This window comes from Aphis gossypii, chromosome X (genome assembly GCF_020184175.1).
Source record: "Aphis gossypii isolate Hap1 chromosome X, ASM2018417v2, whole genome shotgun sequence".
Taxonomy (NCBI): Eukaryota; Metazoa; Arthropoda; class Insecta; order Hemiptera; family Aphididae; genus Aphis; species Aphis gossypii.
Window position 1 is genome coordinate 59,675,833 of NC_065533.1, and position 122,244 is coordinate 59,798,076.

At 25.7% G+C, this 122,244-nt stretch overlaps 10 protein-coding genes across 18 annotated transcripts; 5 read left to right on the forward strand and 5 right to left on the reverse strand.

Annotated features, from left to right (window-relative positions):
* Positions 1-8,231: 8,231 nt before the first annotated feature.
* Positions 8,232-10,821, reverse strand: LOC114123661 (inhibitor of growth protein 5-like). Its single transcript, XM_050208078.1, has 5 exons — positions 10,608-10,821; positions 10,317-10,552; positions 10,146-10,254; positions 9,944-10,077; positions 8,232-8,756 (listed from the first exon to the last, which is right to left on the reverse strand). Exons 1-5 carry the CDS (start codon positions 10,642-10,644, stop codon positions 8,634-8,636), a joined length of 639 nt encoding a protein of 212 aa, XP_050064035.1. The 5' UTR covers positions 10,645-10,821; the 3' UTR covers positions 8,232-8,633.
* A 3,636-nt stretch (positions 10,822-14,457) lies between these two features.
* Positions 14,458-18,545, reverse strand: LOC114120195 (inhibitor of growth protein 4-like). Of its 2 annotated transcripts, XR_007606385.1 has the most exons (6): positions 18,455-18,545; positions 18,164-18,399; positions 17,994-18,102; positions 17,793-17,926; positions 17,029-17,086; positions 14,869-14,959 (listed from the first exon to the last, which is right to left on the reverse strand). XR_007606385.1 is itself a non-coding variant. In XM_027982028.2 (5 exons), exons 1-5 carry the CDS (start codon positions 18,489-18,491, stop codon positions 14,837-14,839), a joined length of 639 nt encoding a protein of 212 aa, XP_027837829.2. In that variant the 5' UTR covers positions 18,492-18,545; the 3' UTR covers positions 14,458-14,836. The 2 variants fall into 2 exon arrangements, 1 of the variants encoding a protein (XP_027837829.2); XM_027982028.2 differs by lacking the exon at positions 17,029-17,086 and having other exon boundaries at positions 14,458-14,959.
* A 1,084-nt stretch (positions 18,546-19,629) lies between these two features.
* LOC114122531 (battenin) lies at positions 19,630-72,762 on the forward strand. 6 transcript variants are annotated; one of them, XM_050208077.1, is made up of 9 exons: positions 19,630-19,641; positions 65,365-65,592; positions 66,441-66,574; positions 66,887-67,045; positions 69,039-69,185; positions 69,548-69,731; positions 69,810-69,959; positions 70,954-71,094; positions 72,244-72,762. In XM_050208077.1, exons 2-9 carry the CDS (start codon positions 65,446-65,448, stop codon positions 72,364-72,366), a joined length of 1,185 nt encoding a protein of 394 aa, XP_050064034.1. In that variant the 5' UTR covers positions 19,630-19,641; positions 65,365-65,445; the 3' UTR covers positions 72,367-72,762. The 6 variants fall into 6 exon arrangements, with proteins under 6 accessions (XP_050064034.1, XP_050064031.1, XP_050064033.1 ...); XM_050208074.1 differs by lacking the exon at positions 19,630-19,641 and adding an exon at positions 51,815-52,036; XM_050208076.1 differs by lacking the exon at positions 19,630-19,641 and adding an exon at positions 61,425-61,766.
* On the forward strand, positions 20,995-22,756 carry LOC114120194 (uncharacterized). Its single transcript, XM_027982027.2, has 2 exons — positions 20,995-21,367; positions 21,805-22,756. The coding sequence occupies exons 1-2, from the start codon at positions 21,134-21,136 to the stop codon at positions 22,513-22,515; spliced, it is 945 nt and encodes a 314-aa protein (XP_027837828.2). The 5' UTR covers positions 20,995-21,133; the 3' UTR covers positions 22,516-22,756.
* On the forward strand, positions 33,723-50,360 carry LOC114122510 (WD repeat-containing protein 20). The gene is made up of 6 exons (XM_050208071.1): positions 33,723-34,058; positions 45,760-46,088; positions 46,379-46,561; positions 47,338-47,735; positions 48,160-48,679; positions 48,757-50,360. Exons 1-6 carry the CDS (start codon positions 34,031-34,033, stop codon positions 48,844-48,846), a joined length of 1,548 nt encoding a protein of 515 aa, XP_050064028.1. The 5' UTR covers positions 33,723-34,030; the 3' UTR covers positions 48,847-50,360.
* Positions 39,801-45,141, reverse strand: LOC114122502 (general transcription factor IIF subunit 1). Its single transcript, XM_027985184.2, has 12 exons — positions 44,655-45,141; positions 44,340-44,570; positions 44,200-44,273; positions 42,411-42,545; positions 42,205-42,324; positions 41,979-42,149; positions 41,781-41,908; positions 41,605-41,709; positions 41,224-41,350; positions 40,905-41,158; positions 40,664-40,802; positions 39,801-40,588 (listed from the first exon to the last, which is right to left on the reverse strand). The coding sequence occupies exons 2-12, from the start codon at positions 44,352-44,354 to the stop codon at positions 40,330-40,332; spliced, it is 1,527 nt and encodes a 508-aa protein (XP_027840985.2). The 5' UTR covers positions 44,355-44,570; positions 44,655-45,141; the 3' UTR covers positions 39,801-40,329.
* LOC114122491 (Bardet-Biedl syndrome 1 protein) lies at positions 72,259-93,446 on the reverse strand. Its single transcript, XM_050208070.1, has 13 exons — positions 93,250-93,446; positions 92,999-93,149; positions 92,829-92,928; positions 79,479-79,756; positions 79,249-79,386; positions 77,783-78,001; positions 77,069-77,321; positions 76,089-76,244; positions 75,897-76,012; positions 74,693-74,824; positions 72,760-72,907; positions 72,503-72,554; positions 72,259-72,403 (listed from the first exon to the last, which is right to left on the reverse strand). Coding segments are annotated over exons 1-13 (1,746 nt in total). The 5' UTR covers positions 93,252-93,446; the 3' UTR covers positions 72,259-72,402.
* A 1,670-nt stretch (positions 93,447-95,116) lies between these two features.
* On the forward strand, positions 95,117-98,133 carry LOC114128105 (uncharacterized). 3 transcript variants are annotated; one of them, XM_050206753.1, is made up of 4 exons: positions 95,117-95,340; positions 96,027-96,467; positions 97,459-97,609; positions 97,722-98,133. In XM_050206753.1, the coding sequence occupies exons 2-4, from the start codon at positions 96,076-96,078 to the stop codon at positions 97,962-97,964; spliced, it is 786 nt and encodes a 261-aa protein (XP_050062710.1). In that variant the 5' UTR covers positions 95,117-95,340; positions 96,027-96,075; the 3' UTR covers positions 97,965-98,133. The 3 variants fall into 3 exon arrangements, with proteins under 3 accessions (XP_050062710.1, XP_050062709.1, XP_050062711.1); XM_050206752.1 differs by having other exon boundaries at positions 96,054-96,467; XM_050206754.1 differs by having other exon boundaries at positions 96,058-96,467.
* Positions 97,765-107,885, reverse strand: LOC114128106 (uncharacterized). Its single transcript, XM_050206751.1, is given in 21 exon segments — positions 97,765-97,860; positions 99,469-99,584; positions 99,674-99,795; positions 99,883-99,968; positions 100,044-100,172; positions 100,340-100,465; positions 100,529-100,748; positions 100,848-100,974; positions 101,033-101,240; positions 101,310-101,416; positions 101,419-101,577; positions 101,675-101,953; positions 102,046-102,150; positions 102,241-102,357; positions 102,430-102,464; positions 102,528-102,958; positions 103,021-103,238; positions 103,411-103,692; positions 103,791-104,188; positions 105,544-105,686; positions 107,706-107,885. Coding segments are annotated over 18 exon segments (3,207 nt in total). The 5' UTR covers positions 104,143-104,188; positions 105,544-105,686; positions 107,706-107,885; the 3' UTR covers positions 97,765-97,860; positions 99,469-99,480.
* A 2,380-nt stretch (positions 107,886-110,265) lies between these two features.
* Positions 110,266-120,505, forward strand: LOC114128107 (uncharacterized). The gene is made up of 18 exons (XM_027992536.2): positions 110,266-110,416; positions 110,514-110,713; positions 110,924-111,027; positions 111,707-111,793; positions 111,861-111,947; positions 112,733-112,855; positions 112,934-113,129; positions 114,124-114,266; positions 114,377-114,486; positions 114,979-115,076; positions 115,482-115,559; positions 117,145-117,224; positions 117,322-117,432; positions 117,497-117,664; positions 117,738-117,800; positions 118,178-118,324; positions 118,425-118,661; positions 119,604-120,505. The coding sequence occupies exons 3-18, from the start codon at positions 110,941-110,943 to the stop codon at positions 119,625-119,627; spliced, it is 1,839 nt and encodes a 612-aa protein (XP_027848337.2). The 5' UTR covers positions 110,266-110,416; positions 110,514-110,713; positions 110,924-110,940; the 3' UTR covers positions 119,628-120,505.
* Positions 120,506-122,244: the final 1,739 nt, after the last annotated feature.

The following is a 122,244-nucleotide window of genomic DNA, read 5'->3' on the forward strand; positions in this document are numbered from 1 at the left end:
GACTGAGCTAAAAACATTTAATCGATATTTATAAAAAAAAAAAATACTAAACAAAAACAAATAATTCAAATGCCTTTAAATAGCATTGAAATAAGTGAAATATTTTGAAAATTAAATCATTTGAGAAAATTCCAATTTAAATAACTGGTGAAATTTTCAAGTATCTACGACTTACACTTTTTGAATAATACCTAACAAATACTTAAAATCGTTATCGTTACGCAATTCGTAAAAATTTAAAATTCAATCGTTCATAACATTTTTCCTATAACTATAGTATTCTCTATACCTATTTGAAGGAAAACTTATAGAAAACCAAGTGTTGAATTTTTTAACCTTAGATATAAATACAAACAATTTTATGAATTTTCAACTACAAAATTACTTGTAAATTTTCGCGATTTTGACATATTTCATAAAAATTTGATCTTTAAACGCTTATAAAAAGAAATTGTGACTAACGATTTTCGATTTTTTCTAACAACAATAATAAGTAATAACGACTTATGAGAAATTTGGTATTTAAGTTTTAAAAGTCAAAATATTTTGACTAATAATTTTAAAATTTAGCCGTTTATAGATAACGCTATTATAAACATTTGGTGAAGATTTCAAGTATTTACAGTGATTGGTTTTTGAGTTACAACCATATAAAAAATCGATTTTTTTGAAAATTGTTGAAAAATGTTTACTTTTGACCTCTATAATGCAACAAGGATATTAAATTTTCCATCGGAAACCATATAAAAAATAATGAATTATTTTATTTGTTGTTATGTAAAATATGTATCTATAGATGTCTATTTTTGCAGCGAGTAACTTGATAACCATGCTTTTTTAACAAAAATGTTACTCAAAGCCGATACACTTACGATCTCTTTACATACCTACGCACACTGAAGCTGAACTAAAAGTATAACAGTAAAGGGCTAAGTAGGTACTGTACTTACAATAAAGAACAGTAAAAATAAGCAAAATCAATTGCACAAGTGGATTTCAGTTTTGATACGTAAGCATATAGTAAAGCTATGATAATGTAATACTGCAGTAGTATAATAGTACCTTTAATATTGTTTTAAAAATCTGATTAATTTTCATGTTGAAATGAAAAAAGACATTTTGCTTCAATAAAGCGATTGTGTCAATAATCAGTGTTTCTAATAAGTGAATTCTACTTTTTTTTTAAAAAAATTAAAATTAAATATTTATGTAATTATTATCACACCAAAAACACTTCGTTATAACTCCGTATAAAAAAAAAGCTAAGTTAAAAAAAAAATGTAGTAATGATTAAATCTTTAAAAGACGTGATATAAATGATATAATATGGAAATTAAGTAAAATACCATTTAATAATATTACAAATACCTATGGGCTATGATGACAATTAATAAGATCAATTGTAAATTGTAATGTTAAATACTTAGTCAACATATTATGTCTAACTATTTGGTAGGACGTAGAAGTATACTTAAATAAATACAATTAAGTAACCATTACAGTATTTACAGTAATTAATAATGTATCAACAATATGTTGACTAAGTATTTAACATTACAATTTATCTTATTAGTCGTCAATCGTCATAGGTATTTGTAATATTATAAAATGGCATTTTACATAATTTCTATGTTATATCACGTCTTTTAAAGATTTAATTATTACGAATTTTTTTTTTTACATTGAGTTATAAGTCTAGGGCTAGGGACTTCTAGGAGTTTGCATGTTTTTCAATAATCATTCAAAACATAGCTGTGTAATATAGAAATTTGTTTCATGGTAATACGAGTTCATATTGAAAATTTATAGTTGCATATTTGACCATTTTTTAATTATAAGTGCATATTTGAGCATTTTTAATATGAAAATGGTAGTTTTATAATTAAATAAATATTTTATACAAACAATATTAAATATATTATAATAATTATTAAATAATATAAAAATATATTCAATTTAAAAATTTTTTTTAAAAAGTATTTTTTTTTATTTTAGACTAGAATTTGGGTGTTAGAAGAATATCAATTATTTATTATGACAAGTTTTTTTACTCTAAATTAAAATTTTATTAATTATGTCTACATATTAAAATAAAAAGGTTTTTATTAAATATTGTTATTTATTTTTTTTAGTGCATATTTTAATAGCATATTTGGTAATTTTCAAAGGCATAAATGCATACATATTTTAAGGTTTTTTAGGGAGTGAAGTCCCTAGCCCTTATAACGAAGTGTTTTTGGTGTGATATCAACTATTTTTAATGTTGATGTGTTAATTATCTGGTAACCTATAATAATAATAATAATAATATTAATAATAATCTTTAATAACCGCTGGCCTCCTGACTAATTTTATGTTTTCCATAATTATACCTAATGTAATATAGAAGGAAATAATAACAAAAGTATAAACACGTCGCGAATAATCGAGTGCAAGTCACGAAATGGTTTTTGCAATTGTCAGTAGTCACCATAGAGTAATAATATCGTCCATGCGTCGTACTACGGTACATCGTCGCTGCCGCCGCCGCGATGAGAGTAGTGGGAATGGATAAGCGGCGGGTCGAGGGATATTTACGTATTTTCGTTCCCCGACCCACCGCTTATCCTTCCTCACTGTTCCGTACGCAAAATCGGTCTTAAAAGTACTTGGACATTTTTGCTTATAACTTACAAACTATCTAACCAATCTGCTAGCGAATTCCTCTGTTCCCACCTGCACAATATTTCTGATCGATTGATACCTCATACTACTTTATATGTTCAGCCGTTTGCCCTGTAGAGCTTGGCAAAGAATTGACATAAATTAGGACGATTTTTCAACGTTAAAACTCGGTGTCCTGTTATTATACGTTAGTGGCTACTCCGCTATTTTTTTTTTTTACTTAGCTTCGCGCCACTACCGTCGTGCTGGATGACTACTCCGCTTTTTTTTTTTTTTACTTGGCTTCGCGCCACTACCGTCGCGCTGGTTTGTAATGCCCACCTATTATATTGCTGCTTTCATTATTCAGATGTTTGTATTATGTTAAAATTTATATTGGTAACAAGTAAGTTGAGTTATTGTCATCTATCATACTCAAGTGGTGTTCGTTCTAAATTGTTAAATATAATTCTAGTAGAAGAACTGGTCATATCATTTACTTTAGTAGTATAAATATGAAAAAAATTAATCATGTGCAATATAAAATTAATATAATTCAAACTTTGTAATTAGGTACTAAGAATAATTTAAAATATTGGATTTTGAATATTAAAACTCTTACTAACATCACCATTCATCATTGTTAAATGAGATTTGTATGCTATTGATCTCATTTAGGTAATAATTCTCTAGATGTTTCTATATTCGCTTCAACATGAATACTTCTCATTATTAACCATTTGCACGAACTTTCGCGGTTTTCTCTTCAGTAAAGTTTAATATTGTTCAATTTTATAATGAAGATTAAAACGAAATAGACAAATTAAAAATAACCTATGCATACGGGACACGTATATTAAAATACGACGTGTAAACAGAAAATATCATTATGTAATATTTTCAAAATCCAAGTGAAATGAAAATAATTTTGCTTCTGCATAACTCGCGTCAGCCTCTCAGTCTATATAAGTTATGATAAACTTAGAGATATATTTCTATCGACATTCGACGTACCGTCAGTAATCGGTATCGAAAATTATTCAAATTTCGCAGTTCGCAACCACTTCGCGTTCCGACCAAAATGGATAAAATAATCAAATGCGGATAACTATAAACTTTTCACAAAGCGGACACGGATATTTAGTAGTACGGAACTTGTTCCGTAATCTGTACAGTGTACACAGACATAACGAACTATAGACCTTATACTATAATAATAAGTACTATATAGCATTGATTATATATTTATATAATATAATATAATATATTTTATTATTATATAATCAATGGTATAACTGTTAAGATCTATGCCCTACGGACGAAACAAATAATACGCGTATAATTTTTATTAATAGAAATACCTTGTAATAACCCGTGGTACCTTATCGGTAGAGAGCCTATATATTATTATAATATAGACTCTCTACTTATCGGTAAAATGTGTATTTTCTAGAATAGGTACGTGGATATTAGCCGACAATAGTTTCCGACGGTAATTACCTATCAACAGTGATCGGAATCGGTATAATTATTATAGTGTAACGTTTTATGTATGTAAGTGTACGTAGTCTAGATAGTTCTAATACTCGTGAAGCGTATAAATTATACTTAAAGGTGAATTTATTTTATACTATTTTAAATTTATTAAATTTTAATCAAAATGTTCGGTAAAAGAGTTGAATTTTTTAAATATTTTGAACATTTTTACACCGATATATCAGTTAAAATACCTACTATGGGCAAAGTTGAACAATAATTCAAGGCATAGGTAATTCATGTTAAGACTAACGGGCTAGTAAAATATCAAAATGTTAATATTTTTCAACTTATAGGTAAGTTGTAAATTATGAATTTAATTAATTATAAACAATATACGTTGAGGAATAAAAAACAAGCCAAGAATAATGTCTTGGAAAAGTTTGATGTCCTCTCCTTAATTGAAAATCATTAATTAATCTGTCAAACAAAAAAATTAAGGAATGATAGTTTTGATAGATAAATATGTACAAAGGTAATATTTATTATTATTTAATATCTCAAAGGTATCTAACACTTATAGATACATTTATAAATAATAATTAAGTATTCTTAACAAATTAGAAATTATTATGTTTAAGATCTTCATTTTTCTTGTAAATTAATTTTTTTATAATTAACTAATTCATAAAATAAATAGAGTTTAAGCAATTGCTTTTAAAAATGTTGGTATGTCTGTAGTATTAGTATTATAATTTAAACATAATTGTTTTAATTTATTTTTAACGTCTTCATTAATTTTTCTTTTTTTTTGTACTGTACCTACCTAATGACTTCTTCAGCATAAATCTGAGACGGATTTGCACTTGACTGAGCAGCTTTAACTTTAATTTTAGTCATAACTTTAGCCACTTCTATATGTGTTGGTTCAGATATATGGTCATGAGGTGTTGTAACCAAAGGTTCAGTTTTTAAAATTGAAGTTCTCAAAATAGCTGGACAATATTAAGTGAATTTTTTTTTGTACATCTCCATGACTCCATTATAATATTGTTTAGCAGCATATTTTAAAGTATACATGTAACCTTTGTAACAAATCTTGTCTGCGCCTTTATTCAATTTGATTATTTCCATATTTTAAAATATATTATATTAGTACTTAAGAACTTAAAGAAACTTTAATTTTGCTTTGCTCAAGATTCAAGAACACCCTGCAGTAAAGTCACAGACCACAGTCAGCACAATAATTAATTTCAACTATCTTGACAAATTATCTTGTCAGACTATGTTTGTTTTCTCATTTTATTTTTAATACATGGCTTGCAATTTTTAAAATATTTTCTTCTGTTTAAGTGTTTAGGTACTAGGATAAGTTCTTTAAAATATTGTTTATCTGACAATCTGACTGGTGCTTATTTGCAATTTGTAAAAAAAATTGTATAATTAAATTTCTAAACTCGTTGAAAGTTATATCATAACATTTAAAATGTTTTTTGTATAAGTAATACATGTTCCAAATTGTCAAGTAAATGGAATAGAACTTTTTTATACTATTTTAATGTTATTCAAGGACTTGAATAATAGTTTACCATTTGGTCAGCACGATCAATTTTACACATGTATTCATTATATTTTGATATTTCAATAGGCTTTAGTTTTTATTGACCAAATCTATTTTTTGATACCACCATGAATAGTTGATAATTTGTTGAAGTACTTAAAACATCCCTTTTGTCTTTCCGTTTTGATGCATACACTGATTGTTTTTGTTTCAAAACATTTCCCCTTTTAATTATTTTTTATTAATCTTCTGTTATTCATGAGAATTCCAGTAGTATGGGTTTGTCTTTCAAGTAATTTTTCTGAAGATTAAAACAATTATAATAGTTGTCCATAAACAAATAATGGCCCCTATCTAAATAAGAATCCATAAGTTTTAAAACTAAACTGTATATTTTAAAAGTTTGATCAACAGTTCTTGCATTCGGATTTATTTTCCCTTTGTAGATTTCTATGTTCAAAACATATTCATTGGGTATGCGTAATTCATAAAACTTTATTCCATATCTGGCTTTTTTATTTTTTGTATAGGTATTGCTTAAAACAAAATCTTCCTCGATGTAAGAGTACAGACTCATCTAAAGAAAGTGTTCGTTTGACAAATTAGTATTTTTAAAATGTTTAATAAGTATATCAAACAATGGGCTTAATTTTTTCATTGGTCCATCTAATATGTTGTCTTCATTAATAAACTACACTCAAACAGTTTGGCAGTTGTTTGAATCTCCTTCCAGACATGACATGCTTTGCAATAGGGTAGAAATACAAAGATTTATTTGAAAAAAAATTTCAAAATGAGGGAAACTTTACAGTTCTTATTAAAAGACAAAAGCCAAAAAATTGTTTCATTTCCTCAATGTTTGTATTATTGAAATCAGATTTACAAGCATTTTTAGAATAAGGTTGATTTTTATTTCTCCTATTTTTACCATAACTTTTTGTTGACTAAGAGTCTAGTCACTAGACTGTACTAGAAAATGATATCAAATGTTTCTTTGCTCCAAAGTGATTCAAAAATGTCAATAGGATTATTACGAGCTGTTTCTTGTATATTAATTTAATTCCTCAGCAATCAGTATCAAACTAAAAATCAGGTATATTTTCTAAAATATTACATTACTAGTCTGTTTCAGATATATCGTCAATGCTATAATCACTGGAAGTTAACGTAATTGAATTATCGTTGTCTAATAATTGATTATTAGGTGGGTAAAAGTTTGGGTCATCATCTGAATCGTCAAAATATAAAAATCTGAATTGTAGTTATTTTCATTTACTTTATGTAGATGTTGTACTGATTGTTCTTCTTCTGAGTCCTTCTCAGAATAATATAAATATGTAATTTAATTTGAATAACAAAACGAGAAAAATAACAAGACCATATTGTCACAAACAATGTTTACTGACATATTCTTGTAATATGTGTTGATATTTTATAGTGTATATATGTATATTATAATATTGGTAACATGTATATTATTTTTAACGATGCGATGCCACGGGTGTGGTTTAAATAAAATAATTATCAATATAAAATATGTGGTCATATCTAATATCTATGTATAATATCATAATTATAGAAAAAAAATATTATATATGCCTTATTTTGTCAGCGATGGGTGTCCCTTTATGCTGAATGGGGAAAGTACAACTTGCTTTTTCATATGGTACCATTAAAAAAACTACTGCTATAGCGGTAGTGTCACTTTTTAGTTGGTTTTTACAGTACTAGTTTTTTAGCAGTATTATTTAAAAGTGTCCCCTAGTAGTGCCAAACAAAAATACTGCTATAGTAGTACTTTTTCATGACTGTCTGTTAATGTGTTAACCAGTTTTCAAAAAATTGATTTCTTTCTTTGAAATAATTAAAAACAAAAACTGTTATAACTTGAATTTTTCACTAATTGTTTATAATATTGTCAATTTTTATAAATAGTATCTTTAAAAATATTATGACCTTTTGATTTTTTTTTTTTTTAAGTATTTAAAAGTGGGTAAAAATGCTTAAAAAATAACATGAATAGTAAATGGTTCATTTTCCTATTAAAATATATTTAAAATAAATATAATATAATTTTCTAAGCTTTTAAAGTTAAAATTTTAACAAAATATCAAATTATTTTGTGATTAAAAATTAATAAAAAAAATTTTCTATTTATTTCTAAGATTAAAAAATTTAATTTAAGGTTCTTTACATTTTTTTCAACCAATATTATATAAAAAAAACTTGAACATCGGAGTAAGATGCATTTAATTTTTTCTTTCTAATCATTATCAATAAGTTAAATATTTTTTTTTTGTATAATAATATTTTGGTACCTATTTTTTTTTTATTTTTCTATTTCAGATAATAGTATCAAAGTTTATTTCTAATTTTATAATATTCCAATCAAATATTAAATATATTCTGGGTATATTTTTTTATTGTAATATTCAAAATCTTTAAAAGTACAATCAAACTATACTAAATCTCTAATTATAACTAACATTTTAATATAAAATTGTATAAATAAGTAATATAATAATAATTAATTATAACATAATTATAATATTTGTAATATTAAGAATGGAAAAATGTGTAATATAGTTTAAATATATAGTATAAATTTCTACAAATATGAATAACAATAGTGACATACTAACTGTAAGGTGAGAAACTTCTCTTAACTCCCATACATACATTTTTTCTACATAAGAACACCATTATTATAATGATTAATTTTATTAATTTTTAATATGAATTGTATATTAAATTTTGAATTAACAATAAAGATATAAGCTGAGAGTGCAGATACAGTAGAATGTTTAAGTTTAATCTAAATCTCTATTTTCCTAATGATAATAACTATCAAATTTAAATATTTACGATTAATCACTATTACTATTACTATTACTTTATAATGTGCTAACCTCTAAACGAAAAAATATAAGTATATGAATATTATAAAGAAAACTTATTTCTTTTTAGAGATATCTATTTTTTTTTCTCCTGTCTTCTTGCAGTTTGGACAGAACCATTTTCCAGCGGGTTTGATAGTCAAATTGACACATTCAAAGTGGAACCATTCAATAGAACACTAAAATAACAAAACCAGACAATTAAAAAAATTATGCCATACAAATAACGATATATTTTTAGTAAAAATATAAAAAATAAAAACTTATAATTATTAAAATATTGAACAATATGTTTTTATAAATAAAAGTAAAAAGGTGGGAAAGTTTATTTTTAATTATTATTAATATTCTTTTAAAAGAACTAAATTTACGACAAATAATATTTGCTATTAAAACAATAATTTGTTTTTAATAATATACTGTTTAAATAGGTTTAGATTAGTTTTTCATGTTTTTAAAACAACTATATCTAATAATACAGGTTACCTTCAAAGTTTCTAATACTACATGTTAATACAATAATTGTTGATAATAATAACATACAGAAAGTGCATTGTGCATTTTTTATTAAATTATAATTAAAATTAAAATGGAAGTGCTAAAAATGTCACTGTACAACTATCTGTTTTCACTTTTTTAATTTAAGCTTAAAACAAATATTTTAACAAATTAATTATACCCATCATTTCAGTTTAAATGAAACAAGGTTTGAAAAAAATGAAATTTTCATTGCTTATCTAAAACTAAAATTTAAAAAACAGAAAACTATAAAAATACACTTGGTTAGTTTTTGTATGAGAACAACACATTGTGTATGAATTATAATATTATAAATATGTAATTATATATATATATATATTTAACTACATTTCTTTATTGTCATCTAGAGTCCTTCAAAATAATGTTTTCTAATAATAACACAATAGTAAAGATTGTTATACATTATTTAATGAATTTTATCCTAATTTAAATTTTAAATTTATAATAATAATTATTTAATTATATTTTTTAGACATTTTAGTCCCAGTTTAAGGAATGATGTATTAAATTTACAAACCTAAACCATAAAAAGTTATGATTTTTAAAATTTTAGTAAAAGTTCTTTTAGTTTTTAAATGTTCATAAATTTTATAAGTTAGATAAATATTTAGTCTAGAATACATTAAAAAATAAATAAAATGTACAGATGAATTTTTAATATTTTTTATTTAAATTTGAGATCAAGTTGTGGAGGATCTTGTATTAATGATATTTTATTATCATTTGTAGCAGAAAAAATTAATATATTTTATACTAATGAAATCTATAGTAGGTGTAGGAAATGTGCACTAATAGTTGTCGATTAAATAAAAATTGCAATGCTTACATCTGGGTTATCGCAGCATATCATATTTCCATAGGAAACTTGGTAACACAAACAATACTTTGGTTCATTAGGATCAACAGGCATATCGAATACTTTGACTGGAAGTCCTTTGTCCTTAGTTTTTTGAAGTTTTTCTAAAAAAAAAGACACACAAAGAAATGACTCAACACTTTGGTTATATTAAATATTGCCAAACACTTACTTTTTTGTGAACCTTCTCCCATATTAATTGTGCTGCCGATGGCTTTATCTTCATACTTGGCGTCAAGCTGGGCTAAATTTGCATCTAGTTTCTTTATTTGTTCATCCACCTAAAAGGTACAATTTAGTAAAACAGTTCTTGGGTTACATGAAAAACTCGAAATCAACATACTAATGCATATGTTTGTATAGCCAATTGAACTTTGTCATCGCTATATTCTCTAGCTTTGTTGAATTGACGTTGTATGCGGTTCATTTTTTTTTTTTTTTTATCTGTCAAGTGTGCGTTCGACTTCAAATAATCGTCGGTCTCTTTGTCAATGCCGCTAATCAATTTTTTAGTTTTCATATCGAGCTCTCCTAATAGAGTGAGATTTTTCTGTACCTCGACGGGAAGATTCTTCAAACCTAAAATGTAATTTTTATTTATTTCGTTCAAATGTAAAACCAAAATATCGCTTACTGTTTATTAACTCATCCATATCTGCTGCTGATGCCATTTTTGTTATTTAATAATTTCTCGTAACTTTTAGTGCAAAATCGAAGACACTAGTAATAAAATTAAAATGACGCGTAATGTTTTTTGTTTGTGATATTAGCTTATTAATGAATTGGTATGATACGTAAACATCAGCTGTCGACGACACGAATTATTAACAAAATCGATAAACAGTTCAGTTACCGAATGATACGAATTTGTATATTTTTGACTTAGAGACTAGAAAGTTGGTAACACTATATTGTGACGAGTCAGAAATTTTCTAATGAATTCGTATGAAAATTGTTTTTTAAATCTTTAATTACCTACTCTATTCCTCAGTCGAGATTAAGTTCAATTTTTCATAGAGCACAATTTTTAGATGGATAATTACCACACGTGTATTAAACGTCTAGATAGCCAATTTTAACATTGCATACACAGACATATATACATACATACATACATACATATACATATATATACATATAATATGTCTGTGATTGCATCACGTCCGCCCCTTTTTTTACGAAGCTGGCAATGTTTACATTATACACCTTATCACAGAAAATATATACTACTACGTACTCTGATATCCGATGTAAAGCATATTATATTAATACGTGTAGGTATTGCGACGTAGACTTTGACCTTCAGATATTCCGGTGGTAATAGTTAATAATGATTAAAATACGAGTCGGGAACCGAAGTAGGGTTTAAAAGTGAAAGGTAAGACTCATTGATCGTAGTTTTGGAATTGCTCGACGGCCACCGCGCTGAATATTTGGCGGCGTCGCATAAGTTTTTCTCGGGAACGCCAAGCTCAACGGGGCCTATATTTACGCGCGCGGGCGAATCTTTTCGTCCGAACGACCCGCAAAATCGCGCACCGTCCGCATCAGTTTTATAACACGTAATCTACGCTCGATTTGCGTAGACCGCGATAACGCGATGACGAGCGTTAGACTGATTAGTAGGGCATGTCGACAGCACGGCTGGCAGACAGTGTCTATAAAGAGGAGCCCTAGATAGGACTCTCGCAGACGTGATTTACCAGAGCGTCCGTGCCAGTCTTTTTCAGAAATCAGTATTTGGCGACTTGGCCTATTTTTTTCAATTTAAAGCGCTAAAATATTTTGTCAGTTTTTTTATTCACCTTATCTCACATCAACGTCAGTCAATGGTTGCTCACGCGTGGGTGGCTACAATATCATAATTCATAAAAACCACAAACATTTGTCTTTCAGTATTCACTCTTTGCTACTTTTCTTACAACTCTGATTACTCATCTCTAGTACTGAAAAAAAATACATTTTATATAACACTTTATAGCATTAAAAAAAAAAAAAAAAATACAAATAATTTTTAACTGAGTCGATGTCTTCTTTTAAAACACATTGCATTAAATTTAACAATTACTTATAGAAAATTTACATTATCGTTGGAAAAATGTTTACAGAATTGTACCTACCGTTGAAATAGGATTTATCAGATTTATGATACAAAACATCACTTACACGAAAATTAAATTTTATACTTACTTGTAATTTATAAAATAAATGTATACGTTTGAAAATAGAAATTATAGGTACCTACCTATCTACATTTTTATGATTTTCTAGTGATGCAATAATATAACTTGCACTAACACATTTCAAATTACGAACGTTACCAATTAGATCGTCAAATATAAGCTAACAAGAAGGGATTCTCTGTTCTCTGTACCAATATCTATCTGGCTATAGTGGAAAAAACAATTTTTTTATTTCGTCTTAAATGAAGAATTTATATTTTATTTAAATAAATAATGGTTGCATTTTTGTCATACCTATAGTTTTTGAGTAAGACTGTCGAGTGATCCAACCTTCTCAAATTTCTTTATTAGGTTCACAGTATTTTAGTGAAAACGATATTGAATTAAATATTTAAAAATACGTGTCCTTGTTTGTAATGCTATTTGAAAAATCCGCATACGGATACCCCGTCTTGCTCATTATCATAGAGCAATAATGTAAGGTTCGTGTTGTTCTTACGTGATGAGCGTTTTTACCGTTTTCGGTACCTGCTGAAAAATACCCTATAATTATATTATTTGATCTTATTAACTGTTTTGTAACTTTTTTTAGAAAATTTGACTGAAGCCCGTTTAATAGCAATTAATGTGTATACCTACATTTAATGATGTCATAACCGCATAACAGTGGCGTAGGCAGGAATTACCCGAGGGGGGGGGGGGGGGTTAATGACCTTTTTTTGCTCACCTTTAAAATATATTTCCAGGAGCGGTAAAATGTACTGAGTTGTACGCTAATTGAATAATACATTTTATTCATAAGTATAACAGTTAACAAAACTATAAATTTATATATATTACCTATAGTAACAATTTTTTTTAAGGCCAAGAGGGGGGGTTGAACACCTTAACCCCCTGGCTACGCCACTGCCGCATAACGTGTTTTCTCTGTCTTACGACCGTAAAACATAGCAAATTTGCATAGACACATGTGTAATCAATTGTATTCTGTCGGCTTTAATATTAGTCAATTTATCTTTTAAATAATTTATTAAAGGTAACAATATTTTCTAGAAAAAATGTCTTATCTTGATATTTCAAATTTTAAGTGATATCGAACATTTTAAAATTTAATATTTTACATAACTATAACTCACTTATAAATTAAGTTCATTAAAATATGCATTTTAATATATTGAACTAAATAATTATAATTAAAGAAAAATAATATATTAAAATAATTGTAATTAATAACAACATAATATTTTAATGAGTATTAATTATAATTATTTTTAATTCTAAAATTTAAAATAATGTGCAGTATTTATCAATTATTATTATACAAATCTATTATACATAATATTTTAATAATTGCGAAGAAAATGTGCAAATAATTTAATAGTTTATAATAATAATAAATGTTAATAAAAACAATAAAATTAATAACAGGCTTCAGTTGTAATAGGTTATGAGACTTAAAGGAAGGGATGAAATTTCCATTTCTCCATCCTTAAAACACTTCAATTTGTTATAGCTGTAGTTTTTATATGGCAACTGAAGATAATTTTCCAGTTTCATTTTTTTTCTTTGGTTCTTCATATTATTCATTATTTATTATTTATTTACATATTGTTCATTGTTGTTTAAATCAATATATTTTACTTAAGAGACTATTGTATTATTTATATTTATTTTTAAAACCTTCTCTTATGATCCATCAGCAAATATTACAATTCTTTGTCATCTTCAAGTGTAAAGTTTGTCAAAATTTCTAAAAAATAGTTATCTATTTTATGTCATTCTGCATAATAAACATATTGTACAATTTTTTAAATATGGGACAAGTTTTATAATTAAGTGCTTATTGAACATTATTCTCAAATAAAAAGCTTGGCAAACACTTAAACTAGGTATTATAAGTGCTAGATATATAGTTTTTATAGCACCTATGTCTTCTAATGAAAAAATGTAAAAATTATTGATTAAGTTGTAGTAGAAAATTGATTTCTTTCTTTGATATAATCAAAAACAAATGATTGTTATTTATATTTTTTTTTGTATTATAATATTTTGGTATTTTTTTTGTTTCAGGTAATAGTATTTAAGTATATTTATGATTATATAATATTCCAATCAAATATTAGGTAGTCATTATCCGTTTATTGTTTATTTTATTGATATACTCAAAATCTTTAAAAGTATACTAAACTAATCTCTAGTTATAATTATTAATCAACAATAAACTAACATTAAAAAAAAAAACTACAAAAAAGTATAATATATAATTTTAATATTAAGAATGGAAAAATGTGTTATTTAGCTTATTGTAAATATATAATATGCATTTCTACAATTAATGAATAATAATTGTGATATACTATCTAACTATAAGGTGAGAAACTTCTCTTTACTCCCATACATACATTTTTTCTACATAAGAACACCAATATTATAATGATTAATTTTATTAATTTTTAATATGAATTATATATTAAATTTTAAATTAACAATAAAGAAATAAACTGAGAGTGCAGATACAGTAGAATGTTTAAGTTTAATCTAAATCTCTATTTTCCTAATGATAATAACTGTCAAATTTAAATATTTACGATTAATCGCTATTACTATTACTATTACTTTATAATGAACTAACCTCTAAACGAACAAATATATGTATATGAATATTATTAAAAAGACAAACTTATTTCTTTTTAAAAATAGCTAATTTTTTTTTGTCCGTCTTCTTGCAGTTTGGACAGAACCATTTTTTTTTAGGCTTGGTGGTTAAATTGACACATTCGAAGTGGAACCATTCAATAGAACACTAAAATAACAAAACCAGACAATTAAAAAAAATATAATATACAAATAAAAATTTATTAATTATAAAAATAGAATTATTAAAATATTAAACAATATGTTTTTATAAATAAAAAAGTTAAAAGGTGAGGATATTTATTTTTAGTTATCATGATTTTTTTTTAACAAGTTTTTAATTATTATTATTATTATTTTAAATTAATTAAATTATGATGAATAATATTTGCTGTTAAAACAATAATTTGGTTTTAATAATATACTGTTTAAATAGGTATAGTCTAGTTCAGTGGTTTCCAACCCATGGGCTGCGACCCACTTGTGGGCCCGAGCAGCTTGGTACTGAGCCATGAACCATATAATACTATATAACATAATATATTATATTTTATACATAGGCTTATACATACATACCCGTGATTTTTTATAAGCTATAGCGCACTATGCCTTATTTTACAGAAATTACCAAATTCCTTCAGTTTTAGCTAATTTTTTAAAAACAAATTTAAAAAAAATTGAATAATTTACCATGTTCACTCTGTAGTTGAAAGTCTGTATACACTATATGGTATGGTGTATAGACATATTATTTTGACTAGTATTATAAAATATGACAAAATATTATCAACATTTTCCCAGGTTTCAGAAGAAGATTTAATAACTGAACTGCAACTTTAAAAAAATTATCTAAATGCTTTGCAGCTAAATGGTGCTACTAGTGAATCTTTTTATGAATGGATTAATTGGTTGAAAACAACTGAAAATTCTACAGTACATACTTGTGTTTTTAAACTTTAAAAATGTTTGCAATCATATCTGTAACTAGCTGTACACATGAACATGTTTTTTCAAAATTAGCTGTAAGTAAAAATCAAATTACACAGTAGAATGAGTCAAGAATGTTTGGAGTCATTATTACTGCTTTTTACAGAATAAAAAATGGTAACAAAGGTATATTTAAATGCAGTAATATATTAATTCAATAGTATGGGTAACAGACAAATGTCTCTCTGAGTACAGAAAATATTTTTATGATTTATACTATTTCTACATCCATAATATTCATAATTAGGGCTTGGGACTTCTAAGAGTTTGCATGTTTTTTAATAATCATTAAAATCATAGCTAAGTAGTATAGAAATTTGTTTCATAAAAATACAAGTTTATATTGAAAATTTATAGTTGTATATTTAGCATGTTTAACAATTATTATTTATTTATATGAAGGACTAAGGAGTAAGTTTTTTATTTTTTTCTTAGACCGGTTATAAATATTTTAAAATTCATGTTTTTTTTTGTCGATCTCTAAAAATTATAATTGTATTATTACTTATCGGTACACCATACACGTGATTCCTGATAATGATATCAAAATAACATAACATTTTATAGACTACCTAAGGAATATTCAAATTTCAAATAGGTTTGTTATATTTATAAAATGGTTGGATAAATGGCCGATGATAAATATGGGCACTACCTGCTTTTAGAGTCTGTGCAATGTGCATACCTATGATTTTATATAATATATAAAAATATCTTTATTAAATATATTATATATTATATATATATATTTTATATTTTATTTTTTTATTTTATATATTTTTATTTATATATTATATTATATAATATTATATTTATTTTTTATATTTTATTCATTTATTTTTTATATAATATATTATATGCAATATGCATATGAATATAGGTGTACTATTCACCTATATGGGGCTCAAAGGTTTTTTTTTTAGAAGATTTGTGGTCTGCACAAAGTTGGAAACCGCTGATCTAGTTATAGATTCTATTAAAATAAGTATGACTAATAATACAGGTTACCTTCAAAGTTCTAATACTACATGTAAATACAATTGTTAATAATAATAACATGCTGAAGTACATAGTGTATTTCATATTACAGTATTGTTCAAATTGAAATGAAGATGAAAAAAAAAGAATTATGTGGAAAAAAATGACTAAATGCTAAAAAATTCAGTTAGTTATTTTTTACCAAAATTGAGTTAAATTTTTTTAATTTAAGCTTAAAACAAAATATTTTAAAATATTAATTAAACACATCACCTCGATTTAAATGATATCAGGTTTGAAAAAAATGGAATTTTTCATAGCTTATCTAAATCTAAAATTTAAAAAATAGAAAACTATAAAAATATAATTGGTTAGTTTTTGCATGACGACAACGCATTATATATTAAAAATGAATCTTAACAGAGATGGTCAATCAGCATAAATCCTTTACTATCTTGATACAACTATTATTAATATTTAATTATTAGAATAATATATTATTATACTTTATTTCATTATTGTTATTTATAATAATGTTTTTAAATAAAAACAGAATAATTAACATTGTGATAGGTTATTTAGATAAGTAATTTTGTCCAAATTTGCTCTTTAAATGTATGATCATATAGTAATATATTAGCATATTTATTAGACTTTTTAGTTCCAGTATGAGTTATGATATATTAAATTTACAAACTGAAACCATATAAATTTAAGATTTTATAAACTTTTCAGTAAACAATTCTTATAGTTTGTAAATGTTATGAACTTGACAAATTAGGTAAATATTTAAGCTTTGGATGCATTAAAAATAAATGATAAATAAATATATACATAATACATTTAAATAAAATGTATAAAATAATTTTTATTATTTTATATAGATTTGACTTCAAATTGTGGGGATCTTGTATTAATGCTATTGTGTTATTATTTGTAGGAAAATAAAATTAATAATTTTTATATTTTTGAAATCTATAGAAGGTGTAGGAAATGCCATAAACAGTTGGCGATTAAATAAAAATTACAATGCTTACTTCTGGGTTATCACAGCATATCATATCTCCATAGGAAACTTGCTGACACAAACAATACTTCGGTTCATTTGGATCAACAGGCATGTCGAATATTTTGACCGAATGTCCATTTTTCTTAGTCCTTCGAAGTTTTTCTAAAAGAAATACACACGTAGAAATGGGTTAACATTATTATTTTACCATTTAATGCAGATCACATACTATTTTGTGAACCACCCTGCATATGTTTTGTGGCGTCGATCGCTGTATCGTCAAATGTATCACTGGACCGCGCTAAATACGCATCTAGTTTTTTTATTTGTTCATCCACCTGAAAGGTACAATGGAGTAAACGATTTTTGGATTACATGTAAAACTCGAAATCGACATACCAATGCATACGTTTGTATAGCCAATTGAACTTTGTCGTCGCCGTATGCTTTGGCCTTGTCAAATTGACCTTGTATGCGGTTCATTTTTTTTTTATTTTTATCTGTCAAGTATGCTTTTGACTTAAAATATTTGTCGGTCTGTTTGCCAATATCGCTGATCACTTGTTGAGCTCTCAAATCGATTTCTCGCATCAAAGTGAGATTTTGCTGTAATTCGACAGGTAGGTTTTCCAATCCTAAAATGTATTTTTTTATTATATAGTTGAAATGTGAAACAGAAAGATCGCTTACTATTCATTAAATCGCCCATGTCAGACGCTGATGCCATTGTTGTTATTTTAATATTTCCCGAAACTTCTAGTGGAATGTCGAAGACGCTTGAAAAAATAAACAAAGATATGAAATGTTTTTTTTTTTTTTGTTATCAGCTTATTGATTTAGTATGACACATAAACATCTGTTTCTGATATGAATTACCAACATAATCGATAAACTAAATAATGATACAAATTTGTATATTCTAGTCTTTTAGATTTTTTACTGAAAGTTTATTAGAAAGTTTCTAATAGATTCTTATAAAAAATATTGTTAAAATTTTAACTAATTCACTATTACATTATTCCTCAGTTCCATTATTAGGTTCATGGTATTTTAGTGAAAAAGTTAATGAATTCAAGATTTTAAAATACGTGTCCACTTCAGTTTGGATCGTGTTGTCTACAAGTAGATTAAACAATAGAAGAATTTATAATTCAGTTGAATATATTAGTAGCCGCTTGTTGTTTCAAGGATTCGAAACTGAAGAATAAATTGCTAATCAGAAGTGATTTGAAAATTGATGAATTGGAAGAGATATGCAATAGGACTAAAACAAAAGTTAAATCAGAACAGCACCTCAAGAGGTTAACATTTTGTTAAATACAGGCAATAATTACAATAAGAATACATTTAATAAAAAAGTAAATAGTGAGATTAAGATACACGTTAATGATAGTAAAAAAATTGAAAATATGTGGGATAAATAGAAAATAAATTATATTGCTAGTAGTTATGTTTATGAGTGTAAAAAATGTAAAAAGGAGAATAGACTAATAGAATGCATAGAATTGGGTAAAATGTTAAACATATGTAAAAAAATAACCGTATCATATAGGGGTTCCAAAGTACAATCTGTATGAGTGTAGGTGTGTGTGGGTTCAACCAAAAGCGGATTTTGGTACCAGGGTCCTATTCGGCAATGACTAATGCCGCCGCGCCGTAACCTTCTGGCTGGATGCACACCGCGAACGATGGTTATAAAAATCGCGAAAAAATACATAATATGATAATATATAATACATGATTGCTCTGTATGTCACGAAATGCTACATAAACATATTAAAATAAACAATAATATTTTATAAAATGTCTGCAGTGGTAATCATGGTAGACTATAATCTACCGTGGTGTTAAATATAGTATGGCCACTTATTATCAACGTTTTTATTATAACTATCTTAGTTCATGGCAAGGTGGATTTATCTACCTTGGTTCATGGTTTTTACTTATCGCCTGACGACACTATTACATCACAATTATATTTTTAGAACATCACAATTATTTGGCCAATTGTTTTCATATTTATGTTTATTTATGAAAATAAAAGCTCAATGTAAATTAAATGATTATAAATTATAATTGACTAATGAGACAATGTGATGTCATTGATGTCATTGAATTTAATAGTCATCAATAATTATGAATATAAAATAACGTCAACATTAAAACATTAAATATCTTCTAAATTGTCATAATTCGTAAGATAATGGATGCATAGAAAATAAAAAATAACATAATTTTATCCATCAAGATAAGTTGAGATATGATTATCGCTTATCTATGAAAATATCATGTATATATGGTTATTAGGAGTTAACCGATTTCAGAAGTTAATTAATCATAAATTGAAATAATATTTAATAAATAAAATACTTTTAACCACAATAGGATACTTATTGCTGCTGTAAAACCAGGCGAACTGTCAAATCAATTTCCTCTGAGATATCCTTAAAAGTTGCTTAAGTTCGTTTTACTTATTATAACATGATGATAATTGCTATTGTTATTTACATAACAAAAAATATTATACACAACATATTATACCTAGTATTTGATGAATGTCATTTGAAGTATGACAAACGTAAGACATGAAAAAAGTATAATTAAAAAATTAAGGTCAAGTTAAGATATGTTCATAAACTAATACCTAATAGTAAAAAAGCGATATTTAAACAGACAAAAAAAAAAAAATTGAGGTTTTTGTTAATTAATCTAAAAAGGATAAATTATTATTATAGCTAAGCTTATTTCTATATATTATAATCTACTTATTATATTCATTGTTTATTATCATATAAATTATTAGGTATTAGTTATAAGTTATCTTATATTAGTAGGCAGTGGTGTATTTACGGGAGGTCCAGGGGTACTACTTCCTCTCAGAAGAAAAAACCGATAGATATTCTTGCAGTATATAAGTATAGAACTTGGTATTCTGTGTATTCTGACGACGGTTTTCAAGTTACAGCTAAATATAACGTATTAATATTTAATTAAGGCAATAAGTATATAGTAAAGTTATCAATGTTATCATAGTTTATATAAATTATTTAATTATGTATAAACTGTGGACCCCACCCCCCAAAAAAATTTTTTTTTTTTGAAAATACGCTACTGTTAGTAGGTAAAATACTAATTAATATAGTGTAAATACATAGGTATATATAGGCAGCTGGTTTAAGAATTTATAACTTTTTTGTTTTAATGTCAACAACGACATAATTTTCTTGGACTATAGCAACAAAATACATTTATTTAACAAAATAAAATTTTAAAAATTAATTTTAAATTGACTATTAAAAATTTAATTTATCAAACACTTATATTTTATCGAATTCAAACTGTTTAAGACGCATAGTTAAATATTAAATAATGGCACATAACTGCAAACAGATAGCTAAATCTGAAGGGTGTTGTCGGCGAGATAAACAAATGATGAGATGTGCGACGACTGCTCTAAAACAGATGAAGGATATGTTTGAAACAGCTTGGTGTCCGATCAAAGAAAACCCGGATAAACAATTGAAAAAATACAATGGCTGTGTAATAGATCCCGTATGTAACATCAAGGAATGTCCATTCCGTGGATGTGGGGTGGCGCCTAACGTAAGTATAATTGAGTTATAATAATGAAAATGGCTATACATTTGTAAAAATATTATTATAACTTTTTAATAAGTTTCTATGAGTTTCTTCTTTAACACGTTATTTATGTCATTTGTTATTTTGTAATTATCAAATTTTCTTATTGTTTTAAATTGTATATAGATTATAAATTTTCTTTGAATAAATAAAAAAATATATATATATATATACATATATATATTTAATATAATTATATTAAATATTAGGCATGCATAGGGTTAAAAAAATTAAATCTTAAAACAATTTTAGGAAAAAAATATGTTTGTTACACAATTTAGATATTTGCTTTTCCTATCTAGCCAACAACTTTTAAATAAAGGGATAAATAGTTAATATATATAATTTAAATTAGCTTGACTGGTTGAATAATATTTGATCTGTATGTGATCGTTGCGCAGGTTTTGCAGAACTATTGCGCCAAAAGCATCGAGAAGACCTTCGGTGGGCAGTCAGATCGTGACGCCATGCGACTGATGCCAGGCGAAGTAGGGCTGCGTGGTGATCGCGCTACGTTCTCTTTAGTTCGTGACGACCGCTTGATGAACGATAAAAGCAGTACCGGTGGTGGTGAGGTGTACTACAACATACGTCCGAACGTGAATCAGTCGATGGAGGAAGACGACGTAATCTACGTCGACAACAATGACATGCAGCAAGATCAAGATCAGGAACAGGATCAGGATCGGAATCAAGATAATGATCTAGAACAGGATGATAATGAAAATGATGAGCAGGGCGATGAATTAGAAGATCAACCACTGTCAAATGAACGCAAGCATGTGATGGAAGTACTACCGAAATCTGTGAAACCAAAACTAGGACCAGTCACCGGACTGCCCGTGAGCGACGATGAACACGTGTTCGTTCTGTGGCTGGGAAAGCGACCGGGTGAACCTGATGAGAAAGCCCGGCTTCAGATCGAAGTGCGCGTGCCAAAATGGGTACCGGAACCGGAAGAGGGGACATCTGAGACGATGCTCACTGAAGAATTACCGGAAGTGACAACGAAACCGACAAAGCAGAAGAATCGTGGAAGCTCCAAGAAGTCCGGCAGATCTAAGAAGTCCGGCAACTCCAAGAAGTCCGGAAAATCTAAGAAGTCCAACTAGAAATGAAACTTATGGAAATTAAGAATATTGTAATCACACGCATATATTATACTTGGTGTCCCCATTACCCATAAATCTCTGTGTAAGCTCTTTAAAACGCAAATTTTACATAATTATTTTTAATTGTGGACTTGAAACAAAGATCACTTCAAAATTTCAAACTTTAATCTATTATAGTATACGTTAATTCTTTGTCAGTTGGGCTATATGTATATTTTGAAATATATATACTTTCTATTTATTTTATCTATTGTAATTCTTAGTGTCAATAAATCATTATTATTATTATTTATTAAAAAGTATGAAAGCTGTTTAAAACAATTTTACAACTTGCTGTATTTTTGAAAATATAAATTACTTTTATTTGTACGAAATTCAACAGATTTATAAATTGTCTTAATCTCCACATAACAAATAAAAACTATACAAAATTTTAGAATTTTTAATAACTAACTATTTTTTTTTTTTTTTAGAAAAATATATTTTTGGACCGCGGTAAAAGAGGAGGCATATAATTGCTTTGTATTGTTGATACATTATTAATTACTGTAAATACTGTAGTGGTTACTTAATTGTATTTATTTAAGTATACTTCTACGTCCTGCCAAATAGTTAAACAATTAATGTTGACTAAGTATTTAACATTACAATTGATCTTATTTGTCATCATAGGTATTTGTAATATTATAAAATGGCATTTTACTTAATTTTCATATTATATCACGTCTTTAAAGATTTAATCATTACTAAATTTTTTTTTTTTAACTTAGCTTTTTTTTACACTGAGTTATAACGAAGTGTTTTTGGTGCGATATCAACTATTTTTAAAGTTGATGTGTTAATTATCTGGTATTCTATAATAATAATAATAATAATAATCTTTAATAACTACTGGCCTCCTGACTAATTTTTTTTTCCATAATTATAATGTAGACATAATTTCCATTTTGAGGCCATTGTTCAATATACTTGTTGACATAATATCGTTGTATATAATCCATTTCTTATTGTGTTTAATAATTAATGTATAATGGGCTTGAGACATAGATGGACCATGATGGCAAATCACAAAATTTAGAGTACCTATATGATTGGCCATCGAATAATAGTAAAATAATATAATATAATATAATAATTGCAACTAATAGGCACGAAATGGTTTGTTTTTGCAATTGCCAGTTGTCACCATAGGGCTTAACCGGTGTTCCGACAAAATGTTATAATCAGTGAAAAAAATGTTATTTAGTAGGTACTTTTATGTTCATTCTCTTAATATTTTGACTTTTAAAACAAAACCCAATGATATAAGTAATACGTTTTACTAACATATTTGCAAACTGTTTTATGCTATACATTTATTGTTTAATATATTAAACAATTAAAAGATTAATATAATTACTGTTTTATTTTACGGCTGTGTTCCGCGAAAACCTCATAAAATGTTAAATGTTCCGTCATTCGAAAAAGGTTAAGAACCACTGCCATAGGGCATAGGGCGATTGAGAGTAATATAATGTCGTCCTTACGTCGTCGTAGTACATCGTCGCTGGGGCGATTGTAAACTCCACCGATTTACAGGTAGTCGATTTTAGGGTTGGATTTATAGCATGTAAATTCCACCGATACATTTTTTTTACCTGAAAAAAAAATGTTAACTTCACCGATACGTATTTTTGATCTGAAAACACGTAAACTCCACCGATGGTAAAATCCACATTTTATATTTTTCTATTTTTTATTATTTCTATTTGATTATATATGATTTTTTTTAACATTATTATTAATTATTATTAATAATTATATATTTTTCTATTTTCTATTATTTCTATTTGATTATTACGTATATGATTTTTTTTAACATTATTATTAATAATTATATATATATCATTTTTCTATTATTTCTATTATTTCTATTTGATTTTTATATGATTTTTTTTTTAATTATTGTTAATTATTTTTTTAAATTATTGTTAATTATTATTAATAATTATATATTTTTCTATTTTTTTTATTATTTCTATTTAATTATTATACCGGTGGAGTTTACATAAAAAAAGGTCTAAAAAGGTCGCAATCGGTGGAATTTACATGCGCCCCGTCGCTGCCGGCCCCGTCGCTGCCGGCACCGCCGCCGCGATGAGAATAGTGGGAATGGATAAGCGGCGGGTCGAGGGATATTTACGTAGGTATTTTCGTTCCCCGACCCACCGCTTATCCATCCTCACTGTTCCGTACGCAAAATCGGTCTTAAAAGTACTTGGACATTTTTGCTTATAACTTACAAACTATCTAACCAATCTGCTAGCGAATTCCTCTGTTCCCACCTGCACAATATTTCTGATCGATTGATACCTCATACTACTTTATATCTTCAGCCGTTTGCCCTGTAGAGCTTGACAAAGAATTGACATAAATCAGGACGATTTTTCAACGTTAAAACTCGGTGTCCTTTTGTTAGTAGCTACTCCGCTATTTTTTTTTTTACTTAGCTTCGCGCCACTACCGGCGAGCTGGATATCATAATTTATATTTTACAGATAGGTACCTTCTTGTTGTGTACATACTAAACTCATTAATAAATCATTAACTACGAAATTTTGTTTATTAAACTTGAATTGTGAATGTTATCCATCAAAGTAATAAGAATTATTATCGAATATGGAGCAGTGCTTATAAGTAGCAGTGTATTTAACTCGTAGACATAAACATTATATTTTATATTTAACTATAATAGGTACAATATATTATATCAATGTTAGGACGACATTATAATATTATGATGAACTGATAACTGACAATGATAATTACAGATAAATACTGACAATAAAAATAAACTATATTGTCAATTATGTTTTAAGATTCTCGAGACGGTACTCGGTCGTCTACCATAATTTTCAAAACGTTATCTCATCGTCATACTCCAGTCAAAAATCAAAATCAAGAACTGTCTAAGTGAACAGTGAACACTGAACACTATTTGTATAGTCGTCACCGGCGACTAGGATAATGTTTATAATGTCGACTGACGACTAGCCGTCAACCGTACCGATTAATATAATTTGAGTATATTATTATAATTATTATTTATTAGGCTGAGGCTATACACGACGCATTCCACGGCGTTTTCCGTCAAACTGAAAATACGTTGGTTTATATCGGAGTAACTATATTTACGACGGACGTAGTACGCCGCGTTTTTATTACTTCGGCGTTCGCCCACTAAAACGCAAGCCGACCGGCGTTTTCCGCCGCGGATTAAAATGTGCAGTCCCTGATTTAGGGGGGTACCTGGGTGACTAGTCACCCGGCCCCAATTTGGAGCGGCCCTCAAATGTTTTGCTAGTTTATATTTTTTTTATTGTAGAATCATAAAATTTAAAAAAAAGAATAGTAAAAATTGTCATAATATTATCTATGATATTGACTTCGTACATTATTAACGCTATTAATTATATAAGATAATTAATAACTTTATATGAGGCCTCTTTTTATTTAAATCCCCGGTTCCAAAATTTTTAAATCAGGCTCTGAAAACGTGTATAGCTACTCCGGTATAAACCAACGCATTTTCAATTTGACGGAAAACGCCGTGAATAGGCCTCGGCCTTAGCGATTTGGATATTTTGTAAATTGTAATATTATTCCACGGGTTATGAAATATTTCAAAAGGCTTTTTCATTAAAATCTACCGTCGTTTGACCGACTACCGCTACCGTCTATGGCTAAAAGAAGACACTCGTGTTTATGAATTCCTGGTACTTCACACTTCACACACACTTTAACAACCGCGACTTCGCACAAAATATGACTGTATACCGCCGCCGTCTATGGTTAAAAGAACACGCTCGTGTTTATGAATTCCTGGTATTCACACACATTTTTTTGTTCAACAATAGCGTCTCCGCCAAATCATTCCACCCTCGAAAATGAAACGACCACAGAGTTATAATAATATATTTATATAATATTAATATAATTATATAATTTAATAAATATAATTTCTTCTTAGGTACTTAGCCAATAGCTCCTATGACGAACCTATTACCATCTGTTGTTATAATTAATATTTAGGATATCAGATCACGTAGCATATTAAGTATATTACTGACGATGGATTTCATAAAATAGGAACCAAAAATGAAATTTTGTCATCACTATACTATTGTGTCCCAAGAAACAGGGTACACTTAATCACTCATTACCCTTTTAATATTTTTCAATTAGATTACATACATACATACATTACATACATACTTACACAAGAAAAATACGTACAATTAAAAATAAAATAAATGTTCAAATGATTAAATGTCAATTCGATACAAACGATTACCTATACATAACGGAGGGACGTTCGAACAATTCATTGAACAGTAAATAATGTAAGTAATTTCTGTAAATTAAATTGTAAATAAAAATGTATAGTATTGTTGAATAAAATAAAATAGAAATTTAGAACTATGTTTTCTAAAAATACATGTTTAAAATATGTTATTATAGGTACATAATGTGTAGCAATAATTAAATAATAATTCATAAATAGTAAATAATTTATTACTTTAATAATAATAATTATGATTACCTACATTACGGTATTAAGAAAAAAAATCAAATTTAATAAGATTTGTTTTAAATTATATTTTTAGCTCTAATTTAGCCAATTTTGAGTTTACAATACAAATTGATATATCAAAATTAATTTTAAAAAATAGAACAATCCAAAAATGATATTTAAAATAGGGGTTGCCATTAAAAAAAAATAAAGTTTTGTTGCGCGTGAGTAAAATACGTAAGTTAAAAAATTTTTAAATCATAGAAATATATGATCTATAAGTCTAATTTAATGTCCCGCAAACAGAATTGAAAAATATTAAAAGGGTAATGAGTGATAAAGTGTACTCTGTTTCTTGGGACCACGGTATACCAGAAACCAAATATTTCAGTGCAAGGAACAATGACCTTCAGAAGCCCAGGGATAAATACGCTTGATTATGCACCCACAACAATGAAAACAACTCTTTAGAATTATAAAAGTATATAATAACATAAGCTTAAACATTTTTATTAAAGTAATTAAGTATGGTAATGATTAAAACATTAAAAATATATTATTTTTTATTTAAATACATATCTACAAATAAAATTAAGTATTTTTATATAAAAGTTTTTTTTCTAGCTTTTTAACGGGTCCATCGCCCGTTAGTTCAAACAAAAAAAAAAATGAAAATATTCTTGTAGGTACTATAAAAAGACAAAAGTATAAATTATCATTCGATGTAATTTTAAGCCAGGTTAGATAAGGCACGGGAGACGTGGCTCTCGCTAGCCTCCTTAATCCGGGCTTGGCTAGCAATAATGTACCAAATATCGATAGATACACCAGATATTCACTTTGCCATTGGAAACCACCCCCAAAGTTTGAAATTGAAGCATTATTTCAACAAGTTATGCTGTACACAGACACAAAAATAATAATAAAAACATATCATTATAAAATCAATACATTCCTTCATCACTTAAATCTAAAGTATTATATTTTAATTATTATTTATGTGTATTCAATTATATTTGTTCAATATTTTTTTATTATTATTTATTTATATTTAATATTAGATAAGTTATTTAACACGCTACGATTTTACCCAAATGAGGTTTAAATGAATTAATATTTTATTTTTTTATTTTAGCATTTTAAAAATACCCATAGGCTATAATATTATTATATAGGTATTTATTTTTATACGAGTATTTAATATCATTATATTTTATTAATATTTAAGTGTAGGTATTCATTATATTTGTACAATAAGCTTAATATGTTCATACATTTCATTCTTTTCCACTTGTCTATCCCGGTTACTTACTATAACCTCTAATACTAGTAACACTTAGTATAGTTATGATTATCCAAATACAATCTCAATATTGATTAAAATAATATAATTCTTTGGAAATAAACAAAAACTGGATAATATTGAAGATATGAAAAAAAACTGTATTGTATAGTGGTCGGAGCAACAATTGTATAGACATTTTTATTTTTTAACATTAATATGGAGTAAGTATATAAATACTCAATAAATTTATCCCTTGATGGACTTTGCCAACGAGTAAGATATAAGAATATGCAAGGAAGACGAATCAAGGATAAACACTGTACAAAACGTCATTACGTCAAATGTGTTTTAACTTAAAAACCATAAATATCAGTTTTAACTTTTAAATCAATTATAAAATTATAAAATTATCAAAATAAAATATCAAACATATAAATAAAAATAATAATAAATCACAAATACGTAAAATAAATAAGGTGTGTTAAAAAAAAAGGATATTATAATGGCATTATTTACATACGAATTTCGATGAAAATAAAGTACTTATGAAATATATCCATACAGCTTCCGATTCGTAAATCTATAAATTCATACATAAAAAATTGTACCTACACTAAATTTATAAAAATTCATATAGCATTTTTAAATAGTTTGCACATGGCTCAAATTAAATTGAATTAAGTGAACACATGCGATTGTTGTATATATGAATCGTTTACGAAGTTATAGAAGTTGATAATCGAAAATTTATAAATTTAACTAGTAAACTTTAAAACTAAAATTGACAAATGTCAAATATAATAATTTAATTTAATTAAAAAAAAAAAAATTTATATTATTTTTTGTATTTAAAATAGTAGGTGATTCTGAATTCACATAAAAAGCGATTGTGCTCTTTCTAATTTCTCAAATTATAATGACAATTGTCTTGAACTTTTATCTGCATCGTATTTGCCTATCTCCATAAATATAATAAATACCAACTATTTGATATATGTTTTGGGCCAACTACAACTTAGCTATTATTTCTTACTTCTTGTATTATTACTAATATATTATTAATAATATATTATTTTGTTAAGAAACCAGTAATAAAAATTATAATATTAGATTATTTTTATTTTATACCTATTGAGTATTTGTGTATAAAATTGTTTAAAATAATTTAAATTAAAACCATTAAATCAGAAAAAAATCAATGGATTGTTTTTAAAGTAAGTGATAAAAGCTTAGTTAATTCAACAGTAAATGTAATTAAATCGGCAACTATAAGTTAGGTACTTAGGTATTAAGTTAATTCAAAATTAAGCTAATTAGTTAAATATAGTTTATACATATTTTTGTTGAAAATACTAGGTATATCACGTTCATATTTACGAATAATATAATAATTAGGGCTGTGCATTTTAGATTCTAAGCGGAGACGCGGGGAGTGATGAATGTATTGATTTTTTCAACGATGTGTGTTTTTTTTTTGTGTCTGTGTACAGCATAACTAGTCGAAATAATGCTTCAATTTCAAACTTTGGGGGTGGTTTCCAATGGCATAGTGAATATCCTTGGTGCATTATAGAGGTCAAAAGTAAACATTTTCCAACAGTTTTCAAAAAAATCGGGAAAAACAAAAATAAAGTGACGGAAAAACGGGAATTTTTACGCAAAATCAGTTTTCAACCAAATTGATTTTTTTATATGGTTATAAGTCAAAAACTAATCATTGTAAATACTTAAAATTTTCATCACATGTTTATGTTACTGTTACAGATACATGGCTAAATTTTCAAAATATTTTGACTTTTTTTGAGTTATTTATTTACCACAGAAATTTTCGATTTTTATGAGAATTTTTTTAAAAATTGATAAAAAAATTTCGGATAACCAAAAAACTTGAAAATTTAATATAAGATTCCGTATGAGCTGTTAGCTTTGTTTAGTTGTAGCTAAATAAAATTAAAAATCGTTAGTCACAATTTTTTTTTTTAAAGCGCTTATAGGTAGTTCAAATCTTTACGAATCTGTCGAAAGCGCGAAAATTTGCAAGTAATTTTGAATTTGACAAGTTATAAATTTTTTTGTGTTAATAACTAAGGATTAAAAATACAACACTAAGTTTTTCATAAGTTTTTCTACAAGTATCTATAGAGGAAACTTGAAGTATCATTATAGGAAAAATTTTAAGTTCGTTTGAATTTTAAATTTTTACGAAATATCGTAATGATAACGATTTATCCTCAAACAATTTTAAGTGTTTGTTATTATTTAAAAAATATAAGTCGTAGATACTTGAATTTATTTATTTATTTATTTCTAAATACCAGTTATTTAGATTGGCATTTTCTTTACATGATTTAATTTTCAAATTATTTTGACTTTTTTTGAGCTATTTATAAACAACTGAAATTAGTGAAAGTGTCGATAAAATATTTTTGGCCTAATAAAAATCCTTGAAAATTTAATACAAAGTTTCTCATAAGTTACTCTTATAGCGATTTAAAAATTATAAAAATACATAGGCACAATTTTTTTTATTAGCATTTGAAGTTCAAATATTGACGAAAATTCGTCAAACACGGAAAAAATAATATAGTTAATTTAACTGTAATTACAGTATCATTATATAATTATAAATTATAATTAAATATTGAACAGCTAAAAATTTAGTTAAAATTATTAAACTCAATTAGTTAATTATTTTGTAGTTATTTTAACTATACAATTGAATACTATAATTTAACTAATATGTTTAATTGATTTTACTAAACTATTTAGTAATACTGTATAGTAAATTTAACTTAAATTATAATTCATTTTACTATAAATTTCTGGTCATTTTTATGATTAAATAAAGCCGTAATAACTATATTATATAATAGTTTCAATTGAAATATTTAACTATTGTTTTATAGTTAGATTGATTGTGCACCCAGGGGAGTGGGTTAGGGTTCAAACTCTTTCCTTCCAATTGTTTTTTATAATGCAAAAAAAGTCAAATTTTAGTAAAATAATTTACAATTTTCAATTCTCTTGAGTGATTTTTTCCAAATTTGTTAAATAATCAAGAAATACATTTTCGAAAAACATCGATGGAATACTGAATGTATGTGGATGTTCTTTATCCACTACAGAATTTCTAAAATCCTCCTTACAAAACACTATATTAATATACCAATAAAACATGCAATATGCTGTACACGGTATGAACAAAACTTATTTTTTCATTATCAAAACTACCTATGTCATACATTGTAATTATAGTATGACAATTATTGTTTGTTATGGTTGTATACATTTTATGTTATAAGTAAAAGAATAAACACTGTTTTGAAATATTAAATAAAATATTTTATTTTTACATTATGAAATATAACAATATTAAATATAATAACAATATTAAAACAAATAATAACATCTATTAAAATTTAATAAAAGTGATGGTAAAAATAAAAATTATAATAAATATTAAAAGCTTTTTACTGCGCGAATATCAATACATTAAAAAATAATTAAAATTATACTTGATTATAAAATTATAATAAAGTTGACACAGCATTTAATATAATAGATGATAGTATAAATATTAAAATTATTATATAAATGTCCTATTCTTATTGAATGAATTCCAATAAATTAAAAACAAATTAAAATTATACTTGATTTTCAAATTATAATAATGTGAACACAGTATTTAATAAAATAGATAGTATAAATATAAATATATTAAAAACAAATTAAAATTAATACTTAATTTTCAAATTATAAAAAAGTTAACACAATATTTAAAAAAATTAAATGCATTAATAGCATTAATACTTAAAAAAATATTAAAATAGCCTTTTCTTCTGAAAAAATAAATCTGATAAATCTGATAAAATTCTACCTAAAAAAAAATAATAATAGATAAGTTCATAAGTTAAAGAATTCCATCGTAAATTTAATAAGCAATTGAAATAAATCATGAATATTTGCAAATTATTTTGTAGCTATAATTCATAAAATTTTTTGCATAAATAGCTAAGAGTTGAAAATTTAATACAAGATTTTTCATAAGTTTAGCTTACAATAATTATAAAAAAACTTAAATTTTGGTGTATTCAGGCCATTAAAACATAAACTACTTTTTTCACCAACCACTGGAATTTATATCCTAGGCTGACAAATCATCTTCCTTCAGAATCGTTTTTCGTATACAATGATAACTATCATTGAATTCAAATTTAACACTCCTATAATATTATATAATAATGATCCACACGGCACCTAATGTACAGCAGAGTGGTACCCACTTACCTGCTTTTTTTGTGATTGTGAAACGTAGCTTTGTATGTACATAATTTGAATTATGTAACAACGATTTGTGAAACTTTTATTTTGTACATTTTTGACGTTATTAATTGTTTTGGTCTTTTTTTTTGCATTTATAGGTCATATTTCCTCTTTTTTAGTTTATTTTCCTGTATTTTTAATTAAATGTTAACAACTAACGTATTTGAAAACTTTTTTTTGTTTCACACAATTTTAAAAATGTTTGTGAAATTCAAATTCAATCAACATTTTATTTATTATTTTTTTTTATCGAATAAACACATTTTTATGCGTGTAAAATGTAATGTCCTAATGTATAATACTCTATAGTATCAATTAAATAAATATAAAAATTATTTCTAGTCCATTTTATACTATAATTTTGGCATTTTAAGTGCATATTTTTTTTTTTTACATTTTTTTTACATTTTTAATGCATATTTTAAAGTTTTTTAGTGCATTAAATTCACAGTCCTAGTCATAATATTATATTTCGCCGCATCGGGCGCACTGCATTGCGGCATAACAGCACAGTCAGAATAGAAATCGCACACTCGCCGCATTCTCATAGGACACGGTGTAATGCGTACGAACTACGAACACTACGAACGATCGTAACACGAACAATATAATATTTTGAATACCTAATACTTAATAGATCCCAACAAACAATCTCAGTAGGTATATCAATCATTTATTTGTTATTTTTTATTTTTAAGAACACGGATAACGCTAAATATTTTGAAAATCAATTATAGAAAGGTGTAATAAATTTTCCGATGCCAATAAATGAAAAAAAAAACAATAAAATAATTTTGAATGGTTTCCATCGTCGATAGAAAACAATAGTAACACGGGCTATATCCCGCCATGTTTCTAAGTACTTATTTAAACAACGAAATTCTCACTAAATCGATACCCGTTATCGTGTTACATAAATCTTAAATAAACATTAACAATTAATTTTTTTCCATTAAGCTCATATCTATAAGCTAGCTATATGATAAAATATGTTTTTACGTATACCGAAACATAATAATATGATATGAACAGTACTCATAAATCACTTACGCAGAATAGTTCATACTACTAAACAATATTATAGGCGCATGACTGTAAATTATAAACGCGGTTTCTGATTGTTTGATTTAGTTTATATTAAAATATGTTAAGGAGAAAATAATATATTATAATATTATGTGACGTGGATGACGTGTTGGTTGTTGATATAATAACATGAATTTTAAGTTTTTTACGATAAATATTTAAAAACGATATTATTTGTGCAGTTTGTGTTTGGTTTGTACTTTAATAATAATTAAAACGTATTTGGGATTTTTTTTTTTTAATACTTACCTATCCACGTATTATACGAGATGATGATCAATTTCCGTAATCCCACAGGTAATAAACTAATAACTATTCCTACTTAATTAATAATTAATAATTTATCAATTATCATTTAGACACATTAATATGATTATCGTAACATTTGTAACTGTACCTACTACAAACATCTACCTATACCAATCACCAGTCGAGTGTGTGATCTAAATTTAAAGATACCAGGGTTTTTTAAATAAACCTTATTAACACAATACCTAATATTAAATTATTAATTTATTTTAAATTTTTAAAAAGGCCGATGTACTCAATCGACAAAATAGGTACGTAGGTGTAAATTATTAAAATAAAATAATAAATACATGTTTAGTACTGTTTAATACGTACCTATATTTAAGTAGGTACCTACTACAATACTATATGACAGTCATATTTCGATATTGATATACAGTAAGATCTCATTAATTTGGACTAATTGGGGCTCTAGGTTGTCTGGATTAAACAAAATAACCAAAAATCGTAAATTATAAATTTAAAAAAAATTTATTATACACATTTTGATCTAATTCGTATATTTAAGTATTTAAAAATATTAAACCTACAAAATGGTACATAATTGTATTATAATAATTTAATATACATACGTATAGTATTAAGACACAATATCTAGCATCTTTCTAACATAAACTAGCGTAATTTATGTATTATGATCACTGAACAGTTGTATAAATCAAGCGAAGTCCGAACTAATGAGGTCCGGATTAATGAGGTTTTACTGTGTATGTATAATCTGTATGTAAATACGCATACATAATATTATGCATATTTTATTGTTTATGAAGATGACCTTTGGTGTTTTGTTTAAAGGTCATTAATAATTAATACTATTATATTTATATAATGAATGTATATTTCAAATTATTACTTTTTTATGATTAGAACGAATAAACAATTTAAAACATAGTAAAATATTGTAATCATTTACACACAACAAATAAATCGTATTATGAAATGATTTTTGAAAAAAATGAATACCTAATATAATTTAGTAATATTGATAAGGAAAATAAGATTTAAATTATTGACGAACACCATAATAAGTCGTAAAATATTATACATAATACCTACATTAATACATATTAATATATTATAGCCTTTAGATAATAGGTAATAGGTATACATACATAATATTAGTCGTAATATTATTTTTAGTATTAATGCCTATAAATATAACCATTTACTATTATTTTAAGCATAATATCGTGTATACTATAACTATTTATAACTCTCATTTGCTCTGAGAATAATCTATATATATATATGTATAAAAAAAAAAACAAAAAACTGTGGAAGTCACTTTAACTACTATTTAATTATTATAGATAGGTACCACGTCGTTGGACAGGTGAATAAATTGTAATACCTATCGTCAATATTGTCGTGTTGAATTTGAATTCAATAATAAACCGTTGTATACTTGTATACACTATACGAAATACAATTTAGATCGGAAGTAATTTATGTATCCATCTAAACAGTTAATTTTTCTATAAGTATATTATACAGTATATTAAATGAAATTTTTCCAAAAATATCGCATATCATAACGTAGGTCACAGATATTTAATAATACCGATACCTACTAAAAATAGGGTTGCGTGCATTTGTACAACAATAATTAATATACGTACCTATATACGTATTAGCGCTGACAAAAGCCTTGTTCGTACTGCATTAATTAAGAAAATAGACCAAAGAGGGATGAGACCCCATAAACAGTAGAAAGATAGCATAGCTAGAGACAAAAAGGAAGTGGACAATGGGATAACGATGGAAATAGTAAAAAAATGAAAGATATGGAAAGGATTGGTGGAAGCGTGCAAAAGGCTTTTAAGGCCAAGCACTAAATAAAAAATTATTATCTTGTTATAGAAAACATCATTTTCTAGACTCGTTATAAGATATTAACACGAACAAATTCAATTATTTTGTACGTACTTGGCATTTTATGATTATTTAGGTGTTTTTTCAGTATTTTCCTTTTTATTAGGTATAGGTACTTTTTTCGATACTTTCGGTAATTTCTGTCTTAAATATTTTTAACGCGTTTGATGAATATTTAATTATTTATTTAATCTAAAAAATTGTTGTAAACTTATTAAAATAATAAAAAATAAAAAATGCCATTATGTGTATACAAAATAATCCTTTGTAGGTATATATATATATATTATATATAAATAAAAATAAAATATATAAAAGAATAAGCTTTTTTTATGTTTCAATTTTATGACAATACTATTCAACTTTTTTCGCAGAATTATTCCAAATATCCTCCTGAGTGTCACCACGTAGTCAGATTTTTCATTTTTTTGTCTGATGGTAGAGAGAGGGGAGATTGTATTTAAAGGTTACGGGTTTTAGCGTGTCATTTAGTGTCATTTAAATAATTTGACGATTTTTTTCACAAGTTTGTACCAAATGAGCCGACGGACGACGAGTGATCTTTTATTTTAGGCAAGGCCAGAATTTAACTTATTGTGGTGTATAAATTATATACATAATATTATATATTATATAGTATATACATATAATATCATATATCTTAAATTATATATTATAAATTTATGATTACGTACAAGTATGTTCATAAATTTGAAAAATTAAGTTATAAATGATATTATATTAAAATATAAGTATGATGTGCCAGCAATGCTGCTTCAATTTCATCAAAAGCTCCTCTGTAAAATAAAATGATTGTCACCATTCTAAAAAAAGGAACTTCTCACCTAATAATTCATAACATTTAAAACACTAGTGTTTCTCAACCGGTGGTTTATATAAGTAGGTAATTTAGATATTTAAATGTAAGTACACAATTAATTTTAAAAAAAAATCTTATTGAAAAACTACAATAAACTACAAAATAAAACGTCAACAAGTATGAAAAATATATTTTACTAAAAAACAGAATCAATATTAGTTAAAAAATTATTTATCCAGTCATATCAATTATTTAAATATTTTAAGTACCTATTATGTATTTTAAGCATTTTTATTATACGTACTATTATTTTAAATTTTTTTAAATTTTTTTTTAATAAAACTAGATACTTCGAACTTTTTCTTGTCCTTCTTGAGATTCCACATAACGAGAGTCTATACTGTATCTATACGACGTATAAGACGTATAATGTTATTATAACAAAAAAAAAAACTTTAGATGGTTGAAATATTTTTTTTTCATCCATATTAGGTACTTAGATTTACATTATACATTTTAACTTTTAACTTTTTAAGTGCATAATAAAATAGGGTCACCAATTTACAACCCTGTAACCTCAAAATAAAGTCTCTAAGATAGTAAGATTGAACAAGTGTTAACAAAAAAAAAAAATAGTTATATATTAGACTAGGTACTGAACAATAATTATACAAAATATTTTTTCGTATAGTAATATAAAATAATAATATGTAGTTACTATTAAGTTAGGTATAATAATGAATACCGACGTACCATAAACAGGTTAATACCTGTATAAATATAGGCATAAATTAATATTATTATAATTTTAAGCATAACATCGACAATGTACCGTCTTCACAAACTCTTATCGATTCATACGTACCTACTGTTAATACGTATGTGAATATTTCGTATAAAACTATCAGATTAATTGAAAATTAAATACAAAAAAGTCATTTATAAGTAAAAAAGACAAAAAAAAAATACATCCATCATTTTAGATATTAAATTAAACTATGAAACAAATTTTTAAATAAAAATTATTTTTCTATTATTATTATTTAAAAAAAGGTTTTTGCTGCCTTCAAATCTGAACTCTAGTCATTACTATGAATCAGATAATCGATCTTTTAATAAAATACTTAAAAAACTAAAACATATAAGTATAAAATATGCATAATTATATGTGTATATTATGATAAAATTTAAAAATTTAATTACCTATGTATTAATTATATGAACCTATAGATTTCTGAATAGTTTAGGTATACACTAGAAAAATGCAAAATGTGGAAATAGTACTATAAATAATTAAAAAAATTAAATGTTATTAATTTATTGATAATAGAATACTGTCAGTAATTAATAGGTAAATTTAAAGTTAAATTATAGTACTTCTGATGAATAATCTATCAATAAAATAAATTATGTTTATATTAATGTATTCACATAAAAATGTATTAGGCACTTACCTGTGTATGTGATTATATTTTTGTTTAAAATAAGTTTTTTTCAATATTATATTATGTATGTATACAAATAGGGAAAAGTAACAATAGGTACCTACTTATTAAATATTATGGTAAATTTTCTGACCTATATTTACATTTGAATCTAAGCCATAGTTAATACTAGAGTATAACACTATAACCCAAACACATAGCTATTTCCATTTTAAAAATGTACAGAATAGTAAATTTGATTTTGGTAATTTCAAATACCTACTTTTTCAATTTTTATTTTTTAAGATGAAGCCATAGTTGCCATACCCACATGTGTTCCGTCTTACATAAGTATGTGACGTAGCAAGCAGATTATGTTTAACTCCGTTAGTTAAAAATTATGAATCGACCTATTATAGTAGGTATTATGTGTCTTGATAGTAAGAGCGGTATAAGAATAATATCTCCGTTTGTATGTTGGTTTTTATGATTACCTACTCAGTTTTCAAGTAAGTTATCGTTATGTGTATATTATACAGCGTAAGGCTTATAAAAATGATCATAACTCTTTTAAAAACTAACATCTAAAATTATTAACACAGATAATGTTCTTACCATCAAATTTCATAATAGGTCGAATCACTCCAATTTTTAAATTAATGCAGCTAAAAGTGTTCTGCTGAGCATAAATTTGCTATGTTATGCACTTGTATAATGGAGACAAGACATGCGGGTGTTGTGTCCACTTATCTTAAATTTCAATACTTAATATAATATGCTGTACCTATGCATAACATTGAAAATGCAAACAACGTAAAAATTCCATATGAATGTATAAATAATATTTTTACCTTTAAGTCTGATAGTAGGTTAATTCATATTATTATTTAAGTTTTTATAGAGTCACATAATTGAAACTATCGAACACAAATTTGGTTAGTCGTACTTTTGTTAAGACACACAGTCTGAGTCACACCCACACGTGAGTGGTGTCTTAATAAGTTCTCTAAATAATGCTTTATAAAAATTTAATAATAAAAAAAAACAATTGAATATATTACACTCAAATATTACAACATCTAAATCCAAAAATTGAATTCTCATTTTTCATTCTTCGTAGAGTCCTATAGGTATATTTATTTCTTTAGGTTAATTGATAATCTCAAAAAATTTTGATAGACAATAGCATAGTCACAAAGAACATTATGTTAGTGAAATATTGGAAAGATTGATAACAATACAATTATTGAATAAGTTGCATTAGGATGTTTATTGTTTGGTGATAGCAAATGAGAATACCAAACTATAGCTACTGCCTGATTATTAGCGCTAGTATTAACATATGTGAACAAGAGTGAACAGTTGTTACATACATCTTCTGTAGCGATTAGGTGTATTTTGTAAAGAAATTAATTAAAAATGAAAAATACAAACAATAAAACTTCAAAAGATAGTTCATTTTATATGTAATTTAATAAAATATTCAATTATTTTAATTATTAATCTTTTAAAAATTAGTTTAACAATGATTTATTCTTACTTATTAGGAAATTTAACGACAATTTAACTAATAAATAACAGATGATATTTTAATAAACATAAGAAGAAACAAAATTGATTTGAAAATAAAAATTTATTTAGAATTTGCACTTTAATAAAATGTAAAAAAAAAAAAATACATTAAAAATATTAATCAATATTTTCCATCTTTATTATAAAATGTTATAATTACGCAAAAAGACATTACCATTCATATTATTGTTTTTTCTTGGCTTTTCAAGTAGATAACAAAGTTTCTATTTCACAGTTCAAGTTTAGTCATTGATTTAACAAAAATATGAAAACTGTTACAGAAGTCAATGTAATTACTTATTGAGTAAAAAGTTATTTGAGTTGTTTTTTAAGCAATTTAAAATCATCATAAAAAATTAATAATAAAAAAAATATTTAACTATGAATCACAATTTAAGATAGTATAAACAACCATTAACCTTTACACAGGTAATCAGGTAGTCAAATTAAATCACCAAAACAGATAGTTGGTTGACTATAGCTGCTTGTAACATGGTGCGAGTGCATAAATTAAGCAATTTAAGTACAAAAAAAAAATTTGTATAATTCAACATAATTTTGGTAAGGATATTCAATGCTTTAATGACAAGTACATTTTGTTCTTTATCATTTTTTTTTCAGGATTGATTCTTTTTAATAATAATGCTATAATCCTAACTAATTGTTCAGAGCTTAAATTAGAACGATTCTTAAACTTAGTTACAAGTTGAGTAGTAGTTATTGGTTTTCGCGATAAATATCGACGAACAGCCTCCTCAGTTATGCCATGAGTATCAGACATAGTAACTGGTGAAAAGTCAACTTTAGCTTTCTTCTGAGAAGGTTCCATGCTAAAATAAAGATTTAAGTTTAATTTAAGTTTTAATCAACAATAATAGTTATGCCATATAAAAGGTTAATATTACCTTTGATTAGATGAATCGCCTGACAAACTAATTAGATCACCAACATTGCTCTTCAAGCCATCTAAATTAAATGGTCTTTTTCTGCTTATTGGCTCGCTGTCTATATCTGAACTATCTACAGAACTATCACTATCTGAATCTTAAAAAAAAAAAAACAACATATATGACAATAAGTAATTTGCCTTTTTGTATAGTTAACAAATTAGACTTGAGAAAATGTTTTATTTTAAAATTTATTTACCAGAATCTTTTTTTGATTTTTTGTCAGTGTTTTTCTTTTTTTTCTTATTTGGTGAAGATTGCTTAGGTTTGTTTTCTTCTTTTTTGGTTTTATCTTCTTCTTCTACATCAGTATTATTTTGCTCATCTTTATTTTCTTCTTTCTTTTCTGCGTCTTCGTCTTCATCTTCATCTGATGTCAACAGACTTTTTAATGCCTTTTCTTCTGACACTCCTTGCATTTCTTTAGTAACTTTAGCTTCATCATCTGATACACTGTAGAAAAAATTATAAATATTTAGTTTATGGTTTACAATGTAAGAATACTGCAAAATAATTACTCGTCTGAAGAATCTGATATATAATCCAGCTCCCTGCCCTCTTCATCGCCATCATCACTTTCTTCAGTTGCTGATTCATCGGATCCTTTTGACTTCTTTTTTGGTTTAGCCTTGACCTTGCTTTTTTCTATAAAAAATAATAATTTGATGATCATATTTAGATAGTAAAAAAAGTAACTATTGTTATTTTACAAAAATGTATCAAAATAAATTGCTATTAATTGTAAAATGAAAATGTAAAGATAACATTTGTTCAATTTTTATGATTTCTAAAACATTGTAACATTTTACAAAGTAAAACTTTTTCATATTAAAAAAAATTAATTACACAAATTAAACATGGATAAACTATACATTTTTACTGAATTAACACTGCCTTACGTTTTTGTTTCTTTTTCTTTTCAATTTTTTCCTCGTCTTGTTCTTCTTCTTCAGACTCATCTTCTTCACTTTCCTCCCATTCTTCCATTTCTGATATTTTGAGTTCTAAAATACAATTGACCAAAATATATGAACAATAGCAATGAATATATCAAAATAGTAGCTTAGTTTCAAACCTTTGCTTTTACGACTTTTTGCTGTTTTTTTCCCTTTAGTTTTGTCATCTTCGTCAATTTCTTCTTCTTCTTCATTTTTAAGTCTCTTTTGTACCATGAGAGTAAAATGATTTAAAACTTTATTGCGCCTATACATTATTTTTATTTATATAATTATAATATGTACTTTAATTAATTCAAAAGTTTTTAATTCAATACCTCCCAAACTCTTCTTCTGCTTCTTCAGAAGTTAATGTTTTATAACGTTGTACTGGTTGAAAGTTATACCACTCTTCTAGTTTGTGTGCAATGATTATACCATCTTCTCCATGAGTAAATAAGTAATATGAAGAATTGTCAGTAATTCCTCCTTCGCGAACACCCCTAAATCTACGATAACCAATTATGTATTATAATATTAATAATAATAAAAAAACACACATACTTTTTCCCCCCGACTTTCAATGTCCAAGGACTAGATTCTGATACTTTTTTGTTACCTCCATATCTTCTTTTCCTTGCTTCTTGTCTAGCTTCACGACCAAATTCACTTCCAGCCCCAAATCTAATATAAATTAAACATAAACATTTTTAACTTCAATAATAATTTTTTAATAATTGATATGTATAAAAAAAAACCCTTTTAGGTACTTAGGCATATCTTCTTCTGGAATTTTTCCATCTACTTTATTTGTGTCTCTCTCCATTTTGGCATGAGACCACTTGTCAAATTCAATGTTTAAGTTACTATTGAATTTCATCATTTGATATTTTACATCAGAGCTCCTATAAATTAATATAAATACAAATTGTTATATGATATTCATAAGTATTTGATATTATTAATTTTTTTTTTTATGATAATAATTATCTGTTATTCATATTAACTACATAATTGCTCATATCAGACAAAGATAATTGGATTTTACACATTTTATTTAATACTTATGTACAAAATTTGTATACAGCAGTTCTAATTTAATGTTTAATTTAGAGTAAATTGACCGGTTATCAAACTGAGAGATAAGAACATTAACTGCACTCTTTATTGGATTTTCACAATACTATATTAATTTTTAAATATTAAATCAATTCTCTTAATATTTAAGTTAACAAGACAACATTTTAATTACTTAATTACTGAACATACATTTTGGTATGTTATGTACTAATAAGATAAAGAGGGTATGTATGACATGATAAGTTATGATATGTAATATGAACAAGATAAAAATTGTAAAATGTTACATTCTATAAAAACTAACAAGAAACTTTTTTTATATAAATTGAAATTTATCTTATAACTAAGTTATAATCAAGTAATATAAAATCCTTAATACAAATACTGTTTAATTTCATAACAACACTAATAGTTTTATTTAAAAATTTATTGAACTTAAGATGCATTGTTGTTTGTTAGTAATCCCAGTATAAGGACTTTATTATTGATTTTATACATAACTTCTAGAGTATAATTATTGCCAAATTCGTTGGGAATAAAGAAAAAATGCTATTATAGGTATATAGATAAATAAAAAATCAGTTATGTTCTTCTTTTTTTTAAGTGTCAAATATACAGTCATTAAAATACAGTAGCCTTCTAAAATATGATTTAAAATGATGAACAGTAACTTATTATTGGAACATTAGGATTGCTATTTAACTACCAATGAATTGTATTGATTTTTAACAAGTAAATAGAAATACCTATGTATTGGTTTATTTAATTTTATAAAAAGCATTAAAATTATTTATTAAAAAGTTTCAAATTAAAATATTTTTATTTTTATTGTTGTGACAGTGTTAAATGGTTTCTTTACTTATTTTAATTTTTTTTTATTATACTTATGATTATCCTTGTGTTTATTGATATATTTACAATTTACTGTTCATTACTAAGGCTATGTTTTTATACAAGTACTTATATAAAATACAATAAAATAATTTTTATATACTATCTAGGTGATTTATGTTTAGAAAAGATATATTCGTCATCCATTATTTAATAATTAATAATCAATGAGTATAAAATATAGGTAGAGTAAAATTTTGAAAGACAGGCACTGAGTAGTTATTAATTATTTTGAGCCTAAGGACCACTAATTGAAATAAATGGACTTGACAATAATTGTTAATCAATACATTTTTAACGTTTTTGCAATACATTGATAACAAATAAATCTTATCTAATATATACATTATATTTAATAAGTCTTAACATCTACATAAATTAGAAGTTACATGATGTTTTTGGGATTGTTGAAATGATTTCTTTAAATAGGATGGTCATACATATTGAAACAATAATTTTTTAAGACAAAATTGAGCAAGTAGGTTAAAGAACACTAACAAATAATAAGCACTGTTACATACACAAAATAAATAATTGTACCTGTATACATACTCAATAAATAAACATATATAGCTATATATTACTCACCTGGGTACTCTTAATGAGAATTCTTTAGTATTAATCATGGGTGACACGTAAGGAATACTGCTTCCGCCAACTTTCTATAATTTGTCAAGAATGTTAATTTACAACGAAAAAGTCGAATAATTATTAACTACGGAACTTACTTGTGAAAAACTCATTGTTTGGCAGTTGGATATAAAAAATTAATTATTTGATTCGTACGTCGAGTTTGTATGAAATTCAGAGTCACAAGCGTAGAGTTGTATCAGACGAGTATACAACACTCAGCTTTGAGTTCAGACTGAATACACGCTAAAAATGTTATCTGTGAGCTTGCGATAAATCTCATATCTTTGGGTAACGTGATACTGGCTGCAACAGTGGTACCAATATCGCTGTCGCCGCCAAATAAATAACGATTAATCCACGACTTTAATTGTACGCGAAGTAATTGACATAGAAAATACTAAAAAGATTACGTTTACGGATTCTGCCTTCTGAGCATGGTTTTTTTGAGTTGTCTCTAGCCATTGTACTACTCAGTATTCAAACGTATCGTCATCTTCTGTATCCGTTTGATTATATACTTCCAAGTCCAATTGTCCAAGAGATACATAATATGAAAAAATATAATAATACACCATGCACGACGTTCTGTCATCCTGTGCTGGTGAGGAGGCTATTCTTGTGTTCTCAGATCGTAATTATTTAACCATGGATTGTCGAGTTATTATTATGTGCCCTGCGATAGTGTTGATAGTATCAAAATATCAAATAATCCATCATGATCTTACATTTAAACGGACATGTTCACGGTCCATGAATAACACGATATAATTTTCGTGGACGATCCGTCTCTACACTCTCCAGTCTCCATCTTGGGTCCGTGTTCTATTCATAATTGTACGATTGCACGCTAATCGACACCGTCATTAATTCATGATCCACGAAAAATATTTTTTTTTTTTTATTTTCCATCATTTGACCGAATGACGGTCGGAACAGCCGCGCGATCGGTGCAGCTCCTATCATCTTATCTATAATTCTGATGTCGAGGAGCTGCAGCTGATAACGCGACCCGACGACGTCGTCCCCGCCGCGGCCGACGATGAGTTTTTCATCCGTAAGTAACAATATATATAGGTATATATACCATGATAAAAACATTACTTTATCATGGTGATGATGATTTCGGAAATATTTCGTGTATCTTTTATCATCAATCACATTGCTCGTAATATTTTCACCGGTGATGAATGACAATAACAATAACATTACGATTATTGTTCGTCGGTCGTCGTCAATCGCAGTGATAGAACGCGGACGGTATCGTCGCGAAAGTCGCCCGGTGTCCGAGACGATGTTGTGCTCTGTCCGACGGTCGTAGTTGACGGTCTGCCCGGGTCGACGTGACTGAGACGAGAGACGACGCGCGACAGTTGTACGACAAAAATATTGGTGCCATCCGTCGTCCGCGATCGAAAGATCTCCCGGCCGCGATGTGCCGAGCGTTTTCGTCGTCGACGTTCGCGTCTTGTCGCGCCCGGTCGTGATCGACACCGTCGTATTCTGTGTGTTCCGCAGCTGACCGGCCGAGATGTGACAGACGCCTGACCGGTATGAACGCGGCGGCCGACGGTTACGGTTCGTCGTGCATCATGTCCATGAGCTTGGACGGCTGTGGCAAGGAGCAGCTCAAGACGCAGTTCGTCACCAGGGAGGGCGTTTACAAGCTGCTCACGTTGGCCACGTACTCCCGGCCGAACCGCATCGGTTACAACGTGCAGACCAACACGTCCGTGCGCGTGTCGTTTGTCGGCTACTCGTCGTCGGATACCAACGGCAACAACGACCGCATGTGCTTCAACATCGGACGGGAGCTGTACGTTTTCTACTACAAAGGAACGAAAAAGGTGAGCAGCAATTGTGCATATGTCCGTCTCATGCTTACCGGTGATAAGGAGGCTGGTCCACCTTAACTATGACTTCAATTTTGTTTTTACATTACTCATTTGCTTGTATAATTTAGTTCATTATGGTTGGAAAAAGCTCAACATTTAGATACTTACTTCTTAATTTCAACTCAGATTTAAGTCTGCTTAAACAATCATATAGGTACAACTTTACGAGTGTAGGCACACCACAATGTAATTCTAATAAAATAATATAATTAAAAAATGTAATATAATTTGTATTATTACAGGGAGCAGATTTAACTAAACCCATAGATAAAAAATTATATAAAGGAATAAGTCCTACATGTCATGACTTTAATTCAACTGCAATAACTGAAGACTCACTACCATTAATCGTTGGATTTTCAACAGGATTGTTACAGCTAATTGATCCTGTTAGAAAAGATGTTAGCGTATTATTTAATGAAGAGGTAAGCAATAAGTTACTTTAATAATTAATTTAAATATTTTATTTTAACATATTTTAATTACTGGTAATTATATGATGTGTAGAGTTTAAATTGGATATTTTGTATATTACTAGAATAAAATATGTTTAGTATGTCATCAGGTAGGTAATACACTTACTTATACCAGGTTGTAAGTAAAATTGATTAATTTGATGGTTCAATAAAATTTAATAGACTAATCATAGGCTATTAAATCACATTTAAGGGATAATTAGCTCACTATTGATATGAAATGTTTAGTAATTGTTCATGAAATTCTGCAATAAAATTTTAAGCTGAATTTCCTATGTTCCATATGTATTATGTTTTGTACTACCTATTTGTTGAGAGGATAAAATAATTTGATCCCTTGAATATTTCATTAATAGGTCATTATACATTTATACCCATGTGTGTACTGTATTCTTATGCATAATATAATAAATTTTAGAATTATAAGAATCCATTTTACTCGATTATTATAATATTAATATATATGTGAATTTACCTTTGTTCAGATTTAAAGATTTTTATTTATTAAGGTACCTTGAATGGTTTTATTTTTATTTTTTTTATATTTAAATCTTGAGATTTTTTTGGTAATATTTTTATCTTTAAATTTTTTAAAATATTATACAAATAATTTACTATAATATTAAAAATAATAGTGAAATAGATTCTTCTAAATATTAATTTGTTTATACTTATCATATGTTTATAAGATTTAATAATTTCTATTTTATTATTTTTTCTTCTAGAAAATCATTGATAAAACGAAAGTCACGTGTGTTAAATGGGTACCAAATTCAAAACATTTATTCCTTGCATCACATGCTAGTGGTCAGTTATACTTGTATAATGAAACATTTACTTGTGGTACAACAACACCAAGTTACCAACAAGTGAAATCTGGTGAAGGTTATACAGTACATACATGTAAAACAAAAAGTACTCGAAATCCAATGTATCGATGGTTAATTGGCGGCGACTACAACAGCATCAACGAGTTTGCATTTTCTCCGTGTAGTCTTTACTTGGCAGTTGTTTCCCAGGATGGATTTCTCAGAGTATTCCATTATGATAAAATGGAATTGATTGGGATGGCTAGAAGCTATTTTGGTGGATTTCTTTGTGTTTGTTGGTCACCTGATAGTCGGTAAGTAAAATTTACACATTATAAATTGATAAATTAAAATTTTAATAGCTCTATAAACTAAATAAAAAAGTGTTGCATATAACAATTTTAAATTAATTTTAACAAGGGTTACTGGATAAATTAAACGGAATTTATTTTATTTAACTAATTAATACATTTTATTATCAGTTCTTTAAAATTACCAAACAAAATTGAACCTGTAAGATCCAGGTCAAATGACAAATAATTTATAGAGCTGGTAACAATATTGGGCGTTCAAACAACACCCAGTTTTATTTACAGATAAGTTGCTACTGAATGTTTATGCAACCCACTTAAAAAATCTTAAAAATTTAATTTGAAATTATTATACTACGTAACCTACCAAGAATAGAACAATTACAATTGTTTTGTCTGTGTAATAATATTGAACAAATATTTTCAGATATATAGTGGTTGGAGGAGAAGATGATTTGGTTACAGTCTATAGTATTTCTGAGAATAGAGTCATAGCCCGTGGTCAAGGACACCATAGCTGGGTTAGTGTGGTGGCATTTGATCCGTATACAAGTACACCACCATCTATGGAACCATGTTTACCTGGATACTATAGACTAGGTTCAGTAGGGCATGACACTCAAATGTGTTTATGGGATATAACTGACGACATATTACATCATGTTACATTAGTGTCACCACTTCCTGTGACATCTAAACAAAACGGTGTTGTAAATAATGTGAAACATAATGCTAATGCTAATAATGTGCAAAAACAAACTCAAGACCCTATGCGATTAATTGGTACTACTGCTTGTCCACGTTTTGATCAGTGTCCGCGACTTGAACCATTAATATGTAAGAAAATTGCTCATGATCGATTGACAGCTTTAATTTTTCGCGAAGATTGCTTTGTAGCTGCTTGTCAAAATGGATATGTATACACTTGGGCTCGTCCTGGAACAATTGTAAGTGTTGAATGAGTTCAAATTGTTTAAGTTTTAAAATAAATATTTCAATATTTTTATAACATTTTTTTTTCCAGACAAGTCTCAATGCACATTTGGTCTCAGATCCAAACTCTATTATGTCATCATTAGATCTACCTTCTTTGAATCCTACATCTGCAGTGTAACGAATAATGTATTGCAAGTAATACAATACTCGTTTTTTGAAATGATGATAATTTTATATTCTATGTTAATTAACCATAAAAAGTGAAAAATTGACAAGCAAAAGGTGATAATTTAAAAAAAAAATAACAATTATAGTTCAAATGAATAACTAATTATTATCGTATTTTAGAATAGTAATTACATTTTAAAATAACAAATTGAATTAAAACAAAAACAAATAGGCTGTGATCCATTTATTAATATTGTCAGCTAATCTAATAAAAAAATCTTATTATATCTTAAATGGAAATTGTAAAATACAAAGAAATATTTTATAAAGACCGTAGGTATATTTTATTTTGTATGTTTTTCTTTGATCAGATCTGTTTAATACTTATAATCAAGACTATTGTTGTCTTGTGTTCAGATATATTGTGTTCAGTCTTATTTTCTCCCTTCAAATGATTTTTGTGTAATATTTTGCATTGATAAAATAAACATTATAATTATTTTGCTAACTTGCGCACTTAATGAGTTGTTAAATGGTGATAAGTAAAAAAACAATAATAGCTTAACTTGCAAACAAACTTAACACCATTTTACATATTTTTACTATTTACAAACACAATTACATTAAATAAGTAAAATACAAATAGAACAGAAATGGATATAATTTCATTTAATTAAAATAAATTTATCATTACCATTGTACATAAATATTACTTGTACTAGATAATTTAGACTGATCCCAAATAAAACATGCTAAAATGTATATATATAATATAGTATCTTTATTAGTTTTATAGTATAAGATCATTTTGATTGACTGGTAGGTTTATTATACGTAAATGTATCTGTACAAAATATTTTATAAAACAAGTTTTCATTTTGTAATAGTTAATTATACCATTTTTAAATTCAATTTGAACTTATTTTCATACCATCTTATCGACTGAGTTATATTTATTTTTTTTTCATATTATATTTCTTTACTGTTACTTTTAATAAGACATCAATGTTTGTATTGTAAGAACAGAGATAAATTAAAATACAATTGTAACAAAATAATGGTAAATATGTAAAAACGGCGGGTTAGACAACTTAAATCTTGTAATCTCTAAAACTACTATTTATTACTGGGTTTTTATGTTAGAAATTGTTTAAATTATATTTTATCTCTTACCGTACTTAGACAGAAAATGTTGTCACATTCCACAATCTGTTAAATTTTTAAAAAATAATTTCTATGTGTGCTTAGCTAGTCAAAATTCCACTACAAACGGTTGTACCTTCTCTTTTTTTTTTTTTGTTGATTTACTATTGCAAGGGTAATTTTTGTCTTGATTGAATATATTAATTGATTAGTATTATCTTATAATTTTTTTTTGTTTTTTTTTTTTTTAACATAATATACTAATCATTTTTGTATACTTTTAATTTAATTTTAGTTCAATCATTATTTTAAAATTATGTAATTGTTCTTATTTGTTGGATAATTTTATGGCCAATATATATTTTATATTATATTATTAAATTATTCACTCATTACGTTCAGTAGAAAAAAAATATTTAGTTGTTACATAAATATTATAAGTAACTGTTATGTGTACGAGAAACATTTTTCTAACTACCTACTTTGTTTTAGTGATTTTAAATCAAAATTCTTTACATTTTTCATAACAAAATGTAGAACCTATTAAGTAATATCTTGTTGCTAATAGAATTATATTATATTTGTTTATTATTAAACATAAATATAATGTAATCAAACCATATTAATACATTTATATTTAATTATTTTTAATTTCAATTAAAATACATTTTTTTTTATGTATAATTTAAATATATACTTGTATATAAAATAAGACTTTTAATTTTTAAACGGATTATTTGAAAGCAATTGGAATATTATCAATATATCATTTATTATTCTTTTGAAATATAATATTACGATGTAGATGATAATATGTTATTTTATTATGTATTATGGTTTAAAGTTATTATGTGTCTTTTTGTATTATTAAAAATATTTAAAATGAAAATTATACGATACAGAAGTGTTTTGTTTATTATTTTTTTATTATTTAATATTTAAGTATAATATGATATATTATATACGTCAAATATATACTTACTTATATGTAACTTGGTTACATTTTTTAGTGATTTGAAATTTGACTACATTACCTCAAATCAATATTATTATTTTTTTATAATTTCTTATATCTATAAGGACTGCATAAAAAAATCTGAAGTGGTTTTAAAAAATATATAAATTGTTTGGTTTTTGTACTTTGAAGAATTCAAAGAAAATTACAAATTAAAAACTGAATTCTGTTTGTCAGTCAAGATTTGCAAAAACAAAAATGAAAAAGTACAATCTGAACATTTATTTTTTGTTTCGACGGTAGACAACCTTTAACGTTGTATTCAGTTAAACAAACAAAAAACGGATACTATTAAAGTTCTATAGTATGTACATAATATTATTTGTATTATAATCACAGTACAAATTATACGGCCAATGGGTTTAAATAATATTGCATAATTTTTGTCTAAAAGTTTGGTATAATTTCTAATGTTTAGTGCCGGAATAATAAAAACATTTACTTATTATAGTTTGATGTATTTAATTATTATTATTATTATTTTTTTTTATCAAATAGAGCTAATAGTAATAAAATACAATAACTATACTGTAATTTTCTATGAAATGATTGTAGTTCTGAATACACGTTTGAACAGTTCCAGGACAAGTTCAACAATCGAATTTTCAATAGTATCTGTTTTTGAATAATAAATGATTATTATTTTTTGAATTTTGCAAACAGCACATCATGGTCTTTGAAACTGTTTTCAAGTAGCTTTAATTGCCGCTCGGTACGTGGTACTAATGTCTTTGGGATAGATCGACTTTCGGCCGTTTCGCGTTGTTGTGTTTTTGTTTTTGTTTTTTCTTATCAAATTCTCTTATCAATAGAGTCTCGTCATCAGACGAAAGCATGAGACAACGATAGTGGTTCGCGTTGTACAGACCGATCAAATTATCAAAATCGTCATTTGCGTTTACGCTGTCGAATTGTAGATTTTCATTTACTTATTTGGAAGAATGTTTATTGTTTGACAGTGTCAACAAATCAACGTCAAATACTTAAACACTGCTGGATTATACGATCTGTCATAAATATGGTACTCCTCGAAAAGACCAAAGTAAGTGTTTGTCAATATTTTTATTTACTGCTTCGATAGAGCGTGCTTAAAGGTGTACTTACTGCTAAACACAGCGAATTTCCGACGATCCAGCGAACATACTACCAAAAATTGTAAAATCATTTCCCTATCACTAAGCTACCTACACCCTTTGGTGTGTAAATAGTCTACCGTATGCTAGAATTGAGAATATTTGTTACTGATTTTGTTACTTACCTGAAATGCCATCCACTTAGTGTCATTGTTTTCATAAATTATTAATGAGATTATTCATATTAGCATTTTATTATAATCGGACATGTAATGTCAGCTTGACATTGATGTTATTCCTATATTTCATTCACTCGTTACAGTAAAATTATTCTTTTATTTTTTATTTTGTAGTTTAATAGTTTTACTTAAACTGTTTAAATTGAGTTAGTATGATTTGTTACAAAGTTTGCCAAGAATGTGTTAATCTAGTGCCTTAAGTAGGTTTTGTTTTAAAGTGGTTTTCTTGTGAAATGGTTGTAGGTAACCAATTTAAGTTAATAATACAATAATATTATACATTAGATTCTTTAATATTTTAGCTATAGAAAGCATTCTACTTAAGCTACCTATTCAATTAACACTTTGAATACTTATGAATATTTGTTATTTACAAAGATGGTCTTACTATAATTGTATGGTCATTTTAATAGATACCTACAACAAATGTTATGCTGAAAATTTTCCTAAGTACCTACAATTATTTTATTTTATTTATTAATATTTTACGGTAGGTACACTGAAGAATGTATTTAATATTTATCTAAAACCTTTTATTCATTTTTTAATAGTTTTTTATGTTTTACCTACCCAATAGTGAGTCTTTTAATTGACTAAAAGTCAAACAGAATAATAAAGTATATTTGAATTAATTTATCAAAAACTGTTTTTACTGTTTATGTTTTGGTATATTATTATTTTTTTATTTGATAACTTATTCAATTTACACTTGCATGATATAATTTTCTAAGGCTAATTATATTTTTATAACTCGTGGAAGTGTTTAATACACTAACAGATAGGGTTGCCAACCAGCCAGTATTTTTTTTTTTGATAGACTTAAAAATTCAATTCATGATATGAACCTTTAACTACTCTATAAGAAGCCGTCATTACCATCAGACAGTGGCGTAGCCAAGGGGGGGGGGCTAAAGGGGCTATAGCCTCCCCAATTGGCTGTATTTATTATAATGTTTTGAAGTATTTAAATTTAAATATGGAAATTGTATTAAAAATTGTACTAATATATTTCTTGTTATTAGTTGTTTACTTGTATAATAGAATATTTAAGTTAAAAAAGAATTATTACAAGTGTTTATTATTTTTTGTTTTTGATTTTTAATAACTCAAGTTAAAAGTGGTTAGCCCTCCCCATAAAAAAATCCTGGCTACGCCTCTGCCATCAGATCAATGTTTCAATGAGAGGGCGTTATAACTTTTAAATATATTTTATAATATTTGTGAAATTGGTTATCTGACAGTAAATTGTATTATCTATATAAATAGATAGTTGTGTACATTGATTGTCAACTATGACATTATTGTACCATATATCATGAATAGATAGACGTTAGTTTTATGTTTGTTTTATAGTTATATTTTCTATTTTAGAATTACCTGTACCTATGTATGTATTTCTAATGTAAATCAAGTAATAAAAATATACCCATGGTAAATGATAACCTTTTTTTTTGGTTCTGTTGAGTGTTTGGATGAATTGACCCAAATTATAATCCGTTTGGGCAAAGGTTTATTAATTAAAATTTAAAATTACTGTTTGGGCAAGGGTTTTTCAACTAAAACTACTGTTTGCGTGAATAATTAATTAATTGTATACAATTTTAATACATTTTAAAATTATCTATTGAGGTGATATTTTAAACATAAGCATTTTATGTATTGTAATTGGTCAATATTCTCCTCTTATATATTTATTTCATGTTTCTTGTACAAACTCTTTTTTTTCTGTGGTTTCTTTTCATCGAATTGATTTTAACTGTATTTTCAGTTAGGATTTCTAATAGTACTGTGATGACTTGATGAACATGAAAGTGTGTTATATAAAACTATTCAAGTGAGAATGGAATGACTCAGGTTAATTGTGGTTCTTGGACGGTCACAAATAAGGGGGGAACTTTGAGTTTTTGTCTGTGTATGTTTTCAAGACATCATCAACAAAATTAACATGCACATTTTCGGCTGGTATACTTGATAAAAATTCAGTAAACACATCTCCTACTTTAGCTAAATTTTGACCTAAATTTAAAGTACATGTACAAAAACTGACAGTTAGGAAGTATTTGAGCCGTAGCTAAATGTGTAGCTTTTTCAAAATCAGAATAAAAAAAAGTGTACTTGAAGAGTTTTGCTAATTAAGTTAATTAAGTTTTGCTTAATAATTAGTTCATTATATATATGTTTGATTACTTTACATCTTTTTCCTTTTCTGGTTTTTAAAATATGTTTAATATTTAAATCCATGTTATTGAATAATATCAATTTATTGATTATTAATTTTAAAATTTTTATTTTTAGTTCTTAACAACACTTTTTAATAACATATTATATACCACATGAAAGTAAATTACACAAGACTCAACACACTACACTGTACACTGCAGTGTTATTACTTATTATTTAGGTGTACAATTTGTAAATTGTAATCTTGATTAATAATGATTAGCATCAATATCATCTGTATCTAGGTTTTTACCTCAAGCTTTTTAATAATTGTACTCGCCCAAACGACCATTGACCTTTGAGGGGTTTGACCAGTGTCTTTTAAATGAAAAGTTGGCAACCCTACTTACAGATAGAGAAATATTAAGAAGATATATAAAAGCATTTATAATAATAATTAAGATATTATAGAACAGGAATTAAGATTATTGAATTATAAAAATATATTATATCTAAAACAACTATGCTAAAAAAAATCATAAAATTAATTAAAATTGTTAAACATTTCAAGAATATATTATGTAACAACTTATGACTAAAAATAAATAAAAAATTTTTAATTATGAAAGAAGTTTAGAATAATTATGTTTTATTCATAGGTACCTACATTTTGTATAATTAAATTAAAATTAAAAAAAAATTTTTTATTTTGGTAGTGAAATATGATACTAATAAGTTTAATTATTAGTTGGTATCATTAATGTAATTTATTGTTTGTTTAACAGTTTTTAGAGGAGCTAAACATTTTGTTTAATACGTCTCAGTCATCTGGATCAGTAAGAATAACAATGAAATTATGTAAGCTACTCAATATTTAATAATACAGTGAAATCTCTTTTTATAGAAAATCAATATGTAATTTAAAACTGTAATAGTGTATGAGTGGTGTACTCTACAGAACAATGATTTTAAACTGGTTGTTACAACAGGTATTTTTATAATAATCAAAAATAATAAAAATATAGTATAACAAATTTTTAAAAAAATATATAAATAAATTAACTTAAACGTCTGGGTAATGAAGTACAATTTTACTTAGTTAATTTTGTATAAATAATTAAATAATGACCCCCCCCTCCCACACACACACCCCGCATAAAAATAAGCGAAGAGAAGATTGTAAAATTATTCATAGCTAAGACATGTGCCATGAAAAGTGCAGTATGCTGTATTTAAGAAAAGTTGAAACTCAGTGTTATTAAGTATAATATGTATAAGTTTTGTATTGTCTGATTTTCAGTTTAAAAATGTTTGACGGAGAGAAGGTGTCTATAAATTGAGATTTCACTGTGTTTAGATTTATGTTCATTTAAAAATTTGACATGTTTGCATATCTAGTATTATTGAATAAAGGACCAAAGGATCAAAAACTTAAAATTGAAGTTCCTAAGGAAAAAGTTTGTTTGATCAGGGCTACATTCAAAAACAAAAAATTAAGTACTAGAGTAAGTGTTGAATTTGTTGTAAAACTAGACATTAGTTATTAAATAAAACTGTAATACCATTTTTGTGTATAGATAACTGCCGATGAAGTGAGTTCATTTCAAGAAGAGTATTGTACATTGTTGAAAAATTCGTTAAGTAGTTTGAAAAAGACTAAAAAATTAAAGAAAAAAGTCATGTCTTAAAGTGTACATTGTTTGTAATATTTCAACTATTTTTTCAAACATAATGTATTTATGACCTGTACACAGTTAATGTTTTTTTTATTAAAATAAGATTTTACAATATAGTTTTTTTTATTTTAATCAAAAATTTACATATTTAAGTACCTATGTAATAATAATAATTTTCAAAATTTTATAAGAAAAAAATATGCCTAAATATTTAATCAGCAAGTACAATCTTATAAGTTATAATATTAATCATAAATAATGCAGCAAAATAAACAATATATATTTTATATTAAAGATTGAAGTTAGCAGATAAAACTAATAGTTCGACAAATAAAACAAATTAGTGATGTGATATTAAGTTTACCATGACTAAACATTTTATTCAATTGAAAATATTATAGACAATAAATATGTTTAAATATTGGTATTTAATTGTTTAGTAAAAATAATTGTCAGCTGTTTTTTAATGGAACATACTACCTTAATTGTATTAATTATATATTAACTCAAAATGTTACAAGTAGAGGTTAACTTGGAATTTATTGTTATTGCCTAAAAATATTTTTTCAAAAATTAAAATAAGTAAAAAAATTTGGAATTACAATATTTTAGTACTTATACCCTAATCTTTGTAATTACATTTTTTTTAAAAATGTTTTGTTTTTAATTTAATGAAATATATGTATTTTTATATGTTAGATAATTTCAGTACATATTTTTTTTTTAAATAATATTAATTTTTTTATTTGATAATTTATTTTTGAATTATAAAATATTAATGTTAATTTTAAATTAAAATTAATTATTAAAAAGAAATATAAAAGTATAAAACAGAAAAAAGTTTTCCAACAACTTGGTTTATTGTAATTTATAATGATATCCTAATATACTTGTTCAAAATGAGATCAGTACCAGGTGACTAAGTTTTGTACATGAACTGCATAATACATGGTGGACTACTGGACTTAATGATAGTTGACTCGGTGATGATTACAAATAAGTGTTGTCTAGCTCCCTACCTGATGAAGAAAACTGGACATATCTCGAAAAGTGTATAATTAGCATCAAAAGTTACCTCACAATAAGTTAATAGTGTATCATTGATACATACACTGAACAATATATATCTTTGATGAAATTATAAAAATACAAATAGTTTGGCACTCCCTGTTACCCAAGACCATTTCTTCAATACTTGGGGTCCATATCCAAATGAATCCATTTGAGATTCATAATCAATATCCATTCATGATATCCTTTGAGAAAATGTATATTTAAATCTTTCATGAGTCGTGACTTGGGTTGTAAACTAATCAATTTCTAATAGGTACCTAATTGAAGTTTGGTTTATTTGACAAATAATACACAGCATTTAAATAAAGTATGTTTTTTTACTTTCATACACATCAGTTAAGAGTCAGTTAAGAGTATACTATAATATTATTTTCTTAAATTTAAAACCACTTTGAACTTTTTGAAAAGCCAACAATATTTCGATTCTTTAACTTGTCCATCTATTGAAGAAAATGTTTTTCAATTTATAAATAAAGATGAATTATCAATATATGAGGATCTAATTAATTATAACTAATAATTTAATAATTTAATAAATGTTATTTATGTTTATTATTTCTTTTTCAATAAAAAATATTTTTTATTTTATGCCTGGAATTATAAAATAGTATAATATAAAGCATTATTCTTTTTTTCATAATTATTAATTGTAATATCATTTAATTTTAAAGTAATAATTTTTTTTTCTAATTAAAAATGAAACTATTTTATTGTAATGTTTTAAAGGCAGTTGAGTTTTTTTACAATTTATTGATGTCTAAAAACGAGTTTCATATACTTAAATATTTAATCAAAACAAAATTCCCAGAAATAATTAGAACTATGTATGTATATTGTGTATATATTACCTAAATAATATAATATTTAAAAATAAATCTTTTATGTTACATTTTTAGATTTTAATACTAAAAATTGCAGCCAATTCTATTAAATAAAAATTCAAATAATTCCACAAATTTTAAAATTATATGATGTTTCCGAATAGTTTGGACGACTAATATTTAGAAAAAAAACTTAGTGCAATTTATAAGATATTTTTAATATTAAATCAAAGGCGCTATGTTTTATTATACTTTACTGTAATATTGGTAGATATCAGAATTTATTTTTTTGTACAATCCAAATTATTTGAATATTTTTAATAGGTAGTTTTAACACTTTATAGTCCACCTATCGGTAATATTAACCGATAAACGTTGCAAAAATTACCTCTGGAACCATATTAAATTTTTCCGAAGAAATTGTTTTTTATTTATTAGATATGTTTTGGCCGTTTTGGCATAAATATGAAATTAGCTAGGCAAAATGATGAAATAAACCACAAATATACACTATAAGTATTTTTTTTTTTTAAGAAAACCTTACCTACCTATCTATTTATTATTAAAATTAAATTATTAAGAGGATGTCAGCGCACTATTTGTTTTCTCTCTCTGGCCCACGCGTAACATAGACAAAACGCATTTACGTAGAATCATTTTTTCTATGATTTTAAGTAATCTTAGAATAAAAACACCTATTACAAAAAAAGATAGAGAATAATATTTTTGAGGGAATGACATATCGATTTGTTAAAATATGGTCTTAAAACAAATTTAAACATCGTTTAAATTTATAATATTATTTTGTTTATTTTGAAAGTCAAACAACAATAAAATATAAAATAGGTATGTCATTCCTTCAAAAATATTATAATCTATCTTTTTTGTAATGGGTAATTTTACTCTAAGATTACTAAAAAATATAGAAAAAAATGATTCTGCGTAAATGCGTTTTGTCTATGTTGCGCATGGGCTAGAGAGAGAAAACAAATAGTGCGCTGACATCCTCTTAAGTTACATCTCAGTAAGTTATTCTAATGAAAATTGACGTATTTAATTATTAGTCTTGTGTTCCTAATTCGGCTCTATCCAAATGCATTGTCACACTATAGTTGACTTTTTATACAGTATAGGTACTCTCGGTAACTTGAAGTTCACGAGGGGAAAAAAATTGACTTGCTAAAAATTTCGAGTTATCAAAAAATGTATTATTTTTAAAAAAAGTTTAAATTATATTAATGGTTTACATTAAAGAAATAATAAAATATACATGCCTACATATTGTTTTTAAATAATTGGTCCAAAGGTTATTGTTTATTTTTATTTAAAACATTGTTCCCTAATTTCTATTCTATATTTTCTAAATAATCGAGTGGTTTAAATAAAGCTCCCATACTTTCATTGGTTTCAATATATTTACGTAATTTTTCTAATTTTTAGCAAATGTCGCTATTTTACTTGTGATGGTACAAGGTTCTATTTGCGGGTAGTCGACTTCTATTTTATTATTGTCCAATATATTGGAGACGATATCGCTTTATACGTATATAGTACTACATGTATTTAGTTCTAAATTTGGATAAAAAAATTCGAAATATCGTAATCTTGTTTAATTAATTTTCGAGTTAACAAGATTATTTTAACATTAGGTGTTATTGTTATTTGAAGGGGAATTTTATTTATTCGAGATATTGAGCATTTCGAATTATCAAGGTTCGAGTTATCGAGAGTGGACTGTATTTTATTTTAACCTACCTACTACAATATGTACACCGTAAGTATTATATAATATAGGTAACTATAGGCATCATTATCATAAATATTTATACTCGTTTGTTTTATCGAGAATTATTTATAGTGAATACAATCGATAGTAAACGTGTCAAACAACCTAAATTAGATTGTATTGGACGTCTATCGGTTACAGCGCACATTTTAAGGTCGATGTTTTTCAAACTATTGTATAAACCTACCTACGCATAATAATATTTAACAATATGCTAATATTATTAAGTAGACATTCAAAGAAAATATTATATAGATATGATTTGGATCCTCGACAGCTAGTTATAAAATATTTATATTTTAATTTGTTTCTGTAGGTACAAATAATCGTTTAATGTCTAAACTGGTATTTATAAACAAGTATTGGATGGTTTTTTGTATATCTACCTATATAGGTAATATTTTAACTTGGTACCGTGTGTGGTATGTTTGTTAATTTTTATAGTTTGTTTTTTTTTTTTTATCACCTATTATCTTCATGAATAGATACATACAAAACGCTTTGGTGGTTTATTTTGGAGTTTGAGTTTATTGTAAAGTATGACTTAAATTTATAGAGTAACAGTTTAGAGTGTCTAGATAGCCCGACAAGTTTAGATTAAGCCAATTAAGGGGGGAGGGGCGGTCCCGGGACCCATCTCTATCAACGAAATATTTTTCGAAAACTTATTACGTTAAAAAAATACAATTGTTTCATTAGTAGGTAAATTATAAAATAAAAATATTTTTTAACTATTAGTTTATAATAAATATTAAATTAACTGGTACCTACTCTGATGTTTGATAATACTTTGATAAAGTTTATAAACTAAAACTAGAGTTCTGAATTTGCTGTGAATTCAAGTGAAGTAGATTATTTGATGATAGTACTCGTACCTATTGTATATTATAATCTATTAAAATAGTTTTACAAAAAAACATTGCGATATGTATTTTCAAATATTTTAATAAAATATAGATTGTATTTTCCTTGCCAGTAGTCAATTGTTGGGCCAGAAGAGCATTTCCTTATTAGTTGACCCGAATAAAAAATAAATACAAATGCAATTATATCAGTGAAATTATAAGTTAAAAATTAAAACAATATTTTGCAATTTTAATGAAACTACAACAATTTCCAAAAGAGAAAGCAAGAAAAAATACAAGTTATCGATCTTTAAAAACCATTACAGCATGGTCTTATTTATTTATTTACATTACATACCTATAGGACGTAGGTACCTACAATATTTATAACATTATATAATTCTGATTTATTAGTGTTGTAATTTTTTTTTGTATGGTAGGTATACAAAATTACATAATAATAATGTTATAATAAATAATCGTAAAAACTAAAAATGCAATTTTTTTTGAATTTTGAATTGAAAGTTGAAAGAACTCCACAAAGTATACTTATTGCCTAGATCTCAAATAATCAAATCTAGTTTGATCACACAGGAATAATTTCTTTAAAAATTATAATTTACAAAATTTACAATGTAATAATTTTATCCACAGTTATAGTTTGTTAATTTTTTAGAACTATAAAAACGGAATGAATCCTAACTAAATTAATTTAAATTTTATAGTGGGTCATACGAACTTTTTATGGTGATTCCTGAGCCTACTTCTGGCGCCACTATTTTATTACTATACATTTGTCGGAATGTACAGAGCGCTATGCAATTGGCCGTTGTACATATTTTTATGAAAGATTTCTGGTCCGTTTGTTATTTTATAGATTTTCATACATATTTTGTAAGATCAACATTATGAAAGTACAAAAATTAAATTTGTTTAACGCAGATATTTGTTCTAGAAATACGATAGATAATACAAGTACACATACGCAGAACCGTTTATTAAGTATTTTTTCCTCTACACTTGTCGGCTATCGCCAGCTGCGATTGCAGATTGGCCTAACTGTATATAAATAATGAATGAATAATGATGGGCACAAAGGTAACTATATAAAATTGAGATACATATAAGTTATATATCTCTATACAAGTATCTACATATGTCTACTCAAAAAAGTATTAATTTTTGTATAAGATTTAAGTAAATATTAACAGTTAGATAATGTTGGCAATAATATAGTAATAATATTCGTAGAAACTTAATCTGAACTACAATACAAGTATTTTAAACAGTAGTTGTAAATAATAATAAGCGTGTAAATGCTGCAGATAAATAGATAGATTATAATTCTAGTAAAAATAAAAAATTAATATTAAATTATTATGTAAGTATCTAATGTAAAATAGATGTTGATGCTTGTGAATTCAATTTTATTATTAAAATGAAATATTTACTAGTGTTATCAAATATTTTAGGAGTATAAATATATTAGGTAACCTATGTTTTTGTGCAAATTTCTATTCTTCCATCTATCTTTTAAGTAGTATTTAGTTTTTTTTTTAGTTTTTAAAAAAAAAATGTGTAATAACTTCCCCCGAAAATATATAGGTATCATTATTTAAAAACTAAAAGTGACGAGAACATGAATTTTTATTACTTTAATAAATGATTATTAATCTTCAATTCCACATAAATATAGATAGTATAATAGAAACCTACTAAGATATTAATTTTTTGTATAGACACTTGAAATTTAAATATTAGCTAATATGTTTATAGAATATGTAAGTAGGTACTTCAACCTTTATACACTTAAACTGGTAATATTTGAATTTATTTCGTACCTATTTATTTGTATAGGATGATAGACACCCCCTAAAGTACTCTTATTTAAAATAATGTTATTAATGTTTACATTTTATATTAAGTATTAATTACCTAATCTTTAAACTTTAAATATTTCTTTATATAAAATCATAAAATAAATTATTATTACAATTTTTTTTAAGTTTAATATTATAGTTATAATATAACTCTAAATGAAACTCTAAATCTAATGTCATGGTATTATTATTTTAACGGGTGTGTAGTTAGGCTTAGGATTTCTAATATTTAATGCTTAATATAAGAATTTACATCACTATGTTATAATTATTTAAAAAGTACATAAGTACATTAGTAACGACTTAATTATTAGTAAAAATTTTATGTTTTTAAATTTAAATAGGTTCTTCGCGTTTCCTTTAAAAGTAAAGTATGTACGGACTATTTTTGACACTATTAAATCGTTTTTAAATTCCTAAATAATGTTTTGACTGTTGACTGTTGAGTATGATACAAATTCATTAATGTTAGAAAAAAATGATTTATGACTCTACTCTTTTATATAATAAGATAATAGTTATAAAAACTATTTTTATTTCATTAAGTAGGTATTAAAATTTAAAAATACTTAAAATCAAAATATTTATTAAATTAATAATTTTGATGAGTAATGCCTATTAATAGTTTAATATAATTGCTGGATCTAAATTAATTTTGTAATACGATTATAGACTATATTTTTTATATCATTGGTTAATTTTCATTATGATGACTCTATTTTCGTTTAATTTGTATAATCAATAAGTATAACTATTAAATATTTAAAAATGAATAATCATCTGAAGGACTAATTATTATTGGAAAATTATAATTTATTAAGCTACCTACCTATTATCGTACATTTTAAGCTCACTAATATCACCATAAATCAATTATATTTGAACACTGTTATAAATAGTCTGTTTATTATGACTAATATGCATAAAACGCAGATGTATTAGTGCATTTATACGTAGATATTAAAAGTTCATTTAGTTAAAATTAGTAACTCGACCTATATGAAGTGATAAATATTTTTCATCTCGTATTTTTTTTTCAATTGTATCAAATGATCTACACAATAATTATTTAGATTTATATTATATTTAATTATAATTATCGTTACAGTAAAATTTAATATGTATATTATATTATACACTACTGAGTCATTCAGATAAAATATTATATTATAAGTATAATAATATGTATGTCTATTAATTTAAAGACTATTACATCGTTTATTGAATGTATAATATTATTAATACATGAACATTTCACGATGTGATGTAAACGTATTGTAACCATCTATTAGGCGTGTAGTTCTTAAATTCTAGTTTATACGAATTATCTCAGTTTTTATAAAATTATCGTTATTTTGATCCACATCACGCGACGTTTCAATTCAAATATTTACTTAATTTTTTATTGGTACCTATCTATACTTACTGCACTGAATACCACTCTTATTATCAACGTAAGTAAAAGTACTGCTTTATTAATTTATTGTTATTTACCAACTATAATCTACTTGTAAAAACGTTGAATGATTTTCGAATAAAATGCGTGTACGTTTGATTTATAGTTATCTATAAATTATAGTAAAATTCAGCAGTAGCTATGATTTTTCTTTCAGATCTCATACCACATCGGTAAGTGTTGGTAGGCACCTACGTATTGATCGTTTGTTATCGATTATAAACGCAGAAATTATATTATTTAAACATGTTTAATATTTAATCGATAATTATAAGAACTATAAATAAACTTTAAAATGCAATAAAAATGTGATTTTTTCAACGAAATACAGTTCAAAACCTCGTCGTAAAATTGATCAAGGAGATACGTATATAATAACGTGTTTCACAGGTACGAATGTACGATTTATTTTTATTTAAGAAGAATAAATAACTAATAAAATGTAATCTTTTAAAATATTATGAGTGTCTATTGCTCGTCTAACACTTCAACCACATTGATAAAATATAAACCTAGCTATCATATTATGTTATTGTTTGCAAAAGTTTCAGTAAGTTGTAAAGATACTTAGAGAACAATTTTGCACGAGTGTCTCAATTTTCAATGTTGATCGTTTTCATATTTTAAATATTTGTGATTAAAATTACATTAGATTTTAATCTTCTTCGTAGTTTTAAATGCACGCGTTTTAGAATCTGAGTTGTCACAAACATAAAGTATTTCATACCAGTCGTTTTTTAGAGAGTTGAGAGAAATAGCAGATATAGAATTTACTGAATATTTATTTCGTATAAAATTTATTTATATTTATCTACGCAATAAGTTGAAGATTATGGTTGGATATTAATAATTATAATGACTATTAATAATAATTTTAATTTCTAAATAATATAGACAAACTATTGAGTTTAAATTGTTCGTTTTAGCATTACATGTTAATTGTATTTAGCTGTGGTACACCTACCTATGATGTTTATATTGATTTATGTTATTCTAAAATTTATATTTCATAGATGCCTACTTATAATCTCTAGACTTTGATAATTAATTAGGTAAATTGCAATTTAAGTGGTTATAATTTTGAACATACTTTACGTATACCTATTATGTATTCTGGACATTTAAATTTAGTTTGATGCTTTTCATTTGGCTGGTTTGCCTTGTCCTTGTTCCATATAATATACCAAACCTCGTCCATGACCATCTTCATTTGAAATCTTTCGTAGTTTCGTACGACGTTTACATATCATAATAATATTTATTTTACGAACGTACTGTGACATAGTGTTGTATAAGCGTAGTAACAATAACTATACACGTTCGGTAATTGAACATTGGTTAATATATTCGTTAATATCAGTTTCAGACAAATGCGAATTGACTTCCAGGTCGACCAATAAATTCATTTCGTATTCGTCAAAATACGTATATAAAATACAGGATGGCAGATGTCGAGGTGAAGTCAAGTATTTTGACTTTGGTGTCATTCTGGATCTTGGGTCTATGCAATAACTTTGGATACGTTGTGATGTTGAGTAGCGCTCATGACATTTTAAAATCCAATTCCGCCACGTCGGGAAACAACGAAGTAAGTATAAAGTATTATGTAAAATATTATAAATAATCAGCTTTTTTTGTTCTGAGAAATGAATGTAAATTAATGTTAAATTAAATTGTTCTAGTGTTTTTAACCTAATATGATTATAGTCATTAAATTATTATTAACTTGCTTCTTGATCACAAAACTAGAGATTAAAAACGGGGAAACTTTGAATTTGAGATAGATTTCTATTGATGTTTTAAGTAGGTGTTTATTATCAAAACAAATTAAATAGTCGAAAAATATACATTTAAAGCTTATAAATGTAATAGATTGGTAGCGTATAATTACTATAAAATAAAATTAATAACCATAATACTCTAAACAAAAGTTTAGTACGGACTCAATATCCATATCGACTCTAATTTATATTTACAATTGAATAGGTATAGGTACTCACATGATTATGTTTAAGTCTAATAGCATTTACAAAATTATGAGTCTATGGGCTACGTCTCTGTTTATAATTCCACATAAAATGTTTTTTTTGAGTGGGGGGAGGGGGGAACGTGATGTTTTTGTATCTTGAATATTAAATAAGTTGCAATACATTATCACTAAGATACTACAATATAAACGTTTTGAGTTATGTATTATTAATATGTTTACATTTTTAAATTTAATTTAAATTTTAAGATTTTTTTTAAAAGTAGGTATTTAGCTGCGGAGCAAAAAATAAATTGTTAAGTTTTTTTTAAATTTGTACATATTTATTATATGCTTAGATATAATTATAGAAATCAATATAATTTTTGAAATACAGTTTATATTTTTATGGATATATTAATTAATAACATAATAAAAAAATATTTAACTTATTATATTTGATTTTATAGACAGCCAGCCTTAACCCCACTCTAGAATATAAAAGAGAGTGTAATCATTTGTCGACCGGCGTTATACTTTTGGCCGATATAATACCAGGATTATTAATCAAGACTTTCTCACCATTTTTTGCGTTATATATCAAGTGAGTATTATCTTTTTTTGAGTAATTGGACCACACAATTATTCTATTATTGTCACTGATTTCTTAATGTTTAGATGAATGGATAGTAAATAGTAATAAACTATTTCGTTTTTTATAAATAATTAAATAATAAATAAAACAAAATGGTTATTGATGACATATTCATATATGATATATATATTATACATGATAGAAAATCAAAAATGTGATTTAAATTATTTGTTTTGACTTAATTTGACTTAGTTAAAAAATGACATTTACTTACCCAGTTTTTCTAATATATTTATTTAATCAAAAATATTATTTTTACAGCCGGAGACTATCGTTGTGTATATCACTGACAATCGCTAGTTTTATAACTGTAGCAAGAGCGAATACTGAACTAGTTGCTGCCGCCGGCGTAGCACTTACATCCATGGCTTCGGGTTTAGGAGAATCAACACTTTTATCTTACATGATTAACTATGAACGGTATGAATATAAAATATTTTTATAACTTTAATATTATAAGTAAGTCAGCATAGAATAACCTTATCGACGACCACCATATACAGTTTTCAAAAAAAATTGATTTTTTTTACATAGTTGTAAGTTTGTAACTCAAAAATAAATCAATGCTCATAGGTATTTAACATTTTCACCAAATATTGAAATTGGCGTTACTATCTATAACTGGTTAAATTTTCAAAATAATCTGGCTTCTTGAGTCATATGTAGACATCTAAAACACTTGAAAGTTTAATACAAGGCTTCTTTTAAGTTGTTCTTGTTATAGTTAGAAAAAAATCATATTCGTCACATTTTTTTTTTAAGTGTTTAAAGATTAAATTTTTACGAAATATGTCATAATCGCGAAAATTTGCAAGTAATTTAGTAGTTGAAAATTCATACAATTTTTACTATTAAAATCTCAGGTTAAAAATTCAACACAAAGTTTTTCACAAGTTTTCTTTAAAATAGTTATAGAGAAAATTTGAGCGTCATCATAAGAAAAAAATTTATGAGCGTCTAAATTTAAAACTTTTACGAAATCGCTTAACGTTATAACGATAAAGATTTTAAATATTTGTTATTATTCAAAAAATGTAAGTCGTAAATACTTGAAAATTTAACACAAAGTTCTTCATGAATTATTCTTATTATGGTTCAAAAATTAAAAAAAAGCAAACATAGGCACATTTTTTTATTAGTGTTTGAAGTTAAAATATTGACAAAAATTCGTCAAAATCATGAATATTTGCAAATTATTTTGTAGTTAAAAATGTATAAAAAAAGTAGCTAAGAAATGAAAATATTACACACGATTTTTCTTTAGTTTAGTTTACAATAATTATAGTAAAAAGTTAGCGTTAGCCGATCAAAAAAAATTTATCTTATGTTTAAATTTTTAAAAAAATTAAAAATTCAATCAATGTAAATTAACGAAGTTCGCGAGTAGATCTATATCAAATAATTTAAAATTTTTGTTATAAGTTGCTAAAATTTACTAGTCGTAGAAACTTGAAACGTACGCCGGTTGTTTTATCGGCTTTTTCTGTACAACATTTAGTTTTGGGGTATTCAGGTCATTAAAACATAAATCAATTTTTTCACTATCCAGTGGAAAATATATCTTAGGCTGACAAAGTCATCTCCGTTCAGAATCGTTTTACGTATACAATGATTCCTATTATTGCATTTAAGTTTAACACATCCATTATTGTGACCTACTCTATCTGTAGTATATGAGATCTACTCGATACCTACTATATAGCAAAGCGTTACTCAATTGGCCACCTTTTTTTAAAATGAGAACTCCCTTTTTTACTGTAAATTATTTAGTGGATAATGTTTTGAAAACATTTTCGTACCTAATAGTAATAAGTAATTAAAAATAAAATAATTAATTTTTTAATTAATAAAATGTTTGTATTTTACATTAAGAATAATAGCCATTAAAAATGATTTTATAAGAATATAATATCAATGTAATACTGGGTCTAGTGTTTATTTTACTAGAACCATTTTTAAAAATTATAAATATTGATAGGTGAATGTTAATTATAAATATTTTCAAATCACCATAGCTCTCAAATCTTCTAGCTTATTATAATTAATATTATGGACATAGTTTAAATAACTCAAAAATTTCTCATTCAAAATTTGATTTTAATACGTCAATATTTTTAGAAAAAGTACTCGCTTAAAAATGTACAGAAAAAAAAGACGGGTTCTCGTTTGAAAAATATAAATTTATATCTATTTTTACTGGACACTCTTTAAGTAGCGCATAAAACTTTAAATATATTTGAAAATTTTAAAAATTAAATTTTTAATAACTGTTGTATTGATGAAAAAAGGGATGAGCATGTGAATCAACCGGTGAAGAAAAAAGGACAAAAATTATGTCATTTTTTTTTTTAAAAAACTTTTATACGACGATTATTGTTGAATTTTATGACAAAAATATTTTATTAAATTACAGAAGTGTAATTACATCTTGGTCGTCTGGAACGGGCGCTGCTGGTATATTAGGAGCGTTAACGTATGCCGGATTGACTGGCGTTTTTCATTTATCTCCGTCCATGACAATGTACTTAATGCTTTCGGTGCCATTTTTAATGGCCGTATCGTAAGTATTTATTTAGTTTTAGTTCATTATTTTTTTATTTTAAACACGTCAATAAATTTTTAAATAATGTATTAAAATAAATGTAAGAAATTCAGTCGAAATTAATTGTCTATCACAGATCGTAGACACTCATAATGGATCTTTTGATAATTATTTACATTTAATTTTAATTATAGCGCAATAAATTACTGTTTATATAATACCTATTTGAAATACATTTCTAATCATTGCAGTTTTTTTTTAATATTTCTTTTTGTATTTACTCTGAGAGCGATAAAAAAATAATTTTTGATTGGAATCATTTGATTCTATATATTTAAAATTGTATTACTCGTATTTTAAAAATAATTAATTTTTTTAAGGTTCTGGGTATTATTAGAACACCCGAAAAAAGATCAAATTTCACCGATGCCTAGCGATTGTCCAGATTTCAGTACAAACAGTCAGAGTTTATCGAATAAAATATCATACATACCATCATTGTTGAAATTTATGATTCCTTTAGGGTTAGTTTACTTCTTTGAGTATCTGATCAATCAGGGATTAGTAAGTTTTCTACATGATATACGCTATATTTGGTTCTTAACTCATGTTATACGTATTAATAGACTTGATTGTTTTTAGTTTGAGTTGGTTTATTTTGAAAAGATATGGTTGACACATTCAGAACAATATAGATGGTACCAAGTCATATACCAGTTGGGCGTTTTCATTTCTAGAACTTCAGTGAACATATTTCCGATAGAAAAAATTTGGATCTTGACAATATTACAGGTATCATTATATCGTGTAAATTTAGGGTTGATGACATAATAGTTAAGGTAGGCTATAAATTCAAGGATAATAAAAAAAATGATCAAAGTATACATTGTAATTTTTAACACACTTTTTTAAAACATATTATTAGTAGTTTTAAAGTTTTAAACTGAATACAATTTTTAAACTTAATACACGTTAATGAGTATTAATTTATTAATAATTAAACCTTCAAGTTTAAGCTCTATTGCGTTTACTCGTTAATATTATGCATATTGATTGTAAACGTTATTTAATTAGTGCTGTGTATAAGACAAAAAAGGGATTTTCTAGAGCAGCAAAGTTTTTGGTTGTTTTTTTAATAGATAAATAAATCTTAATAAATTAATTAACTTTTGTGAACGATCAATTCGTTAGGTTTTCCATTTAGTTTAAGATTTAATTATCTCTGAATTGTAATAAAGTTTTAAATAAAAAGTTAAAAATTAATAGCAGTGATAGCATTGATACAATAATGAACATTTAGAACCCAATCTTTAAAATAAAATAATACTATTTTAAAAAAATGGCCAAAAACTTTTTAGAAGAAAAATGTATCAATTCACACTTTACTATAGAAACAACTCGTAGAGACAATTGTGTTCTACAAATGATGGGTTGGAATGTTATTAAAAAATTCGTAGCACTAAATTAAAAAAAAATTAAACTTATGTTATTAAAAAACATTAATTATAACATAATAAAAATGTTTAAAGTATAAAATATTTTACAATATTTTAGCAACGAATATATATGTAGAAAAAGATGGTTAAATAAAATCTATCAACAGGTCGCAAATATTTTATTACAGAGCTTAAATTAAATTGTGAACATTTTAATGCTAAATTAATTTGATTGATACAATGTTTAGATATTTCTTCTGCTGCTTAGTGTTATTTGAAACTTAAAACTGATTTTTACAAACATATGGTTGTTATAACAAAAAAAAATTAATTACATTATTTATTTTCAGGGTCTCAACGTCGTATACTTTTTAATTGAAACGCTTTATTCTTTCACGCCGAATATATATATCATATTTGCGATGATAGGATTCGAAGGTTTACTAGGAGGAGGAGCTTATGCTAACTCGTATCACAACATTATGAAAAAAGTATGAAATTATTTTATTTATATATTATAGCTTATAGTACATAAAATACATAATAATATATTTACAGAATAATTCACCAAGCATGCTTATCTATCATATCATATCCGATATTTATTCAAATTATGAATTTTGGAATTTTTAAACTTAGATATTTAAGGAACCACATTTTAAAATACTTTGGTGTTTTATACTATTTATTAACAGTGTATTTTAGCAAATATAAACCACTTTTTTATTTTAAATTATTAAGAAGATTTTTTTTAATATTTTAATATTTCTATAAATTTAACTTTGAATAAGTATTTCCTAATTTATTTTAAACTTAAAGTACTAAGGATAGTATAGTTAACGGTAGGTAATATGTAGGTATAAGGATGTGGGGGTTATGATAATTTAAAAAATAATATTATTAATACAAATTTACTAAAATTTTATAATTTTTAAAAATTGATTGAGTATGATAAGCACTAAAGCACTTGACTGTTTTGACGGGAATACGGGATATTACATTTATTTTGTGTTTTTAATAAAACCATTATCAAGGATTATTATTCTTAGTACATACAATTTAATTACTTAGAAAAAACTTGTCAAATTAATCAAAATATTTAAAAGTATTATCTAATTACAGTAAAAAAGAGTAATTTTCAATAAAAAGTGAAGACTTTATATGGTATAAAAATGTAAGTATTTAAAAAAATAATCTTTATACGTGTACGTCATTACATCAAATTCTATTCAAAACTTTACTCGTATTCCAATCCATCAATTAAAAAACTATCTGCCACCTCATCCCCCGAAGGTTAAAAATAAAACAATGGCCTAAGAAACTTTTAAAAGCGTTAGGTATACTAATTACTAATAACAGTAATAACTTATCTTGTAAGGTGGCACTGCTGGGAGCCTTTCTATTCTTAACATACATTTTCATTCAAATTTTACATCAGACTTAATTATTATACTATGATTGTATGTATATTGTAAATATATTGTTTTAAATAAAAAAAAGTGTACTTAAAAATTCCGAACATTAGAATTTAAATAAATCCATGAAAGAATGAAAGAGGGATACGCATTAAGCTTGTTTGATGAATTATTACCCTGTATACATAAAATCGAAAATAATTATTGCTTTGTTATTGTTTGCAGGTTCCGAAGGAGCGTCAGGAATTTTCAATGGCCATGACGTCGCTTTCTGACTCGATTGGTATTACATTATCTGGACTATTGGCGATTCCATTACACAATCGAATTTGTTATATACCAAAATGAGTCAATGTACTTATGTAGATAATAATTGATACTGTATCTATAAACAAATAAAAGTTTTCGTATTAGAATAATATTAATATAAGAATATCGTGTAAGTACATTAATTTTAAATAAAAAGTAAGTGAATGTTACTCACCATGACATAATATCGTTTAACTCCTCATTATGATTATTGGTTTGAATATTATCTGTAAGTAAACATATTTATTGCTTATTATAATAATATTGTGAATGAAGAAAATAGGATATTTGTACCTATGACCCATGAGAATGTCATATTATAAGTAATGATAAATTATAAATTGTAAATGTTTTATAAAAAATTAAAACGTTTTGATACCTTATAATAATTTATAATATTTTGTATTCATATTATAATTTTTTTCAACTTACAAACTGGCATGTTGACTTTTGCTCTATATATCACGTTCATTCCTCGGCTAACTACGATATCTATTGCTCGTTCATCAGAACCACCATATGTACAACAAGTAACGAAAGTCTCACAATAGATTTCAGTTTCCGGAACAATTATCGGCATCTATTATGAATAATTAATTGATAATTTATATGCGCTTATGTACTAATAAAAATAGTTTAGTTTTAGAAATATGTCAATATCACGAAAATTTGCAAGTAATTTTGTAGAGGTTGAAAAATCATAAAAATGTTGTGTTTATATCTAAGGTTATAAGAAAAAAATTAGAAATTAAAAATTCAACACTAGGATTTTCATAAATTTTCCTTCAGCTATAGAAATATCAATAGTTATAGAGAAAACTCGAAACATCATAATAGGAAAAATGTTATGTGTGTTTGAATTTTATATGTTTATAAAATCGCGTAACGACAACGATTTATTTTCAAACGAAATTAAATATTTGTTATAATTCAAAAAGTATAAGTTTTACTTAAAAATTTCACCAATTATCTAGATTAGAATTTTATTTATATGATTTAATTATCAAAATATTTCGCTTATTTTTTATATATTTTGCATATTATGTTCCTAATACCGAATTTTACGTTTTAAGTCACCCTCGTGAATATAATACACTCTATATAGGTATATCTATGGTATAATCTGTCTGACTGTCCACTACACTCAGTTCGAAAACGATTTTTGAATGTTTTGTATTTAAAAGAAATCGTATTCGTTCTATTCACGTACAACATTGTGAACTACGTATCCGGCGCAGGGATGATTGTCCTGCCAACAAGGCGCATCTTTCGCATATATTCCTAATACTGGATTTTTCGATTTATGTCACCCTCTTAAATAAAACCATCTGTATAGCTATATCTGCACCATAATTTGACCGGTCGTACACTGCCGTTCGAAAACTTGCAAATAATTCCTCGCTAAACGGTCAGATATGGTCCGTTATTTATTTTACACAGTCAAATACACTAATTAACATTTAATATACAAACATATTTACATGATCCACATACACGCTTTAAAAATATTAGGTAGGTACCCACTTAAAGTAATATTTAAAAAAATATTAAAATAGTTTTAGTATATTTAGGAATAAAAAAAATAACAACCATTCATTTTATAATTTTAATCTGATGTATCGTAATTTTTGAAAATATTATATAATTCATTATTTTAAAAATGAATTTTTTAACCTTAGATATAAACGCGAACAATTTTATGATTTTTCAACTACAAAATTACTTGCAAATTTTCGTGATTTTGATATTTATCGTAAAAATTTGAACTATATATGTTTATAAAAAAAAATTGTGACTAACGATTTTTGATTTTTTTTTAACTAAAATAAAAAAAACTCATAGAGAACCTTGTATTAAATTTTTAAGTTTTTTTGGCCATTCAAAATTATTTTAACGACACTTCAAAAAAAAAAAAAAAAAATTCTCAGAAAAATCTAAAATTTCAGTGATCTACTAGCTTAAAGCAACTTACCTAAGACAGCTGTTCTAATTTTATATGGTTAAAGTTTTAATATTAGAGTAAACTGATGATTTAATAAACTTTAAGGTTAGAATATTATCTGTGTTTTTTTTTTACAATATTTTAATTTTTAAGTGAGTTACAAGAATTTTAAAATATTAACGGTTAACATGGTCATAACTTACTTAAAAATGAAAACATCGTAAAACTCAATGAAAGAACACAGATAATATTCTTACCTAAATGTTTGATAGTAAATCAATTTATTCTAATATTAAACCTAACCACATAACATTGAAACTATTAAAAGTAAATGTTGGTTTGTTATGAGTAAATAAAATAGAAACAAACGTTATATTGCTGTGCTGGACGCTGGTACTATATCCTTTTAATTTTTACACTTACCCTGCAGCGCGGGGATTCTATACTATGATACTGGGCGTTGTATAAAAATGCCACGTTGATGCCCATCAAAGGATCTTTACCCAAATTTTTCAATAAAAAACGTATTTTGAAACGTGGACCCAGACCTAAAAGCTAAAATATATATTTTATGTAATATGTATTTTTGACAACATTTGTAATATATTATTATACTACTAATAGTGGCTATCCGCAGAAATTGATAAAAGGAAACGGGACTCGGACTAATGCTAACTTATCTTTATGTCTAATATTAATTTGATTTTATCATATGAAATATTATATCCATGCACATTGCACATAGTGTAATCGACACTTTTATGAAATATATTTATTTCTATACATGTATAGAAATATCCATTTAATGAATTTTAGGTTCATTTAATAATAGCCAATGGACACAAATTATATCCATCTAGAGAATTGGAAATAATTTTATTAATTAATCTTATTTCAACCAAATTTTAAGTTATATTTTCCAGGGTGAATATTCACAGAATGCGTAAAATAATTTTCATAATAATTTTTATAAGTTTTAAAATGTGAAAAAATGTATAAACAAGTAGTACCTAAGTAAAATCAAGTTAATTAATAGAATTTTATTGGTTTATTTGTCATACCTTGTCTACTGTTATATAGTTTAAAGACCAGTTTTATCATAAAAAAACAAAAAAAAAAAACATTAAAATCAATCGAAAATATTATAGATAATATTATTGTAATAAACTATTAAAGTATTTAGAATACTTAATCTAGATTTTATAATTATATTTATGTTATTATGACTATTAATATTGAAATAATTTAAAACTTCAAAACATATTGTATTAATTTTACATTAAATTAATATAGTGACGGTACAAGTTATATTTTTATATGATCCTTTATCATAAACTATAAGTACAATATTAAATCGATGCAAATCAATAAAAGCTAATAAAGTAGGTAATATTTGATTTGTCTAATTTTTAGTTTTATTTAGGTCTTTAATAATTATGTTCTGGTAAATTTGTTTTGTAATTATTAAGAATATCTACTTCCACCTACAGATTTATGAGGCTGGTTGTAAGTTTTCAAATACTCATTAAACATTTTCATCGTATAGGTGTATAATATAGAAATGTAGCCCTTTTAAACTCTCTCTGCGAATACCATACCACTAATTAATACTTTTTAACATTTATACTTGAGCAGACGTGTGTAAAAATTGGCTTGTAATTTTTTGTTTGATCGAATTTAATCGTTCGTTAGACACTACCATTTGCAATATTTGCCACGTTTGTTGAGTTCTTACATGCATTTCTATAAAAACAAAAACAAAAGAAAATGAAATATTAAACAATTCATTTTAATTCTGAATTTTTTATTTATTATTTACCCTTGCAGTGTTCTCTCTCTCTTAAAGTCTGTTCTATGAACACATTACTTCTTTTCGGTATGCTCAAATTACCTTGGACGTGCGCCGTCAACGTCGGGCGAACACACAAGTCGAACGTCGCAGTCCGTTTCAAGAGTTTTATGTCCACTTTTCCGTCTAATAATATTTTTTTAATAATTTAGGTTGGTCACTATTTTATATATTATCTACTATCTAATTATAATATGTTTATTTAAACATTATCTGTGGTACGTAACTATATACTATATCATAACTAAAATACTAGGAAATTTATTGATTTTATTATAATAATTATTATTATTATAATCTATTGTTAGGATTGTGAGTTAAATGAATCATGAAAAAAACACGCACGCGGAATTTATTATACATTTGAAAATAGTAAAAATGGCACCACAAATTCCAAAAATATTATGTAACATAAATTCACAATTTATAACTATGAGTTTATGATATTGAAGATACCCTCTACCAATAAAATAATATACGTAAATGATGATTTAATGTTATACATATTATTATGATGGTTTAAACACTATATAAATTATATAAACCAGGGGTGGCCATACTTGTTTTGGTTACGATCTACTAAAAATATACTTAACCTTTGAGGATTGACTTCTATAGAATTTTTTTTTTATTATTGAATAACTATAATATTATTAAGAGACATATAGGGCGCGTGGCCCTAAAAATAAATTCCAATATGATCGACTTTGAAAATGTCCACGATCGACTGTTTGGCCGCCCCTGATATAAACCGTCAAATTCATGAATTTATTAATACAAATATTTTAATGCAAATACGTAAAAAATATATAAACAGAAACACCTAAAATATGCAAGCTGAAATAGTAGGTGTCTTAAATAAATTCATATTAAGTTCAGGCTCGCAAAAATCACTAATTTGCAAAATTATTAAAATTACAAATCTGTTTATTATTATCAAATATACTCACTGGTAGTAATCATGATCAAAGCGTTTTCCTCTTGTCCAAATCTTCCAAATATGATGCAAGTCACTGGGTCAGGCATGGGAATTTTGTGGATCACCGTCGAACCGCAATACATAAGAACCAACCCCTTTGAGTGTCCATCAGTGTTGATCACATTACACGACACAACTGTCATTTCGAGTGACATGCTTTGCACGTACATGTTCACCATTGACATAGGATCTCCAGGTAACTTAACGTTCCATAAAGAAACACACTGCAATAGGTAAAAGGAGTTATCGATGAAAAATAAATCGAAAAATGTTGGTATAAACTATACATATTAAATATGTATATAAAGTAGACGAAGCTAAAAGTGCTGAAAAGCATAAAATGCCTGCACCTTATTAAAATATGTAATACACAGTCTTTCGTACAACATGTATTTTGCATCACCACTTATATAAGTATTACGATTACCACTTCACATTGTGGGGAGGGGTAGTTTATAAGTACTATCAATTTAGAACTATTAAGTTGTAGTACCACACTCGTCTGAGTTTACATAACATATAATATCATTATGATTTAATTTTTGTCACAATCCATGTTTTAGATTCACGCCTAAGTATATTATACTCGACTAGACGGAATTTTATTCTTTTTCATGAATATTAAATATGCCTATATACCTATGTATAAGAACACCATGAAGAATTATACGAAATATAATGTCACCTTTAGCGTATAACACTGTAATAGTCCGTCTATAGTGCAGCAGATGAACTTGTCGATACGAAGTATTACGGACACAATCGCGTGTGTCGTTTCAACCTTAAAGCCGCTCGTCGATGATTTTGAAAAAATATACAACCGACCCGTTCTTGTAGCTACGAGGATTTTGTAGCCGACGTCGTACAACCCAATAGCAGACATATACGCTGTTTCGCCCTGTAACTGATAAGTGCATGAATTATTATTTATTTTCCATCGACATATTATAATATTATACTCAAAAAGTTTCGAAAAATATTTTATAACTGTACGAATCTGTTTATTTTTAAAATGAATGGATAAATAAACATATTACGTATAGGTAGGGTTGTTCGATTTTCAAAGGTATAAAATTATCGAAAATTTCGATTAATTAAATTAGATTTTTATTAAGAAAAGCTTTTCGATAGTTAAAATAGTTTAACAAAAGTACAAAATTAATTGAAACACCCGAACAGCCCTACGTGTAGGTATATCAACTTTTTTTTAAACGAAATTAAAAATATATTAAAATTATGTCTATACATTATTTGTATAGTTTCCTCCCTCTTGGATTATTATAGCTTTAATATTATTGGAAATATACCTACTAGTGTGACCATTGATAATTATAAGTAAAAATATTATCTAAAATTTCAATAACATCCTCTGAAGTAATTCTAATAATGATTAATGTTCTTAGTTCTTAGCTACCTTGTACTAGGTTTGCACTTTGTAGATAGCTAACAAATTTTCATAAAATAATTATATACTTAAGAATACGATTTTTATATACAAAACTTACCTTAGTTTTTTAAATTCTTATTGGCTTATGTAACAACAAAAAAACGTCAAATACCCAATTTCATGTATTATACATAATGTGTATTAGTGTAATATACATTAATATACAGATATCTTGAATGATGTTAATCTAATATTTTGATCTGACTTAATGATTTTTAAAGAAAACAAAAAATTATAATTGTACTTGGTCCAAATAAGCTTCGCACAATATATTATACTACCTAATGGTATAAGTAATAAGTATAAATATATAGAAACTATACGATTGTAGCATAGTATACATATTATATATTATAATATAGATTAAACTTATCACCCCCTAAAATTTACAAATTTCATACAACATACATAGATCCAAACCTGCCAAATCTAACATAGGTATAAGTCATAACACAAAATATTGTTTAAAGCACACTTTTACATTTCGTACTATTTAAAGTGTGTCATACACTCGTACTATACATACAATTTTAGGGACTGGTACCTATGTATAAATAGTATAGATTCAATGCTATAATAATGCTTAAAGCTGAAATTTCAAATTAAATATTAACTTAGGCAGGGTAATTTGGACAAAAAACTTGATAATACAATTATAAAATGCATTATTCTATAATCTATAACATCTTTCGCAATAATATTACCTCATATTTATCGGGTAAAATTTTAAACGATTCAGTGTCGAGTATACTGATCATATCAGTGGTTGCTATTACCAGACAACTGACTCCATATACTTCGCTTTTATTCCTTTTCAACTCCGTAACACATGTTATGGTGTGCTAAAAATTAAACATTCTAAGTACTTATTTTATCGACAGTTGGGTTTGATGAAGAAGTTATTTTACTTAATCAATAATATTATAATACTTGCTTGTTTGACTAGATTATTTTTTCTGTATTTCTCAAAATATTCGATGAGATGACATTCGTTTAAGCATAACATTTGCTGTGACGTTGTCGAAAGATTCACGAATCCTATTGTCGACGACAACACTTGCAAACGTTTTAACAAATCAAACACATCTTCACTCTCTTGCCACAATTTACATTCTTCGGTATCTCTTATTATTGTTGATTGAATTGAATATTTATGATAAGGCTTACAATTTCGATAAAAGTATATCTCATTTTTTATCACTACAGCTACACCTGTAGAAAATATTTCATGCAAACGTAATAAAATATTAAAATGATAATACCATTTTATTTTCATACAATGTATAGATTACTATCCGCGAAATTGTGTTATAAATAAGCGTATAGCTTTTAACATCATTATGTGCTAGGGCGAACTTTTTTAGTTACATGTTATAATGAATTTGTGTAATTTTTTATTAGTACGTTTTATTTTTTAAGTGCACTGTCTACAAATTTCATTTTGATGTAAATTATGTATGTTATAATGTTATATACATATTGATGTCGATTTTGGTGCAAATTCAGCCCAAATCCTTAATACTTATAAATTATAATATTTTTTTTTTCCATCAGAGGTAAAAAGTAGAGACTAAGACACTATAGAATCAATTGAAAATCAGTTAAAGGGATTAAAGGTAAGATTGGCTTAGTTGATAAGTGTGTACACGTTCGATACATATATAATATATAAACTAACGATAAAGTTAAGTTCAGATGATTGTCGATGTACTATCGAAGTTAAGTTATTACTTACTTATTAATAAAATATAAATGTATAAAAAAAGAACGCGTATAAATAAATACATAAATTGGTATAACTGTTTAAAAATAAAATAAATTATACGACTCAAAATTGGTTTTTATTCTTTATTATTAAAATTATTTATTAAATGATATTCAAGTTTTTCTTCGGTAAAACTATATTATGTCGTCTATCTGTTAATAAATGTTTGTACATCGAAAATGGTTGTTCACAATCAACTGAAGTTATTGGGGCAAATTTAAAAGAGTTTAAAATCATTGGGTCTTGATAGTTATTATAACTACCTATATAACTATATTATAAAATTAAATGTATTACATCGATAACGACGATATAACGATTAGATAACAGCAGATGAACTATTTATTTTAATACGATAGAATTACCTCACCTATTTCTAATGTATATATAATATTTTACATATAATACATATTTTAAATTAAGATAGCTAAAACTGTGTGTCGCTAATTCCGCGTCCTACCGACCAACATTTTTTCGCGACAGCGCGAGCGCATTCATTGAAATATGCAACAAATATGCATTTACGGCCAAATATGCAAAAATATGCAAAATAAAAATTTAACAGTAAATTCCAATTAGCATGATTCGTGAAAATTGTTAACAAAAATATAAAAGAGTGAAAAGAAAAAAAATATGCAAAAACATACAAATCCGGGCTCTAGTAATAAGTTAATAAAATTAATGATCAGATAACAACCATGAAAGTTGAAATGAACAAGTATTTGTACACAATAATAGTCGTATATATGATATATATCCATATAATATTAACGTATATAAAATGAATAATCGTATTTGTTTTTGTGGTATTATTATCTTAATATAGAATTCAAGACGAAATTTAAAATATTTACAATGTGAAAATAACTAAAAAAAAAAAATCGATAGACACTTTGACTAGTTAATAGTGGTAATAAACGATTTGAAACTCATGGCTAAAGACGCATATGAAAATAAACATATAATTTCTGAAAAAAATGGAAGTTTAAGAATATTTGAGAGCCCAGTATCCTATACAGGTAACGGAAAACCAAAGAAATGTTACCAAACAGTTAAGTAAACACGTGAGAGAAATCGATTTGTTAAAAACGTACACGAACATTAAGACTAAAGAAGTAGATACGCTTGAAAAACGATTTAACGATCAAAAACTTTGCATAGATTTTTACGAAAAATTGATTGAAACATCACTCATAAGGTATATTTAATTATGTTCTATATTTGTTGACATCGATGTAATTAACGCATTTTTCGTCTAAGTAGAATTCGTGTGCATTCATGTGTATTATAGTTAATAGTTACATCAATATAAATTATACATACTAGTATACTGAATGGTTACTATAACTCAGAATTTATGTGTTAATAAAAACTTTATTCTAGCCTTAAAGATAAAATATGTATAAGCTTAATAAAACTCAACATATATTAATTATACATATAGCAAAAGACCAATATTAATTCAAAAACATGTATAAATCACGAAAAAATAATGGCAACTTAAGATTTATTCAGCTAAAAACAGTCATGACGGATTGATGGATTATTATTATATAAATAATCAAGTATCTAAATTGTAATAATTGATTAGCATCACATTATTGTCATTGCTAATATTTGAATATTGAAAAAGTAAGTAAAATGGTATTATCCACTGTTCAAGTTAGACTTCTTACTACTGCTCTCACTATGAGCTTGCTAACTACAGCTTAGAAGTAGATATTATTTACTTCTTAATGTAAAATATTATAATGTCTTATGTATAAAGTTGAAATAAATAGATACCTACATTATACATATTTTAAAGTTTTTAAGTTTAATTTTAACAAAAATCTAAAATTATATGATAGTAAATAGTTATTCTACAAGTGAACTTTGAATTTCGTAAAAATTTAAATTAAGGAAAAAATATTATTAGTTGGTTAAAGTTCAAGTTCTGTTACAATTATTGTAAGCTAAACTTATGAAAAATTTTGTATTAAATTTTCAACTCTTAGCTACTCATACAAAAGTTTTTATAAATTTTAACTACAAAATAATTTGCAAATATTCATGATTTTGACGTGTTTTTGTCAATATTTGAACTTCAAATGCTAATAAAAAAATTATGCCTGTGTATTCTTATAATTTTTAAATCACTATAAGATTAACTCATTAGGAACTTTATATTAAATGTTCAAGTATTTTGATTTAACCAAAAAAATGTAATCGATATTAATATAAAAAAAACTAAACAACAAAGAATATTTCAGATGACTATAAATAGTCTTAAAATCAATGTAAAGAAAATTCCAATTTAAATAACTGGTAAAATTTTTAAGTTTGGTCCACCTTATACTTTTTGAATAATCACAAATATTTAAAATCGAAGATAAATCGTCATCGTTAAGCTATTTCGAAAATAAGTTCGAACTTTCCTATAAGGATACTTCGAGTTTTCTCTATAGCTACTTCAAAGAAAACTTTTTGAAAATTTAGTTTTTAACCTTAGCTATAAACACAAAAAATTTTATAATTTTTCAACTACAAAATTACTTGCAGAATTTCGCGATTTTGAAATATGTCGTAAAAATTTGAACTATAAACGCCTAAAAAAAAAATTGTGACTAACGATTTTTGATTTTTTTTTTAACTACCTACAATAAGGACAACTCATAAGGATCCTTGTATTAAATTTTCAAGTTTTTTTGGCCATCTGAAATTTTTTATCGAAACTTCAAAAAAAATTCTCATAAAAATCGAAAGTGATATAAATACTATCAGTGTATATGTCAGTGTCTACAAAAAGCTCAAAAAAAGTCAAAATATTTTAATATTTATATTTTATAAACATATGATAAAAATTTCAAGTAATTACATCGATTAATTTTTGAGTTACAACCATATAAAAACTATTATAATTCACTTATTACAATTTTTTAAAAAATTAAAAAGTTAAACATAGTACTCTTTCTTTTTTTATCGAATATTTTATTTAAATTTTTCGTAAATATTAATCATAGTGAAAGCTCTATGATATATACAAATACATATTATATTATACATATAAAAATATATTTTATATTTTTTGCATTAGAATATTATTTATTATCTTTAGAATATAATGTTTAAGAACTTCGAAGCCACGTCTATAAAGTTTGATTTAGATAGGTACATCAATATTAAAAAAAAATTTCTACTGAATAATTTTTAAATGATTCTAATAAAAAGTGCGATTTTTTTAAAAAAATTAAAAGTTTGTATTGCCACGAAAACACTTTAAATTATACGAAAAACTTCAAAAAATATAAAAATATACGGTCTTTAATATATTTAAAAATTCCAAAAACCAGATTATGAAGTATTGAATTATTAATGAAAAGTACATAACATCTTTGATTAATCTCCCGACTCCCTGTATAGAATTATTAATTTAATATCCTCAGAATTATAAACAATTTTTACGTCTATCGTAATATATTGTACATTGTTATTTTTTAATCATTAGGGGTACACAGGTTTTTTTCTAAAAATATATGTATAATATGTGCAATATGCATAGATCTAATAAGATACGATAAAAAAAAATGTAGTTAATTATATTAATTTATAGAAAAAATTCGAAGAAACGGACGAGTTATTATATAATGAATTTGAATAATACTTAAAAATCTTACCGAAGAAAAAGATTTATCTGTCGATTAAATATTGTTAAATACAATTAATTCGTAATGGCCAAATCATAGTGCTTTTACTTGCAACTTCTGTGATATTAATTTATAGTAATATTTTAAACCGGATTCACTACTACGAAGTCCACCGTTTCGAGTCCAATTTTTTAAGCTCCTATCTAATCAAGAAATTTTTTAGTAGTTTATAATTAGTAAATGATGCCATAATTATAAGCGTGAATTAGAATATGATAAAAACACACGATACTTTCTTTTATGGATTTTTTAGTCATAACAAATATTTCTTGTCTAGGTATAGCAAACATGTTTTTAGATATTTACTCGAGACATAATATTTTTATATTTTCCATGTTTTTATAGTTACTCAACATTTTATTTGGCATATTACGGAATTCTATAACTTAAAACGGAATTTCACCAATGATTACATAAGACAAGTATTCTAAGAATTACTTTTATAATATTTGTGTATGATTTTTATGTGTGATAATTTTTCGTATATTTTGTTTTAGTTTAAACATTTTATCTTATATTTCACCTTTTTTTATTGTGCTCGATTAATCTCGTATATTTGACTGTTTACGAAATATCGGATTACATATATTATATTATGTATTATAACTACACACACAGATCTAAAAATATGTAATATTATAGTCAATATTGAACGGTGCAGTAATGTACTTATTTTGCCTATAGTATACGCCGAGCAACACTTTATTTTGGCGCGATGAATATTATTGTTTGTAATAAAATAATAATAATAATGTATTATTAATAATATATTATAATAATTATTATACCAATAAATTTTATCAGTATTTTTATACGATAATTTTTTAGCACAGTTTCACTACAGTCTCATAAGTCATAACCTAGTTGGTTATTAAATATTTTACAATAGGGTATTATTGTTTATTATATTTATTAGCTATAATATAACAATACATTTCAATTTATATTGTTTCATTATAGTTCGTCACTGTATTGCTTGATACAATTTGGACAGTGACCAAATAATGTTTTTAATACTTCAAGGAACATTTCCTTTAACAAAACGATGTTAAAAGATATATACCGTTGAATCTTTTCCATAACTCGTAAATAATTTTTTTTTTTTTGTTGTTGTTGTTTATACAAACAATATAAATATGATCGGTCCAAGGGTCACGGGTGTAAAATCACTTAAGCTTGTTGAGGAAGTGTTAGAAATTACTGAAAATTTCAAATAAATCGGTTCAGTAGTTTTGGCTACATGTTGATTCAACCCTTTATTTATATATATAAAGATGTCAAATATTTTAATATTTCTTAATTAATTTTTATTAATTCTAGGTTAACAAATTTTTCGTAATAGCATAGAACTGTTTGAAAACTTTTCAATTAGTCATTAAATGAACGTATGTGTTTAATTAGGCGCATAATTTATATTTTATTGTGAGACAAATCAAATAATATACCTAAAAGTGTTATAATAATACGAGTTGCAATTATATAAAATTAAAAATATATTTTTTTTTTTTTTTTACAATGGATAAAATCATAGGTTTTATATTAATCTATATCATTTTAAAAAACTTCGTCCGTAATTATTTTATATTATAAAATCGTGAAATCGTTCGTTTTTTATCCTTTGACCGCTTCATTTCGAGTGCCGTTTCGAAAATCGAAAAATGAGCTTTCTAAAGTATCAGCTTAAGAATATTACCTTTTAGAAAAGATGCTACACTTTCTACTTTTGAGCAAGTTTAAAAGGAGTAAAAGTGTTTACAGAATAAAAAAAAGAAAAAGAAATGAACACCATAATACTAAGGCATAATACAAAGTTACAATTACACGGACAAAATAATATGTTTATCGTGTATTAATGAATTTTAACGGTCAATATCAGATGTAATTGACAAAATTCAATTTTTCAAACATTTTAACTAACAATGGATTTAATGGATTTAATAGTTCTACAGCTATATCTGTAAATAATTAATGTAGGTATATAAATAACATTTTAAATAACTTAAAACTTTTGAATAATGATTGGCAATTTTTTTTATATATTTATAATTTAATCAATACAATATCATGTATTTTCAAATTCCACTAGTATTTGTTTTTCATAATTATTTAGATTTAGCATTGCATACAAATACTTACGTGTTGTACATTTAACAATTTACTTTACTTACTTTACACATCCGTCTATATGGAATCCCTTATAAACTCATTTGGCTTAAAAACTTAATTTCTTTTCAATATGGTTAATATTAATGTTAATTAAAAATGTTAGTAACTAATGATACTAGTGCATACTGCACCGAGTGCGCTATCATATACTATAATATTATATATTTACACAAACACAATTTAGCAAATTAGAAATGTTCTTAAAACTATAAACATTATATTTTATATTTATATTGTATTTATACCATACGTGTATAATATCAACGAATAACGATCAATCTTTCCTCGGATTAATTTCTCGATTTCTGTAGTAATTTATCATTAGTTACAACTTACAACTTACAAATTATAACTATAAAATCATAATTCGAAATTGACAACCCATTAAGAAAACCATGTAATAATATTTTGAAAGTATGAATTCTTTTTTTTGAACGTAAATTATTTTATTTTTTTGATTACGTAATGCCAGTATGTCGCTATAGTGCCTCCGATGTACCAGGACCCCATATTGGATGACGGTTCGTGACGGCGACGGCAGTATCAGCAAATTGGCGGGTCACTGCTCTCCGACGAGTTGTGTGGGCCGTGTTTAAAAATCGGGGGAAAAAAGGTAAACCGATAAAATATTATTCCGAATGAAAATTATGATCAATTACCATAATATGTCGATATAATACACATTTTAATAGAGATCAGACATAATACTTTAATTATATGGTAACCACTCTAATGTACGATATTAATGTGACTAATAACAAAATATTAGATAGTATGTAATACATTATTTATATTGCTGTTATAATAATTTATTTTTTATTGCAGTAATACGGTTTGATTGAGTTCATTTTTGCCAAAAACATTGCATTTATATTTAATATATTATTATAATAATGTGTAGTGTATATTTAAATCGTACCTATATAGCCACATAGGTTTAAAAAAAAATCACTGGTTTAAAACGATTGAAAATTAAAAATTTAATACAGCGTTCTTCATAAATTTTAAGTACTACAAGTTTTGTTTTTTAACAAGATTCATTAAAATCGCGATAATTTAAAAAAAATTTAAAAGTTAAACATTTATGAAATGTTAATTTTTGTAGCCAAAGATTGAAAATTTAGAACTATATTTCTCGTATGTAATTTAGGTATACTACAACCAAAAAGAAGATTTCAAAAATATAAAAATACAATTTTTTATAGACATTTTATGTTCACTTTTGAATGAATCAAATAATTACGCATAATAATTAAATAATAAAGTTTTTAGTTTACTTTTTTGTATTTAAAAAATATATTATTCGTGTGTTCTTAAACTTTTAACATAGATAATAATTATTATGTACATTATTATATTTTATATACTTAATGACATATTTTTCAAGAACAACTTTTCGGAACAGAAGCTAAGAATCACGCGTTTATATAAAATTACGTGTTTATTGTCCTTTAAGTCGCATATAATTATATATAATATATATAATATATATATTATATATATATGTATAATATGATTTATACACCTAACACTTATATCGCCTGATGCTTTTCTTATGACGCATACACGGTGTATAGGTACACCTAATATTTATTTTTTTAATGTTTAATATATTCAGAGATAATATGATATTTACAATATTTTATATGTTTTTTAGTCACTTTTATACTCCTTGCATACCTTTTTTAATCTGAATTGCGTATCTCAGCATAATTTTTTTCAAGGGTGTGAGCAAATAATTCAATATCTTTGATTCTACATTTGTAAATTCATTAAATCCAACCTGTAAACGATTAGGATTTTATTATAAGATTCCACAAGATAAGATGGTGACGATAACATACTTACCTAAAAAGGATGTAAGGAGTACCTATAGACTATATTTTTAAATTAGAATGATAACCATGGTCACACGGAAACTTTCAAGAGATAGTAGATAATATGTATATTGTATATAATCACTAATCATTGCTGGGCAGAGTAATCTCAGACTATTAGTCTGTAGTGCTAGACAAATGCATCGAAAGAGCATACAATACGTACGCGTGAAGTTTTGAAATGTTACCCACTTAAGGATATGGTAATTAGCAATTACTAATTACACGAAACTTATAGGTAGGTACCGGCATTTTACAATATGCATAGAAAATACGTGCAACTATTTTACTGTTTTCACAGATAAATCGCTGTATTATAATACATTTAGAGGAGTCAATGTACGGACTCTCTCCATAACGATGTATATCAATCTCAAAATTTTTTTTCTCATTATTTTAGCAACGTTTATGAAACTATATAAAATGTTGATCGTAAATAATAAAATTAAGTATTTAAAGTATTTTACTACCAGTTTTGAAATCTTACTAGAAAAAATTATTCATTAAATTGTCATAATTTAACACCTTTATTTTGAACTTGTCTTGATCATTCTTTGAAATCGTTTGTAAAAATGTCTTGCACAAAGTATAAAATGTTGTGTGTACAGTAAATACACGGCAAGCACGCGTCATAAATACCTATACCTACTAACAATATTAATAAATTAACTCATGAAAAATCCGTGTTACAAAATCAAATCCAATTTTTTCCCCTATATAATCGAATAACCGAGCATATTAGTCTATAAATGGTATATTTACGACTACTAAAACAATAATTACCTATTGATCTTCATTACGATGAATACGGTTTTACATTATTTTTTCATTTAATTATTTTTATACGATTTTATATTATTATTCGCAATTGGGTACGAGTCTAATCGTGGTCACAACAGCTGAAAACCAATTTATTTTGAGTTTGGATTTAAGGAAGTAAATGCTAAGACATAGAAATCTCAATGCTAGTAATAACCTAAGTGGGTATCTTATTAGTATTAAGTTAAGTACTAAAGTACTTAGGTGTATATTAGTTCATAAATAAAAAAGTGAGTATTAATAATATATTATAGCAGATTATAAGGGCAGCTTTTATTAAAAAATTATTCTTACAAGGTTCCTACCCGTTTATTAATAAAGACACCGTTAGCACCGAAGTCGTGTCTCCGACGTCTCGTTATAAAAGCATAACAAAGACTAACAAAATTACGAAAGAACGGGCATGTTAAGATGATAAGTAAAAACAAAATAATTGCACCAATTTATTTCAAAAATATGCTTTCTTAAATTTATGAAAATATAAAAATTATAAGCACTTATATTATAATATACAATCATAAATTCAATTCAATTTATTTACCTATAATGTTTATTTTAATTAGATACTAGTACTTAGAACTACTTAGGTATCTAATTAAAACATATTTTTAATTTCTATAAAACTTTATTTGTTTCATTATTACATTTTATAGTATTATGTATATTGTGTATGTACAGATAGGTACCTACTTTAAAATTGTATCCTAAAACTGTATAATATATTTTATAATATTAAATAACTTGGATGGTGACAAAATACAAATATTCAACAGAATAATGCAAGGTTTAAATTATTATTTATATTATTTTTTTAAATTATTAATATTAAATTAAATTTTTCTAATTTTACATAATATAACACAATATAAAATATACTATACACACAATATAATGAAAAATAAGAATATACGTAGATTGGTATTATAATATATTAATTTAATAACTAATAAGATAAACATATTAATTCGTATGTAAGACGCGTATCATTGTAATATTTAAATTTAAGTAGTGTCGTCTATTACCTATAGCCTACACAGGCAATTAAAACATAATGCTTTGATCGTGTGGATTTATTTATTTATAAATTATAGTCAGATTATATATTTAAAATTAACAGTAAGCCTTTTAAACATAACATAAAGTTAAAATGTAGACGTTCTTGCGAATAGTATCATGGCATTTTTAATTTTAATATTTCCATATTAGATAGGTACCTATTCCTATACTTATATATAAGTAGTTATAATACCTAGTTTATAAAATAAATATATATAAATTATATACTTTATAGGATTGTATATATTATAATATATAGTTTGTGCCGTTGTGTGTAACGCGTTATAAACGAAGTAGTAAAGAAACGCGTTATAAACGAAGTAGTAAAGAAACGCGTTATAAACGAAGTAGTAAAGAAACGCGTTGTAAACGAAATCGTAGAAGCGCGTTGTAAACGAAATCGTAGGAGCGCGTTATAAACGAAATTGTAGAATCGCGTTATAGCCGGGCTATAACGCGAAATATTGGAACACGTATAACAGGGGCGTATGTTGTGGGCGTGATGGTTTTTGACCGAGCCGCCGCCGATGCCGCCGATGCCGCCGCCGCCGGTGTACGCCGCGCGCCGGACGATAAAAACTAAAAATCGAGTAGAGAGTAGCGACTAGTACATGTAACCCTGGTACTACAGACTACGTTTCGTCAGCGCAAATCGTCATCGACCGCGTCTGGCATAATATTTTATATTTTATTATTTTCCATGTCTTTATGTTTTTCTTTCTCCGGTCGATCGATTTTAAATTCCCGCCAAGTTTATTATCATCAGTGTTCTACATTCAATTAAAATATAATATTATTTAATGCCACTGTTGTCATTAATGTAATTTGAGAATTTGAATAATTTGTGATTACAGATTACTATTAGTCATTCGATCGATATAACTATTTAATTATATAATTAAATATTTAAATACGTACGACCCGTCCAATTCATCTTGGCACTCGGCGACTGACAAAAAAGTTTAAAAAACAGTGGTCCAAAAACTGTATTATAATATTAGTATATTGATTATCCGGACTTTTTTTTTTCAAATCTAAATGGTTGTCGTGCCAAGAACGGGTTATATTCTTCGTTTAAATTGGGTTGTGACTAGTAATTACTGTTCCTCGTAAGTTCATAAGACAGGCATGGTACTTTATTCAGTACTTACATGGTTACACGAGTAATTAATACAATATGCTCATTGCTCAAGACCGTGCTCAAGAAATGGGGAGTTATACCAGGGCGTAATAAGTTTATTATCTTAATTTGTTTTCACACATCATCGACGATGTGTCTTTGTTTGTACATTCAACTTGAAATTTTAAATCAAAACAAAATTGACTAAATTTTTAAAAGTAGCTACTAAGTAGGACTATACTGAAGCTTAAAGTTTGTATTACATTTTCATATTTTAAAGATTGCCTAATTTATTAGCTAAAATCTCAGAAACATCAACAAATTTTCAGTTTCATAACATTTCCAAACAATTTTTACGAATAATAATTGTATATAATATATATATTGTGTAAGAGATTATTTTAAGTACCTATGTAAAATACTTTTTGATATTAAATCGTGGATGGTTTTATTAAATTTTACTGTATATTTAGGTAGGTACTACTAGTACTAGGTAGTTATACCAAATAATTTTTTTGCGCAGTTGAAATTATTTAAATATTATTCTATACTTCTATAGGTAACAAACATTTCAAAATTATCTGTAAATACATTTAAACCAATAATGTATTATATAAATACAACTAATTTAATATTTATAAATATTAACCGATAAACGTCACATGAATTACCTATACTTATTATACTAATAATTGTTAAAATACGTTTTGTATAAATACTAAGTAAGTGTGTACAAATTATTAGGTTAAGCACTGATGACCTATGATTAATAATACACTTATACACAACACACATACAGTGTAGTTACCTATATTATATTATGTATACACTATACAGATACACCAATATTACAATTATTTAGATCTTTTAGGCATCTATAGTACTCGTATAAACTAGTAACTACTTAATATTGAGTAATATATTTACAGCAATGTATTAGACTAATGCTACTAATACCTACTAACTTATATTTGTAAACCTATAGGCTATATTACCAATATACTTGTAATATTAGTGAAAACTTAAAATAAAGAACAATTTAAAAATAAGTATATAATATAGTTTGTAATCAGTGTGCATACGATTCTAAAATTTAAATTATCTAAATAAATATATGTAGGAAGGCCAAGAAATATAGTAATAATATCGATGTTTTTTGAAAAATAACGAACCCTAAAATAAATATTAAATGTTTCATATAAAATATTTGAATTTTTGAAAATTATATTAAACAAAAATTATATTGAAAACGTTTAATTGAAATATACTCGTATTATATAACTCTAAATACATGTAGCTTTTATTTAAAAGTACAATAATAATTTTTATCAGATCATTTTAAAGTATAACTTCAAAATTATATTACCCAGCCCTGTTTATTACAACACTAGTATAACAACTTCACGTTTGCAATAGTCTAGCACAACTTATTGATGATTAGGTATTTTGTTAATTCGATGTAGATTTTAGTATTTCTAGTCGTTAATGCCACGCGTGGTCATGAAATATAATTTCCTTTATTTACAAAATAAAACTCGCTAATTAATACTCGTGATCTCATACTCGCATTTTTCCCGTTTCTTACTTCCATATAATACTATATTTTGATATTCAAAATATCGATTTAATTTCATGAAATCGTTCAACCTTATTGTATCAAATAATTTTTATACTTTAATGTTATAAACATAGTAGGTATCATTCACACATTATATGTTACCGTTATTCATTTATGTATCACATGCATCACTATGTACCCATTCTAACGTAATTTAAAATTTTTTTTAAAACTTACAAGGGATGTGTTGATCGCTGTTGTCCGTGTATACGGTTGTAATAGCTGATGGTTTTTCGTTTAAATATATTACGTGCGTTTGTTTTAATCCTTTGAAAATCTATAAAAAACGCTAATATATTAGTATTGGTGCATTTAAATAAATTAATATTATATGAAATGTGTCATACTTTTAACTGTGGGTTGGACGTTCCCGAACCAAAATCTACGACTACGAATTTATTATCGTTGTCACCGTGAACATCAGACAACGCCATACAGCAGTTATATGTTTGCAGATTGATTGGTGGGTTGATCTCCACGTCTATCCACGTAGAACTCCTATAAAACGAACGTACATTTAATGAAAACCAATATTAATTACAATAGAATAGTAAATAATAGATAAAAATATATCGTGAAGAATAAACGACTTGCTTACATTTTAATACTTTTGAAAACAACTGCAATTATAACGATCGTAATATTATTCTAATCGACGCTCGAATATGTAATAATTTGTGCACGAATAATATTATAGCAATATTATAGTGTAGACACTGATGTAGTACTAGTGACGACTAAATTGTATTTTTTAGAGTATAGGTATAGGTAACCTTTTGTTTTATAACGCTTTGGTGTGTTGTATGGCAGGTCGCTTAGCAACTATATCTATCTCTCCTCGTGCCGTTTACCTCATGAATCGAAAGTGTTGTGTAGTAGGTACGTCTATAACTTCATGCAAGAATACTTTTATTTCCTCTATTATTTACTTAATATGTGTGTGAAATCACTATCTGTTTTTGATATGCGATAAAAAAAAACCTATGTCAATTTTAGTGATATTAGTACTTTTAAAAGTATTTAATCTTCTTATTACGTATAAAATATATATTATATATTCATTTATTTTTCTTCCTTATTATCATAATTACCAAAATTAAGTACTAATCTTAATTACTAAAGTATTATATTATTATTCTATAACAATATTTTAATGTATTTTTGATGGTATGTTTTTAGACTTGTTTTTAAAACGTAACAAGTTTAAAGTTGTATAAAAATAATATAATTAATAACCCTGCAGACCAGCTTGACTATGAATAGTCATTACTTAATACTTATTATACTACTATAATATATTTTTTTTATTATAGTTAAATATTAATAACATAATAATTTTATAGCTAATATGTTTGTCAACGGTCAATACTCAATATTTTAGTTTATAATGAGTAATTATTAGTAATTTGTGATAATATTTAAATTATTTAATAAATTATAATTGATAAGCTTTTATATGTATTTTTCGATGACTGTAGCTTGTGGGCTGTGATAATAATTGTTTGTGTTATGAATTAAAAATTAATAGGTAATACTGTAATATTAATAATGTGTATTCCATGTAATTACATTAGAATTATTTAAAAATTAAAACAAAGATAAAACATTAAGTGAAGATGAAAACACAAATACACAATTATTTTTATTTAAAAAAAAAAGACAGCATCCACGTGTTTATATGCGCTATTATACTTAAAATGTGTGTAAAAAATAAATGAAAAAATTGCGATTCAATTTTTACATGAATGCAATTAGATAATAATATATGAGTATTATATCAATTAAAATACTGCAAATAATACATATTATGAAAGTTTTTAGTCAAAATTTAATTTTTATACGTTTCATATGTATTGAAAAATATTTGAAATTATGCAAGTATGTTTGCGTAGATAATAATAATTATTATTATAATAACCGGCCGACCATTTATATACCAGGCACCAGCATTTGGAATTAATGACATCCTGGTTTAAATTTATTAATTTTTAGACCAATACATTTAAGAAGTACGTCAAATCACAATAGTATTGGTTTTTAATTTATACCCTTGCACAATTGCATGGTCCAAATAATGCTGCTGCTTAGCACGTATTATAAACCTGTAGATCTGATAGATAAGGGTGGTCGACATAACATATCTACAATCTACATGGATGAAAAACAAACCTCTGTCGGCGTAAAAATTATATAAACAAATATAATTATTCATCATACAGTATGATTCATACTGTTCACCTATACGCGTGTGTGGGATCTACTTGCATATCTTATGTAGTATAGATATAGCATATAAGAAAATAAATAATAATTGTGACATTGTGTATACTCACCGCATTGTCTAAAATCGTTTTATCTCTGTTTGGTAATATAATGTCGTCATATCGTTGTAGTATTATTAGTTATTACCAAAAGATAATAATAATTGAACACGCTATACCGGCGCAACCGCGCTTACAAGTTCGAGTAGTTACCATCGCTCAAGTACATCCGTAAACATCGATATCGTAGGTATACGTTTAAACGTTTAAGTTCCAAATAGGTACAACAGTATGTGCCCAACTCGTTTGAATAGAATATTTTTACGTCACCTGAATAATTTCTTTTATATAATATAATTTTGCGACAACGCGGCTTTTCGTTTATAACTATTCGTAAAATCGGTGTATATACGAACACATTACTGCAGGTAATAATATTAAATATAATATCATGTAATAAGTATAAGTATGTAGATAAAGTTTGGGAATTGAAAACCGTAATTGAATGTTATCCGATGATGAATCCAGGTTTAGTCAAAAATGACTTTTTCACTTGAACCCATATAAGTATAATATGTGTATTATATTATAATATATTGTATCACTGCCCGTAGTGTTTTTTTTTTTTTTTTAAGGAAAGAATATAGTTTGGGTAACTATAATATCATAATATTTTGACTGTTTTAAGAAATGTTGATATTAAAATATTTACCAAAATGTCGATATTATATAAAATTGTATCAATGTCTATAGGTTATAAACGAACAATAAAATTAAATATTAGTCAATCAGTTCGTTGGATTTCCTATATTTTTGTGTTATGCCAACAATCAGTATAATATGAACGTTTTACGTTAAAACATTATCGTATCAAAACCACGCCAATCATTGTAAATCGATCGGATCTGATAATTTCTGTAGTACAATATCGTGTGTAATTCAAACACCTAGTGTAGGTACATACATTTAAAACAAAGTTAAAAAAAAAACCACACAGATTTCAATGAAGAAACAAAAAAAAATAAACGTGCATATCATTTAACACACATTCGGTGAAAACATAATATAATCATAAAATGCGAGCCCAGTCGGTCAATATAATATTATAATATAGGTACTCTAACGTCATCCATTCGTCCAGATAGAGAGTCCGCCGTCTCGTCATGAAATCCGACGGCGGAACGCTGGTCCGGTTGACGCTGAGCGGCGGCGCGTTAGTCGCATCCACCGCGGCAGCCTGCTGTTTCGTGACCGTGTGGTGGTACTGGTACTACGAGCTCGACGCCGACTGCGTGCAAGCGCGCGACTGCAAATGTCTGCTGTTTGGCACGAGCTTTGCGGGCGGAGGTTTCGTGGGCGGCGACCGGTTCGCGTGCCTGTACGTCACGTACTCGCTGGTGGCGTCTGCCGGGCTAGGGGCCTGCGCATGCGTATACCACGGTTGCAGGGCACTACTTTGCCCGAGTCGCGGCCTCCGTCGCCGGCACCGGCATCACCGGCCCGTCAGGACAGCGGCCGAGACCGGCCCGGAGGACGGCACCAGAAGCGTCAACAGGTATATTGTATTATTATCAACCTCGTTATACTCGAAATTTTTTTACGTTAGCAACCGTAGCAGTTCGGCTAGGTATAGGTACCACGAATTTTTTTTTTTTCGAAAACCGAAAGATCGTTATTGTTTTTTTCAAAGCCGTTTTGTCAGAATTGAGCCACAGAACTAATAAACAATGCGGGCACAGAGTAATAATATTATAATCGAGATTATAACGATATCAACTGCATTGCAGGAAGCTGCAATATTAAAATAGCCGTTGAAGAATTAATTTATAATATCAAACGATATAAAATTTAGAATTTTGGTTGTCATATATTATCTAGTATTTTTTTTTGTTAAGCTATAAATTTGTAAAAAAAAAAAAAATCGTTTTTCGTTAAATTTATAAAATATGCATATGAAAGTTCTTATACCTAAAATATACGAATTCCTATAAAAATATGCAACAAACGTTTTTGTACTTGATCTGTGTATTATGGATCGAATTTATTTCGTATCGAATCAGAATTTCAATATTCACTTTCTGAACAAATATGCAAATGCCTAAAGTTCCGAGCTTTGGTACAACATTGCTAATGCACACTGCATGATGCAGTCATTGTGTTATCAGTTATCAGCTATTATAAGTTACTCTCAAATTTCGGTTAATCAATATTGTTTTTTTTTATTAAAATATGTATTGTGCAGGTATAAACAATACATACCTCCTATATTTTAATTTTTGTTTTGTTTACTTGAAATACGTACAGAAATTATTCAAAATTTCTATCCGTCTATATTTTAACTTTTGATTTAATTGATTTTGTTTTTTGCTGTTTTAAATCGACCGCAGTGCGCTTGAAACGAAAAAATAATAAAATACTCAATTGAATTAAAAACAGAAAAAATTAGTTAATAGTTTTCCATGGAAAATAACTATACTCTAAGTTTCTTATTACCAACTATTCACCGTTCTCACGTAGTCACTCCTCTCTGAATTTAAATGTTTTAGTCCACAGATACAGATAAGTAGTTCAACGGCGTGTTTTGCAATTATTCTCGCTGTCATGGCGTTAAATATGTTTATTGCATCCATTGTATTGAGCAATGGATATATTTCAACCTGTCTGGAGTACGTGCATCGAGTGAAAAGTTTTTTGATGGTACCTACAATTTTAAATTTATATATTTTAATGTCGTATTAGTTTGAATCTACAACTATTGCGGCTAACTAGTTTAACAATCAATACATTGTGTTTTTCGTATGATTTATAGGTTTCCGGAAATATGGTAGAATTGATAACAAATCGTATGTCTTGTGGAACCATTTATGACTTTATGGATTACTTACAACCGCCATCGCGACAAGTGACATATGAACTAATCCATCGACGCAAGACCAATCCACGTGATTCTGTGATTAATACATCGGTACTTTTAATAATATCTATTGTACTGTCGTGGTTGAATACACTAATATGGGTTATATTTACGTGTTATACTTATTATTTTAAGTAAATAAGGGTACGTATATCTACTCGTAGTAAATAGTTTTACTTATTTTTAAAGTAATTTATTGAGGAATGCGCTATTTATTTTATTAGCTGTTAAGCAATGCGATTTGTGAGGAACATTTTAACCATTATTCCTGTACGTAAAATAATAAATTGTTTGTAAGAAAAATGAATACCTACCTAGTTAATTTATTAAAATGAATGCAAATAGGCAATAGCATACTCGTATGCCATATAAGAACATAAGCAATGAGACATTATAAGGTTTAGTAAATTTAATAATTCATCTAATACTTTATTTTTTTATAATAGTTGTAACAGTATTGTCAAATGCCAATATATCTATGAGTTTTTAAAATGTATTATTATTCAATCAGTCTATTCAAAATGTTTTTACTTTAGACACAGTTTGATCACAATGCAAAAAAATGATTATAGAGACATTTGATACACACTAATCGATAAATAGTAAAAACAATTACAAGAATTAAATATTAAGAGGACATAGTACTCATGTGTGTCGTCTCTATGTTCGTATAACTGGCATTGAGCTATATACATATCATATAATTCAATGATAACTGTACGTTTCAAAATAAACATTCGATAAAAAGTTCTTCATTCAAGCTATACAGTCATTCATTTTCTCTCTTAACATTTTTATAATATTTAAATTTACTCTTATATTATACTAATTACTAACTTAAAATGTTTTGAAGTTTTGTAGTAAGATTTCAGTTCATAAACTTGTTATGTTACGTCATGTATGTTAGATAGAGGCAACATAATATATTATTATTATGCGATTACGACTTTTTATTGATAACATGTATATTTTTTGTATTTATTTTAAAATAAAATATTTTCTTAAAAATTGTCATGTAAAAGTATTCTATTTTGAGTTTGAAGTATGAAACTACAAAATTCAAAATGTACCAAATATTTTCATTAACTCATTTTAAGTTGTTAGAATATATATTTAAAATTTTGTTTTGTAATGTCTTCAAAATATTAAAAAAAAAAAAAACGTTCATAGTGTTTGAAATAATAAGTGTTTAATAGTAAAATAACTAAATAACTATTATTCTAGTACCTATATTATACAATGTGATATTCATCATAAAAAAAAAACAAAAATATGAAACCTTATTTTATAATAGTTATACTAGTAATAAATCGTTTGTATAATAACACTTTTTGAATAAGTTTCTATCACATATTCACAAAGTCTAGTCTTTCACTCCTTTAAAATGTGTACTCGATCCAACAAACATACAAAAATATATCTTCGTAATATAATCTAATGAAAAGTATTAGGTAGTTGGTGTGCGCTTAATTTAAATGAAGTTATAAATGTGAAAACTTATTGCACCTATTGTTTAATAGGCAAGTGAACTGATAAATTTTTATTCTTTAATAATTTCAACAATTTATAAATATTTTCTTTTAAAATCACATTTACATAACTTATAAAAGATAAAAGTGTAAATAAATTATTTTTTTCATACGAATATTGATTTTTATATCTTGATAATTGAATATGTTACTTTTGATTGTTCTATATCAATGTCTGGCACTTCCAGATGATTTTTTAACTTACATAACTTTTCTAGCACAGCAATACCTTAAAAATAAAATTATTGTGTTCTTTTTATACTTTTGAATGAAATTATTTTATACTTTAAGTTTTTATTTTTTAATAATGGTTCTTACCGTCTTTTCTGTTGTTACTATATTTACATTCCCACGCATCAAAAAGCATATTATAATATCTAGAGCCTTCAAAGTATTTATGATATTTAAAAGTTGAAGTAGTTGGAAATACTTTTTGAAATCTAAAAATCATAAAAATCGTTTGTAAAATGCTTTTTTTCTCATAAAGTTATAAGTAGAAAAAATTAATTTATTAATAAAATACATACGAGCCACTTTGTGTAAGTTCATCTTCATATAAAATAAGATGCCGAATATCATCTGGTAATAAATCATCTAATATACTATCAATATACTAAAAAACAAAATAATAATAAAAAAGAAGTTTTTAATTAATTGATAATTTATAATTGTAATTAATAATTTATACTTCTACTCTGGATTCAACATTTGTATAGTATTCTTGTTTTTCTTTTTCTTTCGCAGATAAATTTAATGTATATAATCTCTTATCATAACATAGTGGTGATTTGACTCCCAAAGTTTTGAGTAAAATATTCTAATTTAATAAAAATATTTATAGAATGTTAATTATTGAAGTCAGTTATTTAATTAAATTTATAAATAATAAAATATATAAATATTATAAATATTATAATATTTATTTATTATTATTTTTTATATTATTTATATTTATATTTATATTTTTAAGTTATTATAACTCACGTGTGTAGTATAAGACATTTTATTTGGAATACGATAACCAACCATATTCATTATATCTCTGACTAATGGTCCTTTGACAGCCAAATCAAGCGGAGAAGATGAATGTAATGAAGGAGATATATTGACCTACCATTGTATAAAAAACTATTTATAAATTAAATTCTATCAACATATAATAATTGTAATTACCTCTAATATCCAAGGTTTAAGATATTCATCGAACAAAACGTCTATTCCAAATAACTCATATGCGTTATATCTGTTGCTTAAATTTGAACGACACATTTTACTCATAGGTGATTCACCACTAATGACAGTTTTCACAACCAGATCTTCTAAGCTCTCCCACAATTTTTTAACGTCAATGTTGCGTTCTTTCTCCATATATGTCCATAATGATCGCAATGTCCTAAAGTAATTATAATTAATTAATTAAAATTTTTAAAACATAAATCCTAATATTAAACTTAAATTAAATACACTAAATACTATATATTTTATTATTTACCATTTATGACCTTGACATGCATCAGCATCTTCATTTTCAGTAAACTGACTACTAAGTCTATTTATACTGTAGTTTGTCAAGTGCATATATCGATCACATATTGTGGTAAGATCAGATGAATACTTAACTGAAATATTAAAAATAAATAAGTGATAGTTTCAATCATACAACAAAAATTATTATACCTGAAGCAAATCGCACCAGCCCATTGTCATACAGATAAAGACGAAGTGGATTGATTGAAGTGATGAGTATATAGAGTCTTAAATCAAATTTAGTATCATTGATTAAATATGGATTATCTATGTACCTTTGTACAACTAAAGGTATATCCTTTGGTATTTGATCCCATTTTGATATAACGCAAATTCCAGTTCCTCTAGCAGATGCTGGCTGTAAATAAAAAAAAATTTAAGACATTAGTTTAATTATTATTTTAAGAAATAATTTCAAAAATAATACCGGTTTAATAATCCATTTATCTTCATCGTTTTTTTCCCAAATTTGTCGTAACATTTCAGCTTCTTGAGGTAATATGTATGATGTGGGTATAAAGCCAAACTGTTCTTACCATACTTTAACATTAATTCATTCAAGTTTTTCCACAACCTATCTTTACGACCAATTTGAAAAGTACCCGGAAAATGGTTAATTTTTTGCTGTTGCCAAAGTGTTTTGAAAGATACTGATTTCATATGTTTACCCCAAGTTCCAACCCAATCATTAGATTCTTAAAAATAATAAGACAAAAAAATATTAATTATTATTTTTAACATTAGTATTTTGTATAGTACAAAAGGAAAAGGAAAAAATATAGATACACTCACGGGTTCGAGGTAACATCATTAATTCATTAGGCGGAGGAGCTATACCACAGAAAGCATCAACAATAGGGGGTGTAACACCACAGTGATTTTGTAAGGAAATTACATTTATGTTGGATTGATTAGCTGTGACAGGAAGATCAGTTGCATTTTCAATTAAATTATGCTCACTTCTAACAAGTTTAAAACCACTATTTTGAACTGTTCGACGTACAACAATTGGAGTTATTGAACTTAATTTCCACTTTAATAACTTTTGTAAAGATAATGGGAATGATTCACCTGTAATAATAGTTTTGTTAAAAAATTTACGATTTTTATCAACTTAAATAAAAAAAAAAAAAAAAGCAAATTAAATAAAAACACATAAATACCTTTAGTATCGTATGAAGAAAATCTTATGTATGGTGGCATATTAGAAAATAAACTAGGTCTTAAGGCTGAATGATATTCAAAACTATCATTTTGTTTTTCTGTACCTGTAAGTTTTTTATATCAAAAATGATCATTATTATATAGATGTATATTTTTTATTTTTTATCATTAAATTTGTATTTGAAACATAATACCAGAAAACAAATGATCGAAAGCTAATTTATTTGATTCATCAGTCAAATAATCTTGTTCTATTATACTCTTATTGTTAAGTGTTTGCACTATTGGAGATTCTAAGCATTTTTGACCATCTATAATAGAAACAGTCTATTAATATAAGAAAATTTATAGTATAATGATAGGTTTTAGTTCATTTATTTTACTTTCAAATTTTAAGTCCGCGTTTTTCTTTAATGAACTGAAAAAAAAATCAATAATAAAATTTAAAAATACAAGTTTAATTATTTAATTTAATTCTTACTTAATAGAAAACACAGTTGTGTTATTTATATTATCAGTTATGTTTCTAGTTTTAGCAGTTAATATTTTACTATTTTTATCAGATAATTTTGATTTTTTTATTTCATTGATTTCACTATTAATTATTGATTCTGGTTTTGGATTCATTTGTTTGATAATTTGTTTGTCTTCTTTATTATACATGTATAATTCTTTCATGTTAGGAATATTTTTAATATTTTTCATTGATTCAAATGTTTCTTTTGATTCTACGGGCATACGTGTAGATATTGGTACATGGTTGACAAGCGTTTTCTGAATTGGAATGTCCATGAAATCTTTATTGTTTGGTTCTGTATTATTCAAATGACTATTTATGGTTAAAGATGAGCATTCTATTTTTTGCATACAATTTGTAGAAATAAGAGGCTTAGAAGAAACCGTTGGTATTATCTAAAGTATATAATTAAAATATAGATAAATAAAAAATTAATATTGCTGTAATACCTACTTACCTTACCCTGACGACAAACAGGGGGTTGCCTAATGTTTATGTTCTTTTTAATCGATGTATAATTAAATTGATCAATATTTTTTAACTCGTCTTGATTTGTACAGTTCTCATTTTCTTCCCATTGCTTTAAATTATTATAATATTGAAAAACATCATTACGTCTATCATTCTGCTCTATTTCATACATAGATTGTGTTGTATAATCTTTATTTTTGTTTCCTTAAAAAAATTGGTATTTTACTAAGCATTTATTATTATTTTCTATAATATTATTATTCTTAATCTTTTGTAGTGTGTATATTGTAATACAGATTATTAACCAATAATATACATTTTGATTTAAAAAAATAATATTTTAATAAACTAATTAAAAATTACTTATTCTTCTTACTTAATGAATTAAATGATTTGGATATTTCATTTGAGTAGTTTAAATTTTCTAATGTAGGATCAGTATCTAAAATTGGATAGGGACTTAATTCTAGCAGTCTCTCTTTATTATGATCCATCTTTTTATGTATACTTTTTAAATGATCTATAGGACATAATTGTTCTTTAATCTCATTTGACGACAATACACTATATTGTTGATGGGTATCGAGTGGTTGAGATCTTTTTATTCTATTCATATGTATATTGGATGTAGCGCAAAAACAATTTTCTGGTACAGTTCCTATATTCAGAAGATTATTAACCAATAGTATCAAATTTGATTTTAAATAAGAATTTTTTTAATAAATTTATTAAAAATTACTTTTCATTTGTACTTACCTAATGAATGAGAAGATCTAGATAATCCATTTGAGTAGTTTAAATTGTCCAATGTAGGATCAGTATCCAAAATTAGATAGGGATTTAATTTTAACAGTGTTTCCTTACTGTGGTCCACTTTTTTATGTGAGTTGGTATGTAAGGCTTGTAAACGATCTATAGGATATAACTGTTCTTTAATCCCATCTAATGAAAATGCATTATATTGTTGATGGCTATCAAGTGGTTGAGATCTTTTTATTCTATTCATATGTACATTGCATACAGTACAAAAACAATTTCCTGGTATAATTCCGTCATCTCCAATCTTCATCTTTTCTTTGGTTAATATTGAGTATGATAAATTATTCATATTCTATTAACTTGTACGATATTATTAAAAAAATTGTTAATTTTATCTGTTAAAATAAGAATATACAAAAAATAATTAAAATAAAACCATTATAATATAAATATACTAAGATAAAAAATTATGTTATAATTTTATTAATAAATTCCACAATAAATATAATAAATATAAAAACATTTATTTGAAAATCTGTTATTGAGCAAGAGAGAAGAGTAAGGTAAGATGTATTTTAGACAAATGAGGTCAGTAGTTAGATAGTGGCATGTGTATAGTATAGGTACTTGGCACAATGTTAAGATACTTTGACATATACAAGTATTCTATCATTTATAGAATGACATTAAAAAGAAGCTATGTTTCAAATTATTTAAAAGGAAATATCCTTCGGAATTCTTTAAAATATTTTACAAATATAAATATAGAACTATTGGGTCTATTTTTATTTATAAAATACAAAATAATATAAATATATAATTCAAGTATAAAATATTTATCTTACAATTATTGAATTAGACATTGTACTGCATTCAATATTGAATATACTTACATAAAATACAAAAAATAAAATTTTAAAAAATTGAAAGAGTGAAAGATCATAAAATAATGAAAATTAGTATGTATTAAAATCATATTTTAATCTCTTAGAATTCTACTTATGGTCTAAAATTTAATGGACGGATTAATATTCAAATATATTCATAACAATCATTTTTAAAAACCAATGTTGAATTTTATTAAATAGGTAATACTTGATATTTTGATTAAAAAAAATATACCTTCAAAATTAAAAGGTTTATAATTCTTAAAATCAAATATTTTAACCATACTACAATGTTAAAAATAATTTGCAGAAAATAAATGTTTATTTATCATTGTATAATTATTGACATATAAATAATATTTAATAAATAATTTCTTCATTTCTTTATATTTTATAATTATAATATAATAATAATAATATTTTTTTATCATATTTTGTTATTATTTTTATATTGTACCTATACAATATTATTGTACCTACCTACATTCTGTTATAATTATAATTATTTGTTAAAATTTTAACTATCTATAGCTAATTTTTATGCTACCTAATAAGATTAACATGAATTTTTATTAGAATTAAAATTAAAATGTAATGTGTAAGTAGTATGTTATACTGTTACCTATTGTGTATAACATATGAATAAAAGCGAGTTATTAATACAACATAGGTAAGCTAAAATATAGAAAATTTAAAAATGATTTAAGCAGTAATATATGTAATTAGATAGTAACAAAAAAAAGAATAAAACATCCCTTAGATTATCTACTAGCTGTATAAGCCGACTTTGCCCAGAACAAAATGAATATAAAATTTGGCTATATTGGTGTATTTTGGATTTAGTGTATGTACATTGTACATACTTCAGTTCATGGGCAAATCGGCATCGGTGCTTCTTGTTTTGTGAACTAATTTGATTAAGACGAAAAAATCCGTCTGTGGTGGATTAGATATAGCACTTCAGCACTTGGTAATTGGTATACTTCTGAACGTTGTTCAAATTACTCTAAAAAATATTTTGATTTATTAAAAACGATCTCTGAAACTTTTGTCAAAATCTTTTGAGCATATAAGCTATAAACATAAGGACGTTGATTTTTATTGTAAGTTTATTTTTGTTGTATATTATTTTCTTTTGTCTAAAAAAAATTCTCATAGTAATGCAGGTCAGGTAGCGTATACACATTTTTAAAAAAATGTTATTATTGTTACCAATGACAACCTGTATTAAAATAAAAATAAAATATTCGATTTTCATGAACCAAAATTAAATTCATGCATGACGTTGTGAGGCAGTGCTAGTGGAATGATAGGGAAGAAGCGGAAAGCTGCCCAGGGATCTATCATTTTAGGGGCCTCGTATCTTTCATAGGATTTAATTTTTCTTAAATTTAAAACTTTCTTTTTAAAATTAAATAATTTACGCCAGTTAAAAAATAATTTTAATTAAACATCGTTTATCGATATCAGACAGAAACGGGAAAATCATTTTTCAGATAAAACTTTATCCATAAAATATCTATAATAAGTAATAAGGCATGTGTTATAAATTATAATGCTGAATACATAACTTTAAACTTATTTGTAGCCTTTTACAGATCATGTACCAAGATATGAGTTTTAAATGAAAAGGAGCTATATTCGATAGAATAAATAACTAAATTCTACCCTATATCAAAAGTTAGCAAATTCAGCTCGTTCACAATTTTTTATCTATTTAACTATGACATTTTTTACTTATAGCCCTTATATTATGCTTTACCAACTGGAGATTAATATTAAGTAAATTATAAATAATTTGATTTTTTTTTTATAAATTTATTATGAATATTTATTATAAAAACATATTACACAATGTTTAACATAAAATAATTTAGGTTGTACCTATTAAATTTTCTGAAATATTTCTAATAAATCAGCATTTTTTTTTATTTGTGTATTAATTATTTGAACAAAATATATCTATTGCATGCACGTTACATATAAAAAATTTTTCAAAAGGTTTTATATATATTATATATTTTTATTTTTTATGTTTAGTTATTTATGACATCAGTACCTACTTGTAATTAAGTTATATAGGTATACATATTCCTACCTTTATACATAGTTAGTTAATTACTTAAATGACTAAATAAATTAATAGTTCGTGCTTTATTTTTTTTTTAATCTATATTTAAAAAAGTGAACAAGTATAAGTACCCCTCTGTACATTATTAGATGTCGAGTAACCTAACCTGTGTGTGTATTAAATTTGAATTCAATGATGATTTCGTATACCATTATATACGAAAAAAGATTCTGGGTGGAAAGTCTGTCATCCTATATCATTAAGTATATTTTATGATATATTTTTTGATAAAGTTATTATTTATTAAAGTTATAAATTGTATTATTAATATTATGGTAGGTAAATCGTAGTTTGATTTAATGTTTACTGAATAAACAATGCATTTATTATATTATTAGTAACTACCTATATATTTAAATATATAGTTACAATTTTATATTGAATATTAAATTACTAGTATAGGTACCTAACAATATAAAAATGTTTATACCATAATAATATGGTATTATTGGTATTAACTTTTTAGTTAGAGAAAAGGTTAAAAAAACTAATCGAGAATTGTATCCAAAGTTAAATGCCTAATTTGAACTGCACTTTCATGCACTTTGTTCGGAAAAGTTGAAGTTTACTGTTTATAGATAGGTAGGTACTTGGAATCTTTAATACTACAATATATGTATGTCTGCATCCTACATATCACTTAAAAATCTATAATATAATATATTATTGTTATTAATAAAAAATTATTATACAACTACATTTTATTTATTATGAATTTAAGTACCTATACCCTATTCAGAATTATATGTTTAAGCGTTGACTACTACGGTAAAACGTATTAGGATTGTAATAAGTTGTAGTTTGGATAATGGAAAGTTTTACGAAGGTTCGGGTAATTGAGGTTCTACTGTATACTTATTTACAAAAATACATATAGATTTTATAGGTACTTACCGTACTCTTCACATTCAATGAAAAAAACAAACTTCAAGAAAAAAAAATTATTTAAATATACTGGACGTTTAAAAATTTTATTTTAATTTAAGAAAGTATAGGTACATACATAGAATAAAATTTTAAAATTAATAATAAAACAGCAAAAACATGAAAAAACACGGGATTAGATGGAGAAAAACCTATATGAATTAACTCACCATGGATACAGTTATATCTTATACGATAATGTTTTATTATAATACAACTAAATGTCTATAAAACATTTTACCTCAATCAAACTGCTTGAAAATATAATAAAATGTTTTTCATTATAAGTAGTTAATACTGGAATAAATAAAAAAAAGTTGATTAAAAAATATATACAGTTTATTTTTTTTTAACTTTCTAAGTTAGAATATCGTTAAAATCGTGAATTATTTTTAAAATGTTCATTGTTCAATTTGATTTGAAAATTGAATTAAGATATTTTTTACATTCGGCTCTACTGTACAACACAGTGGCTAAAAATTAAATCACATGTAATAATATATTAATATTAGTATATATGTTTATTTAAATACAGTAATTATAAATTATAATAGCTATTGCCTTGGGTTACCATATTTTATTATAGATAAACCAAAACAATAAGTTGTTGTATAACTTTCGTAGAAAAAAGCTTACCGGCACTCCTCTGCAGCGGTTAAATAACAATTTTAACGGGAGGTGGTAAATTGCAGTAAAATTTTCCTTTTTCTAAAAGTCGATATGTAAACTATAGCAAAAAAATTAAGATTATACAATCTGTGACAAAAGTACGAAACCGATAAGATACATTATACAAACTGCGGCAATTTATTTTATATACTTTCTTTATATACTATGTATACATATAAAATTAAAATTGAAAAATATACCTATTATTATTAAAAATTATTTTAAGAGATCGTAATGATTGTATAATCAAAAATAAAAAAATTGAATTAAAATAATTAAATAATAATACAATAGCTAGGTACCTAATTAACATTTTGTCGTTTATTTTTAAAACATACTTTTTTCGAAAATTCATACCTACCTTGAAATTTGTCCATTTTCTTTTATTTGTCGCTGAATATTAATACATTTCTATTTTTGCGTTATCGAATCTTTATATAATATTATGTGTCAACTACAATAGCATGTACAGCGCATCTATACATTTCTATAGTGATGGATGATGAATGATGATGATAAAAATACGCGTTAAATTTTGAATGGAAAGATTCACATACATTATTTAATTACAAATTTTATTTTGATGCCCACAAAGAAGGAGAGAATATGTCTTGCATGCAATTTTCTATTAAGTAATCGCAAAATTGTACTATTTGATTATTAGATGGCATATCTGCAATTAAATCAAAACAAACGAATCTTCGATGTCATCAGGTTCAAGGAACGGAAGACCAAAAATACAACTTAAAAGTTTTTCTTCGTCTGTGTCTTCTTCAATATAAACTTTAGATAGACCCAAATTTTGTAATTTTCTAAACCAATGCTTGGCCAAGATGAAAATTACAACCTCGAATATTACTGATTGGTCTTATACTAAGAACCGCTTCATGTATTTCAATTTCGTAAACCAATTACGAACATACTTAGGTAGTTAAGTAAAAATCCTTCGGCCAAACATGTTACATGTATCACGTAACTTTTTAAATAAATGTTTATAAGTCGATGTACGTTTGTTAGGAAGCAATGCATATACCTATATAGAGACGTATACCTATAGGTAATATATACCATTTTGAAAAAATTGGTTTTTCTTTATTTTTACGTCTAATACTCGGAGGGTTTTCTACACCAATAGCTATCACACATATTATAGTACACGCGTATTATACCTAATTAAACGATAAACGTGTATATAGATTATCCTAAATATGTGTCACATGTATATATAGTATATAAAATCAATTTTTATGCCGCAGTTTACATACAGCCACCTTAGAGACGTATATAATAGTAAGTATACGAAAAGCTGAACGATCGCGTACTGTAATCTGCAGGTAATAATAGAAAGGTAACTTAGGTAACAATGTTTGTTTGCCGTATTATAGTTATTGGTAAGTAGGTATATAATCAGAATATCAAAATAATATGTCACACGAAATCACTGATGAGCAAATTCTAAAGAACTAGCATTAAGTATGCTTATAACTGCAGTTGTTATGTTATATTTTTGAAAATAATAACTTATGCATAATTTTGTGGTTATTAGGTATGATGTTAAGTCATCATGGTTAAAGTAACATAGTGAGCAGGATCCTTTTCGAGTCTGTCAAATTATAGCCAAAAGTATACTAAATACTACTTATTTCTAGATTCTAATGATTATGGTTTATGTAAAAATTATGGGTCTTTAAAATTAATAGATTATTATTTTGAAACGTTTAAATGAAAATACTATTTAGTAGATCTAGAGAAAGTCTTTTCGATAGCAGCAATTGACTAGCCACTTACACGTTTTAAAACAATTTATGTAAATGAATCAGGTCGGTCGAGTATGAGTTTTAAAGAAAAGGCAGCTGCTCTCCGGCTATCCTAATGTAATACGCCCACCGAGCGACCGCGACGTCAACCGCGTAGATAACAGTGCTGATACGAGCAGAGTTGTGTTGTGTTTTTCATTTTGATAACGATAATTAATTGCAGTGATAAGTGGCGGCTTGTGGATTTGTAATTAGGTATGTCTTATATTATTTTAAGTACTTGGTTTCTAGTTAGTTAAACCATAATGATATCCTTATTACTTATTAATTAAATTGTATTGTGTTTGTCAAGCTCGCGAGTTTGCAAACGTCAGATTCAATCGGGTTCATCAGGATAAATCGTAATCTGCGTTAGACTACCTCTGGTTTTGGCTGTCTCGGCCCCATGAAATCTGTTCGTTTGTCTTGAGTGTAACCGGGGGTCGCCGTTGGTGTCTGCCTGTAGCTGCTAGTGCAATCTTTCGTCCTTTCACGATCTCTTGACTCGCACAGGTAATAAAATGATTCTCGAACATAGTCGTAAAAACTGTAAAACTCCTAGCTTCTAGTGTAAGTTGTAATTATATTTTATACATCGTTTTTGGATCAACACATAAGTAAATTGTTGTTGTGTTGCTCTAACGGTCTATAAAATTCCAAAATGCTAATTTCTGTCTTTTGAGACATACCTATGGTATAAATTAATGCTAATTTTTAATTTAGGAGCCACAAACCACATTATGTCGGACACAGATTCTATCAAAACTGATAAATCACAGTCAGAATTGCAACAGAAGTATGATAAATTAGCCATGGAGTTTGCCAAAGTAAATATATCTACGGTGTTTACATTAAAACTAAAAATTATTTAGAATGGTTATGTACTTATGTTTTTTTTTTGGACTTGCCTTTTTCAATTAGTGAAACTGATAGCAAAATTGTATATGATATATTGTATAAAACAAATATTTAATTATTTAAATCATAAGAAACATAAAGTTTAAATAAATCATTTTTTGTTTTGCGAAAAAAAAATTGTTAAAATATTAGTATTCAATGTTGAGAAAGTACTTATTGTTTATTAAATATAAGTTTTAAATTTTACTTAACAATACTGAGAATATATTAAATATTTTACTGATCTTTTTTAAAAATAAATTTATAAAAGAAAAATAATATTTAAATTAACTAAACTAATCTAACCTTTGTAAATATTTTACACAGTGACAACAATGTGTATCCAATTTTTTAACTTCCTTACCATAATAATGATATCAATTAATTCTTTAAAACATTATAATATATATATGTGTAATGTTTATATTATTATAGTGAAATATTAACAACAAATAATAAATATATTTTAGTTGCGTTTAATATAAGTTATTATTTATAAAATATTGGTTTATAATATTAATGGTAAAAACATAAGATATTAAATAAATAATGTATTTGCCTTCAACAAATTATTATTTTATGTAGATATTTAAAATTATGTATTTATAGGCCAGAATGCAATTGAATGTTTTAAAAAAAGCATATACTGCAAAAACTTCTAAATTAGACCATAGGAGTATTGAATCTCTGGATCAAGTATGTAATTTGTTTTAAATACATTTTAATATGATGTTAATTTATTAATTTTTTCTAATATATTTAGTTTGAAAGCTCTAAATATGATTCAATGTCTACGAGTAGCTTGGAAATCCAAGAGAATTTTAACAAAACAAATCAAGTAAATTCTAAAGTAAGTTTTATTTTTATGTTTATCATACACTTTGTGATACATATTATTAAGTACTACATTTGTAGTGTAAATTATTATTATACGTTAATTATGGATCATACATTTTTGAATGGTGGAGCATTTATGACTTACTGTGTTATGATGTTATTGTTATAGTTATATATTACAATATATTCTATTTAAAGATGAAATGTTATCTACCTAATTAATTTCAGCAGTATGATACAACACAGTTTGTCGTAAAAGCATTTTTATTCATAGGTGCATGCATTATCTTTTTTTATTAAAAATATTCTACATTAAAGAATCATTTAGTATTAATTAATTTTAATAGGCCTTTAACCATTGGTTATTTGATCAATTTCTAGTTATTATAAGGATATAAATATATAAATAATATCAAGTAATTTCTAGTTAAAAGTTTTCACTAAATTGTTACATTAGCGAAAGAAAAAAACAATACTAGTGTTTTACATTAATTAAAATCTATTTAGTTCAGAATCACAAGTATAAACTATACATACCATATGTGTATATATAATTTTAATAAATAAAATTAATTTTTAATCATTTTGAATATTTAAGTTACATCAATAGTAAGTATTTATTTTTTTAATTGTAGATCACATAATTATTTACGATCTTATTAACTCCTACTGCTATAAAAATAACAAATAAAGTTGTGTTTATATATTTCACATTGAAATATATTTGCCAATATATATTATATTATGTATTTTAGTATTTATTATTTTGATTAATGTTTATAACTGTTTAATTCAAAGGGAAAAGGAACAGATGAATTAAAATCTAAAGATGTCCAGTTCTTAAGACAAGATATCAACTCTATGCACCAATATATACAACGGGTATTAAACTCCACAAATTCAAGTCAACTTGATTACAATGTTTGTGCAATATTAATCTAACCTAATCTATTTTTATTTTAGTAGTACTTATAACTACATTTTGATTTTTTTGTTTAGCTTATTATGTCAGAAATTGAGTACTGTAAAGGCTTACAAAATAGTAGTCCGAATAATTTGTGTGAAGTACTCAATGACGAATTGACAGCATTAAAATGTTCTGTTACTGATTGTTTGTACAACATATTGTATAATAAACTTGAATCTCGAACTAAAATTAACACTGAAGATTCTAGCAACACTTATCTCCATCACTGTAAGTATATTTATAACTAAGAGTATTACAAGTATAATTATATACATATAAGAAATGTATTTATTTAGTTGGTATTCTTTATTTTGTTCAAAATGATATTAATACAGACACAAAGCTACCTAACAAAAAAATATTTTTTTTTCAATTACTTTATAAGTTTATTTTATTTTATAATTAATATATAGACATATAATGTATACATTTTTATTATATAAATTAATGTTACATTATTAGTGAAAAATATTCATGTATATATAATATATATATATATATATTATGTATACTATGCGTAAACAGATATGATCTGGTTGCGGTGTTACAAATCAAAAACCAAAAAAGATATTGCCAGCTTTGACAACACATGTAGTCCCATAGTCTCATACTATAGAGCATGCAATGTGGCGGTTGCCTGAAAACAGGGTACTTGTGTAAGAATATAAAAGAGACATGGCCCTCATGAACATTTTATAATGAAAAGTATGTTTAAATTTATAGAAGATTTGCTTTCTTCTTGGACCAGTAAAATATAACATACACTTTCCTTTTTTGATAAAAATGCAAGTGTTATATATTATATTAAAAGTAAGAAACCAGTTTTTGTAGCAATGTTTGTCTGTTGCTCCCACATTCACCATTTGAATACCTGACTGTGTAATGAAGCCATATTCTTGTGTAGGCGGGCCAGTTAGTTGTTGTGTATGAAGTTATTTTGAATGGAGATATATTATACTATATATTATATGTATCGATTTAAACTATATTATTATTATTTATTACATAAAAAAAAGTATATATATATATTAACACATATTAAAAATAATTTTGAATTTTCTGTCTTGTACCCAAAGTCCTTGTAGACAAAGTCATAGTATTAATATCAAAAGATTATTATTTTTTTTATTTTTTATACTATTCTCTATTAATATATTTATTTTTAGTAATAAAAAGTAATTAATTCCTGTTTTTGTAATTTGTATTTATTTTTTATTTCTAGATTGTTTGGACAATGATTATAAATCTGACGAAGACAGATTACAAAAAGTTTTTGTTACATTGGTTCTCCACTTTTTTCTTTCATTTATTATACATCTTAATGATGTTTTACAAGATTTGCTCAAAGATATTAACCTTAAAGATGTTCGTATTTATATTTATAATTGATTGCTGAACATGACACAATACTATATTAGATAATATTGAATCACTATATTGATCATGTTAAAATATTTTGTTTAATCAATTTTCAGGCTTCACTTGCTTTACAAAAAAGTTTAAAATCATTAACAAATAAATTGCATAGTAATTCTTTGGTATTAGAAAAAATTCTAACTTACAGTGAAGATTTAAAAACATTTAAGTAAGTATATTTGATTACAATATTACTTTTAGGGTTAGATAAAATATGATTTAGAAAAATTATTAAGACTAATGCTATTGTGTTATAGAGAAGATAAATTGTGTCTCAATGTATTGAATATTTTTCTATGTTAAAATAAGGCAAATATCCAACATAAATATTAGTTAAAATATGTACATCTCAAAACAAATAATATGCAGATAATTATTTAATCAAAAAAATTTAATATCAACTTAATTTAAGCTATATACATATTGTAAATAAGATATAAACTTAATTTAAGCTAATGGCTTTAGACGACACTATTATTTGAATGCATAAAAAAAATTATATACTTAAATAATAATAATTATCTACTTTAATACTTATACATTTATTATAATATCACTTAACATAGTGGTCTCATGAAAATAAAATTACTAAATTACATCAAAAAATAGACTAAAATAATAAATTAATGTGTAATGCAATTTGTATGTTATATTTGTTTAGATTTGATACTCAACATATTGTTATGGAAAATATTGTGCTATTCATATCAAATAAATATGTTGAATGTGTAAATTCTATTAAACACTTCATAAAATCAGGTAATGTAAATACTTGAATCATTATTTTAAGTTTACAATTACTATCTTAGATTCTGAGCGGAGTGTTGAACGTAAGGTTTTACAATGATTGTATATACACAATAAGAAGCAAAAATATACTTCTATTTTAAACTTTGAAGATGGTTTTAGAAAAAAAAACTTGATTGAAGTATAACATTTTGATATTATTTTACTTTATACTCACAACAATATTTTAAAAATCAATGTTTTTGACAAAATATATTTCAGTCTACTGTTTAGGTATTACTAATAGTAAAATAATTTTTTTACCTTATTGTATCTAATATGAAAAGTAAAAATAACATGAAATATACACATGGCTCAGAATCTTTTTTATATTGTACATATTATGATTAATCTTACGTTTATTTATTCTTTTTATAGATAATACTATTCACATTGATTGTTCATCTTTACGTCAAAGCATGATATCGTTTATGGCATTAAAGTTTCCTATTGGAGGTATTTAAAAGTATATAAAATAAACTTATTACCTGGATTGAAATTTTATAGCACTGAAAGTTGCATAAATATGCGCTATAACAAACTTTAAATATCGCTAAATATGAAAAAAATATGTACCAATTATTACTATTACTAGTAATTTATTATTAACAGATTATTAGTTAATTAAAATTTGAAAGCACATTGTCATTCTGATAAGTTTTTTAAGAGCTATAAATAAAATATACTCAATTATCTTAAAAAATGATGAAATAAAAATTTAATGATTTTAAATTTTTGCAGAGAATGTTACATTAAAATGCTTAGTCAGATTTTTGAACTTGAACTTTCTGTGATTGTCTACTAGCAAAATTTTGAACCACAAAAAATGAGCGTTCAATGTTCACTGATACAATTGTTCATATTTTAAGTACACTATATCATCACTTGTAAGATTATCAATATTTGTGTTTTTTTCACCCAAGGTTTTTAGTATTTGTTTTAATTAAAACAAACCACTATTTTTTCTAAAATGTTTTTTAATTTAAGATACTTGTACATATGTTGTTTAACTGGATTCACTACTTAGTATCAATTTCTACTGATAAAATAGAAAAATTTTATTTTATCTTAGCTAAATTATTTTTAAGATTGGGGTTTTCCGAACAATTTTTTAGCTTTTTTAATACTAATTGCATTTTTTGATCGAGTAATCCAATAACACCACAAGTAATTTCTATATTTTCACAATAATATGTAGCTGTATTACTTTAGGGTCTTTACTATGTTTTGATTGGTTTTAGTGACAAATTTACACCTAGTAATTCGTTTTTAAATAATTGCATTTGTTTTGGAGCTTTTTAAAATTATTTATTTAACACTTGTTGTTATAACATATACAGAAATCAGATTTAACCTTTTCAACTTATCTGTGCAATCTATTGGCAGACTTTATGTGTAGAATTTTGGAGTAAAAACCTTGAGGAGCCTTTCTTTTCTTGGCTATTATATGGTGCTACGTCTGGTATAAATAAAAGAACATGTTCATGTTGTACTCTATCCAGCCACTAATTTACCCACTGTCATGTTAAATAGTAGACTTGCAATAGAAAAGCTTGTATTTTGTGGTTCTTCAGTATAAAATAAAAATACAACACTTTGATATTAGGCATCAAGACTACGAACAATCACATTTTTGTAATAATTTTTTGTTTTGTTATCAGTTGTTTCATCAATACTGACTTATATTTGTTTAAATGATAATTTAAACCAAATTTTTCTATAGTTTCTTTATATAATATAGTATATTATTCACATATTAACTTTGTTAATGTGGTTTGATTTGGAATTAGATTTTGTGTGTGTATTTCTGTTTCAAGATATTATTGAAAGAACTATTTGCTACTATAATATTGTTTTATATAAATTGGCATTATAAGAGTTTTGTTTTTAGCTGTTATTTTTTTCAATATTATTTTGATGGACATTTGTTGCTTTATCTTTTTATCTGTTTATAAAGGATTAGTGAATTACATACAAATACATAGAAATAAGTTATAACTATAGATTGTTTTGATTTTCATTTAATTTATTTAATTTCTAGAGTTAATTAACTCAGGCGAATATTTGAATCCAACCAATATAAACAAGAAATTGGACGGTGCTTGTGATATTATACATACTGTAAGTAAAAAATGTAACTGGGATGTAAATAAATTAAATATAAATATTCTTTATATAATATTTTAATATTATCATTTTATTTGTATGTATTTTATAGCTGTTACGTGCCATAAATTTATTTGAGTTTGAATATTTGTATAAATTTAGCCAAATGGATATGCATTGGCATATGAGAAATCCACTGTTACATGTGAAATATTCAAAACAAGTAAAAGTTACAGTTAGTTTTAGTTTATAAGATTAAGTTTTTGCAGTTATCTAACTATTTTTAGGCTAAAGAGGAATTAAATTCACCATCAATTTCTCAAAATAGCTACAAAAGTATAATTCAGGTTTATAATGAAAAATTAAATGAAGAGATGAACAGGTCATTATCATTAGAACAAGAAAAAATCCACTGGGAAAATGAGTATAAACTTCTATGTAAAAAAAAGGAAAATGTAAGAATACTTAATAAATTATAAAAGAAAGCATAATTTTTTTATTGTTCTAATTTCCTAATTATTGTGATAGATACCATTTGACTTTAAAGACAAACATTCTACAGCTTTGGAGTCATTAGTGGTGGAAAATGAAGTAAGCATTAACAATATAAATATAATTTATACATTATACATATCTCTGCATATAAAATTACATACTTAAAAATAGTAATTTAAGAGTACATATATTTTAGGATACACATTAGACACTGTGTACAAAATAAACCATTTTAAAGTTAAAAAATGTAAATTTAACTTTGTAAAATACAAATATGTGCAAACATATTAGATTAAAAAATCTATGAAGTTCATATTAAGAAAAAATGTCCTTAATGTGGTAAAAACATTACAATACACTTAAATGTAAACAATCACAAACATTGTAAAAATTAAATTTATTTTTAGTTAAAAAAAAAGTTAACATATTATACTAACTCTGTTATAAATAAATTATAAATTGTTTATTTATAGTTGGGAAAATGCGAGTCAGTTTTACAGTTCAATGACCAAGCATTGGCTAGAGAAAAAGAACTCAAATGTTATTTTGAAAAAAAAATCAACAATTTGATTTCGACAAATAAAGAATTATCTAGCCAAAGCAATGCTTATGCTATGGAGGTTAGTTCATCAATATTATGATATTAATTATAATAATTATGCAAATCTGTGTTTATTGACTTGAGTTAAATTTTTTTTTAATATATTTAAAATTATACAGATCACCGCATTGAAAACGCGATTGGACCATAGCATATTTGTACGTAATGATCTGGAAATAAAGCTACATGAGGCATCGGAGCACATTGATGATCTGAAAGAGGAATTTCACTTGACATCTACAAATTACGAGACTCAACTTAGAGCTATGACCGAACATTTAGCTAGTTTAAACGAGACAGTTGTGTTAGAGCGGCGGCATATAGATGATCTTAATAACCAATTGAAAATGAAAGCAGTAAGTCAAATTCAAATTTGTTAGTATAATTTTTAGGTTGGTTATTTTAAACATAAATGCAAATTTGTTCTAAAAATAATTTGAAAACTGGTTTGTTGAACTTTTGATTTAAAATTTAAATACTTACTTCATATTTTATTACTTCTTTAATATTTATTTTAATGTTTTTCAGAAAAATTTTGTATTTGAATAAAATAAACCAACTGATATTTATTTTATTGACTTTATATTATGGAAAATATTTAAAACGTTTGATACTTTTAAATAAATAATTGATATCAAATATAGTTACTACTTAGTATCAAGGCCGTAGCCAGAAAAATATTTTGTATAAATATGTTACGTTATGTAATAAAATATTAAATTCTAACTATTCAATCTTATTTCAAAAAAAAAATCAGGGGTGAGGTCTGAATTCTAAAATCCTCCTTCTGGTTATGGTCTTGCTTAGTATCTACTTAAACACTTAATATTCTTTAATTAAAAACATTAAATTAAGTATATATTATAACAATATTTTTGAATTTATAATTATTGTATGTTTCACTTAGTTTAGTGTCAATTATGCTATTTAAATTTTTTTGAATGCATATTTTAAAATTTAAACATTCTTAGTAGGTATATTAATTCCTTAATTTTGGTATAATTTTTATACAAATTATTTTTATTATTAACTAAAGGTGGATCCAAGAGGGGTTAATAGAATAATTACCCCTCCCTTAAGCTTATTAAATACAATTTTATTATATTGTGACTTGTGAGAAATAATAGTTATATTCAGCGTTATGTAACGAATTACCCCCCCCCCCCCTCCCCAAATTTGATAAATTGCTGGATCTGTCCCTGTTATTAACAACAAATAATATAGAATATAGATTATAGTTACCTATTTTTGTATGTATTTTGTAACCATCAATTTCAATCAATTTTTTTTTTTTCTAGAGCAAAAAGAAGTCTTCCAAATGAATATCATCAGTATTAAGTACAATTATATAATATATATATATTAACTATTTTATTTTATAACATAATATTATATTATAATAATTTATTGATAGTTTTGTATGTTATTTAATATTATTGTCTCATCATATATAATATTATTATAGTATTTTGTATAAATAATTTTTTGAAACATATTTATCAAAATCTTACCTATCAACGTTAACATATTGTGATATTTCAGTAATTTCTCATCTTTAATAGTACTGTATTCTATTGAATAGTTTTCATTTTTAATTATTATTATTGTCAACTATAATTATTTTATTATATAAACTATGTGAACATATTTCTACTAAATGTCATGTGTATTGTGTGGATACATAATTTATTAAATAGTTTATTATAATACTTATACATATGTCATATATTATACCTACAAATTTAAGTATACCTATTACAGTTAATTATATTTCTATATTTATCTATGAATCCGCATTATTTAGCTTTTTTTGGATTAATATACATTTTTCTTTTAATTATTTTTGAATACCTATTGAAAATATACTACAATGAATGTCTACTTTTGATGTGTTAACATTTTTACGCTCCACCTCCCAAAAAAGAGTGTATGTAAAGAAATGGGTCTAGAGAAAATTGGTATTAATTCGATGTCACGAAAAATTGTAACGGAAGTTTAATGGTTGCCATGGTTGCCCACCAATAATTTATTACAATGTAATATTTTTTTAATACAATGTTATATTTTATTATTATATTATATATTTATATCTTCAGAGAGTGCTACACAGTGGCAACAAATACAGTGAGTCCATATTAGATGTTAACACATCAATATTGAGCTTCAGATACAAACTCTAACACACACATTTTTTTATTATTATAACTGTCTTTTTCATATATAGTATCTGTTTAAACTTTAAAATATAATGTGCATATAGCTTGTTATAATGTTCAAAGTTAGGTAAGTTACTGAGAAGACATTTTATTAAACTACATCAAGTGATTACTTACCTTCATATTTTTAACCAATTAGAAAGCAATTGAGGTTCGATGTAGCTTATCAATAGGCAATGAACAGCATTAATATACCTTCCGTTATAAAAAAAAAATATTTTGTAATACTATACTATATGTATATTGAAGAAATGTAAAATAAATAATAGTTACAAGAATAATTTATTAACATTTCTTTTTAAAAGTTGTGATCAGATATAGATTCTTCTTTTACTTAATACATAAATGCTTTTTCATGACTATCGTGTAGTTCCCATTAATTAAACATATTTATATTTTTATAATTAATTTAAATCAAAATAATCAAGTTAAATTAAAATAATTTATAACCAGAAGTAATTATACTACTAATTTAGTTGATTTTTAAACATCATACATTTTTTATCTAGTTATTTCTCAGCTTTGAAATAATGTTAAACATATGTAGTATGTAATGTACACTATAAAATGTATTGTCATTTATGTAACGGGTGATTTAATAATAAATTTGTAATCATCATCCTACCATTAGTAGATGTATTTAATGTGTATTTGGAGTAAACTACATTAATACTGCTCAAATCTTTTAGGCGAACCCTCCATTAAATTTTTCAACAATTAAAATTTTAAAATTAGAAATATTTTCATTTAATATTATATATTAATATGTACTGCACTGTTACATTTGATTAATTTTTATTTTGTACATTGAGTTGAATATTTTTTTAATATAGACTAAAATGAAAATAAAAAAAAGTAGGCAAGTGGGTACCTACTGTAATTCTGTACAGTTGGTGTTAAGTTTAATAATAATAAAAATTATGAATACTTGTATAGTTTCGTACAAAGAAAGCACATAAAACTGTCTAAGTGTGGTATTAAAATTTAAAAATGACAGTCATCATCAGTTGAACATCAAGAATAAAGGAAATTTACAATTGGATTAATATTTCAAAAAGAACACATATAAAAACTACAAATGTCATTCTAACATGTACTTGCCGTCATCACGAGGCTGAAAAATAGCATATAAGGCATCGGCCGACGGCCAAGTAATCAAAATTACACATCCCTTACCAATCTGCCCGTTGTGTAGTTGAGGTATAAGCCGGTCACGGTTTTCTAAATACCGTCATACGGATATACTCATATACTAACATCGCAACCATCATCTTTGCAATACTGACGAGTACTGTACCAACTAAGGGCTTGCTCCTAGTTGGATATAACTACAGACGCTGCACAGCATTGTCTTTAATTCTACAGTACTGACTAGTGAATGTACTTACTAGTTGGCTTGCTACTAGTCAAGAAGAATACATTACTGAACATACCATAGAACTCCCAGTCATCGAGAAGATCAGAGAAGCAGCACTGCAGCAGTAAGAAGTTCGTAAATCTCAGCTTGTCAACTTTATCATTCAACAAAGAGGCGAAACATCATCTACAACTGGACACTGGTTATTCAATACTCGTAAGTCGTATTATTTAATTATTATCTTATAATATAAATTACACTCCCTACGAAAATACTGTCATTACCAAATATGTATATTATAAATTCGAAAGAATTATTATAAATAATAAATGTAATTTTTAACTATAATAATGTTATTCTATTTCA

Excerpts from the sequence above, each read along its gene's own strand:
- LOC114122531 (XM_050208077.1), top strand. The coding sequence starts at position 65,446 with ATGGCAGATGTCGAGGTGAAGTCAAGTATTTTGACTTTGGTGTCATTC. Across the intron at positions 66,575-66,886 it reads TTTTTTGCGTTATATATCAA|CCGGAGACTATCGTTGTGTA; the intron begins GTGAGTATTATC and ends TTATTTTTACAG. Across the intron at positions 69,960-70,953 it reads GGATCTTGACAATATTACAG|GGTCTCAACGTCGTATACTT; the intron begins GTATCATTATAT and ends ATTTATTTTCAG.
- LOC114122502 (XM_027985184.2), bottom strand. Across the intron at positions 41,159-41,223 it reads ATATCAGATTCTTCAGACGA|TGTATCAGATGATGAAGCTA; the intron begins GTAATTATTTTG and ends TTTTTTCTACAG. Across the intron at positions 40,803-40,904 it reads AAAATCAAAAAAAGATTCTG|ATTCAGATAGTGATAGTTCT; the intron begins GTAAATAAATTT and ends TTTTTTTTTAAG.
- LOC114120195 (XM_027982028.2), bottom strand. The coding sequence starts at position 18,491 with ATGGCATCAGCGTCTGACATGGGCGATTTAATGAATA. Across the intron at positions 17,927-17,993 it reads GCAGGGTGGTTCACAAAATA|AAAAACTTCGAAGGACTAAG; the intron begins GTATGTGATCTG and ends TATTTCTTTTAG. Across the intron at positions 14,960-17,792 it reads TATGCTGTGATAACCCAGAA|TGTTCTATTGAATGGTTCCA; the intron begins GTAAGCATTGTA and ends TTGTTATTTTAG.
- LOC114128105 (XM_050206753.1), top strand. The coding sequence starts at position 96,076 with ATGAAATCCGACGGCGGAACGCTGGTCCGGTTGACGCTGAGCGGCGGC. Across the intron at positions 96,468-97,458 it reads GGCACCAGAAGCGTCAACAG|TCCACAGATACAGATAAGTA; the intron begins GTATATTGTATT and ends TAAATGTTTTAG. Across the intron at positions 97,610-97,721 it reads GAGTGAAAAGTTTTTTGATG|GTTTCCGGAAATATGGTAGA; the intron begins GTACCTACAATT and ends TATGATTTATAG.
- LOC114128107 (XM_027992536.2), top strand. The coding sequence starts at position 110,941 with ATGTCGGACACAGATTCTATCAAAACTGATAAATCACAGTCAGAATTG. Across the intron at positions 117,433-117,496 it reads ATGTGAAATATTCAAAACAA|GCTAAAGAGGAATTAAATTC; the intron begins GTAAAAGTTACA and ends AACTATTTTTAG. Across the intron at positions 117,801-118,177 it reads CATTAGTGGTGGAAAATGAA|TTGGGAAAATGCGAGTCAGT; the intron begins GTAAGCATTAAC and ends GTTTATTTATAG.
- LOC114123661 (XM_050208078.1), bottom strand. The coding sequence starts at position 10,644 with ATGGCATCAGCAGCAGATATGGATGAGTTAATAAACA. Across the intron at positions 10,078-10,145 it reads GGGAGAAGGTTCACAAAAAA|AAAAACTTCAAAAAACTAAG; the intron begins GTAAGTGTTTGG and ends CTTTTTTTTTAG. Across the intron at positions 8,757-9,943 it reads TATGCTGCGATAACCCAGAT|TGTTCTATTGAATGGTTCCA; the intron begins GTAAGCATTGCA and ends TTGTTATTTTAG.
- LOC114122510 (XM_050208071.1), top strand. The coding sequence starts at position 34,031 with ATGATGATCAATTTCCGTAATCCCACAG. Across the intron at positions 34,059-45,759 it reads CAATTTCCGTAATCCCACAG|CTGACCGGCCGAGATGTGAC; the intron begins GTAATAAACTAA and ends TGTGTTCCGCAG. Across the intron at positions 48,680-48,756 it reads GGGCTCGTCCTGGAACAATT|ACAAGTCTCAATGCACATTT; the intron begins GTAAGTGTTGAA and ends TTTTTTTTCCAG.
- LOC114120194 (XM_027982027.2), top strand. The coding sequence starts at position 21,134 with ATGGCACATAACTGCAAACAGATAGCTAAATCTGAAGGGTGTTGTCGG. Across the intron at positions 21,368-21,804 it reads GATGTGGGGTGGCGCCTAAC|GTTTTGCAGAACTATTGCGC; the intron begins GTAAGTATAATT and ends ATCGTTGCGCAG.
- LOC114122491 (XM_050208070.1), bottom strand. Across the intron at positions 79,387-79,478 it reads AAAATAATCTAGTCAAACAA|CACACCATAACATGTGTTAC; the intron begins GCAAGTATTATA and ends TTTAATTTTTAG. Across the intron at positions 76,013-76,088 it reads AGAGAGAGAACACTGCAAGG|AAATGCATGTAAGAACTCAA; the intron begins GTAAATAATAAA and ends TTGTTTTTATAG.